Genomic DNA, 112,289 nt, shown 5'->3' with positions numbered 1-112,289 from the left:
ATTTGCATCCCCGGCGTTGTGACGACGTCACAATAAACAATTGCTCGTAGTTGTAATTTGTCTGTGAAAACTTTGGTTTCAACTTGTGAAAATATTTATAATGACAAACTACATTTTATCGTGTTATGAACCACAATATTGAAGTTAAAATCCTTCTAAGAGGTAATAAGGAGTTAATAATTGTGGGAAATGGAAGAAGCGTTACATTTTCCCATCAAAAATAAAGAAGTGCAAGAGACTGATATGTAGAAACTACACCATTACGATGTGCACTATATCCATCATTGTGGATAACACAAGTATATTAAGGCGAACTAATCTTTTGTTCGTTATGTTGGAGACACTGAAGCTGTGAGCCCGAATAGGGATTAGAAAATTACCAATCCAAAATGCATTCTTAAATAGGCGAAATAAAGAGAACTGTTTTAATCTCTCTGTCTCTCTTCTCGGTCTCTGCTAGTTGTGTATAATTAAGAAAGACGTGATAAATATTACTAGTCTGACAATTGGAAGAAGGAACCTTCACTTATAACTTTTTATACGCTCTTCAGCTTGACGAAATAGAGTCTGTCTCCTCGAAGTTAACTACGCGAAGGCTTTGTATACATTTCTAACGTTTCAAGTTGTTTCGGCCGAGGCACTATTTTCTCTCAATGGCGTCCTTCTGCTTTCTAAGGAGTGAGGAAATTGTAGGGTTCTTCTAAAACTCTACAATTTCCTCAGTCCTTAGCCCGATGTAGTAAGCACAGAATTCTATCTCTTATAGATGGAACAGAGGGCCTTGTGGCTTACACGGTGACTACCACACCGTGTGATAGAACTGCCTGGGCTGAAACATTTGAAAAGTATAGATATCTACAAACCGTTCGAAATAAGGCAGCATGAACATACATAGTCCATTTATATGTTACCGCAGGCCTATTATGACACAATTTAGCAAAATCGCTGTAGAAAAAATTGCTGTTATAAACAATGTTGATATAAAATTAGATGACATCATCGTTTTGATTTATGATTAATATTGCGAAGAAACAGACGCTTTTAATCCAGAAATTATTTAATTATTCAAATTTTTTGCAAGTGATGTGAAGTGCCTATCGAATTTACATATAATTGTCTTCATAGCAGCTTATCTTAAGGTAGGTTTGCTCTTCCACGGCATCTGCTATCATCAACAGCGTAATACGTTTGTAAATTTTCTAAAAATAATTTTGATTTACATAAGCCATTACTTCCCTCAACAAAAGTATGAGGTAGTCGTATCGTATGGTAGGAGACACGACGCTAATTAAAAATAATTATTTTGTGTTATTAAAATCCTATAAATACTTTAAAATAGTTTAATTTTGTTTATTCACCTTTGCTAGTAACATTCGTCGTTGTTAAACGTGTTCCGCCATTTTTCAACAATATCCCATAAGTCAGTGCGCGACGTGAACGCAGTGGCGTCTTTAGAACGTAAGGGGCCCTGGGCCAGGAGAATGTTGGGACCTTTCGAAGAAACAGAAACAATACTATATTACAGACCTAGGGGTCACTGGCGTAGCTAGCACAGGTGAGACCCGTTGCGGATATCGTAGTGTCACCCTTCTAACCCGTCTCAGAGGGGTTGCCGACCTTTTTTTCTTTTTTTTTTTGGAGAGGGCAGAGAAATTTTTCACCCTATCCTCAACAGTAGCAACCTGTCGAGAAAAGTTTTGTTTCGTTTTAAAATCATTTCACACTACGTGTTGGAGCAATAAATTCAGTTATATTTTTAATAATTTCTTTCTTTCAAGTAACCTATTTTTTCTTTGTAACTTTATTACTTTCGGATTCGAGGGCCCTACGACTTCGGGGCCCTGGGCCCGGGCCCCGTAGGCCCTGCCCTAAAGACGGCACTGCGTGAACGTGTGGCGAAACGTGTTTTACTTGGAGTTCAAACGTCAAACGTGTACTTTTGCTTGCCGTACAAGTTTAACGTTTGAACTTCGGCCTCAACTTCTCTATTGGGAATTATTTTAATCCTCCTCGTGTCCGTTATTAATGAAGAATGATCTTTCTCATAATTAAAATACAGTAGAATAAAAACTGCAGCCTGGCATTGTGACAATGTCACAATAAATACTGTAATTGCTCGTTTTATTTCAATTACAGATGTGGAATGTGTACTTGATTGTTACATCAAAGATATGACTTTATCTCCATGCTCCAAAAATTGCACTATTACGTAATTTCAGAGCTGTATGTAAATTTCCTTGATATCCTTAAATTCATCTTTAAATGTCAAACTTATTTCGGACACAAACTTATTTTGTAATTATTAATTTTCAAACTTAATAAAAAACGTTACATGAAGAACTATATTTACATAATTATATAATTATGTAAATACAGTAGTGAACCGAAAATCGGAATCAATTGGGGACTGGGGTTGTTCAGATTAGGGATTTGTTCCGATTACGGATTATGTACGAAAAAAATATATTAACCTGTCCGATGTTCAAATTTTTCTCCGTTGCGTGTCGCTTCGTGTTGAATTTTTCTCCGTCGCGTGTCGCTTCGTGTTGAATTTTCGTCGATTTTAAGCCTAACGAAAATTTTTATAATAATAATCGAGGCTATCGTATCGTTTAAAAATTATTTCTGCATTTTGTGCAAACAAAATAAATATATTGAAGAATATAAAAACATGAAAATTATACTTTAGAAGTCAATTTAGTATCATAAACGTTCGATTCAGCACGACACAGTCCGACTGAAAATCGTGCCGATTACCGGGGTTCCGATTTTCGAGTCTCTACTGTATATAAAATTTTATTTTATGTTATATAAAGAGTAGTTATAATCTTTTTTATTTCGAAATTATTAATGGCAAATTACAGGAATATAATCCCCAATGATAACTTATTGACTTCACGTTGTAGCTCCAGCTTATTTGATAGAATTCTAATTACGAAACTAGCCAGATAAACCTGAATAGTTAGTTATTCTTGATGTAGTATGTATTTCGCTTTCGTTTCGCAAAAAAAAATATGCAATGTATTCTTAATAAGATAAATGAGTTGAAATTTAGTCTCTTCATTTATTATTGGCATCTATTAAAAATAAATTCATATATAAGAGAGTTACGAAGAACTTAGTTTGTTTTTTCCTATGTTCCTGTAAATATACGTATTATTTACTTAAATTTGTTTACTTACAAGTTAGTAATGTTTTTACTTACTTTTTAATGTTAATGTTCGTTTTATTAAATTCTTTTTGGATAATGAAATTTTAAAAAGTCTTTAGATTATTTTTATAATTGTAATTTGAGTTTATTTTTAAAGACAATATAAGAAATATAACAATCTATTATTTAATAATTTTAAAACATTTGAAGTTGTACTTGTGATATACAGTACTTCAATTTATCGATAAATTTATATTTTCGGCTGAAGAGGAAAACTTATTAAATTAAATATTAAAATAAATAAATACTGTAAAAAAACAACCCTTGATTTAATTTAAAAGTGTATTACAGTAAACCCTCCCATATCCAGACTAGTCAAAGGCAATCAAGTATTTTCGAAAATATTGTACACTATTCCGAATTTTTTGCGCCATGTTTTTGAAATTTTTCCTACTCGTCTGACAAGTTCACAAAGAATACACTCGCTTTCCTACCCTTATACCCGCTGATAATGATGAGGCGTTGGCGTGACGTAGCAGAATCGAGCGAAGAACAAAACAAACAATTATAACACAATATTTTCAAAATTAATTATATTTATAATTGTAAAAATAAGCGTAAAAGCCAAAATAAACATTTTTTATGCATATAGCAGGCATATATGTTACAATTTTATTTTAAAAGATAACACTTCTTTATCTGGATTTTTCTCGCCCACATTAGCTCAGACATGTTACTGTAATTAATAAATTTCAAATAATAATTTCATAGTAACGCTTATTATCAAATAATTTGTATCGTTTTATATTCAATAAAACCGATCGATTAACCATATAAAAAAAAGAAAAGAAAAAATAGAGGTAATATTAATTCTACGAATGGATATTATTTTCTTATGTATAAGTTACTGCATATTAGACCTAAATACTTACATTCTAGGAAATAAATATAATATAGGTTAATTCCTAGTTTAGGCAGCATATATTGCAGATAGTTTCTTAGAATTTTCTAGGAATTTTAGACTATAAAAAAAGGTATTTTTTATAGTTATGTTATTTTTTATTTTATTCGTATCGAAACTACATTTAAGTCTTAACATTAATGTGAAGTTAGTAAGTTATCATTAACGATTATATTCCTGTAATTTGCCATTAATAATTTCGAAAAAAAAAATTATAATTACTCTTTATATAACATAAAATAAAATTTTATATATTTACATAATTATATAATTATGTAAATATAGTTCTTCATGTAACGTTTTTTATTACGTTTGACAATTAATAATTACAAAATAAGTATGTTTTTTTTATTTTCGCAATTTTCTTTTAAAATCATTAAAAAATTATCATCAAACCTTTATAATGTAATTGATATTTAAATATAAATATACTTAAAGACTAAAATTAATTAATTATTTACTTTAATTAAATGTAGTTTTATATTTAATAAATATTATATTTTCTTGGAATTATAATTCCGAAATAAGTTTGACATTTAAAGATGAATTTAAAGATATCAAGGAAATTTACATTTCTACAGCTCTGAAATTATGTAATAGTGCAATTTTTGGAGCATTGAGATAAAGTCATATCTTTGATGTAACAGTCAAGTACACATTCCACATCTGTAATTGAAATAAAACGAGCAATTATTTATTGTGACATCGTCACAATGCCAGGCTGCAATTTTATACATATTTTTATATATTTAATTTAAAATATATGCTCTCACTGCAAATTAATGGTGTCTTGATTCTATACATCATACTTTTCCTGATAACAATAGAATTATATAGATGACTCGTGCCAGTGACCTATATAATTTAGGAAAAGTTTTGAGTTAAAATCACGTAATTTCCGGTATAGCCCGGAAATCCATATATAATTAATCGAGACCTGCTGCCCCTAAGCTTTTCATATCTGGTTTCCACTTTCATCTATCTAACGCCGTTCTCGAGATAAAGAAGGACAGGCAGCCAGCAGACGATGACAGTGGGAATTTAATCTACAGTTTTTCCAAATTGCAGCCCACTTATTGCACTTTGTTGTATTACTCCCCCAATTCGTTAGAAATCGTACATAATATGCATATTAGGGGACAGTAGTGCCAAATTTCACCTTAGCGGCTGAATTTTAATAAACAAATTTTTCCCGAAAATCGAAATTGTATACTTGGGGCAGTTCAAATTTTGGTATAAAGGATTCATATCAAATTTGGTTGAAATTTGTCCAACAGTTCTTTCTATCTTGTACTTTGCTCTGAACATCTACTTTTAATTAGATCACTATATTCATTTGTGTGAAGAAATAAAAATAAATTTATTAGCATGTTTATTAAAAATTGCAGATCAATACATTCTCACTATCGTCCATCTACTGTCTGTTCTTCTATAATCTCGAGAACGGAATTAGATAGATGAAAATCGAGATCAGATTTGGAAAGCTTAATGGCCTGAGGTTCCGATTAACTGTATAGGAACTTCTGGTCTGGACCGGATGTCACGTGATTTTTTAAATTAAATGATTAAATAAAATTAAATGATGAGATTTAAAAATTGCAGTCCGGCTTGTGACGATGTCATAATAAATGCTCGATTTTTGTTACATTTAATCGAGTTTTCAGAAATTGCACACACTATATAGTAAAAGTAAAGTTATGGTTATTATTAGAGATAGACTAATACTATCCGTGAATACTCCAATACAAGAAAGTATTCGATTTTCGCGATCTCGAGTATTACGTTAGTAAAAAAATTTGAATTGCGAACACCTCCAGTATCGCATCATACGTACTGTACAGTACAATAAGTTGTATAAGGTAATTAAGTTTACTAATAAGTATTTGGACTATTTGAGTAGTCGAGATCTGGTTAATATTCGAATTCGAAAAAAGTGCTATTCGCCCATCTCTAGATATTATAAATAACTTTATTGATTTGTTTCTGTATCAATTTACTTAAGTATTTATAATCAGTATATAAATAAAAATGATTCTGTATCATAAAAATATTTAAAATTGTAATGTAATTTTTATGGATAAAACGATTGGCATTCCTGAAGTTGGATAGCGCTAATCTATAATCTGGTATAAGCAATCTTCGACCTCCGTTAATCTTACTATACTGGCTCGTTACTATTATCCTTAAAAGTATTTATGTCATAACTAATTTGCAATAAGTTTATGTGACAGTGGATGCAAGCTATAAGGCTAAAAGCGACATATCTGTAAATTAATTATTCATATTATTCACATTTTCTTTACAAATTATTAGACTTTTAGCGAATTTAATTAATTGGGTTGGAACATCTAAAATTTCCCCAAGTGTTGAAAAATTGATTAAAAAGTTGCAACCTCAAAGTTTTCATTAAAATTAAACAATATAAATATTTTTTCTTAAACTTATTGTCTGAAATTTTAAATGAATGTAATTATATTACAACCAACAGAGAATCCAGAAATCTTTAGAGGGGGTCAGATAGGAAACAATATGCCCTACAAAATTTTTTATTACCTGAGATATTGTATATGGCTTTACTCAGAAAAACTCCAAAATGGGTAAAGCTGCGCTCTGTGCATCCCCTTAATCCGCCTAATTACGTTGTAATTAGATTTTAAATGGAATTTACATAAAATTCAACAAAAATCGGATAAAATATGATTTAATGTTTTTAGTGTTTCAACGCGATTTCACATCAAAAATGTTATATGACCCTTTATTATAGAAAGGTTTAACTTTATTAGGTGGCCATCTTGTCTATTTGTGAATTGCCGGTAGATTACACGGAAAAAATTTGTAATCAGATGGCAATACACAGTTAGCTGTATATGCCCATGTAATCTTGTTAAAATTGTAACCTTAAGTTAAAATATTGCAGGCTTGTTTTCTTTTGTAATTTTTTTATGCATTCAACGTTAAATATAAGTTTTTTGCAATTTTTGTAGATATCTGCATTTATGTAATAGTGGCTGAAGTGGAAATAATGAAGACCGCAATGCATTCCAAGGATAAAATTAGTCTTTTATTAATGTGATCTCTACTTTCTAACGCTCCAATACAGTTTGCTAAGCCTCGTATATCTCCACTAATTGGTAGTTTGAGATAATTATTTAAATACAATGAATTTGGAGTGACAATATGCTATTTTCTCTTTCTTTTAAATTATACCGTAACATGTAAAACGAGCAAATTAACATACACACACACACAAACATATACTCACATTCACACACACACACATACGCATAAAAAAATTTTTGTAGTCATCTAGGCAAACAAGAAAGCAAACTCCTCATGTCCCGGTTTATCAATTTCGAAAGTTGGTCATTTTAACTACGCCTCTCTGCAAACATTTTCTATATAGGTTATTCAAACGCTAATTTTTATCATTTGAACATTGAAATAAGAATTGAATAATATTCCCTGTCTTAATTAGTTAAAATTTCTTTTTAAAAAAGTGTTAAACGAAACTTTGATTATAACTTATTAAAATACATAAAACATTTCATCTTGCTGATTTCTTAATTTTCTGAAATGATTAATATTAAAGAGATGTTGACCTCATTTTTAAATATTTTTTATTTCTCACTTTTGTTCGGAATACCTAGTTATATATATTAACAGTGGCATGAGTAAAATTTTGGAGTCCTCCGCAAAAAAATATTAAGGATCGTCCGACACTCCCCGCTTTATGAGGGGTTTTCAGAGTTTTCTTACACCACTGTATTTTTGTTAACATAAATTTTAATTTCTTACGAAGTAATACTTTATATATTATTTCTGCTAAGTATGTTCCATTAAAATATCGTTAAGCCGTTTTCTTAAACGATGTTGAATCAGTTGATAATGATAAAATTTAAAAATAAAAAAAATTATATACTTTCTAAAAGTTAAAATATATACTTTTTTTAAATTTCTATCGTTCACATTATGTAATAAAAATCACAGAATTTAAATTCATATAAGTAAATTTAGCATAAATCCATTTACGGCATTAAATTTTTTCTAATAAAAATTGATATAATTATCGAAATTTATAATTCTAATTTTCTTTTATGCTTTAATGTAAGAAATCATTAAATATGTAGCCTAAATTAATTTGAAACCTTATCCTTTTAAGTATCTAATGTTTATTTATTTAAACTTTTTTCGCTTTGTGGAAATTAAAAATGCCCGCTTGTTTGATTTTCGTTTTTCTGCCTTCTCTGTTCTGTAGGTATTTTCAAGCCCATTGTGAGTTTGGTTATAGCCGAAATGAAAACGGCCGAGGGCTGAGAGACGGTCGAACTCCGTTTATCAGACTAATTACGAAAATTTCTATCCGAGTCAAATCATTCATTAAAAATTTCTATCCGAGTCAAATCATTCATTAAAAATTTCTAGCCCAAATGTAAAGGATCTAACCTACACGTAAACCCATATTTTTAAAATGACAGATCCTTCAGAGTGATAGAGCCGGATTCCCACAAAGGTAGGCCTGGCTGTCAAACTGAAATTTTTTAAACGAATTTCTTTTATAATCTCGTAGTTTTTCAGTGTAAATTGTATATCTATAAGAGCTTGAATATGTAAATATTCTTATAAAATGAATAATTAAGCTCAGTTACTTTAATTTTACCGTTCGGTTAATATTAATCAAACAATAACACACATTATATACGTGGTACGATCCAAAAATTCGGGGACTGCAGTAATCTATGACAACAAAAGCATGCATTTGAAGTTACAGCGTATGAAATGGATTCTACCAAACCACTTCTACGTGTTCAGGTTAATTTCACTCACGTCATGTGATTAAACCGCGAGTGCTGCTGTTTTTTTCCGGAGATAGTTACCTTTGTTCTGCGACGTAATAAAAGTGGAGCTTCAAGAACAACCTCCAACATTTCGACTTCGCCATGGTAGAATCACCGTACACCTTTCTTAGCAAGTTTAAAATCTCCGTAGGTGTTTTACCTAAACGCTGACAAAATTTAATGTTGGAGGTTGTTCTTGAAACTCCACTTTTATTACGTCGCAGAACAAAGGTAACTATCTCCGGAAAAAGACAGCAGCGCTCGCGGTTTAATCACATGACTTGGGTGAAATTAACCTGAACACATAGAGGTGGTTTGGTAGAATCCATTTCATACGCTGTAACTTCAAATGCATGCTTTTGTTGACATAGATTACTGCAGTCCCCGAACTTTTGGATCGTACCACGTATAAGTTACTAGATTTCTTCGTTATTTTTTACGATTTTCACGCACGACAATTAACGTTGTTAAGAATTTATATTTAAAAAAAATTATTTTTAATGATTTTATTTTATAAAATAATTATTCTGAATAAGAATAAATATTTTATTCTTCACTATTACTTTTCTGTTGCTTTTTCATTGTTATTTTATCATACATTATGTAATAGCTTATTAAATATTAATTGCAAGTCTGAAAAGTCTATTTATTTCAAAAATTTATAAATTCAGAAAACAGATTTTTTCTGAGAAATATTTAATTTTTATTTATTTATGTTTAGTAATTTTAAATCATTCGTTATGATCAATTGCATTTAAAGTAAATTTTGAAAGAAATTATTGCTCTTTAGGTAGCTTAATTACAATTCATACAATTGATTAGACCGGATTAAGAATAGTACATGCTTGAATTCACTGTAAATTAACGACAAACAATAAAATAAAGCATACAGTATTTCGATTGTATTTTCCTGCTTTAAGGGGAAAAAAATCGAAATATGTGTTAATATCATAATATTTTTTTAAATTTTAAATCAAATTTTACTAAAACATTATTTAAAAATTGTTATTTTTAAAATAGTAAAAAAAACAAAGAAATTAAACATAACTAATAAATATAACCTTTTGTTAATGAAAGTAATTATTATTATTAATGTTGAGTTTTATTCATGTTAATTAATAAGATTGTTATCAGACAGAAAAAGGCGAAATAACTTCTGACCCAAATTTGTTTTTATTATGTTATAAAAGTAGGGACTCCATCTCTGCCGTATTCGGTGCCCTTGATATTTTTAATGAACATTATTACAGTACTGTATTTTTATTTATTGAATGAAAAAGTATAAAAGATTTTTAAAAAATTAATAAAGCATAATTAATAGTAAAACAAAAAAAATATATATTTTATAAATCCTGTTATATAAATCCCAAGGAGAAAATTAACGATAAAATTAATGACTTGAAAATAAGCGGATGGCACTTAAACTAATCCACCATTTAAACGCAGTCAAAATATAATAACTCATTTTACATCACCGGTTTTATTTTTAAGTTAAAAAGTTTTAATCTTGGCAATAATTTACATAGGTAAAAAGTTATTTTACTTATTTAATATTTACTTTATCTTAGTTTTAACCTCCTTTTTAATCTTAATTTGTATTTTTTTTACATGGTTTTAGATTACATTTTACTAGACTACCTATATTTGTGGCACCATCCAAGTAAATTCGTTTTGGTTTTATTTTTTAAATCCTACATTTAATACTCAACATATGACTTTTTACATTACTTTTTCATATGTTAATATATTACTAATAATTATTTAATTTTCTCGTGACTTTACTCAGGACCAATGTTTTAAAAGATTATCAGACGCTGAAGAGACCCGGAATGCATTCTACAATGGCAATTCTAAGGTTAGGTTAGGGTTAGGATTTAAGAAGTTTCAAAATGTCACAAAAGTCTTCGTTAAAAACTATGTTATTTGCTAGTGTCTCTATTTAACAAACTTCCGCGAGAAATTAAAATTGCATTGATTGGAGATTAAGTTTAAGCTACAAGTAGTTGAATCCGAATTACCTTGCATACAGAAATAAAAAAAAAGAACATATTATTCGAGACAACAGAAACAGATAGAAGTTGGAAGAAAAAACGAGATATTTTTTTTCTCTAAAGTAAGGTACTTTTTGATGGGTGTGGGTTCGCACCTCTCCAACGGCTGGCCATATGGAGTTTTTCTAATTTTCTTCACGTTAGTAACACCTAAATAGGTGCTAGTTTCCCATAAAAGTTCTCCGGTAAGCATCCCCTCCTCTGTAGATTGTCCAAGTGTTGCGTTGCCGTAACCAAATAAACCAAAACGTCACGGAATATAAATTCAATTAACAAATTTTAATTAACAACATTCGAATTTATTTATATTACTACCTCTGTTACTGATTTGACTCGAAAACAAGTCAAATCAGTAACAGAGGTGGTGATATAAATAGATTCGAATGTTGTCAGTGAAATTTTATTAGTAATTAATAATTGTTATATATATTAAGTGTGTTTTTAATAATAATAATAATACATTATTCAAAACACGCTTCAGAGTTACTACGACACAAAGATTGGATAGATTATCCATATGTTTAGATAGATTGTTTAAAATTGAAAAATTTATTAAAGGCTCAAAAATGATTTTGACAATATGCGGGTCATAGATAAACTCACGGAGACCTTACGCGGCACGATGCCACAAGTTGCCCATTACTGCAATAAAGCTAGCGTTACAACAGTGTTTTTACCATGAGAGCCAAATGTGATTTATATATCATACTTTTCCTTTAATAAAGTCAGCCGGTCATTTAGATAGATGAGTTTTCAGGGAAAGTATTTGAATTGAAATAACGTGATTTCCAATTTTCAGTTCGTGTATAGTTAATCGGGACTTCCTTCCCCTAAGGTATCATATCTGGTCTCAGATTTCATCTAACTCCGTTCTCGAGATTAAGGAAAGACAGGTGGACGATAGTGGAAATTTATAGGTCTACAATCTTTTCAAATTGCAGCCCAATCAGATATTTTACATTGTTTTAGGATACAATACCTTGAAAATCTAGTACAAATTTGGTAGTTCCTAGAATTAAAATAGTTTTAAATGGTCATCAGACAGTAAATTTGATATGTAAATTTAAAATACAGTACAGAATTTAATATTAGAAAATATTAATTTCTAAGCAGGAAAGCGGAATGTCACATCTGTTACAGATATTTCGTAATTTTTTCAAATTGCGAAATATGGCAATTTGAAAGAATTGTAACCTATAAATTCCTACTGTCGCCCGTCCGTCCGTCCGTCCGTCCGTCTTTCCTTAATCTCGAGAACGGAGTTACATAGATGAAAGACGAGACCAGATTATAGAAAGCTTAGGAGCAGAAGACCCCGATTAACTATGTACGAACTTTCGATGAAAACCGGAAATTACATTATTTCAATTCAAAACTTTTCCCCTGAAAGCATAGTAAATCATACTTTTCCGTACTTTTAGTAAATCATAACAATAGAATCGTGCCGGCACGATTCTATTGTTAAAGGAAAAGTATGATATACGGGGGCAAGACACTACAGTACTAATTTAAGGTGGAGAGCATATATTTTAAATTAAATAAATTTAAAAAATATGATTAAAAATTACAGCACGGCATTGTGATGATGTCACAATAAATAATTGCTCGTAACTTTTATATTTTCTCTTCGGCAATATGAAACTTAGCTTACAAAAAATATAATTATAATTAAAATTATAATTAAAACATGCCAGGACAGAATTCATACTTTAAATATTAAAATTCACAGAAGCAATCACAAAACCTTGTGTCTTCTTTTAACGTCCTTTTCGCACTCGGGAAACAACTGTCTTTACGGCGGAGTCGACCTTCTTTTGTAGGCTACTCTTCCGCCTCAATATGTAAAACACGGTTAAAAATATCCCCAAGGCTTTCGGCACAATCATTAAATTTAATTTACAAAAAATATAATTATAATTAAAATTATAATTAAAACATGCCAGGACAGAATTCATACTTTAAATATTAAAATTCACAGAAGCAATCACAAAACCTTGTGTCTTCTTTTAACGTCCTTTTCGCACTCGGGAAACAACTGTCTTTACGGCGGAGTCGACCTTCTTTTGTAGGCTACTCTTCCGCCTCAATATGTAAAACACGGTTAAAAATATCCCCAAGGCTTTCGGCACAATCATTAAATTTAATTTACAAAAAATAATATAATTATAATTAAAATTATAATTAAAACATGCCAGGACAGAATTTTTAACCGTGTTTTACATATTGAGGCGGAAGAGTAGCCTACAAAAGAAGGTCGACTCCGCCGTAAAGACAGTTGTTTCCCGAGTGCGAAAAGGACGTTAAAAGAAGACACAAGGTTTTGTGATTGCTTCTGTGAATTTTAATATTTAAAGTATGAATTCTGTCCTGGCATGTTTTAATTATAATTTTAATTATAATTATATATTTTTTGTAAATTAAATTTAATGATTGTGCCGAAAGCCTTGGGGATATTTTTAACCGTGTTTTACATATTGAGGCGGAAGAGTAGCCTACAAAAGAAGGTCGACTCCGCCGTAAAGACAGTTGTTTCCCGAGTGCGAAAAGGACGTTAAAAGAAGACACAAGGTTTTGTGATTGCTTCTGTGAATTTTAATATTTAAAGTATGAATTCTGTCCTGGCATGTTTTAATTATAATTTTAATTATAATTATATTTTTTGTAAATTAAATTTAATGATTGTGCCGAAAGCCTTGGGGATATTTTTAACCGTGTTTTACATATTGAGGCGGAAGAGTAGCCTACAAAAGAAGGTCGACTCCGCCGTAAAGACAGTTGTTTCCCGAGTGCGAAAAGGACGTTAAAAGAAGACACAAGGTTTTGTGATTGCTTCTGTGAATTTTAATATTTAAAGTATGAAACTTAGCTATTTTTGTATAGGAAAAATTATTAGGATATTTATTATTATTATTATATTTTTGTCGTGCTTAATTTACTTTCGGAAAATTATGTATATTTATATGATAATAATTACTATCGAGAGCATAATCAGATTATTTAGTAGGTTTGCGAACTCTGTTTAATATTAATTAATGCATTGCTGTTGCACACCTTAGACCCCATGGTACAGAAATGGAATTGCCGTGACCTATCATTAATCTCGAGGAAGCCAAAGTGTTAAAATATCTTGATAACTAACCTACTTTATTCGAGAGATTTTTTTACTTTAAGAATTATAATCATTTTATATTTTCCGGCTATTATTTAACAGAGGAAAAGTAAAGCGATCGGTCAGAAATGACTCTCTCCGAGAGTTTTACGTTTTTGGATTCCGGGATTTTGAAACGTCGAAAAATGCAAAAAAGTTTGAGTTTTACTTTATGTATGGATGTTAGTGTGTGTGGGGGAAACATGATTTTTTTTCATTCACTTTAAAGCTTAATAAATCTTGTGGTTTTTTTTTCGAAAATTTCTGAAATTTTGCAGGGAGATTTCTATATTAGGAGGAAATGTTTTTAGAAATTTTCAACAAAATCAGACGTTTGGTTCGAAGATATTAAGGGCTGGGGATCATCTCTCAAAAAGCTTTCAAGGAATTTTTTTACTCGTAGAAACTTTTACTTTGTCAAAAAAATACATGCCTGTTTCGGAGACTTTTTTAAAAATTACCCTCACTCCCAATATTAATGTTTTTTGATGTTTTTTAATAACTTCTGATAGAATAAACCAATTGAGTTATAACGTTTTCAATACGGTATATATTAATGAAGTTGTTTTAAGAAATTGATATTTTCCCAACCTCCAACTCCAAGTTCGGATAAAATATAAAAAAAATTAATTTTTTATGAAATTCTTTGAGATAAATATTTTTTCTATTATTAACCATAATTTTCATCGATATTAGATCTTTAAATGTTGAAGAGGCGGAGTAATATTTTTAAAATAGCTAAATGACCCCCCTAATGACCTAAAATAGCTAAATTTTACGAGTAATTTTATGTAAATATGATGACTTAAAGGTAACGGTAGCAATTATTATAAACGGATAAAAATGTGAGATCCGCCATGGTGGTAACCGAGTTTATAATTAAAACCGTCCACCGCTTACTGGACTCCGACTGCAAGTCGGCCTCTCTGAGTAGGACGGCTTCCTTAAGATTAATTTATTTGGAATTTGGACAGGTATCTGTGAAAGATATCCTGTAAGTAACAGAGACGCTTAAGAGCCCCTGTAAATTGTTTTCTCCTGACACCAGTTAACCTTTAAATTTAGCGAGTTAACGCGCTTTAAACCTCGCGGAATAACGAGTGGGAGGGACGCGAGTAAGTTTGGAAAGGTGCTGGAAGGATTTGAGTCATTGATGAATCCATTTAACAATAACAAATAAGATTTAATGAAATTCAAAATAGAAATACAACAAACGATCCAACTTAAAGCTATCTTATCTCTAAATTCTAAACGCGGGAGAGAGAGTTTACATAAAACAACTTGGAGATCATATAGCTCATTGATAGCTCATTGATTGTGAGAAATGATGTTCGATGTCTTCTATTTAAAGTTCTTACTTTTTCCATAAGCACATTATTTCAGGTCTTTATTCTTCTACTTAACAATCAGGCACTTTTATTTAGAGCAGGACTTGTATTATATCTAATCTATGTGGAGAACCCAATTTCACTTCTTCGTAGGATGAAGCTTCTAGGCGAACTCTTAACTATTCATTGGAGAATTCAAATGCGAACTCCGGGAGAAGCCTTTTCTATAGCTCTTCTTCACTCTTAAGGCTGATGGCGAACTCTTCGATTTGGGCGCGATGTTGGATAATATTCTTGGAGTTTACCCAATCAAATTACCACAATCTTAAATCATATCGGGGTTGAAAGGGGTAGAATCGCTTGACATCATTATAACAAAGTTGACGATAAACGATCTCCTTAACGGAAGCTAACTTCCTTTTTCGGGGGGGTTAAAATCTTCCCTTTACATAATTTATAAATTTAAGATATATCTGGTCCTCTTAAAGTTAAGTTATTACCATATCTGGTTCGGAACATCATTTAACAACAGATTGTACAAAAATTAGGACCTTTGGTGTTTATTATTAACAGTTTGATGAAAAAGGGGGGCAAAATGACATCATTGTGTTATCAGTCATCACATCAATTTCTGTCAACACTTTCTTCTACCAACTGCGTAGTTGTGAAGTTAAATAATTAACATAATTTAATAATAATTTTAACAAAATATATAAATTTTAAATTCAACCCTTAAGAAATCAAAAGGGGGAAAGGGGGGCCTCCTGACCTCACAAAAACAAATAAAGAATGCCGTGAAAGTCCAGCAACAATATTGGCAGCTTTTCTTTCCATTTTAAATGATTTAAAAACTGGATAAACAGGGAAACAGTAAGATATTTTTTTTTGTATAATTTAGGACATCAATTTGCTTTTTCTGGCCTACATACATTATATAATATTATGTACTAATTCAAAATGAGATAAATTATTAACAAGAAACGGGAAATAGATTTCAAAATGCTTACTTCTAACATAATAACAACCGTTTGTTAAAGTTTCAAGCATAATGATAAGCCATTCTCTCATTGGTTAGTTGAGTGGCTATATAGGTTGAAAAAGTAAAGGTGAAGTTTACACTTTTAAAATGACTAGTAGTGAAAGGGTCGACACAATAAAACGTCATTTGATCCCTAAATGTAGGATAAATGAAAAAAAACAACCGACCATTCCGTGTAAAAGGTAAGTCTAATTAATTAAAATTTTAAATTTTATTAATTTATATGTATGCATCGTATTGATTAAATAATTCATTAACATTGGACTTTCAACAATTCTTTTCTTTTGACTATTTAATCCTGACTATTTAAGAAAACCATAGTAATAAATCGATTAAAATAAAAAATGCTATATGTACATCAAACATTTATCTAAAATTAATTTTGTAACAAACACTAATATAAAACTTAGGTGAGTTTATGATTTTATTATGGTTAATAAATCGATATTTAAAAAAAATTGACTTAAACTTGGAAAACTTCATTTATATAATCTTTGATATGAAAACCATTTATTCTATCTCAACGAGAAATAATATTTGTATTAATTATCATTATAAAGTCCTTAGAATTAAAAAAATTCTAAGCATTTTTTTACACAAAAACCTGCCTAACCTGCAAGATCGCAATCGTTTGAGAATTAATTCATTAACCGAAATATGAAATTTTATTTTGTATTTGATTGGTAATGATCGTGAAATTTTAATAGAACCAGTAAAACATGTAGCCTTTCAAAATTAACTGGATTATTAGGTTACCTAAGAAATAATAGGTATTATTAAGGTAAGCATATTACTATCATTTTCATAATCTCAAATATAATTTTTTTAGCTATTAAATATCTTAATATTTATCTCTAATGCTATTTTTTCTATATATGAATAATTTATATTCAAACCGAAATTATTTTAATCTAGAACTTTCTTGTTTTGTCCTATTTTACATGTATTTATTATAATATTCTTTTATCTCGATTTTTGATGGTTGGAGGTGTCTGACGATATCTGATTTCTTTCTGATGCAGAAATGAACCTGTTGTTCATAATGGCAAAACTTGGTCATCTACAGCAAGGTTTCTAAACTAAGGTCCCAAGGGCAAATCCGACCCGCGAACATATTTGAGACATCACTTATAAATGATAAAAATAAGCTTACTCTTTATATAAGTGAATTATAAAAATATTAGTGGCCCTCCTACCTAAGAAGTTATTCGCAATTTCGCCTTCAATAGATAAGTTCTGGCACCACTGATATAGAGAATAATTAATAAAAATACGATTTATCATATGTAATAAAAAACAGAGATCGATCAAGGGTGAACGATTTCTTCTTAAATGATTTTATTTAAAAATGACAACCTTTTATCACATATTTTATTCATGTATTAAGTCAGGCGTGGGCATCTTTTTGTAATAAATGGCCATCCGACTCTATTTTGATGATATCAGGCCTAACATTAGGAAATTATAGATTTGTACAGAAAATGTGAATATTATGAAAATTTTCAAATTTGTTGCTTTTGGCCATATGCTTTTATGTTCACTGAACGAACACATACTTATTATAAATTTTCTATAGTGTAAATACGTTAGGCCCTAGAAAAAATTCGGAGGGACATCAGGTTGCCCATGTTTGTATTAACTATTTCTAATTGACGGCCATTTTCGTGCCCGCAAGGCGCAAGGCATTGAAAAAAAAAAAAAAAAATTACATTTCAAATTGTTTGATTTGAAATGTAATTTTTTTTCCAATTCTTTCCTCCTTGTGGGCACGAAAAGGGCCGTCAGACAGAAGAATATTTAAAATTAATGTGTTTACTACAATAACGTCTTTAAAAACTTTTGATATAAATTATGAATTAATAAATTTGACTAAACATTGTTATATATACTTGTACTTGTATTTCTTAATAAAACAAAATTTTATAATTATTATCGGATCTTTAGTTTGTATTTGGATCGGAATTTTGGTTTATTTTTAAGTTTGTTATTTTCCTTCTTATAATAAGCTCCCAATACGATATGGATAATCCATGTGCAATTAACCTAATTTTTTCTTACTTTTAATCGTACACTCAGCGTGCTAACTTTCGTATTTTGTTGCATAATACATACGATTTACAGTACCATGAAGTATCTTAACATTAATTAATATGAATATTTCTAAAATTTTTTCAGAATTCTTAATTTTAGAAATTTCCATTTTTGTTGAAGCACTTAGTTGCAGCATCATATTTAAATAAGTAATATTTTTATTCGATTAAAGCTATCTTTATTGTTAGCAAAAAAAAAAAAAAAAAAAACAACATGATACACGAAAATTTCCATTTTGATATACAATCGTAAACATCGTTTTACGATTGTATCGTTTACAATAATATGTCATGTTATGCTTATCGAGAACAAATGCATCAGTGGAAAGCGTTTTCTCTCATTAATATAATATGGGTTTCATGGGTTTCAGGGAATATATATACGTGTATATATATATTTATAGCAACGTTAATTATTGGTAATCACAAAAGTTAATACAAATTAATTGTTTAGAACTTCATAAGAAGTAAGTCAGATGAATCGAAATAAATTTTAGAAAATTAAAAATATATGTGAATTATGTTATTAATAATTATTAATAACATAATTCACATATACAATCAATAACAATCATTCACAAACATTATTAATTATAATTAATAAGTATATTTTTTCTGAGAATGATTGTTTTCTAATATTTTTGTGTCTTCTTAAAATAGGCGTACAGTACGCGAATTCTTTTATAAATAATTAATAAAAGAATTTTATGTATTGTGTTGTTGCATTGATATACAGAGGTATAACTTAATTTATATAAAAACAGTATACGAGTAATAAAATGCAACTGTTTTTTCTTCTTTTTTTTATTTTTTGAGGATTTCCTCGATCGTGTTTTGCATTTGAATGTCACTTCTGCGTTATACTGTTTATATCCGTGGTGAGCCTCGAAATAATTTACAGAAAATTACTAGTTTGTCTGTAGTTGGATAAGTTTGGGATGGAACGGCTATGAACAATAGCATGAGACTGAACTATTTAATTAAATTAAATTTTCAAGAATTTCACTTAAATCGTGAAAAATAGATTTGGATAAAATTAATCATATCGTGTAAACTTGCTTAGATTTTAAACATTAAGTAAAACGTACAAAGTTTGTTAAGTTCGAGTAGCTATATTTTTAGAATTTTTCATAACAATTTATTAAGTGAAATCTAATAATTACATTAGCATAAAGAAAATTTTGACAATTACTTTCAAAGTTGTTCTGAATAGAGTAAATAGAATCTAAAAAATGTTGGAAATATGGGTAAAAAAGAATACATATACTTGTATAAATTTCTTACAATAAAATAAAATTATTGAATTCTTTGTTATTTAATTTATTTATATTTTTTCGAATTGAATATTATTTTAGCGCAAATTATTTAATTTTTTAATTTTATAATTAAAAATACTGTACATTCCCCTATTTGATTCACATCCATAAATCACAAAAAAATATAACTTATTTCAAAGGCTCCAGCTTATTAAATATTTACAATAATATATTTAATTCCATTTACATACATATTTCATTTACATTTTTCTATTTATTATTATGTACTGATTTCCAAATAATTAAATATAAAATATATTATTAAAAAGTTATCATAACTTATTATTGTTATTTTTAGATTTTATTGCTTTTCATTTTTATTTTTTCTGTTTGTAAATATTCAATTTTGTCTAATATGGATTTAATTTCATTTTGAATTGATGCAATAGTTACAATTCTATCAATATTCTGCTGGAAATACTTTTGACAATTTTTTAGACTTTGTGGTACTAAAACTCCAAACCACTTTAGAGGATCTTGTATTTTTTCATGAGATTTTTTTGTATCTTTACTTTCCTTTTTAATCTTTTCTTCTTTCATCTCTAATTCTGAAGTTTTTTCAATTAATTGATCAATTTCATTATTTTCATTGTTTAGAATTTTTTTCCTCATGTAGTTTTCATTAATAGTAGTATTATTTTCATTCTTTCCTGTAATTTTTGAATCAATCACCAAATATGATATAAACGAATAACCATCATTAGATTCTTTTCTTGCTATTACATGTTTCAGTGCTGATATTTCCTCCATACTAAATTGTAAAGAACTAACTCTAGCATTACCAAGGCTATATCTAGCTTTAGCCATGTCAACATAAGCATACTTCATTAAGTTATTCATCTCGTTCCTTTCTTCCATCAATGCATCCATGAGAGAAAATAACTTTAATAAAAGATTGTCAATTTCTTTACATGTGTCATGATAAGTATTCATCTCCATAGTTTTTGCATTTTATTTGCTAATGGGATGTTACATAGCATGGAATTCTTGAAAAATTACTTTTTTATAATTAAAATGTTATATAGGTTAATTAGTTTTGAATTGTTTTAATTTACACCGTCTGAAACAGACAATCATTTTAATGTTTTTCTTTAATTACAATTACCTTGCCCTACCGCAGAATCCATCGTCCATTTTAGCGCAAATTATTAAATTTTAATATTAGACGTCAAAATATTTTACAGTTACAGTTATAATACCCGGACATAGTAAAACCGGTCTAATACTTAATCATGTTTTTTATTTTCTTTAGCTTCTTCTATGCAAATACTTCTAAATCATACATAATTTGATTAAATCTGCTGTATAAGTAATTCTTTATCAATACTTTAATTATTCTTATCGTGATTTCATACTTTAATTAAAATCGATTAGTTATATCTTTCCTAAAAGTGGAGAAAATAATGTTACATTATGTAATTGACTCGTATTTAAAATAGCTTAAATCTTGCGACATTGAGATGTTTTACTGTATAATAAAATTTACATCTATTGTCATTCAAAAAATCTTATTTTATGATCCCTCCAATTTGAATATTTTTATTGTATTCTATCAGACAAAATTAAAAATTCGTCACAGTCTAGTTTTTTATTTTTTATTTTTTTAACGAAAGGAATTTTACTAGAAAGAGCCACTTATTAAAATTTCTAGTGTGTAGATTCTTAGGCATCTTAAAGACTAACTGATTTTAAAGACTGGAAGTCAAGAATTTCAATATTCCCTGAATACAAATATTCTGTTAGAACAAATTTGAAAATTATATATATATACAGGTATACCTCTCCTTACGTCGGTAATTGGTTCCAGGAGAGGCGACGTAAGGAGAGGTAAATTACACAAGTAAATTCGACGTCGTCGAATTTACTTGTGTAGTTACGACGTAGGTCGAAACTACGGTGGAAAATGCCAATAATGAGCACTTAAAGACCGCTAAATAAGACAGACGACAACACAGAAACACAGATGTTTTCATGTTTCGTTCTCTAGGATTTATGATGATTATATTAACATTTACTGTAAATGTACGTATTTTAATATGATTTTATGTGCTTTTAACGCTTTTCTAGTGATATTACGACTTCAATATTTGTGGCGGACGGATGTAAAGTCGAATAAAATGACTTAAACTTGATTTTTATTTTTCCATATACTTTTTTGACAAACGACATATAATCGAGAACGACGTAACTCGAGGTATACCTGTATATAACTCATTCTTTATTTTGTTCGTCAAGGACGAGTGAGACTATCGTGTAATTCACTAAAATGAATGAGGAAAGGGAATAATTTCATTTCCTTCGCTAAAAATTGTAAGGATCAGCATTAGATTCGAGTCTGGATTTATCATGTTGGTGGAGAAATGTCTTGCTGAGAGATTCTACTGTAGAAAGAAAAATGAAAGCTTTGCATATATTTTAATGTAATCAGTCATAACTCGAGCAAATACTGTAATGAAGTTTTCTTGAATGAATTTAACCTAATTATATACGAAAGAAAAACTTCATATCCTCTCTCCGGATTTAATGTTGATGTAGATCTACATTCAAATGTTGCAGTTAATTGCTGTTAATATTTTTAGAATTATAAAATTAAAAAATATTTAAGTTGTCACTTTAAACTTGATTTATTTTATTCCATATTAGACTGATTTTATTTGAAAATTCTAAAATCTGTTTACTCATAATCGTATCTAAAATAATACTAGAGTTTATAAGCGTAGCGGACAAAGTTATCTCGGACTTCTTTTAATTAAAATGGATGAAGAGGATCTAAGAATTATTATTATTATGTTGCGAATGTCATGCTCAGCTGATACTGGTGTCAAGTGTAAAGTCAAAGTGTAGCTACTTAAACAAGTGAAACATTAAGCTGTGTTATTGGTATGTGTGTCAACATCTAGAAACTTCCTCACAATGTGACATGTGTTCAATACAGCTTTCTATAGTGCCATATACAGTCAAACCTGTTTTTATACGGTGGATAGGGACCGCATTAAAAAAAACGCATAAAAAATCGCACGAAACTTCACGAATGGCTGTAAAAAATAGTTTTCGCAACACAATTAAAAAAATATTTTTTTTATGCGGTCAACAGGGACCGCATAAAAAAAGTCTCACATAGAAAATAACTCAAAACCGTACGAAATAGAATTTATTAACAACAGATGTCAGCACTTGACTGCATCGTCTGGTCTATCGTCTGTTTTACATATTTTTGTCCAGGTGGTGTTTTGTTGACTTAAAAAGTAAATTATTTCATTTTTCGCATATTCATGCAATAATATTACTATAATAAGTGCATTTATGCTATAATAAGTTTATTTAGCTATAATAAGTCAACGTGAGACATGACGAATCGCACGAGACTAGTCGCCAACTATACCGCACAAATAAAAAATCGCACAAAAAAACCGCACAAATAAAAAATCGCACAAAAAAAACCGCACATAAAAAGAGCGCATAAAAACAGGTTTGACTGTATATGTTTTTATTAAGGTTTAATGTTTCTAGACTTTTGTGTAGTGTATGTGGTATAACACCGTAGAAGAGAGGACAATAGGCGCAATAAATCCTTATCCATCCTCCATGTCTGTCTTATTTCTTGAGCGAGCGGAGCGTACTTGTTGATTTTTTCAGTGTAGGAACAATTTTTATGTTGTTAGTATTTGGAACAGGGTTATCTATTATATAAGCGATCTTACTGCATTTATCAATGAGAGTGGTGTCAGGTACATTGTGATGAATTGTTTTATCTGTTACGGCTCTGTCGTAGTATATTTTGTGTGTCATTTTGTAAAACTGCCTGTGGAGTATATTTGTAGTATGGTACCTGGATGTTTAATAATCTGTGTTTGTGTGCAAGCTCTTGGCTTATTATATTTGCTGATTATGTCTATGTAAATAATCTGTTTGTGCTAAGAGCTTGCAACCAGGTTATATATTGTATTGTTTCTGGCAGAATGTGGTGTTTTCTGCAAGAGTGATTTGTTAGTAATGTTATGTTTCAGGATATGTTTTCTTTAGTTTTTAGTGTTTATGTTTATGAGTTGCCACTCAAGACCAGATCATAAACACTAAAAACCCCTCAGTCTCTCCAAACAGATAAGGATTACCCTGAAGAACTCGGCTTCTTCTGTACTATTTTAGATGCGGTTTATTGTATTTTGCGGGAAATCGAACATATTTTTAGACACATCTAAAAATTCTCTAATTAGTCTCGGAAGAGGGGGACCTAATTCTTGCACACGGTGAAAACGGGTAAGATCGACTATAATCTAATAATCTTAATCTTTGCTATCGTTACTTTTTGCCCGAGCAACACCGGGCTCATCTACTAGTTTCTAATAATTTTCTAATCAAATATGAATAAGTGCCGAAAATTAAATTTGAAATAATAGCAAAAAATAAATTCGGTATAAGTGAATGTATTTTATATATTTACATTAATTATAGATTAAGATAGTCACTCTCTTGTTACGTCACTTCTTTGATACACGTATACAAAATGTATGTAAATATGAATTAAAACAGGTTTTGTTATCATTTTCATTTTATTTAAACTGTTCAATTATCCAGAAAATTATAAAAGTGTGTTAATATATGACTACAATACAAAAAGTAAATATCTTAAATTTATCTTTGTATACTAGTACATTTATCAATTAACAGGACTTATTATACTGGAAAATTATGAATGCAGATATTTAGTCTTACAGATCAGAAACTAAATAAAAAATATCATTTCTGATCTATAAGACTAAATATCTGCATCCATAATTTTCCAGTATAATAAGTCCTGTTAATTGATAAATGTACTAGTATACAAAGATAAATTTAAGCTATGATAAAGGACACAAAGACATAATAATTAAAAAGTAAATATATTTACTTATGAAAAGACGGTTTTATAAAAAAATCAATTGCTAATTTTTAAAATCAGTGTTTGCAAAGTTTTTTTTTTATTCACAAATTTATTATCTAAATTTCCTCAATAAAATCTAATGGTTTCTTTTCACTTTACATAAATTTTGTTTATTTAAAAAAATTAAACAATTTTTCCTTTAATTTTTCAAAATAAATAAGCCTATTTTATATTTTGCTTAGAAATTATTGCAAATCCATTTAGCTAACACAATATAATATTATTAAGTTAGTTTTCCCTGTTATAATATTGTTTAATACACTTTTTATTCTACAAACGGGTTTATTCTGGACTTATCAAACATTCAATAACGCAAACAAATACCGTATTTTCGCGGAATGACCGGCATGCCGCATATAAACGGAAGAGACCAGCATACCGGAAACCCCGGGGTTACCGACATGCCGATTAAACTACGACTAAAATATAAAATTAATCAGATCAAACAAAACTAGTTGTTAATTAAACGTTGGAGAAAACATTCTTTTGAGTACAATAAAATAACATTCTAATTTGAATTAAATCAGGAAGAGAGTTTTCGTCTACAAGACAAAACAATTAACGACTTGTTGCCAGTAGTAATAGTAATAGTTATTCAGTGTGGGCTACACTGACCATCTACCTTAACCTTAAAGATAATTTACAGCGAGTTTCTTAAATTTAATATTTATTTTTGCGTTTTTGAATAAAATAACAATAAAATACACATAGACACTTTCGGAATTCCATGGGCATTTTACGTTGTTAGAAAGAGGACAAAATGAAGAAATTAAATATATAATCATAGTTTTTGATGTAAAGCTGACAATTTCACAGTTTTAGAATAAAAACTCGTTCGCTTTTCGTGACGTAACTTGTTCTTTTTTTTAATGTGCCCCTCTAAAGAATGTTGTATAGCCTCACTTAAACCAGCATGCCGGCATTCCCCAGGATAAATCGGCATGCCGGTTTTTAGCATACAGAAATATCTGATTTCGGGTCTTCCCGGATAGACCGGCAATCTGGTCATTTCGCGAAAATACGGTATATTAACTTGGAGAAACGTAATCCAAAGTAATAAAACCTTCAAATGTGCGGATTCTAGCTAAAGTTCTAGGGTTTATTACTTTGGATTGGGAGAGTGTTTGGTAATAAAATTATAGATTTAATAAATAAAACAATTATCATAGTATTCGGTGCGGATGACAGGCTTCAGTGTATTTTTATGTAAATCCCAGGTGAAGAGGCATCAGGGAGACTCGCAGACAATAACCACACACCTCTAAACTTACATTCTGAGCTCTTGGACGTAGCTCAACACGTAAATAACAGAACTACTAAGTAGCCATTAGTCCAAAAAGCACTTCATCGCACGCATGCTAAGGACTGTTGACAAAACTGCGTCAAACCACTGGCTGGCCCTCTCCTTCTCCCACACTGGGATCTTCAAAAATCCTTTCTTAGTGTACATTCTCATGACGTACCCTAACTGTGTACTAAATTTCAACAGTTTGTGCTCTGCGCTTATTATTATTATTATTATTATTAACTCATCTCGATTATATTATAAGATATCTTTGACTAAGTTCTAAATGGTACTGGTTTAACAGTATTGTTCGTCTCTTCTGGAATCTAAGAGAGATTTAACGAGCAATTATTTACTATGACATCGTCACAATGCCGGACTGCAATTTTTAATCATATTTTTAATTTATTTAATTTAAAATATGCTCTCCACCTCAAATTAGTAGTGGCTTGTCCCTGTACTTTTCCTGTTAGATAGATGAAGGCATAATTCCACTGCCTAACACCTTTCAAAAAAAATTTTTTGAATTGAAATAACGAGACTTCCGGTTTTCATCGGACGTTCATATATAGTTAATTGGGGTCTCTTGCACTTAAGGTTTCTATATCCGATCTCGTCTTTCATCTATCTAACTCAGTTCTTGAGATTAAGGAAAGACAGACGAACGGACGGACAGATGACAGTGGAAATTTATAGGTCTACAATTTTTCAAATTACAACTCAAAAACACGTATCGAAAACATAATATTCTGTTGCTGAACTTCAACAAATTCAAATACGTTTTAAATATTAGTGTTCATAACGAATCCATATTGTACCGTGACTTCCTTGTGAAAGTTGACAAGAAATTGTGAAGTTTTTGTGTGGTTATATAAGTGAAAAAAATACGAATGTTTACATTTATGCCACTGTAGAAAGTACAGGTTTCTTATTTTGAATGATTTTTAAGTTACTTGTTTAATTTGTCACTTTGAAGTGTTTTTAAATAAATATGTTTAACCCTTTAAAATATTTTTTCATCTTATGTGTCACTTTTTCAACGAGTTATTTATGTCAGTCCTTTGTTATGTCACTCTTTCGTTATGTCAATCTTTTGAAAAGAACTAATTTACAGCATTGTAAATATCTATAGTGTCTTGTAAAGAAAAAGATTATTTGGAATTTGAATATTATCATGGAGTTGTACTGTACATATTTTTATTTGAGAAAATACGTAGTAATGGTTACAATATACGTCGATATAAGATAATATTTTGGTTGTTCAGACATAAAATTATTGTAATTTAATCTGTTTAAAGGAATAAAATTCTTGGTATACTTATAATTGGAGTTTTATTTATTATTCAATTAACACATCTAACATATAAAAAATAATTTAAATACATAGATGTCCTCATTTCTAATTATTTTGGTTTACCTTTTTCAAATGTAGGTCATCAGTGACTAATGCTGTATTTCTTCTCCACTGCGAATTGACCAAAAGAAACTGTACAGCTGTAAAAATATTTCAGAATAATTTTTTTAATATTTGTTTTTTCATTTATAATTTTGAGTTAAATTAAAATTGATTAGTTTGTACTTTTCATTGGGCTTAAGTTCGCGGCAGTTGTAACTGCATTGTTTTTTATTTTGATTATAAAAATCTTGATTGAAAATACATAACTCAATAACCAGAAATGATGTACTATTAGTATAAATTATTATTTATGCTTGAATTTATTATAAAAATTCTTTAATATGACATTATATGTCAACAAGAAACTAAACTTATTGTTGCTTTTAAGATAATCAATGGAAATTTGATTTAAAACAATGGCATTTGAATAGAAAAAATTAATTTCTAGTAATATATAACAAAAAACCTACATTTGATTTGCATTAACGAAAACGAATAGATCTATATAACAGGAAAATCTGACCAAATTTTTTCTTTATTTTTATAAATAATTTTTTAAAAGATAAGAAGTAAAATGTTTTCATGTGCATACAGCACTTTAAAGTACTGTACCTTGCATTTGATACAAATCAGTATAATTAAAATTTATGAGGCTTTACTTTATTCTATTTCGAAATATCTGATCTTATAATACAAGTAGCAATAAAATAAATCTTATTAATATTCATATAAATTAACATAACCCATTCATCTTGCATAATTAAACAACTTTATAAATTGTTTATTAACTCAAGATCTCAATGAAGATATTTTATGTAGGTTACCTGGAAATACTTAATATTTACAGGTTACCTACATTTTTCAATATTCTATATAGGTAACTTTAGTCGCATTTTTTAAATGAAAATAATTCCTTCTCGCATAGCGCATATAAATTTTCCTTGCAGATTTTACTTAATTTTATCTTACTTTCCTTAAATTAAAATTAAAAAAAATTGTTTTAATAAGTCGAAAAATAGGCTAACTACGATTATTAATTCGTTCACTGATATTTTGTCTTAAATTTTAATATATTTTTAATGAATATTTGATTTTAATTTGCTTAGTTTTTGTTTAGAAGAGTTCATACATTTCTCTAAAATAAAGTAATCAAACCCGTACAAAAATACGAGCATAATTCCACAAATTATATGAGAAATTAATTGGTTCGACATCTATAATAATTTAATTATATAATATTAATAATTTATTATAATTTCCATTAATTTACGGAAAGGTATTTAATTTTCAAACTGCCAATATAGGTCTTTTTTAGCGTTAAAAAGATTACTTTTATCTTTGTTTTAAGGAAAACAAATGAGATTTTAAGAAAAAAATTATAAGTATGTGAAAATAATTGAAATAATACATTCATGAGTTAAAGTGAAAATAATTATAAAACTGTATAATTTTGTATAGATACAATTAATTTTATTTGGAAACTTGAATTTACATCGTGTCATACATTTAACTTACATTTAAAAATATTTTACATATATTTAAATGTATTTAACTGGGACACACTTTTTAAAAATATGTCAACACTGCTCTTAGAAATGAAAGGTAAAAGTAAGGAAAGTAAAAAATGAAAATACGAATACAGACATTTTTTCGCTTTTTTTAAGGTGATAATTATAAGATAATAATTTAGGAAAAATTTTAATTAATTAATTTTTTTAATCAGTAACTTTTGGAGCTATTTAAACTATCCAGTAGCGGATTTTACTTTAGGCTCACTAGGCCCAGGAGTGCGAGAGTTTGAGGGGTACAAAAATTCAAAATAATAAAATAACAATGAATAAAAATGAAACAACAATTATTTGAAATAAATGATAATAATGAAAAAATAATTTTACATAGAAACAATTCATAAAGGAATTAGTGCAAATTAAATGGGGACAAAATAAGACATCAGTCGAATAGTATTAATATATGGGCCTAAATATATTTTGTACGAACAGAATGGTAATAATAATGAAAGGTTTCCAATAACAGTACCCATATCTAAAAATCTGTAAAAAAGAATTATTGTAGAATTAAAATTATAAAATAGAATCATTCGGTACAAAAGTGGCACTATTAGCTTGCCTAGTATTTGATTTATGTGTACTGTACAGTACAAAGGTTATCTTACGTAAGAGTTTATCAAACCAAGTGTCCAATCTAACATATTTTAAAAATTCTTTAAATTGTGTGCTGTTTTTTTTAACTCTTTCCACTTTGTGGGCACTAAGAGGGCCTCTTTTAGTAGGCCCATTGTGGGTTTGGCCAGGCCCACAATGGGGCGACCGGGTGGTGAGGGACGGGGCCCGACATATCCAAACGGACCACTCCCCGAAAAATTCCCGGGGATTATTCGACCCGGTCGGATTCGATCCCGGGTCCCCCAGAGCGGTAGGCTGTCACCTTGACCGCTCGGCCATCCGGCCGTTTAAATTGTATACTGTAGAGGAATAAACAATTTTTAAAATGTGTTAGCAACTCGATGTGATAAACCCTTACGTAAGATAACTTTTGTTTTTTATAAATCAAATACTATAATATAACGAACATTAAAACGAAAACCATATAAAGAGTTTGGTTATTTTAGCCTACCATTATCACATTTATCGCGATACTCGGATAGTACGAAACGGCACAAATTCAATGGTCAAGTAGACAGGAACTGAAAATATCTCTTAAATTTTAAAGATAACATTAGGAAAAAATACGATAACTCTAAGTCTATCATCATTAATATTTGAAAAACGATCCGTAATTTTTTTTAACTCTTTCCGTCCTGTGGACACTATGAAGGCCTCTTTTTAGCAAGCCCATTCGGCCAGGCCCACAATGGGGCGGCCGGGTAGTGAAGGACGAGACGCTTGAGCGATCTGCCGAGGGGAATGCATCCCAGGAAAGACTTTACATACTGTGTAAAAGCTGGCCCCTATTTAGGCGTTACTAACGTGAAGGAAACCCGGAAAACTGCACGTGACCAGCCTGTTGGCCATGTCCTAATCCACGACCGACTACTGGAGTTCGGTACTCCGCTCGGCTACTGGAGGGCACTTATTAGAATTAAGAAAGTACCATTCAGAAATGAAAAAATCGAAGTGGCTGCTACCTGTCTCTAATGATATAGCATGTCTATTTCGCCCTATATCATTGACGCAGTAATTAAGAGAATGTAATATATATATATATATTTTTTTTAATTATATATATTTTTGTAAGAATTATATTTAGTTTATTATTCTGTTAATTTTTTGCTAATAGATGGCGCTACGTGTAAATTAGCAAATTAAATGTGGCTAGAAATTAATTCATATACAGAAATCCAAAAGATATTTTGGGGTGAGATGTACGGCATTATCTAGGTTAGAAATATGTAAACGTAACTGGCGAGTTTCATAACAATTAGTCGAACGGCCTAGGAGTGTATAGCGAACAAACAAACATCCTCATTGTATATAGCTAATGAATATAAAATCAATACATTGATTGATTAATTAATTAATTATATTAAAATGTAAAAACGTATCAGAAAATTGCAATATTTATATTTCGAAAAATTTAATTTTTTATCCTATCTAATAGTCTTTAAAGTAAATTTTATGAGTTTATAAACAAGATTATTACTTTAAATGGTATCTGTTTATTCAAAATTTGTTTATTTTTATCTCTTGTCACATAAGTAAATCTCACATGGCATAAGTCATGCCATGTTAGAAGAGATAATAATAAATCTTAATTATTTCATTATTTTATTATAATGATTAGAAAAATCACATTTAAGTAATTAGCATATCCTATATTCTAATATAAAAGAATAAGTCCCTTATTCTTTTATATTAGACTGCTTGACTACGGTTGTTTCTGGTGAAGAAAATTAACAGTCGTAATTTTGGATTTATTGAGTGATTTTTTTTCTGAATGTTACGGCTAATACATTTCCTGAGAAAAGAAAGACATTTTTCCCAGTTTCTCAAGATTCATCTTCTAGAAATGTGAGAATGCGATCTCAGAATAAAGACGAAGGGTTTACCCGGCAGAACAATTGATTTTTTCATATATTCAAGCTGAAAAAGAAATTGATGTTCAGGAATGTATTCGTTTTTGCTTAAATTGCACATTTCTTCTAATCATAAATTACAAGTTCTTTTGGAGCGACAATCAAATTATCCAGGCGTGAGTAGAAAACATCGATACAACACTTGTAGATTTGGAGTCTCTGATCTCGGTACTTGAAGAGGATAAGAAAAATGGTTACACTAGCTTAAACAATAGTAAATTATTCGAAGACATGAAAAAGTGTAATCTAAACTTATTTGAGAGACTGTTAAAATTGGAGGATAAAGAAAGAAGAAATAACATAATGATTTCTAGTCTTCCAGATGAGGATGCTGTTTTGGTGCAAAATTTGTTTAAAAGTCTCTGAAGTAAGTATTAAGAAGGCTTATAGAGTTGGTAAGTTTTAACATTTACAAAAAACCCTTGCTATATACTGATGAATTCGGAAAATAAAATAAAAGTTTATAATAATACGAGGAATTTAAAAGGTACTAATATCTTTATAAATGATGATTATTCTGCAGCTATTAGAATGATAAGAAAGAAATTAAGATTATATACTAACGAATTTCGTTTAAAAAGAACTAGAAAAATTAAATTACGTTATAATAGATTAATAGTAGATATCATTTATGCGTATAATTTGGATGGCAAAATCTACCAGGTTAAAGATGATGAACTTTTTTGGAAGTATAATTTCTAATAAAATCTATGATGACGAAAATGTCTGAAAACAATGTCTGTAGTGAACTTGAGGATAAGTTTAAAATATTATTTTATAATATAGCTGGTTTAAAGAATGAATCTGACAATACAGAGATCTGGTATTTAATTAATTCGGCAGAGATATTTTGTTTGGTTGAAACATGGTATGATAATGATAATGTCGAAACTTTATTTGATAGAAAGTTCAAAATATTAGTAATAAAAGCTTGTAGACAGTATGGTGTTGGTAGACCAAGTGGAGGTATTATTATTGGTCTTAATAAAAATATTTGTGTACTGAAATGTATGTTATATCAGTCTAGAGTTGTAATAATGTTATTAATAGATCTAATGGATATTAAAAGTATCCTTTTAATTGTTTCTTATATTCCTCCTGATGATAAGTATAATACTTTTTTTTTCATAGACGTACTGGATATTTTGGATTGTTTTATGTGCAGATTTTAAAATGCTAGAATGGGACAACCGGATCATCTCTCATACTATGTATCTGATAATTTTAATAATAATGAACTTTTTACAAGAAACTTCAAAGACAAAATTTCTAATTATCGTGGAAAATTGTTATATAAGTTTTGTATGGATAATGAATTTATTTGTTTAAATGGCACTCTCATCAGTGACAAATATGGAGAGTTTATTTTTTTTTCTCATAATGGAGCTAGTATTATTGACTTTTCATATTGGTTTCAAGTAATTTTTTTTTTGGAAGAAATTGCTTACTTTCGAATTCGAATAAGCAGTTTAATCTCTGTTCGTATAAATATCTTTGTCGTAAAAAAAAATGGTTATTATCAGAATCTGAATAGACAGCCTAAAACATTTTGGTTTATTGTCAGAGAAAAATTCAGAAAACTGTTTGGGTTGATGAAATGAAAATTTTACATCAAGAACAAGCAGGTTTTAGAGAGAGATTTTCTTGTTTAGACCAAATATTTATTATAAATGGGTTAATACAGGAACAGCTTAGAAAGAAAAGAAGAAAATTATATGCGGTATTTGTCGACTTTAAAGACTCATTTCACAGCATAAATCATTCTAAGTTGTGGGCTGTGCTTAAAAAAAATGATGATCAGTAAACGTTTTTTGAATTTGATAATGGATATTCATAGAAAGGCTACTTCAAGGGTAAAAAGCATGAGTAGATATACAGAGTCGTTGTACTGCAAGGTGAAATTTTAAGTCCTATGTTATTTTCTTTATATGTTAATGAACTTATGGATCGTATCAATCTGTCTGGTCTTCCGGGTTTGTCTATTTCTGATGATAAAGAGATCCATATATTGATGTATGCTGACGACACAGTTATTATAGCAGATACTCCAAATTTGTTACAAAAAAAATAAATAAATATTTTAGCAGAATTCTGTAAAAATTATGATTTAAAAAATTAATTTGGCTAAAACAAAAATGATGGTATTTAGAAAAAGCGGAAAGGTGTCTCATCAAGATAAATGGTATTATAAAGGTCAATTACTGAATTACTTCAGAATATATATGTTTAGAGTACCGTTTTCATCCTCGGGTTTGTTTTTATGTGCAAAAAAACATTTTTTTTTTAAAGTAGAAGTGCAATAGGAGCTATGTGGTCTTTATTAACAAAATTAAAAGTGCCTAATTTTGGTACTTATATGAAATTATTTCATTAGTTAATATACCCTGTGTTGTCTTTACGGATCTCCTATCTGGGCGATGAATCACTTCCAAGAATTGGAAGTTATTCTTTGTATGTTTTTCTTCGTCGGATTTATAAACTTTCCAGATTGATTCCATGTTATATGTATCATATAATAATTGCAATTGGATTAGCAATTGGATGTTCTAGAATTTCAGTTTTGTTTATTAAATTAATAATTAAGTTCTGGATAAGAATTTTGGAAATATCAGAAGATCGTTATGTTAGATTATGTTACAGTAGAATGTTTAAATTAAAATCTAATGATTTTAATGTCAAGTATAATTAGACACACTAAAGAAAATATTGCATAATTCTGGTCTTAGTTTTCTCTGGACGTTACAGGAACCAAAAGGTATTTGTCGATAATTATAAAATCTTATTGTAAACAAAGTAAACAGAGGGATTAGTCTGAGACAGAACAGAATGTTCATTGTAAATTATATTGTTCTTTTAAGTCTCATTTTTACTCAGAATGGTATCTTAACTCAAATATTAATTATTTTGTCAAATGTACTTTAATACAATTAAGATTTAATCAAAGTTCTATAGTATTATTTAATAAGAAAATCTGTATTAATCCCAATGAAAAATGTCCATATTATACTTCAGGTCAAAATGGAAACATCTTTTTGTTTTGTAATAGATATATCATATTTTTTTCTACAATCATTATATCTTAACTTCTACGATGGGAAGATGTTATTGCCTTAACTTCTGCCTATGAGGATGTATCTCGAAAAATTGTATCGTTTCTGTTTGCATGTTTTAAGTTAAGAATATAATTATATTTTTGTATATTGTAAAATTTGTTATATTATGATTTGTGTACTAATAATAATGTTCATACTAATGTTTTCCCCCTTGTAATAGACGATAATATCTAATACAATACATCAATAATAATAAATATAAAGGAATATATCTGGCATATTATTTAAATGAAAATAAAAGAATTAGTGTTTAAAAACACATAAATCAAGTTATTAATAAATAATTTTAAAATAATGCGCATTTATAACAAATACATCAGCTATGTTTAGAAGTTAATTAAATTAAAACAGTGTTCGAGATCCATTGGCTGAGAACCACTGATAAAGGTACTATAAAAATTATTTATATTGTGGTTGTATTGTATGTGTGTGTGATATATATATATATATATATATATATATATATATAAAGTACAGACCTTTAACATTACTTTTCGTTTGTACAGATAAGAGTGCTGTCTGTGCTGCATCTTTGATGCAGCACAGACTTGTTAATGTGCCACCAAAATTGTGCGAATCGCCAACTCAAAAAGATTGCGAACACTAAATTAAAACAATTGATTTTCTAAATTTAATTTAAAATTTTAAAATTTAAATCAAATAAAATTGACAGCAAAATTTTAATTATGAAAAACTTACATTTAAACAAAATTTGGTTTAAATTAAAATTACGCTTCTTTTTTCCAATGATTTATACTTGATTTCTTATATTTTCTTTTAACTCGATAACTGATTTTAATTATTATAACGATAAGAGAAGTGTTTATTCCACAGCATAATATCAAGTAAATCAAAATTATACATTTTTTTGATAGAAATAAAAAACACATTTATACGTATTGTAAATATGTATAAATAGACTTTTTAAAATTTTATTTTTGACGTATCGAAATATTTTCTATGTACAGTAAAGTATATTTTTTGTAATCGTGAAAGATTGTAAATCATATATCGTTAGGATTAAACATGCGTAATTTTGAGAAACCAAACAAATTATTAAGATAATATTTTATGAAAATTTGACGAAAATGAAATTTTATATGAAATTATGTATGTATGTATATATGTATACAATTTTTAATTATTTATTTATTTGTTTTATTTTAGACAAGAAGCGTTAAAATGGAACGGATGGGGATACAAAAACTGCGGTGTGCATTTAGAAGGTGGTGGAAAATATGGCATGTTCAAAGGAGACAAGTAAAAATTTGTTTTAAAAATATAGAAAACAATGATTAGCTAAATATGTCCGTGATTTTTATATAAATTATAAGTTATTTATTATGTATATGGCGTTTATTTGTGTTATGCAATTATATTTCTAAAAATAATCGCAGAACGTTTGAATAATGATTTGTCAAAAAAATTATAAATATTTCGATATTTGACTTTTGAACTCGATTTTTTTTTTCTTTCCTCCTTACACTAAAGGGTCTTTTTCTATGCCTTTCATGGATTCGGCCACGATGAGAGCGACTGAACGGTGAGAGAGGGGCCGACATATCCAGGACAAAATGTATTATCATCGAACTATTACGTTGTGAAATGATTCTTCAGATTCATGATAGTCAATGCAACGAGCAATTATTTATTGTGACATCGTCATAATGCCGGGCTGCAATTTTTAATTTATTTAATTTAAAATATATGCTCGCCACCTCAAATCAGTAGTGACTTGCCCCTGTACATCATACTTATCCTGTTAGCAAGAGAGTCATGTCGGTCATCTATCTAACACCTTTCAGGAGGAAATTTTTGAATTGAAATAATATGATTTCCGGTTTGCTCCGGAAATTCATATATAGTTAATCGGGGTCCCCTAAGCTTTCCATATTTCGTCTTGGTTTTCATCTAACTCCATTCCCGATATTCAGGAAGGACAGACAAAAGACAGTAGTAATTTTTAAGTCTACAATTTTTACAAATTGCAGCCCGATAAAATAGTTAAAGAAAAACATATATAACGAATGTCTATTCAATATTAATGAATATGAAATTTATATTCCTTAATAAGAATAACAAAATTATCAAAATAAATAGTCAAACCTCGGTTTTCGAACTTAATTCGTTCCCAAAAGTTCTTCGAAAATCGATTTGTTCAATTGTTTCAATTGATCGATTTAAATTTTAATTAATTAATTTTGATTTTACTTTTAGTTTCAGTTTCGGTATAAAGACCAGAGTTTTAATTATTATTTTATTATTTATTATTAATTTTATTATTAAAACCGCATGTTTGACTATATTTACATAATCACGTAAAAATTAACTTATTATTAACTAATGATTTAAACTTTTTTAGATATCACTTCAGTAATAAAATATTTCCTGATTTTCCAAAATGGATGAAAGAAGTGTTAAATGTTGACTTTGATAAACGTGAAAACGGCCAGGTAATTTTTATATAAAGATAATCTTTTCATTTCATTATAATAAAAATATGGATAATCATTAACTTGAAATAAATAATTCTCAATTTGACTTAAGAGATTTACTAAAATTTTACTAATAAGTAATAAATGAGTTAATTTGTAATTAAATTTTTGTAGCTTTCAACTAAGTTTATTACGAAAAAGTGTTAATAAAAGTGTAATTCATTAAATCAAAACACAGGGCTAGCTAAGTATGATAATTAATATAAGTTATTTATATTTAATATATATAATGGTATCCTTTATTTTGACGAAAAATTTTTTTGTCAAAATGTCTGCACCCATCCACTAAATTTTTTACATTCGGTCAGAATTACTCAAATACAAAGTTTAATTTCGATAGGATGACATTAACTGTGCCAACTTGAGAGTGGAGCTTGAATACGAGGAATGATTGGCGTGGGGATGTTAAGTAAGAGTAAAAAGTCAATAACTAAGAAATTTAGCATTTTATAAAGGTTTTGATATAGTAGTTTCTAACATTCAATTACAAGATTAGAAACTACTGGGCATACTTTCTTTTTTGCAATCAGGATATAGCCTTCGATGGTCTTGCACACAACGTAATGCAAACTCCTTTTGTTCTTAATTCATAGTCAATAATCCGTGAAAGTCTTGCAATAATTTAACAGCTCTTTCAGCAGAATCATTTACAGCTTTTAACATGTTAATTGTCATTTGAGCTACTAAATACGAAGTGTTGTTTTTCTACGTTGAAAGACATTCCTGGAGAAAACTTGTATCCATTTGTAGCCAAGGAAATAATTCTCTACTTTGAATTTATACAAAATCATCAATTGTTTTCTCTAAAATGAGAAGCAAATCAATGAGACAAGGTAAATAAAAGTATGCTACTCCAGTAAAAAGAAATTAAACTTGCCAAATAATTTGCTATCCATTCCTTCACGCAGAGGAATAAATTTTCTCCTCATAAATCGATGATCTCTGCCCAAATTGACCAACATTTTACTTTTGGTTTGAAGGTCAACATCGTCATCAAATAGACATAGAACTGACAGTTCATCAGATAAATACAAGTTTGGCTATGCTTCTTTAAAACTGCTGAAGAAATGGCTGTATCTACCACTTCATATGAATTCAACGACTTCAAGAAGCAGAGATCCTGATTACGGGCATTTACAGCTACACTGCACTTAAAAGAATTATCACATAAAGCTTCCTCTTTTCTGATGGATAGTTTAAGTTCTGACCTTAGAGAAACATTTTTAAGAATAAATTGCTCTTGCCATCTATCGAGCTTGATTCATAGCCTTCTCGCTTTTTCTCAAAAGATCACGCACTCACGAACTACAAGATTCACTTTCTCACTTAGGCTATAGTTAGTTTAACCTCTTGTAAAATAATACAGCCATCATTTCTCTATTTGACGGCAGTTTGCTTCCAATTATTTGGCGTTTTACGTTCCCTATCAAAAACACACTATCCTTGAACTGCGTAATTCATACGACATAACTTTATTGTAAAGGCGCACAAATACATTTAACACAGCCATAAACCGAACAAACTGACAGTGCTCCACGTGTAATGACCAGTCCAGCCGCGGCACGTCGAGATTTGTTTTTGGCACATTGACGTTAAAGTCGGCACGGGCTAATATTCATCGATCGCCAAGAAATTAAATATGGACATGTTTTTGAGTGAAAGGGGGAAAAATGTGCGGTGGGCGTTCAAAAATTTTGAAGTCGGAAAATAAGGACACGCTAATATATATTTAAATACTATCTATATCTACAAAAATTGACCAAAACAAAGAGAACAGCAACATTAAGTACAATTTGGATACAGTTTCCATACGTGTTGTTTTTACTCAGTTCAATAACCGTTTTTACTTTCCCAGCTCTTTATATATAACACAGGAAAGTATGGCGATCGGTCAAAAAATGAACCCCAAGATTTTTATATTTGTGGACCAAGAGGACCTAGAAACGTCGAGAAATGAAAAGAAATTATGGGATTTTTTTCTATATGTATGAATGTTTGTGTATATGTGTGGGAGGCACATTTTTGTTCACCCTCTTTGAAGCTTAACTCCTGTGCTCTTTGTCGAAAATTTCTGAAATTTTGCAGGAGGTTTATTAGAGGGATTGATGCTATCAAATTTTAGTTAAAGTTCAACGGGGTGGGGGAAATAAAGAGGGGTCGTGCGTCATATCTCGAGTAGGATCGGACTTATTCGAATTGTAAATACTAATAACGATTTTACTTGTTATTAGCATTTTCAGTTTTTTATAAAACACATCCCTACCCTCAAAATTATGCCTTTTGCCGTTTTATAATAATTAAAAATATGAGAAGTTTTTAAATAAAATATACAGATGGGGCCAAACGCAGTTTTAAAAGTCGGAGGGAAAGTTAGGCAACCCGTTGCTGGACTTTTTTATTCAATTCATCGATATTTTGTGAACATAAAAGAGACTGACTCTGAAACCATCTAAATACAGTTGTTTAATGTGTTAATTCACCACATTACTACAGGTGTGGTGACGATATATTGCGTGCCACATTGGGCACGCGTGTCCAATGTGTCACACACCAATATATCAAATTTTGTTTATTTTGAAATGCCTAGATTTCAGTTTATTTTAATTCTACTTTTTTCCTATTTTATTTATTTATTTATTTTCATTTTTGAATCTTTCTGTCCTGTGGGTACCAAGGGGGCAATTTTCCTGTCACAAAATTTAATCTAATTAAAGTACATTTATATTTGCTTTATTTTTAAAAAATTAGTCGCTCGAATATAAAGCTTTGTTACAACGTAATTTTTTTTAAAGTTAAATATATCTATGTATAGCTACTTTAGACTCGGATCCAAAAAGGGTTCCCGGGTTCGAATTTCAGTGTCGAAAAACTTCCAACTCAGGAAAAAATCGAACCCGGCTTTAGTCTGTCTGCGATTTGCAGTCCTTTCCCTCACCGACCACATTGTGGACCTGCCCAATCTAATGATAGGCATGGTATAAAAGAACCCTTTTAGTGCCAATAGAGCAGAAAATCAAAAATACTGCAGATTGATAAGATTAGACATCGCAATAGTGACGCACTCAAGATTTAATCTTGGGGAGCCGAGCTGAATGGATAAAAAAAGCTTTTTAATGCGAATTCAATAAAATTTTCAACTTGTGTGACCGCTAATTCATAAGTAATATAGAAATAGAACACACGGCATAATATAAATAAAAAATGAATTTTAATTATGAAAATATTTTTGAAAAATTCACTAGTATTTCTTTTTCTTTTATTTTGGAGGCGCCCAGGACCCTTTGGCTCACCCCCTGGGTGCGCCACTGCGATGTAACACGTAGGCGATCTCCCAAAGCGAAGTACCCTAATAGAACTTTTATGGGAAACTGTTTTGTGTGTTGGAAACATGGAAAACTCGGAAACTCCAAGCGGCTAGCCCGTTGACGAGGCGCAAATTTACTACCAGTGTTCAGCGGTAATTTTAATAGCATTATCCGCTCAGTCATTGGTGGTCGAGTTAAATTGAGGTGGGGAAATAGTATTAATGCTAAGTATTCAAATTTTGTGGCGTTATGATAGTTTGTTTTTACAAAGTAATAATTCTTCTGAAAATGTTTAGGAAAATTATCATTTGCTATCACGAGAAAATTATCAGCAAAATCAAAAATAATAATAATTGAAATTTTATCTCCTACAGAAAGAATCCCGATGACTAAATGCAGCAGAGCGTCGATTATTCTAGTTATTGCTATCACAAAAATAGTTACCCACGTAGTCTTTTCCAAGTTTATATTATAGGCTTACTTGTTTCCATATAATAGATTCTGTTTGTTTTTTACTCCTTATATAAAAATTTGGATTTATTGTTGAAGATATGTAAAAGTAGACGAAAAACTTAAATTAATACACTATAAATCATTTTAGTATTTTCTTATCATTTAAATGCACTTTCCTGAATTACTGACTATGATTTATCAGCGATTTTTTTCAAAATTCTAAATGTTGAAAAATATAAGTTAAAAAAGCTTAATTTTATAATTTATTTTTTTAATTGTAAATGCTAATAACGAGTAAAACGTTTATTAAGTCCGCCCTTCTCTATTTTTTCACCTCTTGACCTTTAACCACCAAAATTTAACAGCATAAATGCCCTTTATACACAAACTACCATGCCAAACTTCGTTTCTTAATCATTACTCATCCTGAGATATTAAACGAAACGCCAACACACACATGCACCGAATTTTGTCTCTTTTTTGACTTTTTGAGGTTCGGGAGATCTCAAAACGTAAGGATTTACAAAAAGTTCGGAGGATCAAATTGGACACGACTTTAATACTTTCTCTAGTTATGTATAATAGCCAGGAAAGTAAAAATGAATGCCTTATTGCATGTAGAGATGGTTATTTAAAGAGTAATAGTCTCATTCATTCAATTAATATTTAAAAATTATTGATATTTGATTTATTAATTGAAATAAATATTAATTTAAAAACTTTTTACAGGAATTAAGTTTCGAAGATATTCCTCCTCCTATAATCAATGATGAATTTATGAATGATTTGCTTTCAACTAACATTTCCTACAGTTTAAATGGAAGTGACAGACACTTTCGTTGTCACGGTACGTAGAACTTATAATCTATATATATATAAATAAGAATATTTGTTTGTTTGTTTGCTATGCACACCTACGCCATTTCGACCAATTGCTACAAAACTCCGTAGTTACGTTAACATACTTCTAACTTAGATAATATCATAAATATCACCCCAAAATAATGATTGGATATAATGATTGGATATATATATATATCCAATTAATTAATTTCTGTACATATTCTCTTTGCTGGGTTTACATGTAGCGCCATCTATTTGCAAAAAGTTTAAGAAATTAATAAACTAAATATAATTCATAAAATATATATATTTAAAAATTCTATCTATTATATTCACTTAATTACTGCAACAGGTAGCACATAACACTTGTCTGTGTGGATTAGAAAAGTCTGTGAAAAGTCTAAGTATTTATTTTCCACATCTAGCAACTTGGGTTTTTTTCATTTCTGAATAGTACTTTTAATAAGTTTTTAAGCATTAACATTTGAAAAGAAGCAGCAATAAAACGAAATTATTGTACGTAGGTTATTACGTACAGTAACTCTAGATAAACATATTTATGATAAGCGTAATAAATAAGCATAATTCATAGTCGCATATACTGTAATTGCTAGTCCACGAAAAATTATCCATAATTTTACCGGTTTGTGATGAAAAAGTTGAGAAACACTCCTACACTATTTCAAGTCGTGATTTATAAAAATGAAAGAAATGTAGTTTTTTACTTTTAAAACGATTTTTTTGTGTTTTTTTTTCTGTCTTATGTGCGTTAAGAGAACTTTTGTAATATTGACTTAAAGGATTTTGCCGAGACCACAATGGGCATTAAAAGACTAGGAAAATTCCTAAGATCATTCCTAAAGGCACGAATCTTCCACTCTGCTCAGCTAGAGTGGAAGATTCATGCCTTCATTTTTCATGCGGCTATCCTTCAGTTTAATTTTTAACAACTTTGATATTTAAACTTCAATTCGTAGATACTACTTTAGCGCTTCAGTATTTCATTTCAGGTTTTCTTTTCTCTCTAAAATATAAAATTATTTGATTCGTAATTATGCTATCCGCTTCTTTTAATATGAAATCTGAAGTAATTCCTTAATCTCACTAAGTCAGTGCTTCTACTTACTGATTCGTAGCTTTGTTTGTCAGACTTAAGTATCAAATAAATAGTCAGATAGCATAAATGATCTGATAGCTAATTTTTAATCTAGAATCTATGAAAGAAAGGATTTCCATACAAGAAGAATTGTGGAATAGCTTTTGTGAAATTCAATAATCCGTTAATGATATATATACTCACTATATAAATGGAAATGAAAATCTGTTTAAATTGAAAACTAGTTAAAATATGTGCCTGAAGTTATAGTAGGCCAATACATATCAAGTAGATTTATTCTTTTAAAAATAATGTTTTAAGGGAATAAATATTTATTGCACTGTCAATCCAAATTTTATAATCTGTTAAAGAACACAATCAAATAATAACGGATACTAATGGACGAGTGGATAAAACCACTGAACACGGGTATGTCGTGGGTTCGCGCCCCACCAACAGACTGTCCATATGGAGTTTTCCAAGTTTTCTTTGTTTGTAATACCTTTTTAATAGGTGCCAGTTTTCTTTAGAAAGTCCTCCCCAGGAGGCATCCCTTTTGGCAGATTGCCCACGTGTTGCGTGCCTCATCCCATTAAATCAAATTAAACTATAATATTGTTAACTTGTATTGATGACATTTAGAAAATTTATTTTAAAAAATTTCGGAAACCAATATCAATTGTATTGATGAGTTGTTAGACAGCATTTATCGTTGCTAATTTTCAATAAAATTGAGAATACTATATATTTTAATCGTTTCTTTTCAAAGGAGTGAAATGCCGTATTGGCGAAATATCTGTAAAGGAAAGAAAATGAAAAAATATTTGTAAAGGAGTGATAGTTAAATATGTTTAAATATTTATAAATACAATAGAACTTAAACAATTCGAACATTTTAATTCGAATTTTTTTCTTCCTGACCCTTGAATTTGTTTATTACTTGTTTTTGCATACTTATTTTATCACATTGCGTCATGGCTGAATTAATAAGCGTTTACAACGCATTGTGGCGCTTTCACATTTAATAAATCAATGCGATCTGGCAAAGAATCTCGACACGAAATTCGCATTGTGGTCGATTTTTTCATTAAATCATTTCGGTCTTTGAGCTTAACATATATATAAAATATTATTACAATGTACAGTACGTTGTATAATTTATATTCATTGATTAACGACTCAACCTTCTTGCATGCTGGAACAAAAACTAATTAAGATTTTTCCTTTCGGACAGAAAATTTTTATCCTCTAAATTGAAGGCCATTAAATAAGAGTCCGTTAAATAAAAGGCTTTATTGTATTTGTTTAATATATATTACTAGTCAGTCATACGATATGTCACTTTTTTCTTTTTTTTTATACACACCACTTAAACACAAAACTAACATATCAGGATTAAAGTAGCTATAATATGTTTGAATCTTTTTCATATCTTCTTAATACAGTAGAACCTCGCTTAACGAGCAAATAAATTGCTGAAATGACTCGCTTAACGAGCGAATTTTTGCATAACGAGTGGCCAGGAGAAGGGAAGTCCCGGATTGTGTGCATGCTCCATCTAGCACTCGTTCAGCTAGCATCTTAGTGTCGCTTGTGATCACACATTTTCCAAACTTTTTCCAACACATATTACGTATAAACAACAACCATAGCCCGTTATATATAATAAACACGCCAAACGATATTCCAAATTCTTGGGCTACGTAAAGGCTATAATTTCATATTAGAAATTAATTAATTTGACTAGAGGTAGGCAGTTATGCTGCCATCTCGTATTAAATTTAATGACCCGATTCCAAATTAAATTCCAGAAATGTCTAAATTAAAAATTATTTATTTATAATTATTAAATTTAATACGAGATGGAAACATATCTGCCTACTTCTAGTCAAATTAATTAATTTCTAATATTTATAGCTTTTGCATAGTCCAAGAATTTGGCATATCGTTTGGTGTGTTTATCGGACAAATTATGTGATTTCTTTTTGTTTTCTGCAAATCGAATTTTCATTCCAGGTTGGTTCATTCTGCGCTAGAATAAAAGATGATGATTCACGCTCCTCAACAATGTTTATTGCATAATTTTCTTTGAATAAACATTATGCATAAATTATTTGAGTATATTTTTCGGCGAGGAACGCATTATCGTATTTTACATTAATTTCTATGGAAAAAATTGTTTCGCTTAACGAGTGTTTCCCATTACGAGTAAGACTGGAACGACTTATGCTCGTTGAGCGAGGTTCTACTGTAATTTTTCTGATTTGTATAAGAGAGAGACGTTATTAAAACTCCGAATATTACATTTTTTAATTTTAGGTCATACATTGGAAGAAGTGTATAAATTACATAGAGGATGTTTTGAAAGAATTCCCGATATTGTCGTATGGCCTGGTAATTATATCAGATTTTTTTTCTTTCTTTTCTGTAGATTAAAAATGAATAATGATTTTTTTTTTTTTTTTTTGTTAGATAATCACAATGAAGTTGTGCAAATTGTAAAAATGGCCTGTCGTCACAATGCAGTTATTATACCTTTTGGAGGTAAGTTTGTTCTATTTTCATTTTCCATTTTTCAATTACGAAAGGTGATGAAATTTTTTCAGTAAATATGCGTCTTCTTGAGGTCTTGTAGAGATGGCCGTATGGCAGCCTGCCGCTCTAGGGTATCTGGGAACGAATTCGGACGAGTGAAAAACCCCAGAAAATTTTCGGGGGTGATCTGTCCGGATCCCGTCCCTCACCATCCAGTCTTCGTATCGTGGGCCTGGCCGAACCCATAATGGGCTTGCTAAAAAGGCTGTCTTAACGCCCTCAGAGAGGAAAGAGTATTTTTAAAAAAAAAGTTATAGATATTTTTTATCTGAAAAGTTATATATAAATTCAATGAGTTATAAAAAATTAAATTTATTATGAATATTAATTGCTTTAAATGCTGTTAAGATTGTCTCCCTGTTTCTATTATGTCTTATTTTTTGTATTTCTATGAATGAATGGCCTCATTACTATTGAACTTATTCTGTTAAAATAATGATGTTATAAGAATGCAAATGAGTACAAATGTACAAATGCTCAGCATTTCTTTGTAATTGGTCTACTTTCGCTAAAATCTATCAGAGGTCACTAACAGAGATAATTGACGTTGCCCTGACGAAAAGTAATAAGGACAAGCGTTGTACTGACAAGATTAACTAAGTTTTTTTTTGAAATTTTGTTTTGATGACATCCTATATTTTCAATTCTAGTTTTCTATTTTAATTGAGTATTTTTGTTAAACTGGAAGTAAATATACGTTAGTGTACAGTAAAATATGGATTTTTTACTTATAATCAATTAAATAAAATCTAACCTAATGGGGAAAAATAGATAACACTTCTACACGTTTATAAGTAAGTAATAAAATGAAAACATACGATAACGTAAGACATATTTTCCTGGTAAAATAAATAATCGAAAAAGACGGGGGGAAAACTGGATATAACATTTCCGCTATGAACAAATAATTTTTAGTAATTATTCTCGAGGTGCACTTCGAATATTTAAAATACGTCGCGCACGAATAACAATTTTCACCATAATTAATTAACATCTTAACGAGTTAGTGATTAATGAATTAGAGTGGTACCTCACTTAAATAACAGCAATAATACGCCTACTATAGTTTAAAAACGTCAAATTTTTTATTAAAAATTATATAAAAATATAAAAAGAGAAAAGTTTATGAAAAGTTAAACTTTTCACGAATATTATACCGGCCTAGACCGGGTAACCGAAATATTTAGATTTTGGTCTTAACCTATAGAATATGGATAATCTGAACTTTTCTGTGTTATGAAATTAAATGAAGGCTTCTTATACCGGGCGATTAAGCGAAAAGGATTGTGAGTAATTGATAATACTTCGAGCCGGTCATTCTTGTTATTGCCCGCTACATCCATTAAGTACTTAACCTATGTCACCGTTAAAGAATTTGGAAGTTTCATGTTCAGGAGTGGCGATAGCGGAGTAAGAAACAATACTCTGGCACTAGTCCATGCAGGTTCGAACCTTCAGAATTTTAGTTTAGTTTTTTTTTATATGTGACATTATTTTATTGTTTTACCTCATCATTAGCATTATTATTGCTATTATTATTATTCGCATTTAACACTTATAAAACAAGAAAATAAAAATTGTGACGTCATTTCCTGCTTACGGAAAACAATCTCCTCCAGATTTAACGCTTAACGTTGTTAAATAAAATTTTTTTCATATTTATTTTCAGATATAGTGATATTGTGGCATTTGAAGCGTAATAAACATGTGCGCGTGAGGATATTGTTCATAGTATTAACAATTAAAAAAAATAAAACGCTGTGACTTGCTACCCTATTTTCATATCATTTGTCTTTTACGTCCATGTGCAGTAACGTCCGAAGCTTATTCGCTTCTGAGGACATAGTATTTAAAATAGTAAAGAAATAAGTTTCTTATTTAACAACGTTAAAGCGTTATATCTACAGAGATTTGTTTTCGTTAAACGGGAAATGACGTCACAATTTTTAATCTTTTGTTGTATAAGCTTTAAACATGGGCCGGATGGCCGAGCGGTCAAGGTTAGCAGCCTGCCGCCCTGGGGGACCCGGGATCGAATCCGGACGGGTCGAAAAATCCCCAGGAATTTTTCGGGGGGTGGTCCGTTCGGATATGTCGGTCCCCGTCCCTCACCACCCGGCCGCCCCATTGTGGGCCTGGCCGAACCCATAATGGGCTTGCTGTAAGAGGCCCTCTTAGTGCCCACTGGGCGGAAAGAGTTACAAAAAAAAAAAAAAAAAAAAAAAAAAAAAAGCTTTAAACATGAGGAAAAATAAGGGGATACTATAGATTACTATCTATGAAATTTCGGGACTTTGAGTATATATCTGAACTGATGGGACCGAGACGAGTTCAACGATACCCTACTTTTGGACCGGAGACGAAAAATAAGAAAGTCATCATAATAAGAAAGTTATCATTTTTTAATGCTTTCATAGTTGCTAGTGCTGCCATCTCGAGGTAAAGTCTGCAAACAACTTTAAAAAAAACTGAATTATATCATATATACTAAAAATTATATCATCATCAAAATTCATGTACTTTCATATAGAACTTGCCACGTGACGTCATGAAATCGCTAGGTCTGTGGTGCACGGGACTCCCATTGTACGGAAGTTCGACAAACGGACTGGGGTTTTTATTGTCAGTGTTATATTTTTATCGCCTCTTTAATAAAAATATCGCCAAGTGGCAATTTTGGCGCTAAGTAACGAGAACCCCGAATAAGTGAAATTTCCGTGTAAATGAAAGAGTGCTCTATTTTTCATACTATGTGTTCATTATTTTTAAATCTTTCGTTTATTTCTATTTGTTGTACCAAATTGTGATATTTTTGTTCTTTTTTTTTTTTACTCTCTCCATCCTGTGGGCACTAAGAGGGCCTCTTTTTGCAAGCCCATCATGGGTTCGGCCAGACCCACAATGGCGCGGCCGGGTGTTGAGAGACGGGGCCCAACATATTCGATGGACCACCCCCGTCCAGAATCGATCTCAGGTCTCCAGAGTGGTAGATTGCCACCTTGACCGCTCAACCATCCAGCCATAATATTTTTGTTCAAAAAATAATACCGGTATGTTTTTACGAATTTTACATTAAAAATATTTAACGATTTGAAACAAAACCCAATGTTTTGTTTTACCTATCTTCGCTTCACCTATAAAATTTGCTTACAGGAATTTATTAGGTTATTACAGCCTATCCTATGAGTATTAGCTCAAAAAAGAAATAAATTATATCATCATCAAATATTCACGTACTTTCATATACATTGTAAAATGAAAATGATTCCTCAAACTTTTATATCCTACTCAATATTATTTTTTGAAGAAAAAACATTCCATTCAACATCTTTACGCTTTTGATTAGTGAGTGGGTGGTGGTAGATTTTAACATCTGTGTACCTTTTGTGCCTGTTTCCTATACTATTAACGTGATGGCCAAGGCAAAAAAAGCATTGACCTGCTATTCTGAAGGAATTTGGATCGAATCTGGGAAGTAACTTCAGAATATTTTCATGGTTCTGTCCCCAAAATGTCGAATCACATTCCCTTGCCATCGAGCCGCCCTCGCTGCGAGCTTTTCCAAAACCCATGATGGCCTAGATAAGAGACCCTCTTAAAACAACTACCTATCTTCAACTTGCAGCATTCTGTTTGGTGATTGAAAAAAGAACTTAAATTCTTGCTGAATTTATGTTACTTGTATATAAATATATTGTAAAATCAATAACCGAAATTCTGTTGTAACTTAAATACTATATTTTAAACAAAAATAAAATATCTATAGCCTAATTTTGTTTTTTTTTTATTGCTATTCTATGTAGGCATATAAATATACTGTATCTTGCAGACCTTATATTCAATAATATTCTACTTTATGAATTATAAAATTTAGGAATATCTTCTTGTAAACTGATAAGCTATAACAATTTTTCAGGAGGAACAAATGTAACTAAAGCATTGGAATGTCCTGCAGCAGAACAACGCATGATAATATCTTTAGATACATCTCAAATGGTAATGAAGTGTGTTAAATTTTTTAAATATTGAGTTTTTTTCTATAATCAGACCTTTGTTTTATTTCTATACTATTTTTTTTTAGAATCAAATATTATGGATTGACAAAGAAAATCTACTAGCCCATGTAGAAGTTGGAATTATAGGTCAAGACATTGAGCATGAAGTAGGTATAAATTAAATAATTATAGTTTGTTTTAAATAATTTTATGTAATAATTATAATCAATTTAGCTATCAAAACATGGATTATGTTTGGGGCATGAACCAGATTCCTACGAGTTCAGTTCATTAGGTGGATGGATTGCAACTAGAGCGTCTGGAATGAAAAGAAGTCTTTACGGAAATATTGAAGATATGGTCCAGCACATTACAATGGTTACACCTAAGGGAATAGTCAAGAAAAATTGTCAGGTATTTAACATAATTGCAAATTTTTTATTTAAAAATTTTAGCTTTCAAAAACAAAATGTTTTATAGGTTCCCAGAATGTCCACAGGACCAGATATACATCAGTTTATTTTGGGATCAGAAGGTATACCTTTTACTTGTATATGAGATAAACTATAAAATTAAAATGATCAATTATTCTTCAATAAAATAGTTTTTTCTCCAACACAAGTATAAAAACTAATTTTTTTTGTTTGTGTTTGCTAATTTGAATATCTGTTTGTAACAATTTTCCAGGCATTCTTGGTGTAGTGACAGAGGCAACTTTAAAAGTGAGACCTGCTCCCGAATGTGTTAAATATGGTTCAATTGTATTTCCTTCCTTTGGACCAGGAGTTTCTTTTCTTAAGGAAGTTGCACAAAAAGTAAAATATATTGCTGATTATAGAAAGTAGTTATAGAAATTATTCTTTCTTAAATTTTCTTACATATAAATAACATTTAAAAACTATATACATATTTTTCAAGTTAAATGCAATTGAAAAGTTATGGAAAAATATTTTATTTTCAAAGTTTTGTACTTTTTATGGTTTCATCTTTCACTAGACAAAAAAAAATCTCTTTCAAAAATACAGAAAGAAAAATATACGAATCAATAATAATTATTACAATTATTATATACTGTGTATGGATTTTTATGAATTTGGAAATGAATGATAAATTTTTAAAATTTACTTATAATTTGTGTGACTAACTCATAATTGCATACAATCCATAAATTTAAAAAATTACTAAAATCAAAATAAATATAATGTGGGTTCTTAACATGATCTACACTAATGCCTACTCTCAAGTGGTATTGAAAATATGGCACCTACCAATAGAGAGTTTAGAAGGTGCTATCTGAAAGAGCATGTTTGAGATGGTACCTATGTTTATTATGTTACCTATTTTACATAAGTTATATAACGTGAAATTAATAATAAATTTCAAAAAATAATAATCGATTTATTAACTTGAATGATTTTATTTTTGATTAGATTATCACCAAATTTTCCAGACCAAATGAATTAAAAACCAAAAAAAAATTTAATTGTATAATCTAAATATATATTTCAGATAACATTTAATATTTGGAAAACTATTACTTTTTACTTCATTTTATTAATTGCTTTTTTTAAATAAATAAATGAATAAATAAAGCAAATGTAAATAATTTATTAGTTGCACACATCCTATAGTAAACCAAGCTTGAATTATCTATTAATAATCAAATGATAGTGCTCAGGACCAATAAGAGGAGAAAGCTGGGGATTTTTCCTGGGTGTGGAGAAAACTTAGAAATTATAGGGGCCTGTAATACTTTCTACCCCTATAAAATTAATGTTATTTTTACCTACAGAAAATAAAATCTGTGAAACTGCAGTTTTATTAATAAAGAAACAATGTAAATATTTCATATGTTCAAAAAACAAAAGGCTAAAAAGTCTGCAGTGAGACAAAAGGGTCCATTCTATCCACAGGCTCCTTAAAAGTGCTCAGTGGCTTCAGTAGTGCTGGATTCATTATCAGGCTATTAGTCAGGGTATAGCCTGATTACTGATAGATCATATCTTCTAAACTTAAATATTATCCTTAGAAATCATGATGAGAAATGTACGTACATGACATTCTTATATCAAATAATCGTTCAAAAGATCAAATTCTCTATATCAGCCTATATATTGTTCAACAAGTACTTATTAATTGCAAAATGTATATTAATGCATCTATTATTATATATATATATTGGCATTGATCATTTGTTTTTCTTTATATTTTAATAATTATTTCCAAAGTAAACTTTCAATTTGAAAAACAGATGAAAAATGTGTAGAAGTGAGTGTTTGAATACAGTAATAGAAAATTTAATTTTATAAATATTATAACTAGCTTAACAAATTTATAAGTATGAAGAGAGATTAATTATTATTATTTTTTAATTTATAGAAACTATTACCTGCATCTCTTCGACTGATTGACAATGAACAATTTCAATTTGGTAAGTTTTTAAAATTCTTTTAATTTATAAGATTTGATAGTTAAATGCCAACCATGTATATTCAAAGGGAATTTCAGAATTTTAACACTTTACTAGTGAAACAGATCCACAAAGCTAAACAGGCCTAAGTCCTCCCACATTGACACAAAATTTTAAAAAATTATTTGTTCAAACTTCAAAACATTTATAATGGCAAATATGGTTTTTCAGACAATTCACAATACAATCACCTTAAACATGTTAATAAGTCCTTATAATTATTCAAATATTTTTACCTTTAGGTTCTTCCGGAATCACCAATGCATTTTACACTCTAGTAAAAAGTCATTGAGCATTTCTAATGAAGTATGGTGTATAATCTGTACAGTCTAACAATTTATATGTTCATTTTTGCTTTTATAATAGAATTAATAATTTGAGAAAGATTTTCTACCAGTTCTGTTAGGACTCTCATTAGTATATTCTACCTTTCTGCCTTCAATGCAAGTTCTCCCACAATGTTCAGATTGCTGGTCTTGTCTGGGCTCAGCATTTCAATTCATTCCAAAGGTGTTCAATTGGGTTAGGATCAGGGCTCCAGGTGAGCAAGTCTATGCAGTGCACCCCATTTTCATAATGTCACTGTAACAGCAGCTGTAATATGACATTGTGCATTGTTGTCCTAAAGCATGGCATCATCCATTCTATAGAACTACCAGATTATAACTAGAGTTGTATTGTCCATGAATTCACTGTAGCCTTTGGCAAAAAGATTGCTGATGATTATGAACAATGAACCCATACCAACAAAAAATCTCACTATTAAGCCACAATTAAAGCTTAGAACTGTTCAAACAAATCTGTTTGACAATTTCTATACTTTTGTGCTTGCTTGCAGAAGGGCTGATAGTAAATTTATTGAGTTTAAATTATATTTCTATCAATTCATAATTTTTAAAATAAACTTGTGAATGCATCCTCAAACTGCCTTAAAAATTTGATGCTAAAAGGAAGAAATTAATTTTTAAAAACTTAAAGTTTTTTAAATTCAGAACATTTTTGGATTTTTTGAATGAAATCAATTAAAAGAAAACTAAAAAAGTATTTTTTTTTTAAATCAAAATTCAATAAACTCAAGGTGTATAAGTATTTATTCACCTATTGTGAAAATTCATTAAAAAATATATAGAGATACATACACAGCAATCAGTTTGTTTTTAACTTAGAAAAACTCAAAAAGTTTTTCAGATTGGCAACCTGGCATTCAAACATTAAATGCAAGAAAATGTCAACACCAGCAGAAAAGGCAATGTGCATGCCTTTTCTGCTTTTGGTTATGGAAAATACAAGCGTCCAGTGACTGTTATCAGGCATTTCATGCATAAATTCTATAAAGAACCTCTGATGAAACAATCAATGCAATGGTGGTTACAGCAATTTCAGACAAGAGAAATAGTACTTCACCAAGAAGGGACAGGTAGGCCAAAACTTTTTCAAGATCAACAGCATTCAGGCATTGTTTCAGTAGTCATCCATTGTGAAAGTTTGGAACTGCAGATTCCAAGATCCAGAGTCCATGTTGTGGTCCATAAGAGACTGAAGTTGCATACACAAACTGCAGATTGTTCAGAAACTCCTGTCAGGTAACAAACCAAAGCAAATGACATTTGTCAACCATGCTGTATGCATGCCATGGAAGAAGATAACTGTTTCAAAGATGAGTTGGTCTCCAGTGACAAATCCACTTTTCACATGTTTAGAAAGTTTAGAAAGTTAAACAACACAATTGCCACATTTGGGGTGGTGTCACATTCACAAATGTGGCAATTGTGATTTCAGAGAACCCAAAAGCTTTCCAGGAACACAAATGTGATAGATCCAAAGTCAATGTCTGGTATGCATGCGCTGATAGTTGATATGGTTATTGGTCCCTTTTTCTTTGCCAAAAACATGGTGACTAATTCCAACTATCTGGACATGCTACATATTTTGTATTTCACAACTGGAAGAAATGCAGCTAGATGTTATCTTTCAGCAGGATGGAGTACCTTCACACTAGTCAGTGGATCTCAATGCAACAAGGAAGTCCAGATCGGTTCTCTTAAAGTTTTTCCTGTGGGGGCATCAAAAATAGAATGAAAGGTATATAAAGAAGGAACTAGTGTGAAAAAACTGAGGCATGGATTACGCAGACTCTGTTGACGTCACAGTTAAAATGATTCAAAACATATGGAGAACGTAAGAGTACAAACTTGACATTGTTCACACCAATAACGTCCATGTTCAGGTGACTGAACCTAATATGTAAATAAAAACTGAGTTACTCTATAAGCTACAGCAATCAGTTTCTTTTTATCTCTACTGACTTTTTAATAAATTTTTGTAATGAGGTGAATAATTCTTGGACATCCTGTATTTTATGAATATTCTTATTTTGTTTTGATATACATTTATTAAATAAATGATTCATTTTATCAATGTTTTCAAAAAATCATTTATTTAAAATTTATTCAGGAATCTAGTTTTGCAGCGAAAAGTTTTATGATGTTATTAAAGGCGTCAAAAAATGGACAAAGAAAATGGTGTGAGCACAGCCATGCTTGGCCTTAAGTGTGCTAGGCTAAGCAGAGAAGCCTCATGCAGTTTTCCTACCCACAGTGTCCAATTTCTTTCCCTTTTATCTGGACAAAAAACATTTTTGCATTCATTTTGAGATGCTTTGTAATTTAAAATGTGCCACTGTTTTCATAAGAGCTAAGAAAAAGTTTGGATCTGTGAGGAGGAGGATCAGGGATGCATGGAAATTACATCATTGAAAAACCCATACCAATTATCTATATATACCTAGAACACTTGTACTTAGCTAATACTTAGCAGAAGCAAGATATAGCCTGGTACATTTTTATCTATATCCTCTATATATACACAAATTAATGTGAAACAAATACTATTGATCATAAAACTAATCACTAACATTTATTTTGAATACTGTGTAAATATTTTAATGATATATAATATATCAAATAATTCAAGAATTTTACAGTTTTTTTAAATTATACAGAAAAAGGTCATGCTCTTCATTAGAAAAGCATTTTTTTTTACTGAAGAACACATCCTCTTACATTTTCTACATACATCAGTAATAAATATATCTCCTGAGTATATAATATTCATAAAAATATTTGAAATTCTGTTGTTTAACAAAAAATGTTGTATATTAAAAATGTAAATTTAATGTTAACAGGTCAGGCACTAAATACGGAGGATGGATCTACCTTACATAAAATGTTAAAATCATTTAAGAAAATGCTACTAACATATGTAAAAGGGTATGATTTGAAGAAGATTGCTGTGACAACAGTTCTTTTAGAAGGAAGCAAGATGGTAAATTATAGTTTAATATTTCTGATGATATACTTTTAAATACTATATATTACCCTTACACACAACACAGTTATGCATCATTGTTCTTAAGGCTAATGATTTCTATAATTAAATATATAAATTCTGGAATTTATCTGTATATTAAAGTGATTGTGCCAAACCTAACTGCGATATTCTGATGACTAGCAATGAATTTATTTATAAAGGAATCAAGCACTCATCTCAATAACCCACTAGTACATTAATGTTTTTTAAATTTTAAACAAGAAACTCACATAGACTCCCTTCAGTCAATAAGTTCTGAGACAGAGGTTTTAAGAAAATAATTATTTATTGGAAGAAAAGTGTGTTACACAACACCACCTTTTGAAGTACTTCCCGTCTGTAGATATGCACTTCTGCTAATAGCCATACCACTTCTGGAAGCAGTCAGCAAAGCCATTTTTGCAACTACCTTGAGAGCTGCAGTTACTTGAACCTCATTGTGAAACATTTGATGCAAAATGATGTGGAGATGTTGAATAGCATCATGAAGGCATTTCATAAAGTGACCAGACTTCAAAAATTTGGTAGTGCATTGTCATGGTGTAGATATCACATGAATTTGTTTGGTTAGAGTACTTATCCAGGAAAAATGTGCCTTACTCCCACAATTGCCCCTCTCCTAACCTAGCACCTGCAGACTTCTTTTCTCCAGGAACAGCTGAAAGATCAACATTTCAAGATGGTATTTTGTAACTCTTCTCCAATAAGTAATTTTTACATCATCTTTCTCAGAACTTATTGAAAATGTGTTAGCAAATAGAAACAAAACATGTGAAAAATATTTTAATAAAATGTCTGAATTGACTAAATAAATGCAAAGCATGATACCTGTATAAGTATTAGAGATTTACTGAAAAATTTACAAACCATTTGCAAATGACCTTGACCTAATTTTACTTTTCCAGTTAGGTTAGGTAGAGCAGCTGTGTTTCCAACTTATTTTAACTGAAAAACCCTTTTCACCTTGATAAAAAAAAAAAACAAAGGATCAAATGAATGATTTCATTCTCTCACCACTAGACTCCACAAATTTCATTTTCCACAAATGTGAGATATGCATTCTGTGTGTAGGTCTCCTCTCTCAAAAATTATTAATATTCATAGAAACTTTATTTATTAGTTAGAATTCAAATACTAATTCTGTTGCAGAACTTCAAATTTTATCAGCATAACCCTAGGGTTCCATGGAACACAAGTTTGGTCAAATTCTGTCTGTGATTCCTATCACCACACTTTCTTTTCTCTGTCTCTTCCCTTCTTTTGCATTTCTGGGTTACTTGCACCTCGTCGGATGTTGTGACAAGGTTGTCACACTCCAGGAGCCCAAAAATGTACATTAAAAAAGTTGGTGTTTTTAAAATTGTATATGTCAACATGTATTTTGTATTATATCTCAGGACTGGATGAACCAAATATTTTGAAACTTAGCAGGGTTATTCCTTCATATAGGTCATTGATACTATAAAATATTGATAATTAAAGGTCAAGGAATGAGAAGATAGAGGTATGTCCATGGTTGGACATTCAGTTGACAGATATTTCACTGAATAGGATCAAACAAACATTTGGCCAAAAAGCAAATGATCAAATAAACAAATACACATATAGGAAATTTTAATAATTTACTTACATAAGAGGGAAAAAAAATTACTTCAAACAAATTTAATTGAATATATTACAGACTTACAATACAATAGGCAAAAAAATGGTGTTAGGATCTTACAAGTATAACACACATTGCAAAAAATTTAAAAACTAAACATAAGATCAATGAAAATCTGAGTGTAAAAATAAATGATAATTGGCTTTATATTGTATTACAAATATAATAACAATAAAATGTATAGAATATACAAGGTGTGGCAGAAAAGTATGAGACTAATTTTTTTTCCAACATTAATGTTATCACCTTCAAAGTAGTTCCTTTGGGCAGCTATACATTGACGGAGGCATTGTTGCCAGTTTTCATAGCAGTGCTGGAAGACTTCAACTGGAATCGCCTTCAGGAACGCAGTGACACTCTTTTGGATGTTATTGACAGTATGAAGATGATGTTCTTTCAAATGGGTTTTGATTTTGGGGAACAAAAACAAGTCACATGGACTGAGATCAGGCAAATAGGGGACCTGGAGAACCACAGAAATTTTTTTTTCTGTCAAAAACTGGTTGATGGAGATGGCCATGATAGGGGGAGTTGTCATGGTGGAGCATCTAAGTGTCTGCAATGTCCAGTCTGACTCGAAAGCACCCTTTTTCTGACCCTTTCAAGGAACCCTCACTCGTTCCACACTTTCTGCAGTTCTTGATGTTGAATTCCTCTGAGTGAGGTTCGTCTTCTACTGCTTCTAGGCCCTCCAAAAATGCTTTGTGCCACTGAAAAACTTGTGCTCACAATAAGGAATGTTTCCCATAGGCTCATTGCAACTTTTTGTAGGTCAAACTCGCAGGTTCACCAAGCTTAACACAAAATTTGATGGTACACCATTGCTCCAAATTTCACTATTTCATTTTCTGCAATGCAATACAAAAATAATACTTCACTTATCACGCTCTCTAGGATCACGTAGTTGAAACTTACTGAGCTAGATGTCTAGGAGGGACTGACATACAAGCTATATGAAAGGGAAGTCCACAATGTTGCTAGATCACTCTCAGTGATGCCAATCTCATTACTTTTCTGCCACATCTTGTATGTAAAATAATTGATGCCAGATGCAACTGTCTCATTTCAAAACTAAGAAAAGAGCAGCCAGATTGGGAGTTGACAAGTGAGAAGGTAACATCAGAAGTGGCATTGAGAAAATCATAGTAGTACCAGATATTAAACAAAATACTGATGTCTATCATTGAGAAATAGCAGTATTCCAAAATTAAATATTTAAGAACATTTAAAAAAAATCAAAGTTCTCAATGTAGCTTTTTTACAGAAAATATACTAAAGGATGTAAAAAAATTTATTGCACATATATCATTTTTATATGATACAATAAAATTATTGTATTATTATTATTATTGTAATTTGTTTTTTAAAGCAGCTATGGAGAAAAAATAAATAATAAACATTAAAAAATGTCAAATGTTCAGGAGCCTGTGTGTCATATCTTGAGTGAAAATTTTGTTTTCAAAAAAAACTCTAAATGCCAATAACATCTCTCTACTCAAAATTAAGCCTTTTGCCTTTTTATATTTATTAATAACACAAGATTTTTTTTAAAATTTTTATAACGTGTTTACACACAATTTTCACTGAGTTATTTTTTAAATAGAGAAATTTAAGACACTAAGTTTATCATAATTAAATATTACTCCATTTTAAGCTCTGGTTATTACTTATAGCTATATATTAGTATAATTTTAAATTATTATACTTCCTGGTCTCCTGTTTGCTGGAAAAGTTGAGCAACCGCTGCTTCATCATTCACTCTGAAGTTAAACTAATAGTACTCACAAGTCATTAAGACTAGACAAGAATATCATAGTAATAGAATCTTTAATCTGTACATTTTAGCTAATTATGTAGTTGTAAAATGAGATCAGTAATGTACATAATTCCTTTTTCAAACTTGTAATAAAAAAAGTGAAAGCTAAGAAAAACCATTTGTAGTGTTTTTATTATCTATAGGAGTAATGGTGAATCTTTTCCCAAAGGTGGGTCAAAGGACCTGTGGTTTGAAATTTAGTGATTCCAAATCACAGGTCAAATATTTAATTTCAGCAATTAAAAAAGAAAATGCTTACAAATTTTACTTATATAGAATTTATTGCTATTTTTCTTAAAGTAAAAAGAAAATATGATTATAGGAACCAAATATTTCATTTAATGCATAATCTACTTTATTTGATGACAACTTTTCTATCTGAGGTTCATTATTTGTAACTTTCAAGACTTTACAACAGCTTTAGGAGCTCTCTTTCACACTATATATAAATATATTTGACACCTCACCTATTAAAAAACTGAATGTTTTGAAAATGTTAGGTTTATAAATTATGCAATGTGGTACCTTGAAAATCTCACAATGATCTGCAGGTTGATAGAAATGTTTTCAAACTTTTGTATTCACAGACCAGTATATTTTCAAAACTAAATAATAATAAAATGGAGAGAATAGAAATTAAAAAATGTGTTTGAATTTCAAAGTTCAGTCATGTATTTAAACATAACTTATGGTGATATTTCTAACAATTATACTTTCATTCTATCTACCTAACCAAAATCTCAAAGAAAAAATTTATTTTTTTAGAATGTACAATTGTTGTATTCGCAATTAAATCAAATTGCTCGCAAGTATGGGTAAGTTAAATTATATTATACAAGTTTATAAAAATGGGAATTTCTAATACATTTTCATTTATTTAAATTAATGATATAAATTTTATGATTTCTTACAGTGGAATTGCTGCAGGTGAAGAAAATGGCAAATTAGGTTATTTTCTAACGTTTATTATAGCCTATCTCAGGGTATGTTTCTTTCATAAAATATATTTAATACACAGTAGAGAGTCGTTAATCCAAATCAATTGGGGACTAGGGTTGTTCAGATTAGTGATTTGTTCGGATAACCGATTATGTACGAAAAAATATATTAACCTGTCCGACGTTCAAATTTTTCTTCGTTGCGTGTCACTTAGGCTTAAAATTGACGAAAATTCAACACTAACGAAAATTTTTATAATAATAATCGAGGCTATTGTGTCGTTAAAAATTATTTCTTTATTTTGTACAAACAAAATAAATATGTTGAAGAATATAAAAACATGAAAATTATACTTTAGAAGTAAATCTAGTATCAAAAACGTTCGATTCAGCACGACACAGTCCGAATGAAAATCATTCGGATAACCGGCGATTCAGATTAACGACTCTCTACTGTACTGAAAAAGTTGATAAATCATCCATTGATGGTTTATTTAAAATAATAATCAAAAATTAAAAAATAATATTGCATAAAATAGCTTTCTAGTATAATATATGAAATTGTAAATTTAAGAAACAATTCATGTTAATTTTTCTTTATAAATTATAAAAATTCACTTTTCTTACTTTTGTGTTATGAAGTTACATTACACAAAAGTAAGACAAGTGAGTTTCAGCATGCAGTTCAAATTCAGTTTTTATACTTCTTTTGATACATTCATGCAAATTTTATACATGGATTACAATTATTATTTTCGCCTAATAACTTTTAAGTTTTTCTTTATGGTCTGTATATAATGTTTATATCATTTTAATTTTTCTTAACCTGAAGAGATATTGGCAAGATTTCAATCCAAAATGCATCATTTTCAATAAAGAGCAGTTTTATCCATTATTGTCTTTATTTTATTCAGATTAATGAGACTTCATTACATAATATTAAGATTTACATTTAGTCTCATTTTCTTCAGAAATAACTTAAAGTTGACAAAATAAAATTCATTATAACAAGTTAGTTATTCTATAGTATTAATTATCTACAGAAGTGATGTTATACATTTTTATATATATTTTTTTTAAGGATGAAGGACTAAAGTATGGAGTTTTTGGTGAATCCTTTGAAACATCTATATCGTGGGATAGGTAAATAATAATGCTATTTTGCTTAAATGCAAATAATGAAGTTTAGATAACTTACTTTTTTAACTTTTAGAATTACTGACATGGTACAAAACGTAAAAGATCGAGTGATCAGAGATGCACAGTTTTATAATATGACATATATGCCATTAGTTAGTAGTCGTGTGACTCAATGTTACGAAACTGGTGCCTGTGTTTATTTTTATATTATATTTAATCGAGGAGGACTTGAAAATCCAGTTGAAATACACAAGTTATTAGAGGTAAGCATTTTTGTACATAAAAATCTCTCTCTCTCTTCAAAGAATAACTTATTTGAATTTAAAGGATGGTGCTAGGGATGAAATATTGCAAATAGGAGGAAGCCTTTCACATCATCATGGAGGTAAATTTATTTTTTTTATTCTAAATATATTTACAAAATATAAGTTAATTAATTTATTAAACACTTATAATTTGATATAAATGTACTACAAATGTTATCTTTCAATAATACAATACAGTGGGTGATTGGTTAATGAACATAATTCATTCCAAGACTTGTTCGCTATCCGAATCGTTCATTAACTGATTATCTATTTACCATAGGTTTTTATGGAAATTTGATTAATTCATTCTGAAGACCCTCAAAAATAAAAAAAATATAAATAAATGTAGTAAGAAAGTATATATGCAATAATAAAAATACATTAATAAAAAGGCAAGACTGTGTATATGTCATGCTTTTCCCATTTGTGGTTGTTAAAGAATCTGTCTAATATCGATTGCTTTTCTCTCTTCTTCAGAATTTTTCAGAAGTAATTAATAGCATTGTAATTGTAGAGATCCCTAAGCCTATTAACCTCAACCTGGTTTGGATACCATTGTTCTGACATCCTCCCAATTCTTCAAAAGATCTTTAATAGCAGATATCGGCGTCAATATCTCCCGCACTCCAAAAAGTTTCGAATTGTTACCTGAAGACAAGCGGAGATCAATTCATTATTCATTATTTTACACTGCTGGCCATCCAAAATGCAACACCCTGAAGGAACCATCCAAATCAAGTAAAATTTGCACCATGCATTTGTGGCAATGAGATATGCAAATGATTAGCATTTCAGTGTAGATGCACATCATGGGTGCCTGTTGTGCCACCTGCAAGCACTAAAGGGAGAATAGAAGGCCATTTTGAAGTACTGGAATTGTTCTTTCGTGCATTTTTTTGGTGTAAACAGCTTCAGTATGCCACGCAGAAGAAAATGAATGTCTTTCGAGCATGTCTCTGAGTTTGACCGAAGAAGAATAGTTGCCTATAGGGATTGTGGATTATCCTTCAGAGAAATCGGTGATTGTGTTGGACATAACAAAGCAACTGTGCTGGATGCAGGAGGAAATGATGGACCGACGAGACTGATTGCACCCACCTCGTTGCACCACTGCACGTGATGACAGGCATATCGTGCACATGGCAGTGATGGATCACTGTGCCACATCACGAACCATATCACAACAAATTTGATCTGTTGTGCAACAATCAGTGTCCATGCATACCATTCAACGTCGTTTGCAACAGAGTGGAATGTCCGCAAGGCATCCATTGCTGCAAGTACCATTGAGTCAAAACCACAGGTGTTTGCGCCGGTAATGGTGCGCTGAATGATGGACATGGACAACCGAATGGAACGACATTGTTTTTACTGACAAATCCTGCTTCTGCCTGTAACACCATGATGGTCGGATTAGAGTCTGAAAGCACTGTGGTGAGAGACTGCTGAACTGTTGCCTTATGCATTGCCATACTGGTCCTAGACCCGGTATTATGGTTTGTGGTGGTATTGGATTCCACTCCTGCACCCCCGTAGTACGCATTGCCAGTACACTGACCAGCCAGCACTGTATTTCTGAGGTGTTGGAGTCTGGTGTCCTCCCATACCTTCAGAGCTTGCCAACGGCCACATTCCAACAGGGTAATGCGCGACCACCTGTGGCACGCATTGCTCAAGACGACTTCTTCGCCCATCAGATTGCATTGCTGCCTTGTCCTCCTCGTTCTCCCAATCTCTCGCCTATAGAAAACAACTGGTCGATGATTGCAGAACAACTGGCCTGGGATACACCAACCGCTGCTACACCAGATCAACTTTGGCAATATGTGGAAGCAGCATGGAATGCTATACCCCAACAACATATCCAAAGCCTCTTTGACTCAATGCCGAGGCATGTAGCAGCGGTTATAGCCAGCAATGGCAGCAATACTCTATACTGATTCCATCATCTTCCTCACTTCACAAGAGACTGTATTTTCAACCATTTGATCTTTGTACAACGTGTTATCTCCCAAATAAATTTGGTTGTGATATCTCTGGTCTTTCTTGGTGTTGCATTTTGGATGGCCAGCAGCGTATGTAGCTTATTCTTTTGTTTGTTGTGTGAGGTGTTCACGAAAGTGTTCGTTAACCAAACACCCACTGTATAAGATAAAACTATATTTTATAATCAAAAATTCTGGAAAGAAGCTCATATTTAGAATAAATCCTATAAAAATAAACAACTGCAGTAGTGCTAGTCTAAAATTGAAAAAAGCATAACAAAAAATTTTCTAAGATCAACTTAATATCATGATCCAATATGTTATACTGTTAAATGTATAGACATTGTATTCTGAGAAATGGCAAATCAAGACACAGACATAAAATCTATATGAATGAATGAAATCATGTCAGAGTAATAATCAAATGTACAGAAAATTTTATAAACAGTTATTCATTTTTACGATTAGTAAACTGTGTAAAGGTGAGTCTACATGATGACACTTTAATGCCTAATTCATTAATACACTGAAGTATCATGGTTTAGATGGTGCCTAAACTTTTCTCTACCATGACTTCTGGGTTACGGAGTTTTTTTTAACAATTGGGTGTATCAGATGTCTAATGCTGTCCTTCAGTTGTGATATCATATTGTGAATATGAATTTAAACTATACTGGAATTGCTAAACTTCTTGTGTTCTATGATAAAAAATGCTTAACAATAGAAGCCACATTAAACATTTGTAAAGTTGTTCAAGTGACTTATATTGCAAGAGGCCACACATTGGCAATTTTTTGTATTAAATTTTTTCCAATAAATGATGAGCACATTGAAGTATCTGCTGTTTAAATTTCATTCCATTCAGAGATTTACAACATGCTGCAGAAGCCTTTAAGTAAAGGAACTTTATTTATAATAATGCACCTTTTTTTTTAACATAAAATTGTGAATTTATTATGCTAAATTATTTTTATCGATTCCATAGGTATTAAAAAAAACTTAAAAAATATAGCAGCTAAATTTCTTGAGGTTAATAAATGTTTCCAGTTTTCATAGAATAAAACTACAATTTATTAGATTAAAAATAACTTTTAATATAACAAACAAATATTTATTGTGACAACACCACAATGCAGGGCTATGAATTAAATTAAAAATATCATTAAAAATTAAACTAACAGGAGAGTAGAGAGCATATAGCAACAGAGTCATGCCAGTCATCTAGCTAACTCCTTTCAAGAGAAAATTTTTGAATTGAAATAACACGTCTTCTGGTTTGCATCGGAAGTTCATATGGAATGCTTTGGGACACAAGGCCCCGATTAACTACATATCTGGTCTCGGCTTTCATCTATCTAACTCCATTCTCTAAATTAAGGAAGGGCAGACAGCCAACAGTGGGAATTTATAGGTCTGCAATTTGAAAAGATCGCATCTTTATTTACTAACAAAAATATTTCAAATTATCATTTAATTCATTAACTGTAGAATTAGAACTAGTGCAGAAAGAAGTGGAACACCTAAAAGAACTATTGAACCAGTTCAGTTGATAATCCTTGTCTAATCTAAATTAAAATTATTTCATATATTACTCTTTTATCCAATGCAATAAACACAGCATGTGTATGTAGTATATAATAATTTTCAAGTAGATTCTGTTTTAGTATTTATATTTCCTCATGTTGTAAATGAAATACTGAGAAATTAATACATTTTTCTACTTTTTCTTTTCAATAAAAAAAGACTAATTTTTTAATATTAATTGAATTAATTTAATTTTTCTCTTTTTACAGTTGGGAAGATAAGAAAAAAATGGTTTGCTAACACATTAACAGAACCAGGAATAGGCATCTTGAAAGCCATTAAAGAATATATTGACCCAGAAAATATTTTTGCATGTGGAAATTTACTTTGAAATCTTAGTTTATTCACATGAGCTTGTTTTTTAATGAATTTGTATATTATATATAATTATGTAATTGAAGAGAAACATTTGTTAAATTTTTTAAAACTAACTAAAATAATTTCAAGTATATTAAATCAACATTATAAATGAATATAAAATTTGAGATAATTTTTCTTCACATTTTGAAAAAATATAATTGACTACATATATACTTACTTTGAATTTTAAAGTATATTTAAATATAGTAGTAAATAATAGTAGAGAGAAGAGTACTTTTTTTGTACTTTATCTTGAAGGTGGATAATTTCATTTCTGGAACCTTAAAGTTTAATTTTGTAAAATGGTAATTAAACATGAAAAATAATTTTTTAAGAAAGGCTAAAATCACTGAAAAATTGTCTTAATAGATAGGACTATCCAAATAAAACTGAAAATTTTATCTTCTTAAAGGATTATCATCATCTTTCTATTCATTACAATTTCAATGGTTCTAATGAATAGAAGGAAATTTTAGGTCAATCATCTGTCTAAAATAATTAATTTTAATGGTATTTAGATAATATGCTAGATATTATCAGATAAAAGATATTTCTTTGCCAAATTTCACTACATAACGTAACTTTTAACATAGCTTTATATTAAATAAGAATGATGTGTTCAAAGTTTCAAAAGTAGCATTTGTTAATGGTAGAAGATATAACATTGATTGTGAAGATTACCATCAATGATTGGATATGATTAAGTGAATGTTACCAAATTCACAACTGAATATTAGATATACAAGATCTGATCAAAAAGCATCTGGCATTATTTTTTTCCTTGCAAGTATTTGCAAGCTAGGGAGGAGATTATGTTATGTGATCTAGGACCCTACTGCATGTGTGTGAATTTTGGTGAGCCTGTTCTACATTGCAGTCACTGTCAGGCAGCCATGATGGCTGCATGCTTATGCTGTTATTATTGGATTAGAGATTAAGCAAAAATGGCAGAACATGTTAAACAAAGAATTTGCATTCAATTTTGTCAAAAATTTGGTAACATTCAACCAGAGACAATTGAAAAAATATAGTGGTATTGTCATTTCAAAGAAAGCATAACATCAGTTCAAATAAATGAATGTCCTGGTAGACGTTTAAGAAGAAACAACGGAGAAAGTGTGGTGGTTCAAGTTCTGGCAAAATTTATTCCAAAACTCCTCAATTCAAGTGCACATTGCTTGTGCCAATGCTGATCCTGATTTCATCTCTGGTTGAGACCTGAGTCTGAGTTCAACCCCAAGACAAAAGCATGATCATCCCGACAGAAAATGTCAGGGTCTCCATAGCCAAAGAAGGCATAACATGACCTTCACATTGCTGCATGATTGTCAACTTTTTTTGAAATCCCAATAAATGACTTTAAAAATTGCTTCCAACAGTCGAAGCATCACTGGAGGAAGTGTGTAAACCCATAAGGTGCCTATTTTGAATGAGACTAGTGTTTAACAGATATAGATATTTTTTTCTTGACCTCAGGTCAAATACTTTTTTGACCAGACCTTATATATAAACATCTTGAAACAATCATCATATACATAATGTTTCAAGACATAATCATAATGAAGTCTATAATTTAGGTCTTAAGACCACTGTTGCTCAAAATGTTTTTAATATGCTCTCCCCCTTTGATTGATATTCAAAAGGTAATTTAGGTATCATTACTCATCCAATAAATAATGGTTCATAGTTTTCCCAGTATTTTTGATGATTTTAGATTTTTAAGTTATGTTTGGTATTTCAGTTCTATTTTAATGTTCTACGGTTAATAACAAATGTTATGTTAGATAACTATTGTTGTTAGGGCAGTCTTTTTATGATTTCTTGTCACATATGATAAGGAATCATAACTATTGAAGAGAACTGAGTAAATAAATGCCTCTAAAAATTTCCATGCATGCAGACACTTGCATACCCTAAATACATATGGATAAAAATATGCATCTCATTTGCTCTCAAAACGTTGAAACTGTCTATATATAACCTAAATGCCAATTCCTAAGCATCCATATTTACAATGACCAAAATGGACATGCCTTCTTTGGCTATGGAGACCTTGACATTTTTGAAAATTAATTTTTATATACTATAAACAATTATGAAATCATGTATTCACATTTCAACGGAGAACAGTTTTGGTTTTGTTAACTTTCAGATGAATATTTTTAATGAGAGATATGTTCTGTGACCAGATAAAGGAGGACTTTTCTACATTAATATATATATATATCATATATACATAACCACAAAATAATTTCATATCAGTGAAAACTTCTGGTTATATTAAAATATCAGCTTGCAACAAATCTTTTTCTGAAATCTGCAATAGTAAGAGAAAGAGAATCAAAGCATCTCACTTCTTGGGACTTCCTAAGTTTGGCTTCATAGCTTGGTCAACCAATACTTCCTTTTTGTAACTATCATCTGATTAGTTCTTAAAGTTGTCTACACATACATATGCCAATCAAACAAAGATCCAGACAAGTATTCACTTCAAATAGTTTGATGTGAAAAAATGTTTCTAATGTGACTTCACTTCAAGATTGTCAAATGTTTTGACTGTGGTTTGTTTCAAATCTTTTTCACTGAGCCCTTTTCTTATTTGTTGATTACGTCTGAGGAATCAAACCCTATTAACACATCATCTGAAGCAAAATGATATATGAATACTTTGAATCATCTGTGATCTGGTTAAATTTGATAATGTTTGCAACTTGAGTTGTAACATTCAACCAGAATTATTGAATTCAATAATGTTCACCCTGTCCTCTTCTGGCACAGATGTATATGGATCTTGTTATACTATAATCATTTGCAATTTATAAACAACAGAATTGAAGAAAATTAATTAGTTTTGCAATTAGGGAAAAATCTGTTACAACAAATAAATGCGAAATGACTGCCAATAAACACTTTCTATATAACAATGACTGATAGAGCTTATGATATGAATAACCCCATGACTATGCTCAACTATAATTCAGGTTCATGGGCAATCAAGATGGTAAAGCATCAACCTGCCACTATGGGAAATCTAGATTTGAATTAAGAACCTCAAGATTTTTTATGAAAAGGCTTATGAATATTTCAGTCCCATTCCTTACCATCCAACACTCTGTTGATGGCCAAACCTGTGATGAAAAGTTCTCTTAGTATCTACAAAGCAGAAAGAGTTAACAACAAAATTGGGTGCCCATTTGTTTTTGCCATTCTTGCATATTAGGACCCAAACAGCAAAATGAAGTATGTTTGGAGCTGCTCGGTAAAAGATTATTGTTCTAATTTTAATTTTATAATATGGTTAAAATAAATTAATAATAAACTAAAAAAATAAAAAATAAACCATAATATGGGTATATTGTACTCTTCATTTGCAATTAATTTTATCAGTCCATTGATCATATATTGACAACCTGCACATCTCCAACTTTTCATTAATAAGACTATATTTAAATAATTAAAATATTAAATGTTGGTTTGAAGCACAATATACCTAAATAGCATCACTACACTGTATTATAGTATGGTATGCCAGCCAACTTACAGTATACAGCTTAAACTTAGCCTAGAAACTGTACTTCATTATCATTATTTTTTATGTTTAATTTATAACAGGAACCCCGGAACATGTATATATACCATATATTATATGTATACCATTCCAGTGTGGAGTTAGATGGCTGAGTGCCACATAAGGCACATTAACAACAGATGTCCAATCAGCATAGTGATAGTTAATCAACATAGTTATATGATATGCAGTACAATAAAGGCCACTTATTGCAATCATGGATACAATTATCAGTCATTTAATGCTATTGGAATTAGATCCCAAAATGTTTAAATTAAAATGTCTGTTTATAAAACTTTACTTATTGTAATCAAAATTTGGTTACAGTTTTCATTTTCTTCAGATAAACAGGAAAAACTTTTTGTGATATTTGCCTCAACATGTGGTTAATAATGTACTATTGTTAGCAGTCTTAACCACTGTTTTAAACGTCAAACATTAATTACTTGCGGCACAATAGTAATTGTTCACATTTCTTACTTCAATTATATGACAGCTGTTATTAAAGATGGTATTGAAAAAACCAGCAGACAAACAATAATGCATGAAATAATTCAAACTAAAAATTTATAACTAAAATAATAAATTTTAACAACATATCTTTTAATTTAATCTTATATATAAAATTCTCGTGTCACAATGTTAGTTACCTTACTCCTCCGAAACGGCTTTACCGATTTTTACCAAATTTTATATGCATATTCAGTAGGTCTGAGAATCGGCTACTATCTATTTTTCATACCCCTACACCATTTCCCCCTTTCAAAAATATATTTATATATGGATTAAGGCTTTTATGTCCAACAGATGGCGCTAACTTCCGACGACCTAAGTTTGCTTTTCGTGTGAGAATGGACTGAAGCAGATCATTTTCTATCTATCTATATAAATAAAATATAACGTTCGTTTGTTCCTACCGATTCCTTTGAAATTTTGACACAACGTTGCATTCGAATACGCACGTGTTTTTATATAATATACATGTCGAAATTCCCCCCACTGGGGGAGATGGACGGGATTAAGGCTTACCGTGAAGAACTCGACTTCTATTATACTATTTTACATGCAGTTTTTTGCGTTTTTAATTGCGTTTTAATAGGTTACGTCAACAGAATATACACTAAAAAGGGATTTTTCGATATTCCCCAGCGGGAAAAGTGACAGGATTAAGGCTTACTGTGAAGAACTCGGCTTTTATTATACTATTTTAGATGCGTTTTTGATTGCGTTTTAATAGGGTACGTCAAGAGAATGTACACTAAGAAGGGATTTTTTGAAATTCCCCCCACAGGGGAAGTGTTATACATTTATAATAGATACATTTTGAGCCACAACAACACGTGGCCGGGTCAGCTAGTATAAAATAAAAATATCTGCTTATTAATTAAGGAAACCAAAATCAATCATTAATCTAGAAACATTTTCAGCCTTTATTGGGTCCCTTATTTTCAGTTATTCCATTCTACAACTCTATTCTCCAGTAACTGATGAAGGCCTAAGTAAAGGCTAAGAATGTTTCTGCATTAATAAATGGTTTTGGTTTTCTTAATCAATATACTGATATTTTAACTTTAAATTTAAATAACTTCAAACAAAATGAAAAAACTTGGCACCCTATCCTTTAATGTCATAGTTAATAAAACCAAAATTTCTATTAATTATAGCCTTAATGTTGTAGTGTGTTTTCATTATTATCAGTCAGTTATCATTAGTACAGTTGAGTCCTAAAGTGATTATTTAATAAGCAGATTCTATCATGTATGTATAATTTAGGTCAATGCTTAGAAGAGGAGATTAGAGGCCTGAGTAATATAGCTGATAACATAACTATGCAGAAAGGAGAAATTCTAAATTAAATGAATTTAAAAAGAAAAATCTAAATAGATAAATTTCTAAAACAATTTTTTTTTATCAAAGTGTAGTAATTCTGACATTTAAATTTATACAAAATACTTTAATAAAACAAAGTATTTACCACAAAATAATAAAAACTACAATATCTCTCCACTTTATTACATACAACACACAAACATAAATGGAAGTTTTCTTTGAATTAATTTAACCTATAATAAAAATAATTATGTAAATTGCATATTTTTTAACATGAGTTGAAACTGTATATTTTGAAATTACCTTGTACTTAATCAGATCCTGAAACAGACATTTCTTCTTCTGATGAAACAGATGAATTCATTTCTTTGTCTGATAGCTAAAGGAAAAATTATAGTTCTGTTATTAAACAGAAAACCTATACATTAAAAATATCAAATTCGTCTTAACATTTAAGCATAAAACTTTAGTTATTTTAGTTAAACATTCAAATCAATTAGTAATATAAGACTAAAATCAAATTTTATGACTATTTTCACACTTATAACCTGCAAAATATTGCTAAAACAAAAATAAATATTTGACAATCTGTCTCACTATAAACCCCATGCCTACAATGGCCATATGGCAGAGTTGTTAAGGTGTCAGAAACCCACAATAGGCTTCATTAAAAAGACCATCTGACATTAGTGCTCACATGGTGAGAAGAGTAAAATAAACAAAATACCTGTGTTTATGAAACAGCTGTTGTTCTATAGGTATGAGAGTTCACAACTGCAATTTAAAATTGGCATATAGCCACCCAATTACATAACCCACACTTTTACACCTTGACTTTTAAACACAAATAATCCTTGGATAATACACATGAAAGTGCAGTATTCATAATTTTACTGAACATGATTTCTTACATAAAACTATGTAAAATTATCATACCTTTTCTTTTTTTGGTTTCAAGGGTTTGTCGTCATCATCGTCATCGTCATCTTCACTCTCATTACTCGTTGATATATATTCTTTGCTTTTATATTGAGAATTAGGCTTTGTAGGAGATTTTGTCACTTTGGAAGGTGATCGTTTTTCTTTTTGTTTTTTTGGACTTTTCTTTTCACCTTTTTCTTTTTCTTCCTTCCTGTAGATATTATATTCTTAAGAAATATGTAATGTGTGTGTGTATATATATATATATATTAAAAAATTTTAATTTTTACTTACACAGTACCACCACCACTAGCTCTATATTCTTCCATTGCTTTTTCATATTCTTTTTTAGCTTCTAATGCTAACTTTTCCCATTTCTACAAATATACATATTTACAATAAAATAAAGTATGATCAAATTTTAATTAAAAAACTATTATAAAGAGTAATAATTTATATTAATAAGTGAAACCAATATATTGATTATTTTGAAAAAAAAATTATTGTAATAAATTAGGAGAATTCAGAACAATTTCAGCAAATCATTAACAAGAATTTTTTCTTGAAGTAATAAATCAATCTAACTTTAGAATTTTATTATAATATTGGATTTATTACTCACATCAAGAGATGCAAAAATTTAGCAGGTAATACTCATTGCTGTTGTTGTTATTTATAATTTAAACTAACTTAATAGAAACAGATTAGTTAACCAATTATGATAAAAACATAGAAATGTCATTTGTAAAATAGATAACATTTCTATATTTTTGTATGTGTAAGTTTTGTTTTCTTGATACAAAATGATTAAACACTGTAAAACAGAAGTTGAGATGCATTTCATGATGAAAATCCTGAAATGCATCCAAAGTCTATATTGTACAGTAAGATCCAATAGTCACAAAGTGTCTAAGTCTGGTTGTCTGTTTTACACATGATCAACTATATTTAAAATAGAAATATTAATCGTTTTGTGTCATGAAAAACAAAACCTAAAATACATAAGCTATTTGAAAATCAAAATATAAGAATTTGTTTCAATCCTTTCTGATAAAATTAAAAAATATATTTCTGGTATTTTCATTCTCCAAGTCTTCAGATGGCACTTTCAGCAATTTACATAAAATATTTAATTTTTCATCAATAACAGAATTATTCCACTACAACACTTTATAGAAGTCTAATTGTTAATAATCAATGAATCAACATTTTCTGAAGAAAATATAATACAAAATTAGCAAATATCATTTATATAACACAGATTCAACAAAAAGATTAAAATTTAATTATGTATGTAAATATACATAAAGAGAAAAAACATTTAAACATATTTGAAAATATTGACTATTTTAAAGTGGCTGTAAAAATTATATTTATTAAACTCACAGATTTATCAGAAACCTCTCTCCAAGCTTCTCCTGCCTTCTTTGTAAGTTCAGTAATTGATATTTTTGGATTTTCTTGTTTTAGTGTTTTTCTGTTTTCATTTAACCATAATAAATATGCAGTTGGTGGTCGTTTAGGTCTATTTTCATCTTTAGGCTGCTTTTTACGTTTCTTTCTAGTTCCTGGTTCTTTCTAAAAGAAATATATGAATTCCTTAACATTTTCTTTTTATTATATGAAATTAATATGTATTAAATTAAGAACTTTTAAGTTGCTGGTTTCAATTTTAAAAAATTCTTATGTAATAATTAATCAAATATTGATTTATAAAATAAACTTTTCTCAGAGAATTTAATTTGTGCACTTAATACAAGACTATAAATATAAACTTTAACTTAAAAATTAAAATAAGTATTTTTTTATTGATAACTGAAAAAAGTTAGTTACTATATTATTATTTCGTTATTGATTATGCATATATTATCAATCAAAATTTGTAACTGTAAATCTGACATTCAAAAAGATATATGTATATTTGTATGTATATTTGTATGTATATTTTCTATAAGCTTACATATTTATGTATCATAATAGTACAAGATTTAGTCTAACTGCAATCTTACACTAAGATTAATAAATAAGGATTTAAATTAGTTAATTTGAATTATTTTAAAACAAAAAAATCAATACAAACTAGAACTCAAATTCACAACTTCTGCTTACTACATGATGATCTAGATGCATCATACTTTTGCATCTAGTAGCAGAATAACTGTTACCAATTATGCTACCTGGACTTCTGATTTCTACTTTATACTATATTAATTTAAATCATGCTGTATGATTATACAGGTTGTATGACTTGTATGATGTACATTACACAGGCCATCATGAGCTTGTATGGGGCCTGGAAATAAAGCAGGTTCTTTTTTTTTTTACTAGACCTCTTTTGCCATTTATTTTTGAACAAATGAAATACACAGGATGTTTCTATATTAATAAAAGAGCAATCTTTAAGACTTTTTTTTTTAAATAAAAATAATTTATAAGAGTAAGACCATTACAGTCCCCAAAGTTTTCACCAGGCCTGGTAAAAAATTCCCTCCTCTCTCAAGTCCTACCTAAGTGGCTAAATGATCTGTACTTACTGTACACACCTTTATTGTCTACCTTTAGACCAAATTACATAATTCAACTTACTTAAAAATTAGTACAACTCTCAGCTGTAAGTCTCTGATTGATTGAATATTGAGCTATAGTTTAGGTTTTCAGATATAAAATCTAAGATATTGAGTTTTTAATTGTAATAGCTTTAAGTTTTGAGTACTTTATAAACTATACAAATATAAATGATAAAAGCAGAGTGGTCATCTTAATCTTTGTTTTTAAGACTTTTTAGATATTTATGTAATAAATCTGCAAACTTATTTTTAAACCACAACTAGTTCTGTTTTAAATAAATATTTACCACTGTTTTAGCACTTTTACTCTTCTTTTCTTTAACTTTTTCTTTTGATTTCTTCTTTTCTTTATCTGATCCTGAACCACTACCTTCATCACTATCTGAGCTACTGGAAGCATCAGTGTCAAATCTGTTTAAAAAACATATAAAACAGATCATGAAATACAGAATCATTACATACACACTGAAAATTATAAAATAAATAATAAAACTGTCTTTTGGTATTATAATTAGTGCTATCATAAAATTATTAAAACTTTTGATAAATGAACTTGTCTTCTTCAGATAAAAATGGAAAAGAATATATAAATAAGTATTATTTTCCACTTTTCTCTGAAAATGAGTTGATTTATTAAAGTACTTAAAAATTTTTGTTAACAATAATCTAAAAATTAAAAAAATATATATTAGTTTTACATGGAAGTTTATTAAGGTATCGCTTGATTATAACGGTCCAGAAGCATTAAAAATTGCAGTTATTTAAAAAATTTAAATGTTATGCTGTCTGTTGAATCTTTATTAACTTATTAACCTTTTTATTACTTTGAATATAGACAAGAACAATAATAATGATTTTTTCTTTTTTTTCATAATTAAGGTATTTTTTCTATTTAAAATTCTTCTTCATTAAGCTATCTACAAATGATATTATAATCTTTAAAATGAATAAAACTCAGCACCCATTATTAAATTTTACATACAGACCTGCTTATTAAAACAATCAATCTTATGATCATTAAAATAAAATTTTCAACTTCATATAAGTTAACATATATAGAAAAAGTTATATAGAACATCAATTCTAAAATTTGAAATTATAAAAAATAGTTTTTTAATATTAAAACAAATATAAGTGCCAGATGAATTCAAATAAAAGAGAACAAATTTAATTAGGTTAATTACTTCATGAAATTTTGTAAACATTTGTCAAATTTCTTACAACTTAAAAATCTGCATTTTAATAAAAGTAACAATATCATGACAATATGCTCTGAAATAAAATTGTTTTAAAATTTAAATATTGTTTTCTGGTAAAAAAAAAAAGAAATCATTTGTGAAAATTTCTTTCCAAATTTAATTTACTGACATGCACTCTGTTTGCCAAACAATTATGTCCTATTTAGAAAGAATGTATATTTAGTTATTCTAATAATCTGAATGGAAAACATTTTCTGATTTTATATAATAATATAGATTTATCCTATATTACCTTAATATATTTTATGATGCCTATAGTGCCAAGAGTTTCATAGATTTATTTTTTGCTAACTAAAGTGTAACGTTTTGTGTTTCTTTTATCTAATGTTATATTGAATCAACATTTAAGACAACAACTTTTATCAGATTCCCATAGTTTTCTCATGGATTGTACCTGAAATTCCTACTTCCTACTGTTTTAATTAAATCAAAATCAAATTTTGGCATGATGCTTGAGTAAAACAGCTAACTGTTTAACAGTGAAGGTAAGAGAAGTGAATTTGTCGTCTTTAGCTACTTGATTGCATAATTTATCTAAAAGATAAAGATGTGAATAAAATAATAAAGGGCTTAATTTTCTTAAGAAATCCAAGTGATTTTGCTGTGTCAGTAATACTAATTAATTTTTCATCTTTGTTTTAAGTGTCAAGTCTATTACTACTATTTTTTTTTTTTTTTTTTTTGAGAGAGAGAATGGAAGGGTGCTAATTTATGCAGTATGAAGCTATTAGTATTTCCAATGTATATAAGTCTATGGCTTAGAGTTTAAAAAATACCTTAATTTAATATCTATCTGTTAAATCTAAATAATTAACTTAAGTTATGCTATAGCATTCAACAGTCAAAAGCCATGTTAGGATTAATATGTTTCTTTTCTTGTCAAATTATGAGTATGTTAATCATAAACATATTCATAATTTTCCATTCAGACTATTAACAATACAACCATATATGTATAGTTGTAAAGATATATATATCTTTTCTAAATGTAGTATGATTAACAAATAGGACACATTCAAAGCAAATCAAATCATTTCTTATTTCACCAAAAAAGATCATCTAAATTTTAAAACAATTTTATTTCAGACTTTATTATAATGTTGTTAATTTTCAAAATGCAGGTTTTAAGTTGTAAAAAAATTGACAAATATCTACAAAATGCTATAAAGTTTTTTCTTTATTTAAATTCATCTGGTATTTATATTTATTCCAATTTAAACAAATTATTCTTTAAAATTTCAAATTTTAGAATTAGTGCTCTATTATAACACTGTAAGGGTAAAAAATGGCTGCAATGAAACTGAAAAATGTTTCTTTAATGAACATCAGCAATTTTATATATGCATAAGATTCATTTTAACTATTTTGTCATAAACAAGCTATTTTCACATAAAATATATTAAGCTAAATACATATGAGTATTAATATAGTCAGCAATTGTAAATTCCACTGGCATATGGTGACATGGATAGAATCATTGGAAGTGTTGTATGATATTTTGGTGTATAGCATCCACAAGCTAAACTGCATGAGGTTGGTGCTCTGAAAGCGCATGCACGAATGCATATAATCTGGCTGCTTTACACAATCCAATATTTTCGCCAATAAATTCGTATATGCATATTCCTATATTCGACAATACAGTGCTTTCATTGGGAATATGCATATACGAATTTATATTCAAATATACAATAGCAATCTTATCATTGTTTTTCACAATGATAAGATACATAATGCAGTTATAATAAAGTATTAATTTTAATTAATTCAAAGTAGGTTAAAAATATGAAAATAATTGCACAATATGTACTTATATTTTAGAAAATACAAGGAAAGCTGCACTTCCACAGCTTCCATGGATGGCACACCACTGGTAAATTCCTGAAAAAGGTTTTTTCTTTTTTTTTAATTACTTTTTCTATTTCAATATAGATTCTAAGGATAAAAATCAAGTATGCACGAAAATACTTACTGAATCAAAATTTTAAGGATTCTCAAGAAAGGCTAATTTTTTTATTACAGGAATTTCAATGCATAAAATGTTTCAAATATTTTTAATATATTAAACTTACTCTTCAGCAACTTCACTTCCACTGCCTTCTGGATTAAATGACTCATCAGATTCATCTTCTGATGAGCCTTCTGCTCCTTCTCTTTGCCTTCCTTCATCCTTAACTCTTTGAAGATATGCATCAGGTTCATCTTCCATATCTGAATCAACAATTTCATCTTCCTTATATACAGGTTTTTCTTTAGACTAAAATTAAAAATCACATAAGATTTATAATAGCTGTAAAATTACAAACCATTAAAAATATAGTTATCAATTTATTCTAAATAAGTTATTCTAAATAAGTTATTTAAATTTAGAATAAATTTAAATAATATAAAATAACTGACATTTATTTTTAATAATTTATAATTTCTGATCATCACCAATAAAATTTTAGTTAGTTTATTTGTACAGATTATAATCTAACTATAGTCAATTTCATAAATAACTTATGATTTAATATCAATTGCATAAGATTACATCCAAACCTTATTACAAATGTGTGTTTTTTGCAGAATTTATCATTATGAATTGTGATATATTTTCATTTTTTAATGTTCATGAAACTACCAGAAAAAATAAATCATTACCATAATGATTAATTTTTATTTTCTATAAAACAAAACTACATTGTCAACTTTAGCTGGAGAAAGAAGCATATCTTCAAAAAATACCAAACCTAGTAAGTCAAAAATATAATGCTAATTAAGTTACTGAAAACAAATATGTAAAATGGTCTATTCTTTTAAAACATGCCAATCTTTAAAATATGGACTTAACAGTCTAGTACGAAATAAATGAAATATAGAACATACAGGGTTATTTAAAACAATAGAGCAGATTTTAGATTTTATTTCAAAGAAATTGCAAAGAATGGAAATACATTCTGCATTTCATTGAATAAAATAAGGTTCAAAGTTTTAAAAGCCTGCCTAGAAGTTACATTCAATGCCATACAGCGGAGCACTCTTTTTATTTATAGGAAAATGGTGACACCACAAGAGTTGTTTAATGTGCTGCAGTTTGTGAAGTATGAATCCATTGTTGAAGTGACGTGAATTCTGCTGTTAGTTCAACAAGCAGCCTCCTTGTCATGAGAAAATTTACAGGATTGGCATTTCTTAAAAACTACCTGTACAAGAAACTGTACAAGCTGCAGTTACTGCAGGCACTGTATACTTGCAGTCTAAATAGGTTAGAATTTTGAACACACCATACTGTTGTTTGAAGAATTCCAAGTTCAGTGCTTACCAGTGTTGTGTACTTCCTAGAGCTCCATTCAAACACACCTTGGATATGTTCAATATTTTCATCTGATGTGCAAGGATAACCAATGCATCATCATTTGTATATGCAACCATTTATGAATTTTTTATGTCACCCATAAATTTGCTTATGACAAGGCAGCTGTTTGATGAATCAACAGTAGAATTCAGTTGTATTTCAATAAATTCCTATTTTGCAAATTGCAGCACACAAAATGACTTCTATAGCATTGCCATTTTCCTAGAAACAAGAAATAGTGCCACTGTGTAGCAGTGAATGAAATTTCTGGGCAATTTTTAAAACTTTGAACCTTCCTCTATCTAGTGATGTGCAGAATGTAATTCCATCCCTTACAGTTTGTTTGAAATAAAAATCTGCTGTGCATCTTTTTGAATAACACTGTATTTCCTCCAGTTTAAAGCAAGCAGATTCAAATTAAAAAGTTAGGAAGACTATATTATAAGTAGTATTAACAAATAATTTTTAATATTTTGCAATATGATTTTTTTTGTGCTATATTGCATATTGCTTAGAAATTATTATAGTACAAGAATCTTTGTTTTTAAATAAGTTTCTACAGATATTTGGGTATCTTACATTCAACATTAATAGAAAATCATTATTTTTAATTCAGATAAATTAAGAAATTAAAAGTAATTTTCAAATTGTTACTGTGTAAATAAAAATACGAAACAAAAGTGGTGATTATAAATATAAAAATTAATAAATCAAACAACAAAATCACATCATGGTTATTTTGAAAAAAATTAACACCACAAAATATTGAATGTGTCAGATTTTAAACATAAAGAATTTATTTATAAACTCACCACTCCACTTGGTCCTCTATTTTTAATTCTAAGATCTTTGCTAGTGACAAAATCAAACAGTCTACTATATTCTTCTCTATAGACAAGAAAAAAGTGTAAAATATACAAAATCAAAACTCTTTGTGTCTATTAAAATGTTCAAATTTTACTTACTTTTCAATGCTACTAAATGTATGTACAACTCCATTTTTTGTTTCTATTTCAAAGTCAAAAGATCTAGTGCTTCCTCCACTTCTTGCAAAATTCACCCAGGCAACTTCATCAAATCGAATATGAACAGGAGGTTTATGTATGTAAATAAAACCTCTTTCAAGAGGGTATAGGAGTCCATTACCAGCACGATAAGAACATGTAATAGCATTTGTACCAGAATGCCTAATTGAAAAATTTTATTAAAATTTTTTAACAACATAACTAGAATTTACATATTTCAAATCATATTTCTTCCATAATCTTTTAAAAAGGACAAATATACAAATACTTAAAGCATAAACAATATTTTATATCTTACTTGCTGTTGTTATTTATGTAAGAAATTAATCATGTTGTATGATATATGTTCAGAGTAACTTTCATGTTAAAGTATTTTAACACAAAAGTTGAGAGATGAAAATTGTCTATTAAATTTAACAAAAATATATTTCTACATCATTTTCCTTTCATCTAAATTAAAAAGTATTTATGCAAAGTCTCTACACAGTTTATTTTTTAAAACAGTTCTGTTTGTCAAGCCATATAATTTATTATTTTTCCATCTAATCAAGCTTGCAAAATTTTATTATGATAATAAATCATTCAGAAATTAAGATGCTTTACAAAAATTATTACAGTAGATTCAAATAAATAGGATAATTGATTAATTGGGAAAGCTATTTAGTTGGGACAAATTTAAAGACAAAAAACAAATTAAGAAAATCAAATTTATTTCAGTTATTTGGAACATCATACTATTAATCAGGATAGTGATGTGATCAAATGAAAAGATCATATATAGCACCAGTCATTGTTCACTAAGAAAGATAACTGAAGTGTTAAAATCTACAATTGCATGTATTACAAAAGCAATATGATCTGCATGATGAATGGTATTATGCTAAGAACAACAGAGAAATTCCAAAAATGCAAGTCTGAAGACAAGGATCAAGAAAGTTTTCAATCAATGATTCTCTATCATAAATGGACAGGATGTGCATGTAAGTAATCCAATGCTAAAAATTAAATCAGAAAAATTTGCTAAACACTGTATTTCAGTGATTTCAAAGCAACGGATAGTTGTTATACCAGTATCAATAAATATCTAAACATAACATTAAATTCAAGAGAGTACATAAAAAGACAATGTTGATATTGCAAGTGTTAAACAATGGAAACCCACAAAATTGCCACACTTCCTTCAAAAATTTTGTATAGATATTTACAATGTTCCAGATATTTGTTATTTGAACCATTTGTTCCAGAATTTAAGTATTTTATTTTTGTCAGTAAATAGTAGTTTATCTTTTGTTTTATATGATTGTAACAGTTTATGAAAAATTCAATATTTGATACAGCCATTTATCTAGGATAAAAAAGTTCCAATGTGACTTAATTAACCAAAGTCCATTGTAACTGAAACTGAAATCAAAACTAAATTGTAAAGTAATGCAAAGAGTGACACTATATATTTTTAAATTACTACAGCATTATTGTTTGTTTAAAATAGACTGGAGATTAATAAACCTTTTTAATGGTTCTTTTAATATAAAATTAAATATGAAGTTAAAAACTCAACAAGAGTCAATACAGTAGGTAATAATTCTCAATTTGAAAATTAAATCTAGAATATATAGACAAAAGTATTAACCTTCAAAACATAATTATTACAAAAATACAAATGAATTTTTAAGAACAGAAATGATGATCTGGGGTTTGGCCAATATCACTTATATCAAAAGAAAATGAAAACAAAATATCCAATAAATAAACTTTGTTATAAAATTATTTTAGCATTCTTTAATCTGACATAGACATTGTCTTTAAAATATTTAACAGAAAATTGCTTAATATATTACTTTTTTTATTTTTTAAATGTACTTTTTTTATATCAAAAAATACATTTAAATTTTACAATATCAAATATCATTTATAAAAAAAAAACAAATTTCTAATAATTATAAAAATTTCATACTGTATTCATTGTATTTACCCTTTAAATGAACCAGGTACAGTAATCTTCCTTTGAACAAGTACCTTCATTATCTGTGTAATAACTTCAAAAGTACGACCACTCATTTCTTTTTGAAGTTTATCATCATATTTCTCTTTTATGTCTTCTCTATTAAAAATATTTTCAAAAAATAAGTAACACTAACACAGATATTTAATAACTCTTAAGAACAATCAATAAAAATCAAATGAAAACTTTTAACTTAAATAAATAAATAAATATATATTATTTTTAAGATAAATTTATTATTTTAAAAATCTTTTATATAAAAACTGTAATAACCTAATCTGTGATTCTTGTTTTAATATAAAAGATTTTTAAAGAAATAAAGAATTTATTTAAGATTAAGAATTTATCTTAAATATTGATATTGACTAAATCATTATTTTAACAATGAATTAATCTATATCTGCTTTCAGCTTTTCACAACAGAATAAGCACATGAAAATTATTTTAAAATGTGTATGTGCGCACACATTTTTAAACATGTATCAGCATATGTTTTTAAAGTAGCAAATCAAAAAATAATTTTACTCACTCAGATAGCCCCAATTCTAAAGAAATTTCATCTTCTTTATTAAAAAGCAATATCAAAAAATGATAACGTGTTTGTCCTTGTTTAATTGGTGGATCTAAACTAAGCTAAAAAAAATTAATTTTTCTAAGAAACTATTGAAAGAAAAAACTATATATATATAAATGATTAAACATTAAAAAATGAATACTTACTACAAAAAAAGTTTGTCTGTTATCTTTATGGGGAAGTAAGAACAGACGTAATACTGTACTAAGTGGAATTTTGTAATCAAATGTTTTACCATGGAGTTGGATAAATGAAGGAAAAACTTTGATATCATAACGACCTCTGAAAACATAATTTTATGAAATTAAAATATTTTCACCATTATCATTTTTTAAAATTAATATTATTAAAATCAAGTAAAACATTTCAATTTAAATTATTATAAAAAAAAAAAAAATCAGTAATTCTGTTAAATTTAAAAAACATTTTAAAGAAAATAACTGATCAGTATAAAATATCATTTATAAGAATTCAACAGAAAAAGTATATATTGCACAGATGAATAAAAGAAATTTATAAAAGTAACAATAAATGAACAGAAATTAATATGAACCTTAATTAACATGCAATACTTTCAGAGATTTCATCTAAATTTTATTCATATAAGGTTTCCAAATAACGTTAGAATTTATCATACAGAATTTGTAAAGGGAAAGGAATTTATCATGCGGACAATAGAAGCAGCTATGTAGCTCATGAAGACCAATAAATACATAATAATGAAATGGAGAAAAGGAATATCTTCTTATTAATTATTTTCTTTTTTTTCCAATATTCCAAAAAGAATTAGATCCAAAATTACCCAATAAACAAAAATCATAAAATTTTTGTTCATCACATATAGATAAGAGAATTTCATTTAGAAAGCCAAAATAGTAGACCTAGCTGGACTGTTGGTTTTGGTTTTACTATGCATTTATTCTAATTATGTATTCTATACAAAGGTATCATACACACACTAATTCTAACAAACATGGAGAAAAATCAACATATTAATAGACACATTATATATTATACAGGGTGGGCCAACGAAAACGAAACAGCAGAGTGTTTGTGTTCATCAAAGCAAATCGCTCAGACAGGTCAATTTTATTCTCGAGGGGACATCTTTTGCAATAATGTTTTTGCAATTACAATTGCGTTTTTGCGATTGTTGTCTGAATACAACAGACAACAAAAAATTTTAAAAACTCATTTATTTTGTATAAACTAAACAAACATTTATTTCGAAAAAAATGTTTGTTTAGTTAATATACAGAATCGCAAAAACTTTATTGCATAAGATGTCCCCTCGAGAATAAAATCGACCTGTCCAAGCGATTTGCTTGGACGAACACGAACACTCTGCTGTTTCGTTTTCGTTGGCCCACCCTGTATATGTGTTATAATGTAATATCTAATACTAGTAATAAACAAATGAATATATTTCCAAAATTTAACTATTTTGCATATCCAAGAAGAAAATATCCAAAGTATAAAATAATTTTAACCAAACATTTTTAATATTAATATTTTCTAGATAAAGCATCTTTAAACTGAAGTTTCCAACATTGCAACTAGATTCAAAATCAGATAATATTTAATAAATGAAGCAGAAAACAAACTATCCTGATTTAAACCCAATAGAACATAATGTTTTAGAAAGATGTATAGAATATATAACTCCATCCAGAATCCTTCAGAAATTAAAGACTAAGATTTAAAAAAGTATTAATGATACTACTAACTATATTGATCAATCAATTCTCACTTCAATTTACTAATTTTTATAAAAGTGGTCATCCAACAATGTCACATACTTTTCAAAATTTTCATTTGTCCCTTAACATTTTGATAAATAGCAAAATATAGAATATTTATTTATTAACGACAAATACAGAAACAAATATAATGTAGCATACTAATATACAGTATATATATATGCATGAAATAATTAAAATATTTTAAATTATTCAACTTCCAAACAAAATTAAAATTATTTACCTTGGTGTGAGACACTGTAATTCTTTGAAAGTAACAATTGCATCTCCAGTTGCTTGAATAATACTGGCTTTTGCAAGGACATTTTCCAAAAATGCCTGTAATATATATTAAAAATTGCATTTAACTTAATATTCACTATATACATGTTAAAATAATTCTACCTTAATAAAAATTTGAAAACTTGGGCAAGTTAATTTTAACTGAAATTATTAATTCTAAATTTAAATTAAAGCATGATTTAATTTAATTACTTTATTTCTCCAAACATAATATAAAGATTTTTTCTAAATTTTGTTTTCTAAAAATCAAATGGCATCTTATGTTTGAATATTGAAGAGATTTTTGAAAATCAGTGAAATTAAGAATCAAGAATGTATTCTTGCAGATTACTGGTTAAGATAATTTTGCAAACATAAAATGACTGTGTTCACAAAAACACTTAGGATAAATTTACAAATCACTAGACAAGCATTATACCTCACATAAAAAAAAAATATTGTTCTTTTAACATGTCCATTCAATGTCAGAGTCAATAAAATCAGAATTTCCATATGATCTTATTTACTTAACTCCACTTATTCAGTTGGTTTTTTTTTGTTGTTGTCAACAAGTTTCCAGTGTAATTTTACTAAGTGCATTATTCTATTATTATTAAGAAATAGAATGAAAACCTAGCAAATGTGAAAATTTCTAGTCAGCCATTTCTAACTTCAAGAAAGTCACAATATCTTACAGCAAATGACTTATTTTTGCATCTACAATTTCTTTCAGAATGTAAAATATTTCATACACAAATAGGATTAAATTTCACATACATTTTTGAAACATTAAATGAAATGATAATGATTTAGAATCATGTTTTTAGCCATTTATTAATCATTACGATACACGTTTACTAACTTATTTTATCATTCAAAAGCTATTAATTATTATTTTACATGCAGTATTCCAAAACTAGAATGTTCCAATTTTTAAACTGACTATTTTTAAAAACAAATTTTTTTTTAAATTGAATAATCTAATATATTGAATTAAATAAAAATTTTATCTAATTTGACATATTAGATTTTTTATTTAAAAAAAAAACCTTTATTTAAAAAAGTTAGTTTTAGAATACTCAGTAAACTGTTCAATTCAAAGGCGTAGAACCTGAAGTAAGCCAATAAATTAGACCAGAAATGTTTGTTTCTAATAAAGTATTGCTGGAAGATGTAAGGAAGGTGTGATATTGATTAATAAATTAAATTTTAACAATAAACAATGATTTCATTTTTATTAAATTCATTTTATTTTGAGAAGTTAAAAAATATTTTTAATATTTATTATTTTATAAATTTTTAGACATCAGAATTTCCTTCAATAATTATACCTTAATGTAACAAATCTCAAAATAAGTTTTTCAAAATGATTGTCAAGGTTTGACAAATTTATTACAGTTACTGTGTAATTCACTATCATTTGTGCTCCAATGTATTCAGAAACTGTCCAGTTTCTATTGCGTGATATCTTTGTAATTTAAGTTTATGCATACCAGGAGGCAGCTTTAGAATATGATGGCTAATGGTAGTGAAAAGACAATTTTTGTTTTCAAATATTACAAAACAAAATCCATTCCAATAGTTCAAAAGCATTTTCATACAAAGTATGAGGTGCCTTCAGACTTCAATATGTTCAGTTCTGGAAAAAAGAAAGTCTAAGGGAAAAATCAGTGGCTGACCTTCAATTTCAATGAAGATGAGAAACATGTACAGAACATATCTGTAGAGCCATTTCTACAGGATCAAGAACACTGGGTATTCCACAGTGTTTTAACAAAACAACTTCATATGAAACCATACCACATAGCCCTGCTTCAAACCCTATCAACCATCAATCCACCTTAAAGTGAAAATTGCTTTCAGGCTGGTGTAAATGTAAACTACAAGTTGTAATACATCACACTAAAAATTGGACAATTTCTGAATACATTGGAGCAAACACAATATTTTAGTAAATTATACTGTAGCAGTAATAAATTCAAACTCTTTACAATCATTTTGAAAAGATCTGTAATTTAAAAGGGCATGTTTAATGATTTTGTAATTATTAAAAAACTTGAATTTATTAACTAATATTTTTTCAATAATGTTACATTTTAATAAAACTTCCTATTGAATTTCAAAAAGGAAATTTGAATTCAAAAATATTTTAAAACTAAAATTCTATCAAAGGTTAACATATTTAACAAGCTATTAAAAATTCTGGCATAGAAACTATATAAAAAATTTTTAAGTGAGAAACATAAACTTTGCATTACTTGAACAGGATCAACATCAGATGTATTATCAGTTGGAATATGAAAACGAAGTTCCATTAATGAAACTGCAGCATCATCATTTTGGTGAAACTCTAATGTCACTTCATTTTTAGCAGAATTGCAATGAGAGACATGCCCTAAAGGTATTTCAAAAGCTGAACTCTTATCTACATCAAACGAAAGTACAGAACCTGAAAATAGAATTCAAATTTTTTTTATTATACATCTTTGAAATAATTTTTATATTTTGATAATAAATTCAATATTCTTTTTAATGTAAATTAAGGAAATAAAATTTCAGTCTTTCAGACTGAAATTTCATTTTTTTATTATATATTAAAATTATAATTTAAATAAATTTGAATTTATTTAAATTATGGATTTTCAATTTCAAGAATATAAGTACAAGTTTGTGAGATGTACAGTACTTACTAAAGCTTGTAAACATTGTGTGTTAACAGCATTGTAGTAATAAGTGTAAAAAAATTATATATTAAGTGATTTTGTTCTTTTAAAATAAATTTTGTCAGTGGATTATTTCTCACAATGAAGTGTAATATAAATGGCACAAGGGTTTCTTTACATCTGTTTAATTCTCTTTTTTCATTTGCCGAGACACGTTTCAGGTCTCCACAAATGATAAAAGAGAATTAAACAGATTAAAGAAAGCCTTGTCATTTATATTACACTTCATTGTGAGAAATAATCCAATAAGAAGATTGACACAGTTTCTTATATAGAAAATTTTGTCAGGTTACATACTGTATAAAAGATATGAGTAAAAGATATTACTAACAATATTACCAAGCACTGTAGAAGATTAAATTAAGGGGACACAAGTTCCCTCAGTTTTGCAGAATCGTTCGAGCAGAGATCACCTCTCCGTGTGACGGCATAATAGGGCGAGACATTCTCGAAACGTTGCGATTGAATCTCGATTTCCATAATAGCCAGGTGATTCTACCGGATGGAAAGGTCGTTCACTTTTGTTCACCTTCCAAACCCGTAAAACGGAAGATAAAAGGATCCAAGAGTCAAGAGAAACGTCCTCCCAAACCAGGTCAAATACGAACGCTCCGAGCGCCTTTCCCCAGGGACGCTATGACACATCGGAAAAAGAAACGCCGAAGAAAGACGGCCCATAGGAAGATTAAGCGACCGAAAATACAGCGGAATGACGCTGACATGACCGTCGATCAATCGGAGGTATCACAAGGAGAAGACACATTAAGGAACACGCCACCACCTAGCGAACTACCCGACCCTTGGGATGAAACTATTCTGGCCTCCGTACTCCCTCCACTACCGAAAGAACCGTCGGAACCAGAAAGCGAAAGCGAGTTAGAGGAATCCGAGCTAGAAAGCGAAATGTGTGAAGCGGAAACGACGGGGAACAAGAAATCATGCCCCCATATGCACTTCAAAGTCGCGGCCCGATGGAAGACCCACCGTGGATTATGCGTAGACGTAGCCGCATAAATAGACTTTAAATTGCCTATTGAAATTATCGATAACACTATAATCGCATGCTGAGCGTAGAAAAAGGTCGATCGAATTCTAGTAAGCAACCCTTCTATATATATATATCTAATCATAACCTATCTCCCCACCATTGGAGAACGGACGTTAATGCTAATACCCATATTTTGGGGAAGAAAGAATTTGACTCGGGAGAAGTGCCCTATCAAAGTGACCATATTCTATTCCCCCGACATCTTGTCAAGTCAATCAGCCTTAAATTCAGAGATAGAAGTCATAAAACAAAGAGGGATTAATTCATTTATTACGATACAGTTATTACAATCTCTTCTAAACGGGGCCTTAACCATAAAATATATTCACCAACTCCCGGAAGGTTACGCGATGTTCGAACCTATACATCCGATTTCGCTAGTTAAATATTATCCAGGGTAGTCAATCGCGGCAGCCCTAACTGTCAATTTAAGCATCTTTGCAAGTCGAGACTAAACATCCAGGTATCGCGCTATCCAGGGACAGCCAGTCCTATATGCTAGGGCAACGTCACGACTTAACTACGTGTAAGACCGCTTACTTCCCTTTGTGCTCATTAGACTGCCCCATACAACGAGAGCCGCAGACAAACTGTGAATATTCACTATTTAGTAGCAAGGAACCCAAGGTCAAAGCCAAAGCAAATTTTTGCGATAATTGTTAATCTCATTGAGGGTTCCTTCATAACCCCACTAACCCAAACAATTATCCATATATGTATATTTTTAGCGCTTCTCGTATTCATAGTTTATATCTTTCTAATTCACAATATTAAAGTTTCGTATATTCCTAGGAGTATCGGAAATTGCATTCGATTATAAATTTTTACCTTTAGAAGTTTTGAATATTAGCGTTTAGAGAGAAATGTTTATATTTTGTTATCTAAATACTTAGCTATAATTCTCCGAGAGAGAGTAATATCCCGATTTACGTATGTGTTTACATACCTCTATCCTCTATGCCAATGAACTTTAATCCAAGTACTTTCTATGTTAATACGTTTTGAATATCAAGACAGTAACTTTTTCCAATTCCGCCGGACGAATATAGCCTCCCACAGCTCGATCGTAGATTCAACACTCAACAAGAATAATACCTGCATCCTACTTCGCATCGCCGGACATTACGAACTTCCATGAAACCCATTCGTCGAGCACCGAAGTAATCTGTGACCATCAAAAATCCAACCGAGTAACCTCGTCCAACATATCAACTTCTTACCAAGAACAAAGGAAATCTAACAACCACGTGTTTCCTCAAATTACGAACTTCCACTCTCACACCCAACCCGACCGATCAATCAACTGATTGACAACCGATCAACAAATCAGATCGAACGTACTGTAACCAGTCCACCTAGCCATCGAATTTATCGTATTGTTTTAATATTGGTTCTAATATTGGTTCTTAATAGATACAAGTGTAACGCGTTAATCGATACAATCTTAGTACGCTGCAATCTTATTACGATGTTCAATACAATCTATAATCTATCAGTTAATCTATACAATTGTAACGCGTCTCAAATAACCTAGCTATACTTATTTATAGTAGTATGTATTGACAAATGAGAGAGAGTAACATTCCCTGTACACCCCGATATAAAATTAAAATCAAACTAGTCCCATTTAGGACCAAGTTTGATTTAGAAAGTCCGATGCAATGTGACGACCGGCAAAAACCGGCCAGTCCGTTTTAAATTTTATTGTTCAAACCCCTCGGGAGATAGCGATCAAGATTCAAAGGATGTGCAGTCTTCCGCCGGCAAACTCACTTCCCTCCTCCCCGGATCTAACCTCTGAGTCAGGGAGATCGACTCATCATCTACCGTCATCGCAGCGGACGAGACCGGGAGTATAAATAGGGGGGAGATAGCTAAGAACGGGGTCGGTCGCTGAAGGTCCGCACAAGCCACCCGACCCGTAGGATCCGTCCCGAGAAGCGAGGGCCGAGACACGAAGTCACCGAAGCCCGCCGACGACGAGCCGCCCGCCCGATCCTCCCGCTTCCCTCCACGACCGGAGAACTGAGAAGATTAATCCTACGATTACAGCTAATCCTAGGAAGAGGTATGATCCCCCCTAAATTTGTAAACTCTCTCTCTCGCGGTTAGGAACGGAACGCGTTAGATCTTTTGTATCTGTTTACCGTCTAAATAAATCTTATGTGTGTTGTCCTGTTATACGGATATTGCCTTTTCTTTATCGACGACCCCACACACACTCCTCCACTCGACCTGACAAGTAACTGACCGATCCCGACAAGTCGGGATATCGCGCAAAATTAGCCATCCTTGACAGTGGGGCGGGTCTTGCCGACCTATTCGCCGAGAACAAGGAGGTCCGACTTCCGTCCTACCTCCCGGCGTTTCCCACACTATCCCTTTTCTTCCAGCTCATTGTCTGGGAAGTAAGAAGCATGCAAGGTCACACAGCTAATTGTACAGAGTCAAAACTGCTATACCATGTTCATTACTACTAGCAATATTTACTAATATAAAAACACAGCAGTAAACTGGAACAATATATATAGACTCTCACCTAAACATCAGATTTCCAGCAAAACACCCAAATTCAACATTCGAACATTTCCAACCACTCCTTAAACTGCCTTCATCAGGAAAAGTCAAATGAAAATAACTGTTCCATTTATAAAATTTTGCTGTGTTGTACACATAATTTTTAAAAATTTTTTAAAATCAATTTGAACAGCAGCTGTGACGTACATTAAGCAACATATATTCCTTTAAGAGTCTAAATAATACTTCCATGCATTTAGAACGGGAATGTAATCGGTGTTGACACATGCTGATGTCAGCCCTGTAGATTTCTGCAGCCTCTAATGTTCTCATGTGTTGTCTGCCGAATAACCTGTGTATTAGGGTAGCCTTCTTCCATATGTGGGAAATTCCCAGCTCAATGGCATACCGGGCCTGTGCCATATTGATGTTCTCTTTTGCCACATCATATTTGTGATCTCGTAACCAGGCTTGTAATGATCTGTATGTGGAACCAATGTACGTTAGTGTCCTGTTGAACCTGTCAACCTGTAGTGGGATGCGGTAAAATTTCAGGTGCTCTTGCATCCTCAGTTTCATCCTTTGCATTAGACAAAAGGCAGAACATGATAAATTTCCTTTTGTACACTATGCATATGTTTAAATCCTTGGTCATCCTCCTGTATATGTGATGGAGGGATGGTTTGAAACTTAGGACTACCTGTTTCTGTTCTATGTTGTTAATGTTAGTATTGGTGTTGATTTATCTGATGTGATATGTAGACATTATATTGTTGATAAATGAGTGGCTGTACCCATGCTTGGATGCGATATGTTTTGCTGGAAATTTGACATTTAGGCAAGAGTCTAAATACTTACTAACATTTGGGTGTATGGTGTCATTCTTTCTTAAAAACAATACTCTGAGATTAACATTCAGAACTAAAAATTCTGATAGATGTAGAAAAATGATAAATCAAAAAATAATTGATGGAAATTTAGTTTCCATAATTTAAATAAGCTTTGTTTAGAGACCTAAGAAACTAAATAAAGTTTCCACGAATGCAATACATCTAGGAACACAATATATCCAGGAACAATAAATCAAAGTTTTACTGTACACAGCAAGCTAGCTAATAGATTCTTTTACTGTTTAATATACAGTTAGTAATAATTATTAAAAAGCTGAGTAAAATATTTCAAAAACAATTAATTTTTATACAGTAGAGAGTCGTTTATCCGAACACTTTCCAGTCAGACTGTGCCGTGCTGAATTGAACTTTTTTGATACTAGATTACTTCTAAAGTATAATTTTTATGTTTTTATATTTTTCAATATATTTATTTTGTTTGTACAAAATAAAGAAATAATTTTTAACAATACAATAGCCTCGATTATTATTATAAAAATTTTCGTTACGCTTAAAATCGATGAAAATTCAACACGAAGCAACACGCAATGGAGAAAAATTTTAACATCGGACAGGTTAATATATTTTTTCATACATAATCGGTTATCCAAAAAAATCAGTTATCCGAACAACCCCAGTCCCCAATTGATTCAGATAAACGACTGTCTACTGTAATTGATTTCACATCTTTAAAAATCTAAATTCAATCAATAACATACAAATTTTTAATAATAATTTTTATATTATAAATTTTTGAAATACCATGAAATTTAGCTGTTCCCCAATTCCATCCTTTCAGACACATATCTTTATTTTTCTGTTCAATTTGTAAATTATTAGAGAAGAATCTTCCTAATCTGTCATGATCCTTAAAAAGAAAGAAAATGAAAATATTTTAAGTATCTTTCTTATTATTTTTTTAAAACAAAAACTTTTTAAATTAATTTAAGAACTAGTTAATTTATGCATTTATATTCCCTGAATAAAGTTCTAAATCATTTCAAATTTTTTGATATCTGAATTATAGTAATAAATTAGAACTGATTTTTAACATATACAGTAGAGCATCGATTATCCGACTCAATTGGGAACTGCGGTTGGTCGGATAACCGAAAAGTATGAAAAAATACATTATTAGTATAGTGTATTAGGCCTGGTTTAAATACTAGCCTGCCTTTAATGGTCGAGCCAGTGCTGCCAGCTAAAACATCCAAAAATTTAACAAAAATAATATTAAAGTATCCAAGACATAACCAAATATTGTAGCGCCACATCACTAGCGGACATTTGAATTTGCCGACTAGAACGCGGTCGGTTAATCGATAAGTCGGTTAATCGGGGGTCAGATAATCGATGTTCTACTGTATATACGTATTGAAAATAACTACCACCAAACCAAAAATTTAATCGTGTTTACAATTTACATCAATTAATTTTATAAAAGGATAATCTGTTTAAAGTTTTGTTTCAATAATGCACTCACAGTATCCTGAAAACCTCCAAATCTGTACAGCTGTCCACCTTTTGTCATTATTCTTATTCCAAATCCAGATGCTAATCTCTGCCAATTAACAGTTTCAATTTCTGGTCCTTGAATTTGATCAACTTTCCCAGTTTTGCTATTTTTAAATACAATTCCTTGATTGGTCATTTTCAATCTACCAGGATTCTAGAAAATTAAAATATCAATAAGATATATTAAGTTGAAAATTATTATATCATAAAAATTTAAAAGTGTTAATTATTTTAATCACCACCAATAATTTATATATTTAAAGGTTTTAAAATTTTTAATTTCATTGAAATGAAATAAAATTTTTAATTTTTCAGTCTGCATTTTGGTACTTTTACATTAAACTCCCACATGACAAGCATGGCACATTGTATGGTGTGATATGTCATGTAAGATAGAGGTGTGGCTATTTTACCTCCAATGTTTTCAATGTGTAACTCATGTTGATGGTTTATGTATATTTTGATATTATTCTAGTGTTGTAGTTTTATGCCAATATAGATATCATTGTGTTTGTAGAGTATAAATTTATGTATAGTATGGAGTTTCTTATGACCTTTTAAGTTTGCCAGATACAGAGCAGTTGCTATTGCCCTATTTCAAAAGTGCAGAATCATGTACCGAGTTTATTCTGAAGGACATAGTATGATTTTCAAATGGTACTTTACCCAGATGGAGATAGTTTTACGAAGGAATACATGCATGAAGTTGCCATTAGAATAGAAACATGGCCAAACAAACCGCAGATATCCTTTGTCACAGTTCTGAGATTCATGTTTCACTGGTGCAAAGAACTGACATCTGTAAACTTTTGTATACAACATTTAAAAATAAATGGTAACACCATTGTTGATTGGTTGCATTACATGAGAGAAGTTTGCTTTTACTTTATTAAAAATAATGTAACTTCTTACTTTATTAGAGAAAATGGGGAAATTGTGGAAATAGACTAAACCAAATTAAATAAATGGAAATATAATGTCAGAAAAATGTTCAATGAAATCTGGATTGTTGGAGGTATTTCTCAATGGACAAAAAGATGTTTTCTTGTAGTAGTGGCCAATAGATCCACTGCTACTTTGATTAAAATTATTAAAACGTATATCAGAAGGTAACATAATTTATACAGACAAATAGAAAGGATATAGCAGTCATTAAGATTAGGTTTTCAGCATTACAGCATCAACCATAATGAACATTTTATAAATTCTACTACAGGCTGCCATACTCAAAACATTGAATGTTTATGGAGATATCTAAAGAAACACAAATTACAAAGAGGAACAAGATAAAATCATCTGTAATGATACCTCTCTGAATTTATGTGGACAAGCTACAAAGGAGAAGTTCTATTGTGCAATATGTTATCATTCACAGGGAAAAATGGACAGCTAGAACCATATCATAACCAAAAGAAAAGTAAGCTTATGTTTTAATGTTTAAAGAAAATTGTACACTTTTCTTTCCGTTCAAAAGTTTTTGAATTATAGAGTTTGTTTGAATTTAAATTTTAATGTTGGACTAAAGTCATTTCAGTTCTATTTCTATTGAATTAAAAGTTTTCAGCAAAAATTCAAAAAATTTTTCCCTGCTACATCATTGCCATATCTGGTTGGATATTAGTGTCATGACATTAATTATACCATACAATGCACTGCACTCATTGTGAAGGGGGTTGAACGTAAAAGTATCTGTATTTTTTATAACCTCTGAAATAAAATTTATTTGTAAACTACTATAGACTTACCTCACTGTTTCTAATTAAAATACATCTATATTGCATAGCTCATTATTATAATTTCAATTTTTACAATTATAAATTAAATACAAATAAAATTTCCTATAATTAAAATAATATAGTACATGATGTAAAAACTTTCTCAAAAATAAATCAGATTTTACATATGGAATGACATTGCATGAAACTTTTAAGTTTTGCACTTAAAATTATAAATCAGTAGCAAATACACAATACAATATAATCAATATATAATTATATCACATTATATGATTTGGTTATATGTTTAAAAAAGATGGTTAATGTTACCTATGGTAGCAAACATGGCAGCTCGTCTCTGAAACAGTGGGGACGTACGTTCTAACCTAACCTAACCTATTCTAATAATTTGGATGGCAATAATTATGGTAATTTATTAGAATAGGTTAGGTTAGGTTAGAATGTGCGTCCCCACTGTTTCAGAGATGAGCCACCATGTTCGCTACCATAGGTAACATTAACCAAAAAGAAAAAGAAAATTTTAAAAATCTAAAACAGTTAAATAAACAAATTAAAATTTTAACACATTTCTAACTTCTATCAACAATCAATAAGAAAAATGCAACTTACAATAATAAATCATATTTGATCCAAAAATAAATGCTTTTTGAATTTTTTAGTTCTTTTGTCAGACTGATCTCAAATCAGAAAGACTTGGAAGAATTCAAATAAAACAAATTAAACAATTATATCTTTTAGTAAAACATCTTCATCAAATTGCAATGAATGAAAATTAAAGACACAAAAATAATAAAAACAACCCTAAAAACAAATAATCTATTCAAATGTAAGTGTAAATTATTCCAACTCTTTAGAATAAAATTAATTCAAACTTCAAATTTATTAAGAAAAATCATGAAGTTATTTTTAGGTATTACAAGCTAATACAGATAGTCAATGTAAATCTATTGAATACATAACTGCTCAGCACACCAGGATAGATATAAAATACAACTCACATCAACCAGTGGGAATACGATTAGCACTTGAGCAACGAACATTTTCACAACCCCTTCTGGGTTTTTTCAGGTCTTTTTATAATTCAAAATAGGAAGGTGTTACGAAAACATTCATTACTCAAGTGCTAATTGTATTCACACCGGTTAATGGTTGATGTGAGTCATATTTTGTAAATCTATTCATGGCTGTTTTTTATTCCATTTCTTGTTGATACAGATTATCTATTTGTCAGGCATGAATTTTCAAGAAATTTGTTAACACCAGTTATTATACATAAAAATTTTTAAAAAAACATTTTAAAAATTTTTTTGTAACCATAAATGTCATCGTTGAAAGATGTCTTTAATTCCATGATTGATTATATTTATACAAAGAAAACTATAAATATAGTAAAAATTATTTTTAGGTCAACCACTTATATATTTATATAAACATATGACTTTAAAAGTAACTATCAAAAATGTATAAAAATTTCAATAATCCCAACTTATTATTAATCATCTAACCATCGACCAAATTAATCAAGCAAAATTACGCTACAATTAAGAATTAGAAACTGTCAGATGGTCATATCTAAAGTTTAAATGTGTCCAGAAAGGAAGAATCACCCAGATGACATAACTGGTCGACACACCGCACAGTAAGTGGAAGTGGAGAATTTGACTCCCACTCCAGGCTGATTCTTTTCTTCCAAACTATTCTAAATTAGATTAAAATTATAGTTTCCACTTTCAATAAGAGACAAAGCCTAATGTCCACCTCTAATTTCTAATCACATAATTTCCACTTCTTAATTTTAGCATAGTATTGCCCAATTAATTTGGCCGACAGTTAATCTATCAATCAAAAATTCTAACAACAAATCAAATCAACATTATTAATATAATACATTAACAGCAAAGTTTGCTCAATTACAGACTTACAATATTAACATATACATCACTTACTACTTTCCACGAAATTAAAAGAAACAAACAAACAAATACAAGAAATGTTAAAGCGAACTATTGACTGTGCTCAGCAGACTCAATGGTTGTAACTGAGCAAATTGGTAGCCATTATGGAACAACCTCTGTTGAACGATGAGTGATGATGTGTTGGAACAAAAAGCCTCATCGGCCAGTCACAGGTAGCGATAGGTAGCGTAAATGAAAGATGCTACCAAATGTGACATCAAAACACCAAATATGTTCCGAAAGAGTGCTACCATAGAGGGCGTTCAGCAGAAAAATACTCAACAGCTCCAGAACTGTTGAGCCTGCTGAATGCCGCCAGTATCTCAAGTTTTCAATTATATTTTGGTTAAGTGAACTGTGATGTAATTTAATTAGATTTTTTAGCAGTGTCATGGTATTGAAGCAAATTGGAGCTCAGAATGATACATTTGGGGCCTTAACAGAGCTATAGAGCATTCTCATAGGAACAAGAACCAGATACATTAACAATGAATGAATGTTTTTCATTCGTCTGAAAATTGCATGTAAATAAACACAAATATGTAATTACTTCTACAAATTTTAATAAATACAAACCATAGCACCCCTATCTTCCTTAAACGCATCCGGAAATTCCAAAAAGTCCATGTTTAATTCACAAACACTTCGTTTTCTCCCAGAAAATAATAATTTTCGACAACTTCGGAGTTTTGGCGCAATCTAACGCCACCTACAAATATTTAGCTAACATCAGAATTAATTTCTTGAAATATTTATTTCGACAATTCCAATATGTTTTTTAAAAACTACGGTTAGAATAATATGGAAATAAATAATAAATGAATTTATATTTTTATATAAGTAATTTTCGAATATGTTTTATACCGGCTGCCCCATTGTGGGCCGGGCCGAACCCATAATGGGCTTGTTAAAAGAGGCCCACAGGGCGGAAAGAGTTAAAAAAAAAAAAAAAAAAAAGACTAACGCAAAAGCAGATATTATTTTAACAAACCATTAAAAATGCGTATAAACGGAATTCCGGATATGTCGAGCCCTAACTCTTACCACTCGGCCATCACATTGTAGATATAGCCGAACTCACAATAGGGTTAATAAAAAGATCCTCTTATTCGAGAGATTAGTGACCAGAATACGGCCCCTGGAATAGATATATTGGTTTCTCAGCTACTAATAGCTCTAATGCTACAAAACTTGCGAAATAAATATTTCTGTTACTTCGAGCGTTGTAATCGCTTTGCGGCGAAAGTTTGACACGAACATAGCCAGAATCAGTCATAAACATTTGAAATTCTTTTTAAAACTTGAAATTTTCTCGTTTTTTTTTCCCCCTCAGATATGGCTTTTGACCTTTTTAAACAATTGTTTGTAAAATCTATTTTAATTCGGTTTTGAACATTATTTATTATAAATGTTGCCGATATTCATAATAACAAATGAAATTTGATCCAATAATCTAGTGTGTTATATCAGGAGTCATGGTAGTGACTTCCCGGCAAGTAAAAAAGTCGCTGACTGCTACATATACAGGGGCCGTATTCTGGCCATCGTTTCTCGTCTGTCGTCTCTCACAAGCTGGACGCTGATTGGCTAATCATTTGTTTACGTCTCGAGAGATCATCGCGTCTCTCCAAACGTGATTCTGGACAACTTTTTCTCTCGAATATTCTCTCGTTTCGCAGAGACGAGCGGATAGTTGTCTTTCGTCTTTTGCCTCGATTTCATTATATCCAAAATGGGCGACTGGATGTTACTCGCGCTGTATAATCGTATTAGAAAACGTTCTCTATTTCGAGAAAGAAAATGCATGCTTCAGATATTTTTCCAGTGCCTACTTGGAAACGCCGCTGATTCCATTTTTTTTTTTTTAATTATCCTACATCAATTACTGAACTATTGAATATGATGTTAATCTAACTTATATAGTTAAGGAGAAATTAGATGGTAATATTTCGAAAAATATCTAAGTACGCACTCTTTTCTAACATAGGTTATTAAAATTTTTATTTGTTAAGAGACAAATTGACATTACAATCTGTAAAAATGTTATAAAACAAAAAAACATATCTTCGTCTAAATTACGTGCTTTATTTGAACGCTAGTACCTCTCTGATAACGAGAAAGGCTCAAGCTTAAAATTTGAGGTTTCTAGTCCCAGTGGGTTCAACGAGCGTCTGCAACGCGGGACGAAGAAAAATGAGAAGAAAATACAGCTTTTTTGCAGATTTTTGCACTTTTCGGTTGCTTAAATTTCGGCAACTGCTTTATAGAAAATCTTAAAATTTTGCACACTACCTAAGAAAATAGTTTTCCTTCGAACGAGACGAGATATTCAAAATTACAATAGGTGTTTGGGGGGCGGAAAAATCGATCCCCGAAAATCGGCAACTCTTATTCCGTATATGTAGTCACTTTTTTACTTGCCAGGGAGTTACTACCGTGACTCCTGATATAAGACACTAGATTACTGGATCAAATTTCATCCGTTATTATTAAATACAGAACGTCCTCAATGTATGTCATAATTAAGTTGCTAAAACGCGTCGTGAACGAAATGGTGTACATCGAATATCGATTTCTCACCGAAATAATGTATTAAGTCAGAGATATGGTCAGTGGTGTAGCGTAGTGGGGGCGGCAGGGGCGGCCCGCCCCGGGCAGCACTTTTAGGAGGCGGCAAAATTTCACAATAAATAATAATATCTTGTAAAAATACCTAAATAAGGGGGCGGCGAAATTTTCTTCCGCCCCGGGCGGCTGACACCCACGCTACGCCACTGGATATGGTACAGTACATTGCCGACCAACTAAAATCAATTTATGTGCGTGTCTAGTGTACAATAAGAAACTGTTTATATGGAAGTGTCGCTACTTTCAAGATTTAGTATAACAAGGTGACGGCCGGATGTTTCAGCGGTTAAGACTTCAGTGTACAGCTCTGACATCGAATTCGAGCTGTTGAAGAATCCAGGGCGGTCTGTATTTAATGTGTCAAGTCTCGCTCCATACAGTCCGGCAGCCCACACTGTGGATCATAAGAAACCAAAAATGGTAAGATTAAGACAGTTCTCGATAAACAAGACAAAGCAAAAAGCAAAAAGCAAAAAAAAAAAAAAAAAAAATACTAGCTGCCATGTTACAAGTATGATGAAATATACGATAAGCACGAAGATCTTTAATGATCTTAGGTAAGAGTTAGCAATACTGAAATACGAGCGCAGATTTCTTACCACACTAAATTCATCACAAAACGATTATTGATGCTAATGTCTGAAATTCCATTTAATCGATGCAAGATGTGTGATTACCAGAGCCCCTTCGGCTGCCAATTTAAAGTCTTTTAATCTTTAAAATTGGCGTTTCCACTTCCCGGGACGAGGACTCGGGGGTCGGATTTGTGGGAAGCGAGTGTTCGGGTTGTTTCATTGTGTCGAATTACACAGAATGAGGCACTTGACGTGTAAGTGCGTGAGTGCGAGAATTCGAGTTAAGGGTAAACGTATATATCTTCGTGTACAGTGACGTTATGTCCGTGCGTGTGTGTGTGTGTGATCGAAGAACATCTTCGGCATATCTATAAACAGAAAAACAGTAAATTACGATACGAGAATAAGATGTGTTGAAAATGAAACGAAAAAGTTCTTACCATCGGAGATTTCGGAAAATATTCACTTGTACGATAAATAGCCACTTGTCCTCTTCGTGGTAAAGTTGGGGAGGGAGAAGAATCTCCCTCCCAAATGTCCCTACAAAACACAAAGACAATGAGAAAACGAAAAGTTGATTCATTTATTATCTAAGGTCAACATTATTATCTAAGGTCAAGGACCTGACCTAGCCTATCTTAACCTAACCTAACCGGAAGCTCAATCCTCATAAGTAAGAATATATTGTGAAGTCCCAAAAACGGGTTGACATTAATCATTTATATTAGAAAATTGTTAAAACGAATCTAGAAAATCGTCCATTGTTAAAGAAGACAAAAACCGATCGAAGATCGGATTAGACGCGTTGGTCATTTGAAACCGCGACGCCAAAAAAGGAAAAGATGTTGAAAGGCAAAAAGGTCCTAATGTAAAATAAAACGCGATAATTGTAATAAATAAATGGTGGTAGACGAGTGTCCACCAGTAGACATGGACCTTTGACAAGTCGCTCGTATACGAACTATTAGATTATTAAAATTTGGAAAAATGGAAAGGTTAATAATGAAAAGGAACATCGCGTCGAATCATTAAATTTCAAAAATATCTCGGACCAGACAACAATGGGGAAAATATAAGCGCAGGTTTCAAAGCTCCATCAATTCTTTCCATCCTGAGTTAACGGAGGGTGTCAAGTAGATTCGTCGAAGCGGCTCTTTCTCGTGACTCAAACAGGGGTCGTTTTTCGCTTAGAGACAAGCGAGGGACCAATTGAGAAGCGGGAAAGAGGGGGCGTAGAGCCAATCAACATGAACAATACGAAAAAGGGAGATTGATGTAATCGCAGAGCAGGAAGAACAGGAGACTTTTCGAGAGGCTTCAAGAGAGACAAGACGTGTACGCCAAGGTGTCCATCGTGAAGTCCGCCGAAGCCAACCGACGAGTCGCTTCACCTGCCGCTGCCCCGGGACCTACTTTCGAGCAACGATAGGAAACACCATCAACACTAAAAACGTTCGAACATAAAAACTGTGTAAAGAGCTGTGCATAGTGTGAGTTGTTTTGTGTTTAAATAAACGGGTTTTTTGTGAGACACTTTTCATCCTTGTCTCCTCCGCCACACCCACACGCGAACGACCCAGGACCATCCTGTCGCGGGATTAACGATTTCCCCTAGAAGTCGGAGAACTTACACTGATGAGAAGTGGGATTTAAGTCCCCAATCTCCACCAGGTCAGTGAATTTACAATATGCATGCAAGCAAATAACTTAAGTATAACGTGTAAGAAAAATTTGTATAGTTAAATAGAAGTTTCTAGCCGTAAATCCAAATTCCAAATATTTTGATAACTTTTGCAAATTTGTAATAACGTATGAAATACGAGATACCGTGTTCGTTTAAAATAATATTTATTAGTACAGACAACTCGTTTGCAGAAAAACAAATGTAAACTTCAGAATTCAATACTTTTAAGGTTGTGATAATAAAAATTTAATATGATCAAAAATTAGATGCAGTTAATGCAGGTTATATTTGAACTATTTATAATAAATACATTTTGGTTGCTTCAATTTCTGGCACGCGAAAGAGATTTCTATTTAAAAAACGTGTTCAATCAGATTAAATTGCAAAAACTACAGCTGGTGTCCGTGAAATTAAATAAAAGTACAGACATTTACAATCTTGTGAAACAAAACATTGTTCATAATAAACATAGTTCACTGAAACTTTCCATCCTCGAATTTCGAAAATAGGGCTTTCATTATACGAAAGGTTTTTGACACGAAATACAGAAAGCTGTTTCTAGTAATAGTGACTGAAACTGATTCATTGCTCTTGATTACAGTTTTTGCAGAGTTTACCAACTTCACGGGACATTTTATTTATAGTTCTGTCAATGTTGTCATCCTATTAGCATGTGTTGCTCTAACACAACACTGGTATTAAGCTTACATCTATCAACAATTTGCAATATTATGACGTAGACAGGCGAATGGTCAAAAGGATTAAGGCATCAATCTATCTCTCTGGAGGTCTCTGGTTGAACATCTCAGGAATTTTTCGTGGGAGGTTTTTCCCTCTCAGATATGCCGTGCCCCGTCCCACATCATCTGGCTGTTTCCATGATCGATACGATTAAAATATCCTCTTAGTGTCCACGAGGCAGAAAAGTCAAAAACGAGAAAAAAATGCGAAATTGTTATTTTTGGTTTTTCATGTCGCTATTGTTTATATGAAACAGTTATTAATTTAACTGCATACCTTAAAGTTTAAATGACTGTAATTAAATAGTCATTTAATTCATGTTAAATTCGTAAATAACAGTGTTTTTTGAAACATTATTGCTGTTTTACATATTTACTTAACGTTTTTTTTTGTGATAACGAATACTTGGAAAACTATTTAATAAGTTAAAGATAAGGAAAACATCTTTATATCGATTATTATGTCGAGAGTATCTACATTCATTAACTCTTATCTAAGAACATATAACTGAAAATGTCCTAAATGGACATTTTTCAGCTATTATGTGACAATAAGATATTTTTTAAGAATCGTATTTGATTTCAAAATTGAAAATAATAGCATACAAATAAATAAGTTTTAAACATTTTAAAAAGCATAATTATGAGTTTAAGAAATGAATTAAAATTAATTCAAATGTATGTTTAAACGTTTAAGCTTTACAACACTGACAGGTGTTAAATTTCACAAAATGTTGATTAAATATATATATCAAGATGCATATTTTATCTAAAATGTCTATTGATAAAACTGCAGTTACCTATATCTAAAAACTTGAGTACTTCCCATATTTATTTAAGAATATACAGTATAATAAATACTGCTATAATTGATAACTAAAAAATAAAAATATATTGTTACAGTCCGGCAGTCAAATATTACATTTACAGAATCTGCTTTTAAATATTCTTTTAATTGAAGTAATTAGTATAATTCTCAGAAATGTCAATTTTTAATAAATTTTAGAAAATCATTGACATTGTATGCCATAAATGATTTATGCATTTACATTACATTTACATTAAGCATTACAAATATGATTACAAGGATACTTAATAGGATTTATTATGTATGCTTACTAAATTAATTATGTTTAATAAATTTTATAGAATTTTCTGAGTGACTCCAGAATCCAAACGAGAAGCACTAGATTTCTTCATGGACGTGTCTCTCACCATCCAGTCGTTACCATTGTGGGCTTGATCGAATCCACGACAAGCAAGCTTTAAAAGGCCATCTTTGTGCCCACAGGGCGAGAAGAATAAAATAATTATTTAATAATAACAATCACGCCGCTTTTAGTACAGGGCCGTCGAGAGCTTCTGATTAGCTATGAGACATTTATCGATGCTTATTCCTTTATATATACTGCATATATATATATATATATATTCACAGTATTTTTCAAAATGACATCTCTGGATTTTTATGAAACTGATCTACAGTACATTAATGTATTCATTTTTCCTGACAAAACAATACTAATTTTAAAAATAGGTTAACCCCAACAAGCCCTTGAATCCTACAAACTTTTTCATTTGAACGGAATGGAGGTTGTTAATTGCGATCATTATTCTAGTAAGTTGTTCCATTTTAACACCATTCCTATAACGGAAATAACGTTTTTAACTGGCTTAGTGACAGGATGTTACAGCGTTCTTGGTTCTTTCTATGTTGAAGTTAAATAACTAAAAGAATAACCTCACGTCGATTTAAATCAAATAGCATTCTATGTGAATACAGTCTTGATTTCTATTCTCGTTATCGGGATAATAAATATTATTCCGATCAATTTTTATCGTGAAAACGTAATTTGTGTGATGAGAAAATGAAAGAATGATGCAAGAAAACTATTCAAGTTTCGAATACCAGCGAGGACACAAAACGTATGCATCAATATACCCAGTTCAGAAGGCATCAAAAGTCATAAATTCATTTCGAGATATAGAATTATGAACAAAATACTTCTAAAAAGCTTATTATATCTTTAAAAGAGATGGTTCTAGCTAACGTCCTCTGATTTTAATCTTTTCTTAGAATGCATGCAATCTTAAATACTGTTATTTGATTCCTTCAAGGATTGCAGAAGCCATTTTTCTTGAGTTATTTTGAAAATCTAGAAATATATCCTCGATACAAGCATTGAATACATTCTCCAGTATAACAGAAAATGATAACTTCATTATATATTGTATTTATTGTTATTATTATATTTAAAAGCGATTATTTATTAACACTATATTTTGAGATACGAATTATATCTATAAAAGAGCCTCGTTGAACGCACTTGTCAACGCTGAGCTATGACCTAATTACACTCTGTCTGGAGACAAAAAAAAAAGACTGGGTATGACACGAATATCACGCAGCTATAGCTCTGGTGCTCTTAAGATCGAATAAAAGCAGAACTGGAGGCAGGAAGGGCATCCGGCGGTAACACTTCTGTCAAAACTGATTGTTCCTGTACAGGAAACTGAAGTCCCATATAAAAATGGAATAGGAAGATTGAAGAAGTTGAGTTACACTTATGAAAACAATATTTTTCAAAATTTATTGATAATCAACAGTTACCAATAATACAAAAGAGAAAATTAATATTTCAGAATTTATCTAATTTTTTGCTCCATTTTATTTTATTTATAATTACTGTAATGATTTAATACAGTAAAATAAAAAAAATGTTTAATTTTTATAAATACTGTATTTTTGAACTTTATGAATTTTAAATATACTGTATTTCCGCTATTTAATATGCACTATTTCCAAAAACATCTACAGAAAAACCATATTGCGCCTAATAAAATTAGATAAATAAGTTTGGAGTAAGCTTAGAAAGTTGAAGTTCCGGAGTTCCTGGCAGTAGACGATAACCTAAATGTTCTACCAATAATACGAATGTATTGAGGAATTATGGCATAATTCCTCAATACATTCGTATTATTGGTCAATTTTTAGTAGGCCTACTTTATGGTAAAATTATATTAAAAATAAAAAGTTAACGAACTTAAGATTGAAACCATAATTTTTTTTAAATAACAAAAAGATAAGAACAAATCCTTGAAATGTGGAATGGATAACTTTTATCTTATTTATCGAAAATCCATAAAACAATTTCTCAGAAGCAAGTAAGCTTCTTCTCATCAGAAAAAAAGAGGTGAAGTAGGATAAGTATTGAACTCTTCTTACTAAAATTTATTAATTGTTTAATTAATATTTTTATAACTTTTGATTTAAATATGTAATGTAATTTCGTTAAAAACAACAAAATAGTTTTATTTATTTTAATGAATTCATTTTTCTTATAATGATAAATATTACTTATACCGATTCTATAAAACTTTATTGTCGTTACACAAATATTTAATAAAAATGTTATTGTTGTCTAAACAGTAATATTTTACTGTAATTATAATAAATATCTATGTTAAAATTGTAATTATGAAGAATTGGGAATACAGTACATTAGAGAATGATCATCAATACTACATTAATCTACTGAAACATTTTCTATTATACATGCAAGGGAGTTTGTATCGTGTCTGCTCGCTATCAAAGGCCAAATCCCCAGTAATACTATCCGGATTAAATCACTCGTGAAAAGATTTGACCCGGATTCGAACCCGAATCTTTAGAGTAGCCTTTCTGATGTCTTTACCGTCTCGTCCATCTGTCGTCTTCACATTAGCAGATAGATATGCATAAAACACATCTACAATATAAATTGTGCTACTAATATTTCAAATATTTATAATATATATATATATATAAAACAATCCTACAAATTTTAGAGCCAATATTCTAATTTCTAATAACAATTGTTTTATAGTCTAATATTTTTTAAGTTTTATTTAAAATTGAGAAACTTAAATACTTCGTTCAATTCACATAGTATAGTCCGTTTTTAAAATCTGTGGTGAATAATAACTATGAGTCTACGAGTATTGCAAATTTTAACGCAGAAAATAATACAGGCCAATTAAGAAACAGGTGGTTTTCTAGAATGGCAATCTGTAAACTTACATAACCAAATATATATATATATATATATGTTTTTTTAACGTTGTATATGTAGTCTATTTCCTTTCAATCTTTCTGGTGCATTCATCGTTTATGGAAACGTAAGTATAAACGTATTTTTTGTAAGTTATTCTTAATCGTAATATGTCATAAAAACTTTAAAAAGCACCAGCTTGCTGTTATATTTTAAATATTATATACTTTTGAACTACAGAAAATAAAATAAAACACAATAGGAAATGGATCGTTTTGAAAAAATAATATAGAAATAACATTAGTTTATGGAGAAAATAATTGCTAGAAAAATGCGATCCGTAACGTGGTTGAAAAAATTTTCATATTTCAGATCAGTGGCGTAGGATCATTTTTCGTGAGAGTGAAAATATAGAACCAAAATATAGAGGAATTTTTATTCGTAAATCGGGGGAAGCTACTGCGAATCTGAGGATAGCTGCCCGTCCCGAAAAAAAATGTTTAAATTTAGAGATAGTTGGTGAAATATTTTAAAACAAAGGGCATCGGATAAAATGAATAAATGACTAGAATTATTTACTAAGTCAAATCGGATCATTCCTCGTTCACCCACCGAGGAGCACATCAGCAGTAGGAGTGGATAAAACAAACGGTCTTGTGTTCGTGCCTCATCAACGAGCTTTTGCATGGAGTTTTCTAGGTTTTTTTTCCGCGTGTCTGACACCCAAACAGGTGCCAGTTTCCCATAAAAGTCCTCCTGGGAGGCACTCCTCTTTAGTAACTCGTCTTTGTACACATGGTAGCTAGTTTCACTCACATACGTGAGCGTAATTTTAACCGCGGGCAACGTCATCTAGGGACATTCGAAAAAACTAATGTCGAAATAAAAGAAAAGATGCGCTATCATAAATTCGTTAATTTTATCATCTCAGTTATATACACAGTACTTTTAACACATAATCAGATACCGTAAAAATAAATTATTTGTTATTTTTAATCATCTTAAATAATCTTTCTTGCGAATTTATCTACATTAAAAACATACACAGACCTTATAAATAAATATGTACGTTTATAAATATAAACTATAATAGGTATATAAATGAGAGAAAATTTTTCTAAACATTCAACAGTAAATCTTATTAAAATGATATGTTATAAATAAGAATAGACATTTGAGACAATAAACAAAATTTTTTATTAACTTTATTTCAAAACCACTGTATATAAAATTCAGATAATCGTAATTAATTCGGATAATCGTTTTATCATTTGATAAAAAGTACAAAACTTCAGAAAAAATAATACATTTTCTCAAAGTTATTGCAGAATATATTTATCCAAGGAAAAAAATGAAATAATACAAATTAATAATAAAAAGTAATAATTTTTTAACTTTAAAATTAAATTTAGAGAAAATTGCAATTGTTTATCATAAACATTATAAAGATATAACTAAAACACAAACTTTAAAAATCCTGTTATTCTTAGTTTTTATAATTTAATACATCACAAAATATAGAATAACTTGACAATGTGTAAATTTCCTGTTATATTATTAACAGTAAAGTATATTCATATTAATAATAATAAAAATTAAATTTAAGACTAAAACTATCTAACTTCGAATATAATTCAATATGACAAAAATAAAAGTTGATTTTTACCATAATTTCAGGAAATTTTCATTGTCTTAAGAAACATCAACAAATCAAAATGTATTTCTTAATAATATTTGGTGGAACGATGATGTCCATATTGACTACTACTACAGTTACTGGAGGAATACTTGACATAGCGGATGATATCCTACCTATCACCACTTCCTTTTATCGAGAAAAGGATGGACATCGAATGGTAGAAGTAATAGAAGTGAATACATACATCGGAGGAAAGAAATTAGTTGACTGTTTCTTATACGGCGATAAGTACGATTCTGATATTTATTCTTCGTTAAATATCCTTCTTAAATTTCACTTGAAATTAAAATTTTTAGCTACATCATTGAGAAGATGCTGGAATTGGTTCCCAAGAAGCTTGTGAAGGTAGTACCTAAAAAAGATATAAGCAAGTTAGTTAACCAATGTAACGAGTTGTTATACAAAAAAATACGAGAGAATGCATTTGATATTATTAAGACTCCGTTCGACTTTGCTAGAAAAATATTTAAAAGTTTTCTCATATTTCCAGGCAAGTACTGTACATGTTCAAGTAACCAAATAAAATTAATTATGTATACTAAAATTATAATCTGATTCTATTATAACTAATTAATATTTATTAGACATTGCTATGGCATAAAATTACTAATAGATCATAATTTATTAAATGAATTTTTACTTTTAAAATTAACACTTTTAAAAATCTTTTAACGAAAACTTCATTATATTTAAATATTGAACATCTGAGCTCTAACCAGAGCGGAATTCAGATGTATACAAGTACTAGAATTTTTCCCTTTGAAATTTTCTTGTTTTCAAAGTTTTGTTATAAACTAAAATAGACGTTTTAATACCGGTAATAATATGCCTGAAATATTCATTTCAAAGAAATTGCGTTGAATTATGCAGGTACAAAATGGTGTGGTGCTGGAGACGTTGCTGATGACTACGATGATCTTGGACCGGCCACAGAAACTGATATGTGTTGTAGGACTCATGATCATTGTAACGATAGCATTGTAGGATTTGAAACCAAATACAAATTAAAGAATAAGGATTTTTATACAAAGTAAGTGTTTATAACATCCTTGAATGTATGTTTCATTAGATATCTACATATAAATTGTAAAAAATCCATCAACGAATTACTTAACTTTGCCGGCAAATTAAAAATTGTTTCTGGCACCATCTGTTATGATATTTTATTAAAATACTTTTTATATTTTTAGTTATTATAAAATAGCAAAAATCTTAATTTCGAGAATAGGGATGGGTTTTATAAAAAAATTGTAAATGCTAATAACGAGTAAAATTGTCATTAAGTTCGAACCTACTCCAGATATGACACACGACTCCCCTTCTCTTCGACCTTTAAACATCAAAATTTAATACCATCAATCCTCCTAATACACAAATCTCTTTACAAAATTTCGGAAATTTTCGACAAAAAGCGATTTCAAAGAGAGCGAACAAAATCGTGTAAACACACACTAACATCCGTACATACTGAAAAACATTCGATTTTTTTTTTTTTTTTTTTTTTTTTTTTGCATTTCTCGACGTTTAAAGGTGCCCTGAGTCCAAAAATGTAAAAATCTTAGAGAGGAGTTATTTTTTGACCGATCGCCATACTTTCCCTTTGTTATATACTGTATAAGAAAGCTAGGAAAGTAAAAATTAGATAAAGAAATTTTCAGGATAAACGGCCAGATGGCCAAGGCTGTGATCTGACGACATGGGTTCGAATCTGGGTCTGTTCTCACGGGCGGTCTGTCCTGGAAACGCTAGGCCCTGACCCTCACCATCCAGCAGGGCGGCTGTCTTCACTGTGGGTCTGGCGGAACTGAAAGACACGTTATTTCAATTCAAAAAATTTTACCAGAACGGAGTTAGATAAATGATCGGCATGACGAGTGTTATCAGAAAAAGTATGATGTACAGTGACAAGATACTATTAAAATTAAGAGCATACGAGATACATCTTAGATTTTAAAAAACTAAAAATATGATTTAAAATCGCAACCCAGCATTGTGATGATGCCACAATAACTTTTGCTCGTAATGTATAGGTTATTCTCATTTTTTCATTGGTCAAGTTTAGTTTGAATTAGTGCAGGCAAAAGCTGGAACTTCTTGAGAATCGATTTGAATTCAGAAGTAATGGTTTATTATTGCATTTTATTAGTATTAATAAAATATTATGGTAAATATTAGCTAAGATATAACCTGCATCATATATTAATCTCACCAAAAACAGGCCAATATTTCTTCGATGCTGGAAAACGTTGGAGTCTAAGTATTTAACAAGTAGCATTTAAAAACTTTATTTTAAAATAAATTTACGTTAATTTTAATTTTAAAATTTAAACACGAGTTAAGGATGGGAAATTGGTGCAGTGTAAAGTATATTATTTTATACTACAATTTTCTGACAGTACATCGAATTATGTGGAGTCATCTTAAATCCAAGCACTCTTCACCACCAATCGAATTAAAAATGACAAGTAAACCGTCGATATCATGCCTGTTCGGTTTTGCTAAAACTGCGGTTTACCGAAAACCAGTTTTGTTACTAGCACTAGTTTCAATGGTCTCATTTACGAATGCCAGCTTAATCAGGGTTACATAACGACGAGACTGAAAACAAGAAAATAAAATTACGTTGCCAAAGCTCAGGACTGAGGATGCTCGTGATTGATTTATAGCATCAGTTTTATATTGGTGTATTTAAATATTATACGATATCACAATTATTTATTGTGACATCGTCACAATGCCGGGCTGCAATTTTCCCTCACAAAGCACTTAAGTTTAGTAATAACTTGCTCCTGTACACCATACTTTCCTGTTAACAATAAAGTCATGCCGGTCATGTATCTAACTCCGTTCAGAAAATATTTGAATTGAAATAATGTGACTTCCGGTTTGCACCAGAAGTTCGTATGTAGTTAATCGGGGCTTCCTGCCCCTAAACTTTCCATATCTGGTCTTGCCTTTCATCTATCTTAAACCGAACTCGAGATTTAAAGAGACAGACAAACGATTCTTTCACTATTCATTTTATGTTAAACATCGGTCAATATAAAATGAATATACGTATATCGTGTTTTATGTGTAGATTTTATATACTGTATTCTGTCAAAAGATAATGTTCTTTACAATGCACTTTAAAATATAATATATTTTTGTTATTAACAACGGTAATTTTAATTTACAGGAGTCATTGTGATTGTGATAACGGATTTCATCAATGCTTACTTGAAGGAGAAACTTTGATTTCTGACGCAGTTGGTCATCTATTTTTCAATATTCTACAAACACAATGTTTCAAAAACGAATATCCCATTGTAAAATGTCTGAAAAAATGGGGGTTAGTACATGATGTAGTACGCAAATTATCTGTATATTTAATATACGATAATAAATATTCATATTTTATTACTATTTTCCAGAATACCAATTGTTAGAGATATATGTCAGGAGTACGAGTTAGATGAGAATAAACCGAAAAAATATCAGTTTTTTGATGGTAAAATGTACCAAGGAAAACATGAACCGTCGTTTCTGAAAAATCTTCTCTCACATTAATGGTAATAAAGCCATTTTGTTACATAAAATTCTTGGATTAATAAATATGTATTAAAGAAAACTTAAAATTTCATTATATGTCTCGTTTTTGTTTATGTATAATTCGCAAACTACGTTGAGAACAGTAGCGGATTAAAATCTTCTGGAACTCCTAGGCACGGAAGATTGGAGAATCCTCTATATAATTTTATGACACCAAAAACTAATAACGTCTAATTATAACCATAGAATTGTTCCTAAATTATGATATACAATTGCAGCGAAAAATTATTTTTTCCAATTTTGGGTCCCCGAGATCTGGAATTCCTAGGCACGTGGCTAGTGGACAATCCAGCACTGGTTAAAAATGTTTGTTTTTCGTTCAAATACATAAGTGTTTTTTTTTTACATAAGTTCGTTTTTATCTTGTGAGATGGTTTTTATATCAATTATGCTTTGCAAAAGGAACGCTCAAAAAAAAAAAAATTCAGTATTCACCTATTCAACAGTGATAATCAAATTTACATGTAGATTATCATGGAAAAAGTTTTTGTTCGTTTTCACTCCTTTATCTATTCAGATCCTACGGAATAAAAAAGAAAAGAAAGAACAGAAAAACTAAACTGCATTTAAAATATCTGAGGATCATTAAGTTATCGCGATCAGATTTACTAAAGCAGGGACAAGCAAGGAGAGGCCATACTGACCTTCCTTTGTTTAAAAAATTCCCTGAAAAATCAATCATAAAATAGGTTGCAACTAAACGTGTTTTAC

General features: G+C 30.0%; 3 protein-coding genes across 6 annotated transcripts; 2 read left to right on the top strand and 1 right to left on the bottom strand.

Moving 5' to 3' along the window:
* Positions 1–16,430: 16,430 nt before the first annotated feature.
* On the top strand, positions 16,431–65,140 carry LOC136981558 (alkyldihydroxyacetonephosphate synthase, peroxisomal-like). 2 transcript variants are annotated; one of them, XM_067277879.1, is made up of 19 exons: positions 16,431–16,695; positions 35,895–35,987; positions 37,090–37,180; positions 41,710–41,827; positions 45,239–45,313; positions 45,392–45,463; positions 49,431–49,510; positions 49,596–49,676; positions 49,744–49,923; positions 49,990–50,044; positions 50,197–50,324; positions 51,889–51,940; positions 55,164–55,303; positions 59,593–59,642; positions 59,741–59,810; positions 60,847–60,908; positions 60,979–61,168; positions 61,233–61,290; positions 64,992–65,140. In XM_067277879.1, the coding sequence occupies exons 1-19, from the start codon at positions 16,601–16,603 to the stop codon at positions 65,111–65,113; spliced, it is 1,812 nt and encodes a 603-aa protein (XP_067133980.1). In that variant the 5' UTR covers positions 16,431–16,600; the 3' UTR covers positions 65,114–65,140. The 2 variants fall into 2 exon arrangements, with proteins under 2 accessions (XP_067133980.1, XP_067133988.1); XM_067277887.1 differs by lacking the exon at positions 37,090–37,180 and having other exon boundaries at positions 16,605–16,695.
* A 5,503-nt stretch (positions 65,141–70,643) lies between these two features.
* Ssrp (structure specific recognition protein) lies at positions 70,644–97,329 on the bottom strand. Of its 2 annotated transcripts, XM_067277858.1 has the most exons (17): positions 97,207–97,329; positions 92,908–93,093; positions 92,187–92,292; positions 86,505–86,695; positions 84,209–84,303; positions 82,372–82,507; positions 82,181–82,284; positions 81,622–81,750; positions 79,590–79,811; positions 79,437–79,512; positions 77,360–77,544; positions 74,316–74,439; positions 72,848–73,039; positions 71,756–71,838; positions 71,477–71,672; positions 70,844–70,919; positions 70,644–70,773 (listed from the first exon to the last, which is right to left on the bottom strand). In XM_067277858.1, the coding sequence occupies exons 1-16, from the start codon at positions 97,255–97,257 to the stop codon at positions 70,851–70,853; spliced, it is 2,145 nt and encodes a 714-aa protein (XP_067133959.1). In that variant the 5' UTR covers positions 97,258–97,329; the 3' UTR covers positions 70,644–70,773; positions 70,844–70,850. The 2 variants fall into 2 exon arrangements, with proteins under 2 accessions (XP_067133959.1, XP_067133969.1); XM_067277868.1 differs by lacking the exons at positions 70,644–70,773; positions 70,844–70,919 and having other exon boundaries at positions 71,473–71,672; positions 71,752–71,838.
* An 8,091-nt stretch (positions 97,330–105,420) lies between these two features.
* Positions 105,421–111,609, top strand: LOC136981833 (phospholipase A2 hemilipin-like). 2 transcript variants are annotated; one of them, XM_067278228.1, is made up of 6 exons: positions 105,421–105,456; positions 107,966–108,215; positions 108,284–108,477; positions 108,858–109,017; positions 111,166–111,318; positions 111,401–111,609. In XM_067278228.1, exons 2-6 carry the CDS (start codon positions 108,004–108,006, stop codon positions 111,534–111,536), a joined length of 855 nt encoding a protein of 284 aa, XP_067134329.1. In that variant the 5' UTR covers positions 105,421–105,456; positions 107,966–108,003; the 3' UTR covers positions 111,537–111,609. The 2 variants fall into 2 exon arrangements, with proteins under 2 accessions (XP_067134329.1, XP_067134321.1); XM_067278220.1 differs by lacking the exon at positions 105,421–105,456 and adding an exon at positions 106,333–106,415.
* The last annotated feature ends 680 nt before the right edge of the window (positions 111,610–112,289 follow it).

This window comes from Centruroides vittatus, unplaced genomic scaffold (assembly GCF_030686945.1).
Source record: "Centruroides vittatus isolate TY-2023 unplaced genomic scaffold, ASM3068694v2 contig_1168, whole genome shotgun sequence".
Taxonomy (NCBI): Eukaryota; Metazoa; Arthropoda; class Arachnida; order Scorpiones; family Buthidae; genus Centruroides; species Centruroides vittatus.
Note: the sequence above shows the minus strand (reverse complement) of the source record. Positions and strands in the feature narration are given on the sequence as shown.

What these genes read in the sequence shown, in the direction of transcription:
- LOC136981558 (XM_067277879.1), top strand. Translation starts at nt 16,601, where the DNA reads ATGACTAGTAGTGAAAGGGTCGACACAATAAAACGTCATTTGATCCCT. An exon ending in AGTTATTATACCTTTTGGAG is followed by an intron (nt 45,464 to 49,430) that starts GTAAGTTTGTTC and finishes ACAATTTTTCAG; the next exon opens with GAGGAACAAATGTAACTAAA. An exon ending in ACATCTATATCGTGGGATAG is followed by an intron (nt 60,909 to 60,978) that starts GTAAATAATAAT and finishes TTTAACTTTTAG; the next exon opens with AATTACTGACATGGTACAAA.
- Ssrp (XM_067277858.1), bottom strand. Translation starts at nt 97,257, where the DNA reads ATGGACTTTTTGGAATTTCCGGATGCGTTTAAGGAAGATAGGGGTGCT. An exon ending in GGAAGTGAAGTTGCTGAAGA is followed by an intron (nt 74,440 to 77,359) that starts GTAAGTTTAATA and finishes TTTTTTAAACAG; the next exon opens with ATTTGACACTGATGCTTCCA. An exon ending in GAGAGGTTTCTGATAAATCT is followed by an intron (nt 71,839 to 72,847) that starts GTGAGTTTAATA and finishes GTATATTTGTAG; the next exon opens with AAATGGGAAAAGTTAGCATT.
- LOC136981833 (XM_067278228.1), top strand. Translation starts at nt 108,004, where the DNA reads ATGTATTTCTTAATAATATTTGGTGGAACGATGATGTCCATATTGACT. An exon ending in TGTTTCTTATACGGCGATAA is followed by an intron (nt 108,216 to 108,283) that starts GTACGATTCTGA and finishes TAAAATTTTTAG; the next exon opens with CTACATCATTGAGAAGATGC. An exon ending in AATAAGGATTTTTATACAAA is followed by an intron (nt 109,018 to 111,165) that starts GTAAGTGTTTAT and finishes TTTAATTTACAG; the next exon opens with GAGTCATTGTGATTGTGATA.